We start from the raw sequence: 125,292 nt of genomic DNA on the forward strand, positions 1-125,292 counted from the left end.
TTTACATTTCAGTACTAAACGTGTACTAGAGCGCGATTAGAACGTGTCAGTAGTGCGTTAAAAATCATCGTTGTACGTGATTTTTCGTATTCCTATAGCAGCCTCTGCATTAAAACCACTGAGCTCGACGGTGATTGGAAAAAATGCGGCAAAAACGTCACTTCCACGGAAGCTCAGCTTCTCTGGGAGTCAATGGAGCAGTGGGCAGCCCTGTGTGGATTTTGTGAGGGAAGTCTGTAGACAAACAGCTGGTCGTTGCGTGTTATTTGCCATTTTCATGTGTACATATACTGTAAATTAAAACAGTGTATTATAGTATTATAGCATTTCAGTTTAAGGTTATTATCTTTGTTCTATTCTGAGATTAAAGACAGAATTCTAAGATTTAAAAAGTCAGAATTCTGAGGGGGAAAAAAGTATCTGAGATTAAAGTCAGAATTCTGAGGTAAAAAATATCTGAGATTAAAGTTAGAATTATGAGGAAAGAATTTCCATGTGGCCCTGATGCTCTTCCATATCTATCTCTATTTCAAGTAAATTGGAATAATAATAATAATATATTTAACTTCTGGCATTAGTATTATTATTATTCCACTATCACACTGACATAATGAAGAATCTCATTAGCTGCATTACATGCAGTGTTTTAATGTCTTGCACAACATTGCGTTATGTAATATTCTACGTCTCTGTCTGATTTTAATGGAAATGAGCGTTGTTGTGATGGAAAAGCCCCACGAGTGCTCGCGCTCCCTAATGCGCTCATGACCAGGAGCAACAGATACTTAGTGCTGACCTGCAGCTCGTGTGCGTCACTGAGGGACATTGAGACGGATGAGTTCCTGCGCTAATTAGATGGATTTGTGGTATTTTCCTGCTCTCCCAAGTGTGACATGCAGAAACTGACCGTGGACGAGCTGAAGAGGCTGCTGTACGACACTTTCCGAGACCACCTCACGATGAAAGACATCGAGAACATCATTATAACCGAGGAGACCCACCTGAACAGCCCAGAGTCCCACGTGGACATCGACAGTATGTCTCACTCATCATGTGTCATGTTATTTATTTTTTTTAAACTCGAATAAACATGATACTCTCTTCTTCTGCTTCTTCTTCTCCACAGCAAGTCCAACACAACAGGAAAAACACACATGTGTGCGCAAAAGCCTGATTTGTGCCTTCGCCATCGCGTTCATCATCAGCGTCATGCTCATCGCAGCCAATCAAATGCTCCGCAGAGGGATGAAGTAAGTTTACCAGGTGATAACAACAAAGCATATAAGGTTTGGACTGGGAAAAAACCTAAATGTTGACCTAAATGCATTCACTGAATGTTTTTTTCACAACTGTTTAGATTCTCTCTAAAAAACAACAACAACAATTGATGTCACGCGGTGATTCTGTATGACTCCAGCATACCTTGTTAAAGCAGACATGTCAAGGGCTGATGACGGTCATATCTCTGATTCTGATGTTTTCTAAGATGTTAGGTAGCAACGCAGGAAGTAGAAGACGCCAGTAATTCCAGTGTAAAGTGCTGCATGTGCTGTAGTAATAGCTGTGCTGTGTCTAATATATCAAAACAGTTCATGTTATTGATTAGAATTCTGCAATTTGGAGTGCACATCATTATAATAATCATAACAATAATAGCATTGGTTATAGAAATAAAACAATGCAAAAGTGCCCATGGGGTAAACTTTGATCACAAGACAGCACACAGTTTGTATCTGTTTCATTTAGGATTTTAAAAATTCTGGAAAGGCAGCATAGGTTCATACAAAGTGTTGAACACAATGACAATAATAAAAGTACAAAAACAATCAATCAATTGCATCAATTGTAACAGGTAAGCTCGGGATAGTTGGAGACATGAGGTTCGAAGCCCTCTCTGTGTTTTACACGAGGCTGTTTCCGCAGAATCCGTGGCGTGTATTCCCCAAGGATGTCACAGATTTCTAAATTATTAATTGGGTTGTGGGTTTTTTTTTTTTTTTCTTCTTATGCTCAGAGTTAGCCCTGGGGTTTCTCTGTAAGTCAAGCTGTTTTCCCAGCTGAAATGTGAACCGCCGCAAGCTTAAGATTCAAATTGAGGTGAACAATTGACTCAGAAATTAAACCCCTGACACCGAAGGAAATGGTGAAATCCCTCTGAGAAATAGCAAGACAAGAGAGTGTGCATGTTCTCCTTAACTGGCGAAACGTGTTTCCGTCTGCCAGATGCACGAGGTTACAAAAAGCTACGACGCTAAGTCCTGACCAACCAGCTGTGAATAAATCCAATCATAAACATGCGTAGAGTTCCAATAAAACTTGATATTCAATGTCATTTCTTTGGCAGGTTAGTATGGAGGATAGTCAGCTCACGTAACACACTTGCATGTATATTAAAAAACCCCGAAATTAAACGTGCGTTCTATGTGTGTGCAAGATGGAGTTTTGAATTCTTCTGTATTTATTCAAAGGATTATGCAATTTGTAAAAGTGTTCATTGCAAAAATAATCTCAGTGTTTGGCATTCGCCTATAAATGTCACATTTTGTGGACGTGTGCAAACAATATCAAAAAATATGAAATACTCTGCTGTGAACAAATAATTTAACATATCATGAGAATGTTGTTTTCTGGCTTTTACATGGACCACCAAAACAACATATTGTTTAAAGTACAACATTGTTATATTTTCTTACTTGGGAAAGTGACACATTAAATCTGTGTGGTTTTATTATAAATGTACGCATAATGTTTTGTAAAAAAAAAAAAAAAACACAAAGAAAATATACTTAAAAAAAAAAATCAGGTTTCTGATTTGTAATTTCCAGGTTGCCTGGACACTGCAAGTTTTTGTGTGCACGTACGACATTATTACGTCTGATTTATGAAGATTTATTTCCCGCAGACTGTTTACGTTCACAAATATTTGTCAAATTTGACAGGTTTTGACCAAATGCTGTATGTTTTTTGTACGTCTTTTCATCCTCGCGTTCGTTTAAAAAAAAAAAAGCTGGACCTCAAGAGGAAAAGTTTGAGAAAGTGGCAATAAACTCTCACTCGCTGTTTTGTGTATGAACTACATATGAAATCCCATTCCCACTCCATGTGAACATATCCCATAATAAGGTATGGGTTTTGTGCTATGAAACTATAAAGTATTATATTAATTGTGTGAAAAGTTCGTCTGATGACCTGTTAGAAAAATATTGTGTCCTTTTCTGCGTTTGCAATGTTTTTAACGAGTGGACTCATGTAAACTTTGTTGATGTTGTCTTAATTGTTGCTCTAATTTGATTTCAAATGATGATATTTCTTTCTGTTTTGTGCCTTTATTATTTTAAGGCATAGAGAGAGGTGGAAAATCTGTCCAATAAAACCCTCAATTGTGACAAATATTAACGGGTTTTTGAGCAGATGTCGCTGCTTCTGCAGCAAAATGATTGTCGTCTTCCACGCGAGCTGAAGCTACTGGCTTTAATTTGTATGATGAAACAGGGGAAATAGTGTAGCACTGGAATTGTTTTAAGCTTTTTGAAATGATGCTCAGAAGTAATTTCACAGCCTATTTTGTGTGCATGTAAAAGAGGGGGAAAAACTCTGAATGTGTTCATGAATAACGTGTCATGCAGCTGTAGATGCAGTACTTTCTGTGTTAACTGTGAAATAAACATTATGTAGCAATATTTTCAGCAGTGAGGTTTCACTCCGCTGTTATTTGATTCCAGTTAATTGCCGTGACCGCTTGGTTGCTCGGTTACTGCTTGGATTTTTGAGTTTTAAAGTGGTTTTAGAACTGGTTTTGCTGTCGTTCTGCTTGCTCGAGTTTCCCTAATAAAAGTATAAAACTCTTAAAACAAATAACGGAGGTGCCTATAATAGCAGCCGACAAATTGGATCACGGTGATAGCAGCCCAGCTGCAGGAGGAGAATGAAAAGCAAACAAATAAAGCAATTCATTAAAAAACAAAAACGCTAAATACTGGAGGGAATTTTGCATGGAAATTGGACGAGATTCGTTTCTGCACAGTACAATCACAATTTCAGCCACTTGAGATAATGTGGTCGGATCAAAGAAACAACTTACACTTTAGCCCTTTTAAAAAAAAGATTTAAAAGGGCCAAAGTACTCGGCATGACTGAACGTATCTGAACAAACCTAATGAGTATTGGTCGACTCTGACTTTTACAAATGACCAAAGCAGAGAAGGATGACTAAATGTGAGCCATGCAGAGAATCCACAGGGTCACTACTTAGAAGCTGAAAAGGGGAGATTGTCGTTGCCTCCTTTAATTGGAGGTTATGTATGTAGAATTATTGTATTATTGTTATTATTGAGAATAATGTTGAAATTTAGTTCTCACTTAAGTGTTTTTTACTTTGGATACACTACCGTTTAAAAGTTTGGGGTCACCTATACAATTTTATTCATCAAAAGAGTTGCAAAATGAAGAGAAAATATAGTCAAAGACATTGACAAGATTAGAAATAATGATTTTTATTCAAAATAATAATTTTGCCATATCGTCAAAGAACCAGCAAAACTGTTTTCAGCTGTGCTAACATAACTGCACAAGGGTTTTCTAATAATCCAATAGCCTTCTAACGCTATTAGCTTTGCAGCTAGAATAGTCGTTTACCACATTAACAATGTAAAGAGTGTATTTCTGATTCATTTAATGTGATATTCATTGAAAAAAGTGTTTTTCCTTAAAAAATAAGGACATTTCTAAGTGGCCCCAAACTTTTGAAAGGTAGTGCATACTATTTCTTTCCTGGTGTCATAAATTGCAAAAAAAAATGTCTTTATTCGACGTTACACTTGTCCGTGTGTGAGTATTACTGATACATTAACACACCAACAGACAGAAACTGGGACCCACACATAGCTGCTATTGCTCCATCATGGAGAAAAACACCAGTAGCTACATTAAATCATCCTTTACACACGAGATCTGCAGGGTCTGACATAGTTTATATCCAACAGATGGCATTTGAATAACAATGAAGCTGTCAACACTGTAGAAACTGTTAAAATGATGTACATCAGTGCATTAACCAAGTTAAAAGGGCCAATTAGTGCAGTAGTCAAATATCAAAAGATGTCTGCAGCACAAGACTGAAATCAGTTATTTCCCCACTGTCGCAGCACAAATTTTAAACATAGCATAAATTATTTCCATCTCCTGAACAGTCCTGCAGTCCCTCAGGGAGAACATGACATCCACTGTTTCCCCCTGAGAGGAGTCCCACTGTCAGGCTGCTGATCAGTGCAGCAGCGGATGACACACAGACTCTGTCAAAATACCAATGCAGAGAATTTTTGCCAAGAAAGACTGTGCACCTCACATTTTATTTTTTATTTTGTTTTTTAAAAAAAGGAAAGATTTACTCATTTGAATTGAGCTGCTTGAATCAAGTATTGTGTTCCACTTTTTTTGAAACGACGAATGGAAACAGCTTATTAGTGTCAAGGGAAAAAAACTTGAAATATTAATGTGACACCACATCTTCATAGAACTCTATCTGTGCCGTTCTTCCTCGTGTAAATGTAACGTATCCATTTCATGGTGATTTAAATCAAAAAGAGAATGTCTCTCAGCCCCATTCATTGTTCACTTTGGCTTTCCATCCGCCCGGAGGAGGAGGCATCAGTGATGGAGGAAGGTCAGGAATGGAAAGGAACTGGTGAGGTACGTCACTGTCTGTTTGTGCCTCTTCAATGTCGTCTTTATTTTTCAGATCTCTGCAAAAAAAAAAAAAAAAAACAGTTGAATTTTTGATCAAATGGAATAACTGTATGAGTCATATAACTCAAGTAAGAAGGGAAATGAGAACACATACCCTTTGCTCGTGAGGGAACTTTTCTTCTTTTCTCTTCTGGAGAGCCACTGCTCTACACTACGGCCAGACATCAGTCTGTCCAGAGGATCTTCTCTTTGCCGTTTCTCGTCTGAAAGACAAGGGGGGAAAAAAGATTATTTATTATTATTATTTATTTATTCATTTATTTAAAACGCAATTATTTAGATCGAATTTGCCTGGACAATATGTCCAACTATCCCGCTTACCTTCCACATGTCTTTTAAAGTTCAACAGCTCCTGTTCAGACATGTGAGAAAACCTGCAGTTTGGGCCAAAGTCACAAATTCCTAAAAAGACAAAGAAAAGGCCCAGATAATAATGACGTTTCGAAACAATAATGAATGTTACACACAGTGTCCTGGTTATTTATATTTGAACGGAGTGCTCTGTTACCTTTCTGGAGAAACTTCCTGCATGGTTTCTTTATTTGCTCATCGTACAGGATTGCTGCAGAGTCTGTAAACAGAACAATGACAATGTGTTTATATTGTTAATATAATCCATGACTGTAAAGTAAACCAGTGGGCAACCAAGAGGGCATATTTAAAATGTAAGCATATTTAATTATCCAGTCAAATGAACAGGAAAAGCCTGCTTAATATTTTAATAGCAATCCTTAAAAGTGATATTCATATACATACATAAATAAATAGTATTTATAGCTATAGGATCACTATATGTGTTGTCACATATACAAGTCTTACCTCTAAAATGGTCAAACCAGGCCTTTTTAGATCTGTGATGCTGAACACCATAAAGATGTTTTTTCCTGTTGTGCATGTTGTCCTGAAAGGACCTGTCGCAGTAGTCACAGTAGTATCTCTTCCCCATGGTGCAGGTTAGGTGTTCGAATCCCAATGTCACCTTTCAAACCACTGAAAGAACACAAACACAAACAAAACCATTCAGTAAATGCTCTGGCAGTACAGAGCCTTATTATGGCATCCGGGATTACACTTTGTCATACACATAAGTTCTCTGACAAACCAAAAAGCGCTGCACTTAAGAACTTGTCCGCTCACCCCTCAATTTCCCAAGCACACCAGGGAACTACAGTGGCATTTCGCATACCAGAAAGAATGTCATTCTTTTCCGTTTGTGAAGCAGACGTCTACTATATAACACTAAATATACGCTCTGGTTGTGTCCCATTGGGCTGCTCGAGAAACAGGTCAACACAAGATCGCAGCCTCCATAAAGCAAGACACTTGCCTACTTAACATAAAGTACATGTAAACAAAAAGTACAAGACACTATACATACAAATATACTTGTTATTAGTATATTCAACTTCTGCTGATAAACTAAACCTAAATGTATATCTATTTCTTTCTTGGATGAGAGGTATGCTCTCCTATAGCTACAGCTAACCACAGCAGATGTCCATGACCTGGATGACCCAGAACTTTCACAGACGTCCATCCATCTTCTACCGCTTTATCCTCCACATAAGGGTCACGAGGGAGGCACTAGTGCCAATCCCAGCAGACACAGGGTGAAATAGAGACAAACAACCATCCACTCTCACACTCAGACCCACAGTCAATTTAGAGTGTCCTCACTGGTCCAGTATTTCTTTGTATAAAATTCTCATCACAGTGTCCTTGAGTCCACTGTGACACTGCAGTCATATTTATACAGCCGACAAAACACATTTACATTTGATTGGGTGAATTATACCATCAAATTCATTGTTTTGAGTGTCACAGAACTGATCTCTAAACCGATGTTTTGATATTTGAGAACCGCATTCATAATTGATATTAGTTTTAACTGTGTTGGTTTGCTGCCCTCTCCTGGTTACATAAAAGAGATGCCTTTTATTTTGAAAACCCCTTCATATGACTTCCTGTTGAACCCAAAACAGTCCCGTACGTAAACACAGCGTTTTGAACAATAAAATAATGAGAAAGCTCACTGGCGGTCTGACGCTTGTACATATATATTCGATATATATATAGACTTCTATGTAGTGAACATTATCACCCTACATATCTGTCTCTTAGGGCTACGTGGTAGCGCACGTTTACAATCACTCAAATGAAAACAACAAAGAATTCAAACCATTAGTGGAGCAGTGACGTCCTCAATCGTAAAGTTTCTTTCACATGCGTCGCAAATGGCTCGCAAAATGCACGTAACTGCGCTTCTGTCGCTCACATTAGAAGCGTTTTCACTTATTTCCTTCACGACCAACCTTCGTGAACCGGATATCCGTCTAATCCACTTCCGCTCACGCGCACTCGCATCTATCGTCATGGCGCTGGTGAAGTCTGTCTACAATCTGCTCTTCAGGCGAACGTCTACTTTCGCCGTAACCATCATGGTTGGAGCGGTTTTGTTCGAACGAGTGTTCGATCAAGGGGGCGACGCGATATTCGAGCAGCTGAACCGGGGGGTGAGTCTTTCCGCAGTAGTTTTAATGCCTGTTTTATCCTGACCTTGCAAGCAGAGGGCGAAGCGGTGTTAGCTAAGATAGCTTAACCACCTAGCATAGCAACTGAGTCCTTCTAGCACTAAATTGAACTTTAAACACTAAACTGATCTCTCGTCAGTTTAGTGAGTTTATTGATCTAACCCTAATCACATGCGTGTTGTCTTGTAGAAATTGTGGAAACACATTAAACACAACTACGAGAACCAAGAGGAGGAATAAGACGCGGTCCCGGGGTCATCTAAGGCGAAAGTGCAACTATTGTCACACTTCCATCAGCCATTCTTCCTGGACTCATCACCTGAATCTCGCAACAGTCAACATGGACAGTGTGCCCAAGAGTCACCGACGACCAGAGGACCTTCAAGATCTTATTGACTGTCCAGACCAACATGAAGATGGAGCAATAGTTCTTGCCATCACACCCCCCACTTCCCCCACATCATGTTGTTTTGTCTTTATTCCTCATAGATTATAAATGTTTAAATTAAACTTGTATTACAGTCCTACATACCTAACAATGTTTCACTTCTTTAATTCATTTTATAAGTCTGTTAGCCACATACGCAGGTTAACAGGAACATGTCTGAGAGGATTTTCAGTCATACAGGTCATAGTAATTCATAAAGAAGGAAGGAGCGCTTGTAGATTTCTTGAAGAGTTCGACCCTCTTGGAAGAGACCCGGCTGGATTCTGAAAGAGGTTCATCCAAGAGGCTTCTTATGTTCAGAGCTGAAGAAGCTACTTGGATAAGAAGTGAAATGTACAAGTGTAACTGATATAGTAACTTTTGGATATATGATAGATGGCCTTCAGCTTACTTTGATTGTAACAAATTACCTTTGCTCTGTTATCATTTTGAACCAGTCTGGCCATTCACCTCTCACCACTGGCACCAACAGTGCTACAGGTGTTTTGCCCAGATAACTGCTTCTATCTGGAGAAGCTCTTTTTTTAGACCCTCTCACTCGCTCATCTTCTACTGCTTTTTCCTACACATGATGGTCACAGAGGATACCAATCTCATCTGACATAGAGTGAAAGGTGGGGTACAACCTGGGCAGGTTGCCAGTTCTTTTTTTGGACCATTCTTTGTAGTACTTAATGATGTTTGTGTGTAATTATAGAAGATTACCAGTTTTTGAAATACTTAGGCCAGCCTATCTGGTACCAACAGCCATGCCTCGCTCAAAGTCACTCAAATAACCTTTGCCGGTTCTTCAATTGGAACCTTGGCATGTTTTCTTGATCATGTCTACATACCTAAATGGGTAGATTGGTTGGCTAATTAATTGCATTAAACCGCAAAACCGGTGTAGGGACACGTATGGTTTTCCTGCATGTTATAAATCTACTAAATCTGATCATATCCTTCTCATAGAGCTGATATATCTGGTAATAATAACTGAGTGTTTTATGAACTGAAATGCACATTTCAAAAAAGGGGAGGCACATCAAAATTCCAGTGCAAACACCACTATGTGGCAGATATTTACTCAACTAAATTATTTCACCAGATACACTTGAGATTTTCAGGCAAAAATGACTTCATTTGTCACAGTGATGTAGTTTTTCTTTCCAACAGAACAAGTAAACTGAAGGGAGTTCACTGTGACTGTACGTACACGCATGCAAGAAAATATTATCAATTATTAATAAATTGTAACAAATTTCATCCCACTCTTTGTACATGATCTTGAGGAGCTGCAAATGCAAAAAGAAACATGTAAGAAGAGCATCGAAAGGCTCCAGGCTGGTTTTGTTAACACTGACCCTGTTATCACTGTTAGTACAAAAATGAAAATACAAAAACTTTTACATTTACAGGGTATACAGGATCACAGGATTTGACTCACAGCTGTTGCTCTACAAAAATATTATTTAAAATAAATAATGATACGATATATGTTGAATTTACAGAGCACATCGTCATACTCGTTATATCAGCTACCTCATGTTTTCTATATCCGCTATAATCCTGCATCCCTACAGTTAAAAAAAAATCACCATTAATCAATCAAATTGTTTTATAAAATAACAAATAAAAATGTGAGTGTTCATATGCAACAGATGATCCATTATCTTAAGAATAGTTTACGGTATGACCTTCCTGGTTGTGACACAATCACTGCATTCATAGAGGTATTCATTTTATATTTACAAATATAAAGTAACAGCCAGGAGAAAACGTGCAAACTGTAATCTGTAAGTATCACGTTGTAAATGTGTCAATTCAAGTAAAAACTGTAAAAACCGTGTCTTTTAACCAACCCCACAGTTGAGTCACCCACAGACTTACGCCCAAGTGTGATAAGTACTGTATTTCAGGTGTGAGCATTCTCTCACATATGGTCCTGAATTGGGGATTAATATTAGTCTTCATGTTGTAGCCCAGGATGGACGACTCTCCAGCAGGCTGCCAGGGCCGGAAACGTCTGTCCTGGATGTTTTGGGCCTCGACTGCATTTCCCCCGTCGATACAGATGGATTCCATCTCTGCGTTTCTTCTCCTCAGCTCGTTCACCTCTCGTTTCATCCTCTCTGCCCCATATGTCTCTACTTTAGCCCAGAAGGTGGCATTGAAGTGCTGATAGAGCCTCCAGTCGGCCTTGTTCCACTCCAAAGCTTTGGCTCTGTACTCGGGAGTCAAGTGAGATACGGACGAGGTTTTGCGAGCGTTTAGTTTAAAATAAACAATGTCGTCTATGGTCCAGCAGAGTTTGTCCTTCAGCAGGATTAGAGACTCCTCAAAGTATTCTGCTATGAGCACCAAATTAAAGTACCTGGATAAGGTATGAATATTACTCATGACGCGAGGGTCGTCACCTTCGACGTTGTTATCAAGACCAAAGTCAAAAAAGAGCAGATTTTTAAGATAGAAGGAGTTGTAAGCCTCTGAGCTGTAGAAGGTCTGAGGATTGTCAAGAAACTCCACCAGTTTGTTCTCTCCTGGGATCCTCCACGTTAGAGGAACCATTCTGTGGTAATAATGGAAGGAAGACTCAAACAGATCTACGGGGTTACGTAGGATGGTGATGTACGCCGCATCCGGAGGCAGAAGCTTGGCGACTTCTCGCCGGTCAAAGCGCATGTGGTTACAGACGATATTGAAACAGTCTCCAGGCCTGTAGTCCTTCACCTGAGAGGCCAGGAACGGTGACGGGTAGAAGAAGTCATTGCGTCTTTCAGGGAACGCAAACTTGAGGTTGTACTTTTGTCCAAATCTGAACATGATGTTGAGTATCGTGCTGCTGGCAGTTTTATGGGTCTTCATGAACATGACGTTGACTGCAGGGGAGCACTCCTCTGACTGGGCTCTGGTGCGTTGAAAAGGTGGAGTCACATTTTTCCTCGATAACTTGGCCATGCTGAGTGGACATGTGTCTTCTCTGGAGCTCCTGGAAATTAATAGTTTAGTGGGGGAAAAAAAAAAGGTTTATTGGAAACATTACATTAATCAAACTCGTCACCACACGGGATCGTTTGTTCTCAACGGACATTTTCTGCAAAACACAGATAAGAGTTTGTGTTCCTGAACCGAAACTGTTGCTTATTTTGCTGTGTTGCTCGGATAACGATTATGATTTAACATGTCACGGAATGTGGATGAGGTTTGGTTTAAGCGGAAAAAACACTTAGTTAAGGCTAAGAAAAGACCATGTTTGTTTTTGTTTTCAAAGAGTCAACATCCCTCTCTCTAGTGCAGGGGTCGGCAACCTTTAGAATGAAAAGAGCCATTTTTGTCCACTCTTCACCCAAATAAAATTAATCTGGAGCCACAAAACCTATTTGATCCTTAAAATGAAGATAAAATGTAAAGTTACATAAATACATATATACTCTATTTAAAGAACTACAATTTTCAAGTTGATACCCAACCTCTAAAGTGTAGAAAAACGACTTTCAAATAAAATAAAACGATTTCATGTAGTACTTTAATAGCTTTTGGGGTAGGTTTTTCAACTAGATGTGACAGATAAAACGTCAAAACATTTTTATTTATGCCTTTATCTTGACAAAAAAGTGTAAAAAAAACATGAATATGTCCCAGGAGACCTTGTCAATGTAAGGCAACAGTGCAAGCCACTACTCCACCATGCAAATTGGAAGTAAGTCAATGTGTTTGTTGAGATGTTGCCGTTTTTTTACAGTGTGTGTTTTTACAGGGAGTGTTTGTTCCTGAACTACAAACAATTCATTTGTACAACAGCTAAGAAAAACACACACAACTTCACAATGATTGTCTTCATGACCCTAACTTTAGTTTGTGTAATGTGTGTTTTGATAAATAGTCTTTTATAAGTCCAGCAGGGGAAAATTCCATCTCTTCATTTAACTCGTCCTTTACGAGAATCATTCCTAGAATTAGGAGCAGTGGACATCGCCCAGGGAGCTATGGGGGTTGGGTTCCTTGCTCAGCCCTTTTTTGATCTGGTGGGGACTCAAACCGGCAACCCTTCAGTTACAAGCCAAGTGTGAATACACTAACGTATACGCTGTCATGTGAGTGGTCTTGACCACTCTTGATTTAAAATCCGATATGATCGAGACCGAGTCCGAGATAAGATCAAGACCTTAAAGGTGTAGAATACTACTACGTCCTCCTAACAACTTAAAAGCACCAATGTTTGGCCTTTTAGTTCTCCGCTATGTCACAGACATACACTACCATTCAAAAGTTTGGGGTCACCTATACAATTTGTTTTGTGTTTCACATTAAAAGTCACACTTTTATTCATCAAAAGAGTTGCAAAATGAATAGAAAATGTAGTCAAGACATTGACAAGATTAGAAATAATGATTTTTATTCCAAATAATAAGTTTGCCCTTTTGTCAAAGAACCAGCAAAACTGTTTTAGCTGTGCTAACATCATTTCACAAGGGTTTTCAAATCATCCAATAGCCTTCTAACGTGATTAGCAAACACAATGTACCATTAGAACACTGGAGATGGTTGCTGGAAATGGGCCTCTATACACCTATGTACATATTCCAATAAAACCAGCTAGAATAGTCGTTTACCACATTAACAATGTATAGTGTATTTCTGATTCATTTAATGTTATATTCATTGAAAAAAAGTGCTTTTCCTTCAAAAATAAGGACATTTCTAAGTGACCCCAAACTTTTGAAAGGTAGTGTAACAAAATGTAACATTCAGAGTTTTATTTTATTTTTTTTAATTTAAACACGCTCCATGGTTTGCAGAAAAGTTTTACAGTATTTCCTTAATAACATTTTGTTTATAAATATTCATTTACCTGATCTTCCCATGATTCTGCCCTTGAATGGGGTTCGTGAAGCAGTAGAGCACCAGCATGATGTTTGCCAACAAAAGCCACAGAATCAAGCCTCGGACTAGAGATGCACACTTTATCCCTTTGAAGCCAAACATGATTGAACTCCTAACGGGAGCCTGAAAATGAGATGGGAGAGCAGATGTGTAACGAGGAACACGTTCGAGGTGGTTTGATCTCCTGATATGGTCAAGAAATTTGAATGCAGTGACTTGTTTGACTTTACTGACACTGTGGTTTTTCACACCGGAGATAAACTGTTGAGTGAGAAAGACAGAGTACAGATACACCAGAAAACTGCTGAATCAAACACAGGGCCCTCATGTTTACACTTCAAACATGTTTATGGTTCTTAAATTGCTCAACACAAACAGCAGAAATGGGAGAGCACGTTTAGATGCAAGCATCAGCACAATAATCAAGTGAAATCCCAAAAGCTTCTTTAAGTTTATCCCTGTTGATGTGAAATAGATGCTTCATTAGTCAATAATCACTATTGAGAAAATCATGTAGCGTGCGGTGAAAAAGGTGTGTCCCCAAACACCCAGATAATCATCTGTGTGCTCCATCAGTTATGAGTGATGAGCGAACCTGCCGTGTGCATATTTCCTAGAGCAAGTACAGAAGATAAAATAGTTGAGTTTGATTTGAGTCCTACCTGTGTAAAGGTCACGGTGAATCCAGCAATAAACGGAGGAACGGTGCATCATATGGAAGGAGCTGTCTTCACCTTCAGATGAAAACGTCAGCAGTGGACTGGAGTAGAGCGAAGGCTTTTCAGTTAAGAAAAACACTAACATTGTCAAACACGCTGTGGGCTGTAAACTCCCTGAAGTCATTCTCTCACTGGTGGAGAAGTTGAAATCTCCTCCCATGGGGCTGGACCTGGCTGAAGGGTGAGTATTGGATGGCAAAACTCAGGAGAAGTGTACAAAACAGACCTGTAATAGAACACAAATAATCATAATAAATGTTATATTATTAGAAAAGAATAGAACACAATCACAGTGCAAAAAAAAAGTAAACAGCTCAACTTAAATCAGCTGGAAAAAAAAACAACTCATTATCAACTTTTAATGTGACAATATTTGCTTGGAGTCATCATCATCATCATGTAAACATACCCAGCAGGGTCCACATGGTCTCCGCCCATTTGTTTTTTTTCTGGTTGGTTGTTTATTGTTTATTATGGTCTGTGGTTGAGGTCTGTGTGGCACAGTTATCGTCCCTGGCACCAGAATACGCCGGGAGAGGGAGGTCAGCTCCATGTCAGTGTGTGATAGGTATCCACTCTGTGGTTGCTGTAGTCACAGCTGCACACAATGGAAAAAAAAAAACAATCTTGGCCAACTCGGAGGCAGCCAAACAGACTACACTGCTCCATTGTGTCATGTCATGTAATATTAATGTGTGTGTGTAACTCCACAACTCCAAAGAAAATCACTTCACAGTTGACGGCTTCTCTTTACAATCATTTTTATTGTTAAATAAAACAACAGGTTTATTTTTTTACAACGTACACAGTGAAACATTTGAATAGAGCACGTGTGAGGTAATTATCAAGATTCCAAGTGTCACAACTTTTCACAGCAATGAATACAACCAGAAACAACACATGAACAGTGTAGCCAGGGAGAGTTGACGAACAATACAACGTGATTCGTTTTAGAATAAAGTCATATTTTTTTGCTACGGGGGAGAGCAGAGCCTCCCTGTGGATCAGTGAAGAAGATTCACTTCAAACTAAAACTAAAAACACAAAAACAGGTTCTCAAACCGGTTATCGCTCGTTAATGAGCACCGTCTGCAAATTAAATGTGATTATTGATCGTTGTGGTGTCGAGTTAAGATTGTGGCCTCATACATTTAAACATACTGTTGTTCTATTTGATATTTCCCCCTTTTTATGGTCGCAGATACAATTCTCGTTAGTTTCAAATGAAGTCTGAGACTGTTCATTTGGTCACGACACAGCGGCACTGAAACCCGAAACTGCCGATACAATCAGTCCAGACATCTTCTCTACATCAGTTAAGTGAAGTCAGAGGCACTTTGCCTACACGTGCAGCTTATGCAACAGTGCAGCTGTTCCGCTAAGTTCCAAGAAGAAAGAAATACTTATTCATTAATAATTATATCAATTACAGCTGCAGCAATCACTGCACGTTTTTTGGAACATTATTAGTTCTCTCGATTCGCTGCCAGTGTTTAATGAGCCAATTTTGTTTGACTTGAGAGAAATACGAAATAGTATACTCGAAATTCTGAGTTAAAAACTTAGAAATGTGACTTTATTCTCCAAATTGTGACTTTAAAACTCAGAATTCTGACTTTATTCTCCCTTAATTTTGACTTTAGAACTCAGAATTCTGACTTTAAACTCCGAATATCTGACTTTAAACTCAGAATTCTGAATTCAAAGTCAGAATTCTTAATTACAGCTGCAGCAATCACTGCATATTCTTGGATATTATTAGTTCTCTTAATTTGCTGCCAGTGTATAATAAGCTGATTTAGTTTGACTTGAGAGAAATATGTAAAATATGAAGTTATGGAACAGTTTTTGCTCAACAGATTGCGATCAAGTCCACGCGGTTGATGTGATAAATAAATATGTGAGTGTATGGGAAGCCAAAAAGAGGATTATATAATTATTGCTGTGTATTCCCGTCACACTAATCCTGACCAAAATATGTTTTAATGTGATTTTTGTTTTAGATTCTTAAAACTTAAAACAGTTGGTGCGATATATATCGCAGATAGGACACATATTCTCCAGTGAAAAATAAAAAACATAATTTAATAAGATTATAATAAGTCATGATGAAATATCTAGTTCCCTATTCCACTCATGTGAAATATTAATATTTTCCCTCCATTCACGATTACCATGACTGTGCATCAGTGCTTTTCATCACAGTGAGTGATAATATTGTATATTTCCCCATCACTACTACTATGTTTACTGTTTTACTGCTTTGATGGATGGAGTTTTATGACTTAAACTTATAAATATACACACAAGCCTCTCTACCATGCACAATAATCAAAAAACATTGCCTGATAAAGCCGATTAACTCGATGACAAACTATATAATATTCGCAATGAACACGCAAACATACGTGTACAGTAATAGTAAAAGTAACCGACTGTTTTCTTTAAAAACAAATCATAAGGCACTCGATGTGACGGCTACATCGGAACAAAGTGAACATAAATAAAGTGTCAAGTTCGTTTTTGTTTAAAAAGCACATGAAGTAAGTCACATTTGGTTTTCTATGTACAATATACTTGACGCAATTCTTCGACCCCGAAGAATCCAACACACTTGCATAGATCCATTAAAATGAGCGGCACTTGCGGAATTAACTCAGAGGATTATAAAAAGCCAGTTAACACTTCAATAATACTGGTGAAAGACAAATATGAGTCATACAAATCCACCAAAAGCGAGAGAGAAAAAGAGTATCCCTTGAAAAACAAGCAAAGGAGGGAGAGACGTTACGCCGCTGAGAGCAGTTACCCGGTGACAGCGCGACAGTTACGATGGCGGAATGCTTACAGAAAATACCACAGACGCAGGTCTGTTGTGGTCCTGCGGTGACTCAGTAGACAGGCTTGTAAAAGATCTGACCGTGCAGCAACCTGCGCTTCAGCTCCTTCCACAGCAGGGCGCGCTCTCTCTGCGACCCCTTCATGAAGCCGCGGTTCTCCTGAGCGCGCCGCGACAGATAAGGAATGACCTCGTTGACGGGACCGTATGGAACGTACTTGTAGACGGGGAAACCGGCCCGACCTGTTTTTAACACAGAGATTTAAAAAAAAAAAAAAAGACATTTGAGAACAGCGGCAAATATCTCCACCGTGTGTACACTCCAGGGAATGATAGAATGAATGGCTACTAAAACAAGGATGTAACGGAACTGTAGTAGTTAACCCTTAGAACACAGAGGATTTAGGCTGATTTTGTTTCCATTACTATGTTAAAATATATATACATTGTACAATATAGAGTGTCTTCTCTATTTTTTTTTCAATCTGCAATCTGATTAAATTATTATAAATTATATACACTACCGTTCAAAAGTTTGGGGTCACTTAGTCAAGTCCTTATTTTTGAAGGAAACGCTCTTTTTTTTCAATGAATATAACATTAAATGAATCAGAAATACACTCTATACATTGTTAATGTGGTAAACGGCTATCCCAGCTGCAAACATCTGTTTTTTAATGGAATATGTACATAGGTGTATAGAGGCCCATTTCCAGCAACCATCTCTCCAGTGTTCTAATGGTACATTGTGTTTGCTAATCATGTTAGAAGGCTATTGGATTATTAGAAAACCCTTAAAAACCCTTGTGCAATTATGTTAGCACAACTGAAAACAGTTTTGCTGGTTCTTTGACCAAAGGGCAAAATTATTATTTTAAAAATAAAAATCATTATTTCTAATCTTGTCAATGTCTTGACTATATTTTCTATTCATTTTGCAACTCTGCTGATGAATAAAAGTGTGACTTTTAATGGAAAACACAAAAAAATGATATAGGTGACCCCAAACTTTTGAATGGGAGTGTAATTTTTTTTACTCTAGTACTCTAGTGTTTTAAAATCTAATTCAATTTGTTAAATGTCACGGCTCAAAGTTCGCTTGGCTTGAAAAAAACTAACAAACAAAAAAACTGTTTATTTTGTGATTTCTGTACAAAAATGGCTCCTCCCATTTAAAAAAAAACAAACAACAACACATAATATAAAACACATCCGTATAAGGAGTTGCGTATTATCCCAACAGCAATTTACCAAGGGTGCGTCTGCGTGTGAGCACTAAGGGTTAAAGGGCACAGAAAACTAAATAATTACCATGTATATACAATGACATGACAGCAGCAGATCTTAAAGAACTTTGCTCTGAGGCAAAATTGGGTGGAAAAAAAAAAAGGCTGAAGGCTGAATTCTAAGTGTTTCACGTCATGCTGATATGTAAAATCGGAATTTAGAGATAACGTAAGATATGGCATGGTCAAAGTAGCCCTTATATCTCCATAAAGGACAGACGATTAGGTCAGCTTTCACTAATCTGAAATCAATGCTGCCATATCATTAGCTATATTGTTCAAAAAGAGTAGAACGACATAGAAGTTAGCAGTGTCCATCTCTCACATTTATGAGACCACCACCCAAAGCCACAGCTGCCCTAAATTAACAGCATTGGTAATTATCAAAATCATTCTTGAATTAATTATGATTGTTTATTTGCTGAGCCGGCTCAAATTTGGGTAAAAAGTGTTATTTGTCAAATAAATAACAATAAAATGTTCAGTTTTAATATGTTTGCTCTTAGACTGACAGCACATGCTTTGGCTGAACAAACCTTAACTCCTTGGAAACCAATAGTTGAGCACACCAAGAGACTTGAGTTGTTTGTTCCCAAGATATCTACAGGACCTATCAATTTTAATGTCACAGGCCACATCAGTATTCCAAAGTTGACGCTCACATGGACTACAGAGTTGCGTCCGTGTGTCTGAGACCACGACTTTTGGACCCCAGCGTATGTTTCAGCGGAGAATCAAATCACAGCACGTCTTAGTTAGTATTATGAGGCTCTAAGTGAGAGCTGAGCACCACATACCTAATGGGAAGCTGATCTGGTCACACATGCCCAGCAGCTGTCCAAAGTAAACTTTATTCTCAGTGGGGGAAAGGCCCATCTCGTTCATCCTACAGAAACGGACAGACACGCACACACATGTTAAAGAAGTGTTACGTAACCAGAGCTGGAGCTTCACCACAGCTGTGGAAAATCCCTCATGTGCTTTTGGTAAACTTTTCGTGACTTTTTGTTTCAGTATCCTTCGTGTTAATCTTTGGTTAAGACGTACTTCTCGAGGGTGAATTTCACCGTATCCTCGTTGTGAGTCGCGACCATGACATTCGCTTTCCTGCTGTGTTCGATCTCCTCCAGCACGAACTCCAAACACCTGCACAAACACAAAGACACGTGGTTATTTAGACATCTTCAAGACGACCCCCCCCCCCCCACACACACACACACACACACACACACGTGGTTCAAACAATAAATAAATTCGAGACATACTTGTGATACATCCTGTTTGTGGCCTCGTAGTCTGGATTAATCGGGTCTGCGTAACCAATCTCCTGAGCTCTGGCTCTCTCTTGGTACATGTAGGCTCCGCGCACCAGTTTGGCACCAAAGTACCAGCCCTCCCGCCGTGCCAGCTCAATATCCACGGTGACATTGTCGTAGGCTTCCTAAAGAACAATAACAACGGCAGTTTATTACACAACGTTGTGCTTTACTGCAGAGTTTGCAGAATTATCAGCTCTTTAATAACCTTCAGATAACACTGATAAGTGTTGAAAATGATTGGCTTCTCTCTGTTAAATATCCTCTGCATTTCCAGGGTCAGACGACTAATCGCTGGCTGGAAGTACGTCTGCTCGGCGTCCACCATGAGCCGAACGCCGTTCGCCACAGCATGCTAGGAACACACAGCGTATTAATCATTTCGGAGAAAAAAACAACATTCACTACATGCCATGAAGTGACTTTTCTCACCTTGGCGAGTACGTCCACCCTCTGCAGCATCCTCTTCATCTGTCTCTCCTCCTCGTCTGTAAACACCTTCAGCAAAGGTTCCAGCTGACCGTTCTGCACGAGCAACACACAAAACACTGACTCATTAGGGCCTGAGCGTTGAACTATTGAAACTGTAATTCCTGAGGAAAAAACAGTGCAGTTGTTTCCCCTATCATTTAGGGACCATCAACAAATTACCCTTTAAATGCCAATATTTACATTAAAAAAATTTATTAATATGTGAAGTATTAAAATGGAATAAAAAGATGTGTGTCCTGACGAGGCAGTCTACTACTATGGTCCTGTACTTATTTGGAGACTTTAGGTCACATGACCTGGAAGATATTTGGCTAAAATGCTAATATTTACATAAAGAAATGTATTTAAAAAATATGGGAGGTATTAAAATGAAATAAAAAGAGGTGTGTCCTAACTAGGCAGTCTAGTACTATGGTCCTGTACTGATTTGGAGTCTTCAGGTCACATGAACTGGACGCTATTGAGCTAAAATGCTAATATTTACGTTAAGAAACATATTCAAAATGGGAGTTATTAACATGGAATATGTTATGTCAATCTTCTAATGTTAATAGTTGTCAGTAATTGTATCTGTAATTTGTACAAAAAAAAGCCGCAACCCCAGAGCCATAAACTTAGGGGTACACTGAACACATTTTTCAGGACTTGGACATACTCAAAATACTTACAAAAATACTCGATATACTCGAATTCTGAGTTTTAAACTCAGAAATGTGACTTTATTCTCCGAATTCTGACTTTATTCTCCAAATTCTGACTTTAAACTCAGAATTTTGACTTTATTCTCCAAATTCGGACTTTATTCTCCAAATTCTGACTTTAAAACTCTGAATTCTGAATATAAGGTCAGAATTCTTAAGTCAGAACTCAAATATTGTTTTCCTGTGTGGCCATAATCCTCTTCCGTATCTATGAGACATCAACTGTCGAATGATGTGAATGATTTCCCGGACGTCTGTTCATGAGAATCATTATAATGATAGGATTAAACAGATGGTTCTTCCCCTTCACTGAACATTCACATGACTCACCTTAAGGTTTGGCACCATAAGCAGGCTGGAGATTTTTGTTGTGTCGTTTATCAAACTATTCCAGTCGAGCAGATCTATTGCTCTGTAAGTGTAAAACATGGGAAATTCAAATTTATAATAAGAATAATATATGTATGTTGAAAAACATTGTTGTCATTATTGTAACAATGAGTGCTTACCCTGACAAACCAAGCTTTTCTCCAGTTAACCAATTCTCAATGTCATGCTTGGCTCCAACACCAAGCTTAGTCAAACTTTCCTGCAAAAGAAACAGGATTAAATAACATAAATAACACAAAATACGGCCACAAAGGTTAACACCTAAAGCAACTTCAGTGCATGTTGGATGTCAAATGTTAAGCACGAGCCTGGCTGAACCTGTTTTCGATCTTCGGTGGAGGCAAAAATCTAAAAACAGGTCGAGGCAAACACACCTTGAGTTGTCCCAGTTCCAGTTTTTGTTCCAAAAGCATCAGTTCAGATTTTCCCTGTTGAGCTGCGAGAAAGTTGAAGAAGTGTCTCCATGCGACTAGGACCTCTGAAAACTGGAGCTGTTCAAACACGGAGATGAGTTTAGTTTATACACTACCGTTCAAAAGTTTGGGGTCACCTATACAATTTGTGTTGTGTTTTCCGTTAAAAGTCACACTTTTATTCATCAAAAGAGTTGCAAAATGAATAGAAAATATAGTATAATTTTGCCCTTTCGTCAAAGCTGTGCTAACATCATTGCACAAGAGTTTTCTAATCATCCAATAGCCTCTATACACCTATGTACAATATTCCATTAAAAACCAGACGTTTGCAGCGAGAATAGTCGTTTACCACATTAACAATGTATAGAGTGTATTTCTGATTCATTTAATGTTATATTCATTGAAAAAAAAAGTGCTTTTCCTACAAATATAAGGTTGAGGTGAAAACTACACAAATCTACAGTCTGATATCACAAACACAGCCTTCAATGAGAATCTACAGTATGATAGTGCTAATCTACTGGCAGTGACCCAAACCCATAAAAACATGGTCATTACAATCCTCATTACTCTGACTTGGAAGCATCTTTCTGCTCAGAATAAAACAATATACACAAATTATCCCCCCCAAAACAATTGTGAATACTGAATAGTTCAACTTACAAGGAACTGCGGGCGTCCAAGAGCTGTCAGCTTAATGGCCGAAAATCCATCAACAGAGGCTCCGCCTGAAATGATTAACAAATGGTGGATCGTTTTTTTTTTTTTAATGTTGTTATATAATCACCATCAAACGCTAACATATAATGTTCCTTACCGGAGGCTTTGATGCATTTTATGAACGTCTCCATTTGGGTGTCACATTTGGCCTCATCTGCATAGAAGTAGGTGCGGGCACTAATAACCCCACCACGCCTGTCCCCAAACTGACGGTGAGCTTTGTATTTGCTCTCGCGCTGGTGAACATCTGGAGAGAGAGAGGAAAACGTCTCTTGATGATTTGTCAACGCATGACTTGCAACCCCCTCCTTACGCCACAGCATGTGGGTTTATTGCTACGTTCATATTTGATCAATTATTCATTGTGTTGGCAATGAACAGCCATAATACAAATAATGTCAGCAGACAACATGACCTCTAAACACAGCAAGAGAAGATTTGAGACTCAAAATGAGCTTCATGTGAACTTGAAAGTAAAAGTAAAACTTGTGTTTATATTTAGAAGCTACACACACTACAGTTTTTAACTTTTACTGTCCCTGTGGATTTCAGGGAATAAGACCCGGGGACAACACGTGTAGGTAAATGAGTCACATGAATCAGCCCTGTAACACAAACAAAATGCCTTCACACTTTACCAGCTGGACTGGGCATCTATAAAGCCCCTCGTGGTCCGGATATAACCAGTGCTATCCAGACTAGACCACAAGGGTACATACTGACACATACTTATCCTCATACTTGACATACAGTACACACTCTAAAGCAGTTGAAAAAATCAAAAACAAACCAGCTATTTGACACAACACATTCAATGTATTACACATAAAAAATAATTGTTTATTGACGTACAGACCTGGACTTTCTTTCTCTGCTTCAGAAACACAAGAACTGCAAAGGAAGGACAAATAAGCATTAGAGCAGAGAAGATAGACAACAAACTGATTACTGTTACAGGCCACTGATAACCTCCAGTATCACTTTCAGACTGGTTAGTAACAAAGTCACACAGACGTTACACAATGCACACACAGGAAAGTCTATCTACACGGGCACTGTCTATTGTGTTGACTAAAATAATACAATTTTAATAAGGAAAAGAAAAGAAATGTTTGAAGCAAAAGTGCTTGTTTGTGTTGAAGATAATCCTCAGTCTCAGTGAGTCTGCAGACGGAGCATTGCATAACACTGGGGGGTGCGCGTGTGTGCGACTGGGAGTATAATGTGCAGCCTTTTCAAAGCTCCACACATGACTTTAAAAGGCTGGCAGCCTCTCCTGAGGCACTTCCCCCCCCGGCTAAATACTCAGCTCCGCCAATCAGAGGAGATGGGTTTGTCCCTGCCAACCAATACAGGACAAGCATTGTTTTTTCTATTAGAGGTAAATAAAACAAACAAAAAAAAACACCAAGTTCCCGACGCGTCACCAAAAAACAAACAATGACACACGGGGAACTTGTAAGTTTGATAAGAGCCTTAACAGAAGCCAGATCTGCAGTGATAAGATTAGAGTGCACTGCATCATAACAGAGTGGGATCTTTTATTTATTTACAGGGGTATAAACCAATTTTGTCACCACATCATGCCTAGAAAAACCTAAAGATTAATACCTATACAACAACAAGAGAACCTTTGAAATGGTTCTGAATGCACATTTTCTTCCCTGCTTCTTGCTCTGCTCCTGTTACAACCTCTGGTGGGGGAAGGGGCTGGGTCAAAAACATGGAGATGCAGTTACACCACGCCGTTGAAACATGACGCTGTTGTGTTACGCAACACAGGGCAGCCCCTCGTGTGGAACACACACACACACGCGGCATTACAATGTTTGATATTAACGCACCTCTGTGGAGGAAAGAACACTGTTGTGACTGTCTCGTCCTGTCAACATTTACTTACTCCATTTCCTTCTTCTCTGCCTCCTCTTGTGTCAAGTCCTCTTCAACGCTGTAGTCCAAAACCGCACCCACTCCAAAGGCCTGGTTTTTATGAATTAAAGGCTTGATGGATTCGTGATCCTCTCCTGCTACAAACTGGCCGTAGAAAGTCATCTTCATCAGCTTGTCGAACATCCACTGGCCAAGCAACTTCCTGCTTAACTCCATCAGCTGAGGACAGAGCAGAAAGCAACACAAAAATAGATTTATATGGCATGTGCGTACATGTTTTTAGTTTTGAGGACTCATTTTAGTTCTGAACCACAGTTTTGAGGACATTTTGCAGACCTTTTAGCAACTTAAAGGGGCTTTTTGAAGGCTAAAGGTCCAGTGTGCAACAATAATAACAATAACATCTAATGGTGAGGCTGCAGCCTGTAACAAAGCAACCACATCCTTTTCCAAAGTGTGTCTGGAAACAACAGACTTTGCCTAAAGGATGTCGGTCGTTCTTGTTGACTTCAGGTTCAAAATGTCAAACACACCCTTGACTGAGGCAAGACAGCAACCTCTGTTAAGTGCATTCTGTACGTGCCTGGAAAGGCTTACTGTAACGCAGCCAAAAAGTTTTTATTTTGAAAGAAATTACACATATATGCAAACATATTGACACTCAGGGTTACACAATGGACCTTTAATATTTGGTTTAATGGTTAATATTAGAATAAGAGGACATTGTGATGATGTTTGGTGAGAAATACATTTAAAGTTTTTTTTGAAAACTTTACAATATGAAAACAAGCAAATATGTCACCTCTTTGTTCTTTTCCACCAGCAGGTCAATGGTGCACAACTTGAAGACCATGAGACTGCGCAGCAGCTCTGCGTTGTTCTTGCTCGCATAGGCTTCTTTGGTGTTGTCGAAGTCTATGTGGATTTTACTCAGCAGCGTCTTTGGGACACTTTTGCTCTGGCTGATGAGTTCCACCGGCTGAGCCTCCACCACTGGGCATCCGCTCGGCTGCGGCTGCGTCTGCGGCTCCTTCTCCTCCTCGCCCTCGCTCTTGGTGGACGCCACCGTCGACCGACATCTTACGGATGAAACTCGTGATAATGTCCTGACACTGCCCGGGTTTGTCTTGGCGAGAGCGGCAACTAACTTGACGTACGACATGGTCTTCGCACACGAGCACACACAGGACGATTTGACTTCGACGCCCCCGTTACTGTGTGATGATAAAGTCACCTCGCGCTGGGGGGGCGGGGCCTTGGCGTTTACGTCACACCACGAATGTTTTTTCCTGTTTTCACCAACATGTCAATAAATAACACGACAATGCATTTGTGAATGCGGAGTACTGACGTCTTGCCTTTGAACAGACATATGAATTTTGAATTTTTTAAAGTGGGAGGATACGTAGTCCTTATTTTATAATCACTGTTCATCCCTTAAAAACCCCACATCCAAGACGGTTCGGGTCCGCATCTATCTAAAGTAGGAAATAAATAAAGCACCAACAGGGGGCGGCAGAGAACTAACTCAGCAGCGTCAGGGTTGGGCGGAAATCGGAAGTAGAAGAAGACAAGCAGACACCGAGGCGTCTCTGCTCGCAGCACCAAGCTACCATCGCGGAACTAGCGCTGTGTGCAAATCCGTAGTGTTAAACACACGAAAGCAAAGCCTCATCGAAAGGTAATTCCCTATTTTTATTCAACTCTTATTCACCATATGCATTCAATACAAATTCATGAATATCTGATAACCTCGAGTGTTTGAAATGCGGGTGCACTTAATCGAAACCAGACGCTCGTTAGCACGACTAGCTGACCTTACACTATCAACAAAGACACCGAACAATGTTGAAATGTCTGTAAAGCATAGCACGGAATAATACTGGCGTTCGCCTTTTAATCCACCTATATGTAGTCGAATATTGTGCACATGGGTTTGTATTGAATGTTCGCTTTAAAATATGTGTTGAAGCGAGTATTTCACCGAAATGTTTCGTCGTAAATATCCAACTGTAGCTAATGTTAGCCGAGCAAGCCTAGCCAAGTCGTGGGTTATATGAAAATCAAATTATAATTTTTAAGACTGTGTTGAAATAAACGTTTTATCCACTAGTCAAGATAGGCAATCGACATATATTAATATTAATCGTCTGTATTGGCTGGCCTGGCAGGTAAAAAAACAGGTTTGGTCGGTGATACAGGCTACGCGAGTTTCACCATGTCGTAAACATGTCCACGTTAAGAAAAGTTTAAATGTAGCATTTTTCAAAAGGAATACTATATTTGAGTATCTTCACTTCCGCTGTTAGCAATAAAGGAAGCGTGTGTATTGTTTTCTTCTTAAATTGGTCCACTCTTTAAGTACAGTTCAGTGTCACAGTCTTGTCTACAGTGCCTTTTGCAACTTGAAATGGTAATTTGCGGGTAACAATTACCAATGTTCTGCATTTTGAACACGTATGTATTTGTAGGCAATGTAAGGGATGTTATATATTTAATTGTCATATAGCTTTACATGTTGATATAATTATTATTACTATTATAATTAAAAGTTTTAATTGCCAAAGATGCATTTTTGTGATTACTTGTTTCATTAATTTCATGCAATTTCTTAATCATATTGCATTGTGTCATAAAATGGAGGGGGGAAAAATCATCACATCAGCCGAAAAAAATATCCAGCATCACATCACAGCCGTCAGCTGCATAATTTGCTGAAAAGAATCGGAATTGGCCCTTTAAAAATCCACATCAGTCCACCTCTAATGCAAGACACCTCTATACAAGAGGGCAGAAGCGGTTGCAGGCATGTATATGGAAATGATATGCTCACCTGTCATCAACCTTAAAGAATATCAATGACTTATCAGTATTATTGGTGTTCCCAAGGATCTTTCTCCCAAGAAGAAGCAATGTGTATAAAAGCAGGTTTGCCAGTCGTATAGCACTGTTTACTAATGTTTGCTGGACATTTATTACACTTTATTTAAAAAAAATTCAGACTTGGATCCAATGTCCTACAGGGTAGTATTTCTGTCTAAATTATGGAAATTGGATGCGGATGGATTAGGATAAGGACTACTTCCACAGCTCTTTGTGAAAACAAGAAGTGATCTTAAAGTCCACAGGTGCCCCCATTCTGTGTCAGCAGCACCACCTAACTGCCCACCATGTCGGATGGAAGGATCTATGTGGGGAATCTTCCCATGGATATTCAGGAGAGGGACATTGAGGATCTCTTCTACAAATATGGAAAAATCCGTGATATTGAACTGAAGAACAATAGAGGCACTATTCCTTTTGCCTTCGTCCGTTTTGAAGACCCACGGTGAGTTCTTGGGATGGTCTTTGCCAAATCAAATCTCATTCTCCCTGTTGGATACCTTAATTTCTGTGGTGTAACATCGTCTTCACTGACTGCCAGCAGAGAATGGATGGACACGGCAATTCCAGGTCAATATCCGCTAGTGAAACACTCGTAATTTGGTATGGGGTTCTTTGCTCTCTTCTCATAGGGATGCGGATGATGCTGTCTATGGAAGGAATGGATATGGATATGGAGACTCCAAGCTGCGAGTAGAGTATCCTCGATCTACTGGGGCCAAATTTGGCCCCATGGGAGGAGGAGGAGGAGGAGGTGGTGGTGGTGGTGGTAGTGGTGGTGGAGGAGGAGGAGGAGGACCTAAGGGAAGATTTGGACCTCCAACTCGAAGATCCGAATTCCGCGTCATAGTGACTGGTAGGTGGACACCATGAGTCATGGCCAGTTAATATTTATTGCTCTTTCACTGTGACCTGGAAGTCAAGGGAGCTGTTAGGAAGGTGGACGTTAGTTATGAGCGTAAATGTTTTAAAATGCACTCTCAAGGAGGATTGGAGGACAAGAGGCCTAGTAGGGGACATCTTAAGTTGTAGACAAAATCAGTTCTCTCTCTCTCTCTTATGGCGGATTGGAGTACAAGGGGACTAGTAGAGGAACTTCCAAGTCCTAGGCAGATATAAATTTCACTCTCTTACGGCGGAATGGAGGACAAAGAAGTAGTGGCGGACATCTTGAGTCCTAAGCAGATTCATTTCTCTCTGTCTCTCATGTTGGATTGGACGACAAGGGGACTAGTAGAGGATCTTCTGAGGCCTAGGCAGATATAAATGTCTCTTTCTGTGACGGAATGGAGGACAAAGGGAGTAGTGGCGGACATCTTGAGTTCTAGGCAGATGTATGTCTCTCTCATATGGCGGATTGGAGGACCAGGCGACTAGTAGAGGACATCATGAGTCCTAGACAGATATACGGTTCTCTCTAATGGCGGACTGGAAGTCTAAGGGACTAAGCGGATCAGGTCAAGTCAGCACCTTAAGAAAAAATAAAACAATAACGAGAAATCGCTCATTTTGCCCTCATAATCCCAAACACCATCTATAATGACGGGTAGGTGACATTTTTCCCATTGAATATGAACATTTGTTTTAAACTATATCTGATGATTACAAGAGCATGAATAACTGATCGTTATGGAAACTACATTTCCCAGAGAGTTATTCATGAGAAGTATCGCTAATTTATTTACATCTACCTTTTGAATACCGTAGTTGCTGTTGAGTTCAGACGTGGTAATATTACTTGTATACATTATATATTATTTTTTTCATGAGAGGATTTAAGCATTCAAAAAAAAAAAACAGATTGTCTGTGCAATGTTTTCAGGTGTAAAATGACAGGTAAATATAGATGAGGAAGTCTGTCGCTTCTGTCACGATCATGTTCATCTTTTCCTCATTTTAGGATTGCCACCGAGCGGCAGCTGGCAGGATCTGAAGGATCATATGCGCGAGGCAGGGGATGTTTGTTTTGCAGATGTGCAGCGAGACGGAGAGGGTGTGGTGGAGTTTCTCCGTCGGGAGGATATGGAGTATGCTTTGCGCAGACTGGACCGGACTGAGTTCCGTTCACATCAAGTGAGTGCCAGTGATGATGAGCTTTAATTGGCCTTTACCCTTGCAAATGGTTGAATAAACAAATGTAATGTAATTTTTTTCCCTTTTCAGGGTGAGACTGCGTACATCCGTGTCTTTGAGGAGAGGGGCACTCCCAACTGGGGCAGGTCACGTTCCCGCTCAAGGTCCAGAGGCCGCTATTCACCTCCCTACCATAACAGAGGCTCTCCCCCTCCGCGCTACCAATCCCCACCACGGCACACTATGTCGCGTCACAGCCCACCCCCCAGGAGGCACCCTCCTCAGCACCATAGCCCACCACCACGCCATTATCGATAGAAATGCCTGCCATTTACAGAGGAATTTTGGAAAATGTTTTGTATTTCTACTTTTAATTTTTTTTTTCCAGACCTCGTATGACACACCGTGATTTACTTCGAGCTACATACATTCCACTGTCAGGATCGCCTGGCCCTGTTCCTTCCCACAGCCCGTAACTGTTTTTTAAATTTCTTTTTTAAACATTTGTGTGTTATCTGTAAGTCGGATTAGTATTTTATCCCCCTCAGCAAGTTGTCAGTTGTTGTATAACATTGGAAGTTTCTTTTGTAAGATATGACTAAATCCTGGGTTGTGATGTCAGACGGATGCCAGTACAAAGCTGGAATGCAGTCTTGTCCAAAACAAGTTAGACATTACTCCTGTGAACATGCTAAAGTTCATGCTTTTGTGTCACAGTTTTGCTGCCTGATGTGTGAAGTTTTTGCCAAATTAAGAACCTGTGAAGTTTGTTAATATCCTCTGATTTAAACATGTCAGATTAGTGAGCCTTTTAGACTAGTGTCATGTTGACTGTGAGCCTCAATTTTCTGTTTTTTTTGTATGTGTGAACCTCTGACTGACTGAGGTGGCCTGTAGGTGGATTATAATTTGCATGCATTTCTACCGGATGTAGCTGTCGGTCATTAATTCAACAATAAATATGTTGATGCCAACCCGTTGAGTCAGAGTGGAGGATATGAAGCATTTCCTTCTTTTAACAGGCTCAATAGTTGGTGGGGAAACATCAGTGATTAACCTTTGTCTAAAGACATCAAAGGAATATAGATGTAGCATGAAAACTATTTAGACTTAAGCTGGTATCCTTTTTTAATTCTCCTTTTTGAGATTTGATCATTCCGAGTGGTCTGTCAGGGATATCATGGACAGAAGAAACTACTAGTATCCCCATGTTTTTCAATTGTTTGAATGTAATTTAAAAAGAAAAGAAAAGTTGAGGGAAATGGAAGCAGACATGTTTTCGTCTTTAAAACAAATGGTGAAGCAAGCAAATGAATCGAAGCGATAGGCAAATGAGTGGAATAATTTTTAAGGCTTAAAACACTTTTTTTTTTAAGTCTACACACAGGCACATGAGATGCAAAATATAATATTTTTAATACACAATAAATTACAACGGGTGACCATTTGAGAAGACAGAAAAAAAAAAAAATATATATTTCCAGTGGAATATTTTCATCTCCATGATAATCATCAGATAAAGCTCATATATACTGTACAGACACTGTATTGCATTTCATTTGTACTAGCTTAGGTTTTTTGTACAATAAGTTTCTTTTCATTTTTCTTTTTTTTAAACACATAGTATACATTAAATTCTCCGACAACAAACACTGCAATACACTAACAGCAATACTCAGACATGTTTTGAAGGTCATATGGAGACATTAGCAGTGATATCAAAGCCACGGTAAACCAATCATGTGCATGCTTTGGCCATTCTAACTGTGACCGGCACCAATGAAACGTATTCTCCGACTTATCTCAGTTAGTGTCGACCTATATAAAGTTGTGTTTATCTGCTGGCATTTTTAGAATATCCACATCTGAAATGACTGCTTCACGTTGTTTGGATTGCTCTCTACCAACGATCAAACCTAGATATGAAGAGTCATTGCTGTGAAATGTAAAAAAAAAAAAGATTATATCCACAGCTACACATCAAATAGCTTTCACCGAAGTTACCCTTTAAAAAGGGCAGAATTAATCAAGATCACATGTCCCGAGTAGCGAGTGATGACAGTTGCAGCAATAACTCCTGAGTAGAGAGTTAGTGTGTTGATGTCAAACTAACAGGTGGAGAACTTGGAGTTGAACCTACCAAGAAAGTGTCCGAATCCGAGTGAGCAGGCTGAGGACAACTTCTCTGTCTTTACGAGTGAATGGACTCATTTACAGGATAAGGAATGTGTGTGTGATAACTGTGGATGTGTTACTGGTGTGTCAGCCTTGAATGAAAGATTTCCTTCATTGCCGGTATGAGCATGGAGATGTTGAGGTAATAGTGGAAAAAATATCTGCAATCATTGTAAACCCGTCACCAGAATGAGTCCAGAGTCTTAAAGACGAGGCAAATTAAATCTGCAGGGCAAGACCGAGGCAGAAAACCTGTTAAAACTACCAAGCAGAACCGGCTCATAACACTCTGTTTTCGTGTTTAAAAGGAAATGAAATAGCACTAAACATTTGCATTATCTACTGGAATGTGTTCATCACAAAGACACGTTGGTACTCGGAATTAAAAGCAAGGACGGGTAGCAACTGCAGGCCCGAATCACACCTTGGTCAACATGTAAAAGAAGCAGTGACCGACTTCGAAGGAGCACCCAGCTTGAGAACTTGAAATGATGATACTGTAAATGTGAAGTATGTGCAATCATAGTGGAGTGCACCGGGTTGAGTTGCTCTCGTGATATCCTGTTAGCGTATGTGCATCAAAGGCAAACTGAGAAGGAGGGCCGGTGTGAGGTCCTCAAAATGGCTGTCGAGACGCGCTGCACTGTACACGGAACACGACCCCCGTCGTCGCGGAACGGTAGTGTCGCCTATGTTTTTACGAAACCAAATCACCGCATTAATACCAGATAATATCACTGAAAATATATTCAAAGCACTTCACGTAATGTGTAAAGTAAAAACAACATAAGGGAGATAATACAGTGAAACATTTGGTTGCTTTATCCCTGAAAAAATAGCTGAGTAAAATTAAAAAAAATCACATCCTGAAGCAGTTTTCAACAAGGATACATTCACTAAGTGAAAAAAAACACACGTAAAAAACTAACGCAGGCAACACGTCCAGAAATGTAGACAGGAGCGAGTGTTTATCAGAACAATGAGCACTTTTAATGACCAAGTATCGTTTACAGCACTTACTTATCATTTACACTGATTCCTTTGCTCTTGAATGCAGGACAGATGGTGTGGTTGTGTCAGTACCTTCAAACAAGAATCACGTGGGCTTACACAAGCGCATCAGGCGTGTGTCACTTGTTCTCTATGAGAGTTTGCACTTTTTGGACCAAGTCTCGAGCCATCATCAGAACCTGGGAGACGTTGTGTCGCTCGGCCATTTCTGCGAAGAGAATTTGAAAAAAAATACTTAAAACTCACAAGAGGCGGAAACCCATTAGTAAAGAGGTACACTGCCGGTCAAAAGTTTGGGGTCACCTATACAATTTTGTTGTGTTTTCCATTAAAAGTCACACTTTTATTCATCAAAAGAGTTGCAAAATGAATAGAAAATATACGCAAGACATTGACAAGATTAGAAATAATGATTTTTATTCAAAATAATAATTTTGCCCTTTCGTCAAAGAACCAGCAAAAGTGTTTTCAGCTGTGCTAACATAATTACACAAGGGTTTTCTAATCATCCAAACACAATGTACCATTAGAACACTGGAGAGATGGTTGCTGGAAATAGGCCTCTATACACCTATGTACATATTCCATAGACATTTGCAGCTAGAATAGTTGTTTACCACATTAACAATGTATAGAGTGTATTTCTGATTCATTTAATGTTATATTCATTGAAAAAAAGTGCTTTTCCTTCAAAAATAAGGACATTTCTAAGTGACCCCAAACTTTTGAATGGTAGTGTAGTGTAGTGTAGTGTAATTAAGAAATAATACTATTTAAGTATTTACTTTGCTTACACTGATAGTTCAATTGAATACGCTCTTGTTTGTTTTTCAGTCCGACCTAAGCTTGTATTTATCATCTTACCGTTGAAGAACTTGATGATGTCTGTGAAGTCCATGTTATTCTCTAGGATGATGTCTCGGTACATCTCCACAAGCGCCAGAGCAGTGAAGAGCACAAAGTGCTCAGAGGACGTGTGTTTGGCCGCCCAGATGGTTTCCCACACGGAGAACACGTCGTCATACACCATTTCTGTTTGGAGGAAAATGATTGTCAATCAGATTGCATTCGGCGTCGCACTATGTTCGAGCAAAAAAATCATCGCCATCACCTCTTTTGAAGTCGAGCAGAAACCAGCGGTAACAGAAGTAGAAGTGGGTGTAGTCTCCGTTCTGCTGCATCAGTTCAAAAAGCTCAGAGTCCAGGATCTGTGCGTATTCACACATAACGCCATCATTACCCTACAGCTTGTGCACACGTGTGTCTGAACACACACGATGTCCAGTACATACCTGGATAAGAGAGCGCATGTTGGCAAAGTGAGAGTCCATGGCGCCACCGTGTGGAAAATTCTGGTTCATCCTCTTCATCAGTTCAGTGAAGCAGCTGAAGGCCATTACCTCTGGAAACACACACACACATGCAAATACAACCTTTAACAACCTTCTCCAACACGTCTGTCTGCAAATCTGTCCATGACAGAGATTCACTGACCATCATCCAGAATGACCAGCAGGGGAGCGAGAAGATCACACATGCCCTGGACGTAACCTGTGTCCAGATGCTGCCACACGTAACTAGAATGACAACAAAGGTTTTTACCATCCAGGTTATTTGGGTAAACCAGACCTGAGCGTGACAGAACATTTACCTGCACATGATGTTGCGCAGTTTCTCCAGGTTCTCCGTGGTGAAGTACCAATACGTCCTGTCACAACGTCTGACATCTTTGTCAATGCGATGTAAGTTGATCAAGTACATGTCCAGTGTTTCTTGCTGCAAACAATAATAGTCGTTGTGGTTATTAATTGAATGTTGATAGTTACGAGGACAAATGTGCAGTGTGATGATTCATGCTTACAGAATAGGTTTGTTCCTCCGATGACTCGTCATGTTTGGTGTCTCCTCCCACGTCTGCAGACTCTGGTTCAGTGAGCACGTTCTCCATCTCGGGCTCTTCTTCAGAAAGACCCAGGTCCGTGCCCTCAGGACTGGTGTTGCAGGCCGTGTCCAGACTATGATCTAGGACAAGGCCCTCGGATGCCATTTTCTCTCTCTGTGCCAGAGAGATGGGCGGCGCAGCGAGGCCGGTCAAAGGCCGGACTTTAATATCCACAGAGTTCACACATGTTATCCCTGCAGGGATGTCCTCCATTTCCAGTGCAGATGGAGAGTCATCTGAGTCTGCTGTGTCTGGAGATTGCCGGGACGACAACGAAAGGCTCCCCCTCGATGCCGTCTGAAGAGCATTTAGAACTTGCCGGACTGGAGAATTTGAACCGGGTTTCTCAAAGGGAAGTTCTAAAGCTTTGTCCTTTTTGGTTTCAGCCACGTCAGCCACGTCCCCTGCGGCACAGGTCGGGATCGTTTGTGATGGGTTTCTGTCGGGAAGTGTTTGAGACGGAGGTTTATGATCGCTTTCTATTTCTGCTGTAGGTGGATATGATGGCTCCACGTCCAGATCTTTGCTCTTGTGTGCTTGAAAAGTCAAGGTCTGGCCAAGAGGAGGTGCTGGAAAATATTCATTATGAATCTCTGTTTCGAGCTTCAGAACGTTAGTGTTCTCTGGTGCTGATCTTATGTTCATATTTGTGCCCACTGCTTGTAAATCTTTACATTGCTCATTTGCTGTCTCGTCTTTTTCGTCTCCTTCAGGTTTTTCTTCAGTTCCAGGAGTCTCTTTTGAACAACTGACTCCATCGTCTTCAAATATCTCACTTTGTGAAAGTGTCTCCCACTTTTCCATCTCTGAAACCTTGTCATCGGCTTCTGGGTCTATGATAGCTGTGTCTTCTGGCTGTAATCCAGTTGTAATTTTCTCATTTATTTCTGATGTTCCACCTGTGGACTGAGGTGTTGTAGATTGAACATCGGAGTCTATGATCGGAGGCACATTTTCTGAACCTGGATGTTGATTTGACAGACCAGAGGTTTGAGGAGAGTCTGCAGTGGCTTTGGTGACATCCGTCACTGCACTGCTAGGCTGCACTCCTGCTTGCTCACACCTGGGCTCAGACTCAATCGGATCCACTGCCTCAACCGATTCAAATACCTGGTAAAGGGGGAACAAAAAGGAGGACATACAGGAATCCAAAAGCAATGACACGTGGAAGCATTACAAAGTCATTTTGCATGCAGTAGCCCATTAGCTACTAATCACAGTTGCATTACTGCTGAAATCTGGAGTTCCAGCTATCTGTGCAGCCTTAGGGTTCCATTAATTTCATTACCAGATAAAAATGAACATGAAAAATTAAATGTTGTGTAACAGAGTGAACATTTGGTCACACTTTTTAAACATCTATTTTACATAATTGATGGTCAGGCTTTTGTGTCTCCTCTTAACGGCTCAAACATGTGAGAATGTGTGGCCAAATGGGTGATTTAGCGCTGAAGATGATGTCTTCTGTTTTAGCGCAGAAGATGTTAGTCAGATGTTTGGTCAGAAGTTAGACTATGACCCATTCAGCAACTCCTGAATCACTTTGGTGATCTTATGACCTTCCCTCTAGCACCACCTGCAGGTCAAACCTTTTCTTGTCCTCATTTACAAGATGGATTCATGGTATTTTCCTGTAGTGCTAAGGTGGACAACTACATTTACTATGGTTTGTCTGACACTGCTGCCTGGTATTCCAAGAATTTAGAATTTATTAGAGTTATTGGACTGAAACACACAAAATATTAAATGAAATTAACATTAAAGGTGCATTATGTAATAAATCTAAAGCAACTGGCCATAAAATCCTCCTAATATGTCACAGAGACTCAGAAATAATGTTCATATAACAAACTGAACTCACCTACAACAACAGTACAGCCAAAATATTTGCATTAAAAAAAATATTTTGCAGACTGCAAATCATGTTTATGTTTTGAAATGTTTTTGTTTTGGCATGTGGCGCCACCTACCGCCGTCTACCAATCATTGCAGTCAGTAAAGTCTCAGCTGCCGAGCAACCACAGGTTGCCAGTTACGTCAGAAAACGAAACCTAAAAGACCTCGGTATTTTGAATTTGAATGTAGTAACCGTTTTTGGCCACATTCTTACATATGGCAGCTTTAAGTGTTTCTGTGCTGAAAAACCTACCTGTGCGCTACTGCTGGAATCACTCTGTGAGTTGGAATTCTGTTGGTCAGAGCTGCTACTGAGAGATGACTGGAGTGAGAAAAACAACAACAGCAGAACAGTCAAAACAACGCAACTCAGAAATGTTAGAATAATACTGTAACACTGCTCCCTTTTTTTATACTAAAGCATCAAACTCGCATCTGTGCTGATGGTGGAGTCTCGCTGCACCGGTCCTCTTTCCACACTGGCTCCAGAGGAACATCTGGCCAGGGCCTCGGCGTGTTTCTCTCGCTCCCTCTGACGGACAATGGCCTCGCAGCCCTGCCACTCCTTCATCGTCTGCTCGTACATGATCCGCATCTGCTCATCAATCTGAAACGGAACATCGTGTGACGTATCCAAGGCTGTATACACGCAAACATCCTACACACAAACAACACTGTTGGCAGGCTGACCTCTTGCCTGGATTTCCCGGTCATGTTGAACTGGTAGTGTCCCAACAGGAAGGGCCAGACCTCTTTGCGTAGTGAAGGAGCCACACCACCGAAATACACAAGCCTGTGTATTTCCTTCTCTTCGAAGGCCTGTCCAAGAGAATTTAGTCATTTGTTCACTAAATAAGAACCAATTATCATAGTAAAGAAATATAACAATGGCATGTTTTATTCTTACAGAGCTTTCCTCAAGGAACCTGCCCCAGATCTCCACAGAGAGGCCTCCTCTGGCATCACAGGGCACATCGGGGTCAACTATCGTGGTGTTGACAAGAGCAGAAAGGTGTGTGCGAACTGTTGACAGATGACGGCAGTATGCAAGCCCTGCAAAGGAACAACAAGAAAATAATGATAATTATTTCACCAAGAACAATCCATTTGAATGTAACCGTCTACCATAATAAAGTCAACACATTTGTACTCACATCCATAGAAAGCACGAGAGATGATCTGGTACTTCATGGTGTCGCAAAGTAGCTTTAAGGGAGCCCTGGTGGAACGGGGAGAATGGGAAACACAGTCAAGTGGAATAATGTGAATATAGATTTGAGCTTTTCTCTGGGAAATAATTACCTTTCTTGATTGCAGCCATTAGGCAGTGAACCGTCAGAGGAGCCATTTTGTGAGCAAGAGGAGCATGACGACTTCCTGGGGGTCGGCTGCCACAGGTTCACACTCTGGTCAATCAGCTCCAGTGCCACTAAACAATACAACAGGACCTGACTGTCACAGTTGGCACAGCTACAACCAAACCATTGCAATAAACTGAAGCCACACTCAAAAGATAAGGCGCCTAACAGTTTAGCAGAAGACAGAAATCAATTAGACACAAGTACCATTGGAAAACAGATTCATCTAAAGTGATGTCTAATTTGTAAATCAGTATTAAAAGCATAATGTAATCGCAGAATGTAATCCGTGGTGATTCTTCATTAGATTACCTCAGCGAAGGCAGAGCAGGAAGACGAACAACACACTTACTGAACTCCATCTGATTGCCCGGAAAGAGGATTCGAAACACATAATCGGTTGCTTCATCATCTTCCTTATCTGATACAGAATCACATGAGCCATGTGGACTCCGCTTGCGCAATTTGGGGAAAACCTTCCCCTGTAAATGAGAAGACCAATGTATCATCAGACGACATGGCTAACTCATAATGAAAATGAGATTGTAGTGGAACATCAGTTCCTCAAACAAGTTATTAATGATCAGCAGTCCATGCCAACCTTTCCCCTCTGATTCCAGAGTGGTGGGTCCAGCTGTCCATGAGGCAGCAGCCCAGTCTCCAGACAAGTGAGAAACTGGAGGAGGTGTCCTCCTTTGGGGAAATGCAGAGGAGGTCTCTGGATCCCATCCTGGCTCACCAAAACGACTGTCCCGCCACTGTTCACTGGAGATATTTAACAAAGAGACGGGGAACAACATCAAAAACTCTTCGCAGTCTCCACTTCCACACAAAGGTGGTGTTACTGCACCTTGCTGGTGACAGTGGAGGTACACGATCTCCTCCAAACGGATCGTCATTGCATAATCCCAGTACACACTGAAAGGGAAATGAGTGAATGGGAGTCAGTGAGTCATCTGTGCAAGAAGAACAAGATTTGGCTTTTACTTGACTGTGTTTTTTCATCATCATCATCATCATCATCAGTCTCACTAACCTTTTCTCTGAATCCAGCTCCCCCACATTTCCATTCATCAGCTGATTGGGCGTCCATTTCAGTGTCATGAGATCCGCAGTCTGATGTAGGGACAGATAGCCGGGGATGGCCTCCATGTCGTCTCTCTGCAAGACGACAAATAGGAGCGTGTCACAACACGTTACGTATGTATTTAGTCCCTTAAAGGTCCAGTGTGAAACATTTATGAGGGTATGTTGGCAGAAATTAAAGGTGCATTATGTAATAAATCTAAAGCAACTGGCCATAAAATCCTCCTAATATGTCACAGAGACTCAGGAATAATGTTCATATAACAAACTGAACTCACCAACAACAACAGTACGGACAAAATATTCACATTGAAAAAAATATTTTGCAGACTGCAAATCATGTTTATGTTTTGAAATAATGTTTTGGCATGTGGCGCCACCTACCGCCGTCTACCAATCATTGCAGTCAGTAGTGTCTCAGCTGCCGAGTAACCATGGGTTGCCAGTTACGTCAGAGACCCCGGTATTTTGAATTTGAATGTAGTAACCGTTTTTGGCCACATTCTTACATATGGCACCTTTAAATGACTATTAGGTCATTTTAATGATTTTTTGGGTTGTTGACATCTTTGCATCTGCAGTCTCACAAATTGCTACACACTGGACCTTTAAAGCAGTTACTAGATTATAATTTCTCTTAAATGCACCCACCGGCTGCACCAGGACGTTGTTCTTCCCAAACAAAAGTGTGGCTCTGGAGTTCTGGTGGAGAGATTCGACATAGTCCCTCACCCACATGAGAGGACGGTCGTCCATGCTGCCACTTGACTGTCTCTTCTGGATCTGATACAGATTAACATCAAGTATGATTACACACTGACATTACGGCAGAGCGGATTATGACACGGAATCATTGAACTCATCTCACCAGGGCAGGTCGTCTGGAGGGAGAATCCTGCCGACAGTGGCCACTGTGGATGCGATGGCGCTGCACGAGCTCGTCAGCGGACGGGTCTGTCCAGAAGTGATCTGCGGTCTTGACTTTGGTGTACTCCAGCGCACAGGGGCCGACTGCAATTCAAAGTTTAGCCGATTTAAAGTTGTGTTCAAGGAGTCAAGGATTTAACTGCTACGGTGACATCATACCATGTGCACATTAGTGAAGTTTATAAATACCCAATAGAGAAGCAAGGATTGGTCCGTCCACAGGATCCAACAACATGGCTTCTTTCTCATAGAAGGTACTACAGGACGAAAGAAATAATGTATTTTTTTAAAAGGATTCAAAGGATTCAAGATCTGTATTGTCATACACAAAGGTAACATGACGTCTGTGATGATTTTTCTTTGAGCTGCGTTCAGGGACTTTGAACTGAGGACGGAAGCATTTTTTTCAATAGAGGGCAACATTGCACACCTTAGTGTGCAGCCTGCCACAAATTATTATTAGAAGACAAACATGATCACTTACACTACCGTTCAAAAGTTTGGGGTCACTTAGAAATGTCCTTATTTTTGAAGGAAAATCACTTTTTCAATGAATATAACATTAAATTGATCACAAATACACTCTAAACATTGTTAATGTGGTAAACGACTATTCTAGCTGCAAGCATTTAGTTTTTAATGGAATATGTACATTGGTGTATAGAGGCCCATTACCAGTGTTCTAATGGTACATTGTGTTTGCTAATCATGTTAGAAGGCTATTGGATGATTAGAAAACCCTTGAGCAATTATGTTAGCACAGCTGACAGTTTAACAGTTTTACTGGTTCTTTGACAAAAGCAAATTTTGAAGGGAAAAATTATTATTTTGAATAAATATCATTATTTCTAATCTTATCAATGTCTTGACTATATTTTCTATTCATTTTGCAACTCTTTTGATAAATAAAAGTGACTTTTAATGATAAAATGGTATAGGTGACCCCAAACTTTTGAACGGTAGTGTACAATCTAAAAAAAAACATTACCGTAAAAAAGAAAATTGGACATAATACACTACTAAAGACGAAATAAAAAAGAAAACAATGAAAGAAATCCAAATATTATACAAAGCAAACAATATTAACCTTAATGGTGTGATGCCAAACTTTATGTTGACATGTTTTTATGTTTTATTTTAAAATACCTGCTGTTCTCTACCAGGTACAGGACAATCTTGTCCAAGAGCTTCTCCATCAGCGCAGTTCGGATCCACAGGTGTTTCAGCGCCTGAGGAGGGAGGTTGGCCAACTTTGACTGGCGACTGCGGTCGTTACTCAGGGAGGAATTGTTCTGTTTGCTGGAGAACAAAAGACAGGTGAGATCCATCTATAGGCTGTTAGTATTCTGCTTGTTGTTGTTTTTTAAACTGGTAGAGCCTCATTTGAAGTTCAAAATCTCCTTTATAGAACACAAAGCAGACAAAGACAAGCTATATCATTATATTCATCCAAAAGGGAAAGAAATACAGAATGGTAAAATATTAAATTAAAAACCATAGAATTTATAGCATTCTATTAAGAGTGATTTTATGTTGGACATTCTGAGAGACCAACTCTTTAATATTCAGTTGTTTTTGTAAGATGTAGTTTGGGTTTTTTACCAATTTAGTCCAGACTTTTGGGACATACATCATTTTATACCTTTTAGAAACAATGTTGGAATGGAATGGAAGAGAATGGAAAGGACATGAAGACAAAGCAAAAGCTAAGACTTGAGCATGTAGGGACCACTCACAGACACAATGTAAGACATCACCTGTTTTCAATCATCTGTTCCAGCTCCTGGACCTTGTGGCAGAGTTCTTCGGCAGGCGAAAAGCTTTTTGCCACCTTCATGAAGAGAGCTGCCACCTTGTTACTGCACAGCAGGCCTGCAATACGACGCTTCAGCCCGTGAAGCATGCAAGCCTCCACCACAGCTACACACACACACACACACAAGAGTATACGAGTTGTTATTCGGTTTCAATATAAAATGTCCTCTCTCTGTGAAAATATCTTGTCAGAGAAAAACAGGTGAGAGACAGACACAGGTGGCACAAGTAGAGACAGACTCAAATCTGTCCAACTACTGTTGCTAGGATATGAGGGATGTGAATCACACATGCATCACTCCTGGTTAGTATCAACACCTTTAACGGGTGTTAGTCTACTTTAATACAGCCCATCATAGCCAAGATAGCCACCCGGGTTAAATTAATATAAACACACGATCAGATTAAGTCGTCAGTGATTTACATTGCTTCGATTGAGACGTTTGTACATGTGGTTGCAAACCATTTCAGTTCAGTTCTGTGCTATAATTTCAGACAAAAATCCACCCAAAAACCCCTCAATACCACCCATTATTTACTTTGCCTAAGCACGAGAGCTGTCATCTACCGTCTGGTATAATCCCAACAAGAGGCGCACACACGCTCACAGTAGGTTTAACACAATAAACATTTACCACAGAAGGAGATGATGTGGCTGCTGTCAGCATGAACAAATTTCCTTGTTACCGCCTCCTCCATAATTTGTTTCACCTACGAGAAAGAAAGAGCGAGAGAGAGAGAGAGAGAGAGAGAGAGAGAGAGAGAGTTACACGGTGAGACAAGGCTGAAAGTGTGTGTTACAGAAGACAAAAACAACATACAGCCAGATACTATACTGCACATCAATACGCACGGAATATTTACAACAACAATCCGCCGATTCTCTTTATACTCCCTCCAATTTAACAGTCGCCCCTGCATGCCAGGTTAATATAACCCCTCATAATAACATGCTTCTTTTATAAACGTGCAGCCTTGAGGGAGAAGCTGACACAGCCTTGATGACTTCATATTGTTGTTTTTTTTACAGGCTGAATAAATATGACATGCATATTTAGTATGTGAAATCTGTGAAAAGCCCCTTTTAAGTGCATTTAGCAGAAAAAGACATCATTTCCTATCATAGTTATGTTTATATTTAGTTAAAATAGAGAAGTAAGGCTGGCTTTTTTTTCCTTTTTTTTTCTTTTTTACTAAAATGGGCATTTCCTGTTGGAATACTCGTATGTGTTCATCTTAAGTGACATGTATTTGCAACAACAGCCGAGTCTGATATGACGCTCTGAGAATAGCACGCTCATAAAATAAGATGGGAGTTTACTGCCTTCATTAATGGATACATCCCTGTACTGTCAACGGCAGGCTCTTCAGCAAACAGAGGGAGCACACAATCATGCATGTGACGCTCCTTTATGTGAATTTTAAACCTAAAAAAAACCCCAACAACATCTGGGGGTAAACAAAACAACACTTTTTCTGGATTTCAAAGCCCACATTTCACAGCCCTAAACCCCCTCCTTGCTGCAGGATCTGGTTCCCGGAGACATGGATGTTTGAGAGGCAGTGAGTCACAGGTGAGGGGGAGCATGGACACGATAAGCCTGGAAGTAACGTTCTTTCTCGCCAATGAATAAAACATCCTGTTTTCTCTTTCCCTGGGGGAGTCAGGGAGCAGTTTGGAAGGGTCTGCAGTGAGCTGGCTTTAATGTCACTGTACAATCCTATATATGACTCATTATTCAGCAACAATACACCGCCCAGCTCATAGGTGTTGTTGTTTCTTTTAATTTAATGGTTGCTAAGATGCCAAAATGAAACAGACACCAAGGTCACACCTTTAAGTTCTCGGTTAGAAAAAAAGAAAGAAAAAGAAAATGGTGTGAAATGTAATTTTAACCCTGATTTCCTCCTCCTCCTCACAGAGAGAGGGAGACTCTCTGTGAGGAGGAGGGAGAATATGAACAAACATGCTTTGCATCATGAGATGAGTGTGTGGCATTTTCACCTTGATATTAAATCATCATCACTATCATCATCATCACCAGTATTATCGTCATCATCACCACCATCACCACCATCATCGTCATCATCATCATCATCTCAGTCTGCCAGCAATCAAAAACAAAGCCAGGATATGAATCCACTGGCGTCTCAACTGCATCCACTGATATGATGCTGTAAAACGGGTGTTTTCTGTATTAATTGTTGGTTATTTGTTATGGTAAACAGGCCTGTAGTCGTGGCATAAAGCCGAGGAAAGATGTCCACACACACACACACATATGAACACACACACGCACAAACACACAAGCAGCTCCCAGTGGACATAAACTGCCACGAGAGACACGGAAATCGTGAAAATGGACATGCAATCGTGCGTCGAACCTCTTTCTTGACATTGCGCAGCAGTTTCTGGCGCGTCTCGGCCTCTGTCACGGGAGAAAACATCATGAATGCGCGTGATCACACAAGATGCTCTATCATCGGGAAATTAATGATAATGGCAGTCGTCTCACGACAGGCAGCAACCACCATAATAATAATAATAATGATAATAATAGTAACCGCGGCTGTACCTCCCATCGCTCCAGGCAGGATGTGGCGACTGACACGCACACACACACACACGCGCGCAGCTTTTTTCCCCCCTCAGTGGATGAAGAGATGATGGAGAAGATGATGTGCGTGTGTGTGTGTGTGTATGTGTGTGTGCGTGTGCTCAGCAGCAGCAGCAGCGGTGACAAGGTAGAGATGTGATGCTCCGAGATGTACGGTGTGTTCCCAGCGACTAAATTAAACCTATCTGCTACCTCTCAGCCAACCAACACCCCTTTAAAGACACAGTAGCAGCCCATACATCAACACACACACACATACACACACAGACACACACAAATAAATCATCTTTCCACATCACTGAATGAAAGTTGTATCTTATTCCCTGTACATAATATAAAATATATTCTTTCAAACCATCAGGGCCGGCGCCATGCATTTTGGTTGCCCTAGGCTCGATTGAGATTGGGGCCCCTCTCCACACACACAAACACACACACACAGACACACACCACAGTGGTTTCTAAGTAACTCCTCAAACAAACAAAGCTATTTTTCCACACAAAAAAAGTGTATAAACATGTAAATGAATGTCAGACAGGCCTGCTAACACATTAATAAACATAAAATAAAACACTATTAAAGTATGGTACAGTAGTCAACAGTGAAGTTTACAATAGAACTGCAAGCAGAATTTGTACACACACAAAAAAAAGATATTAAAAAAAATGTTCTGCATAGTAATAAACAATAGTAAATGGTAATAAAATAATAAATATAGTAAATTGTAAAATAAACAAAACACTATTAAAACACTGAACTTCTATACACACTCTGTCTGCAAAGTCACTAAGTTGTCAACACTGCAGTTTGGTCTGTTTTCTTTTATGGTAATTTTTATTTTCTCTCTTCACTTCTCATGACTTGGTTGATTCTGTCTCCATTGCGGTTATTATATCTGTAATGTTTGTGTTGTAGCACTGTTACAGCGCCACGCACAGTCCTGGCATATGTACTACAGCATTTCATGTGCCTCTGATGTCGAGAAGAAGGAGGCGTAATAGCTCCACTAGAAAAGTGTAGAGAATGGTTACGAATGGTTGGAATATGGGCCTAGAGTCGTCCTTTCAGAAAACTCTGCAGGCTCATCTGAGGAGTGAGGAACGTCTGATTTGACTGCTCACCTTCTTCTATGAAAGGCTTCCTCCTAATCCTCATAGTCCTGATGCCTGCACACAGCTTCAGTGTCACAGATCTGCAGCAGGAGAAGACATGTCTTCCTCACAGCATGGATGGATTACTGAACATGGCCTACTTGGGGCCCAAGGGCTCAGGGGGCCCCCATATCTTCACTACTATGTTTTTCATCCTGATATTTTAATGGGGCCCTAAAGCCACATAATGCTGGTTATGTTAAATGATATATCTTAATAGTGCCACTCAATCATATACCACAGGATTATGATAGCTGAAAGGGGGCCCTCAGTCAAATGACACCCTTTAGGCTATGTTATCCACCTCTGATGTCTAATAGGGCTCCTCAATCATACAATTATTATAATTTTTATTACTAGCCAGGTGTTACTTGACAATAGTGGGAGGAGGAAAATCTGTAAGATTCCTTGCATGACAACCACATTTTTTTTTGTCTTTGTGCAACCTTTGTCCCACTGTCGATTTGTGCATGAGTGTGGAGATGACATGTGCAGGGGGGCCCTTTTTCAGTCTGTGCCCAGGGGCCCAGTGGCTCATAATCCGTCCCAGCCTCACAGCAGCATCTGTGTCATTCATTGTCTAGTTTTACTTCCAGAAGCTTTGTTTTTGAGCTTTATTTTGTAACTGTCTTTGATTCCATGCTGTGCAGTTGTGATGCTGGCAGTGTTTTAGCAGCAGAAGTTACATACTGCAGCTTTAAGACTAATGAGAAACCATGTACACATTTACAAATATCCAGTTATGTAGGCTATGTTTTTGTTTTTATGTTGTTGTTTTTTTTAATTATGTAATGTACTGTAATGTTTGAGCAACCTTCTTTTACCCTCATTAGTCATGCAGTCAACCACAGTGACAAAAGTCAAGACCAGACATGTACAGAAATCAAGACACAGAATACAAAAAACAACAACAGTTAAACAAACGTTGACAACACAATCAATTCTCTTAAAACATCTACAGTTTTCATTTAGAGTGGGAAGAACAGTCGCCTATCGACCTGTTGATTATAGATGCCATCTACAACTCACATATACACACGTGGTAGTTATACATAAGGTTTTTCAATATAACATTATTACAGTCGAAAAATCAATGTTAAGGCTGCAACAATTATTCAATTAATCGATTATTAAACTAAATGAATTTCCACTATTTTGAGTGTTCTTTTGAATAGTTAAAACAAGCTTTCTGGTTTTTCAGCTTCTTAAATGTGAATATTTTCTCATTTCTTTCACTCATATAACAAAGAAATCATTAACTAATTCATGTGTTTTGTCATGTGTCTATCACTTGCCTATCGCAAAACCTGGACATGACAAGTAGAGGAATAGTGCGTAATAGGTTACGTTTGAACAGGATTACATGCACATAATGAGTCTGCATGCAATCAGTAATTTGGCTAGTTAATGAAAACAATAGTATAATGACAGACATTCATTTATTTTAGAAAGACAGTACAGTGCAACATAATGTATAGACAATGAAGCATGACATAAGAGGAAATACTTGTAATTTGTTTACTGCATCATGAATAATATGTATAGAGGTCATCAAAGCTCAGTCGTCTTCAAAGCTTCGTCGTCATATTTTCATTTATTTGTGTGTGTATGTGAGACTATTTTTTTAATATTTATTTTAGATTTTATTTATGTGTATTAGCTTTTGTCTTGGATTGTTTGTAACCCTTTTATGTGACAGTAGAAAGCAATTCTCTTCCTGAATTGAGTCAGGAATTGACAGAGAAACTAAAATGTTTTCTGGTTGCAGCAAAGGAGCCGAGCTCTGTAAAGCGGAATACTTAAAACTGTATTTATCCGCTGGTGAAGATGACAAGAAGTCAAAGGGGCAGATTAAAAAGAAAGGTCGTAAGGTTCCAGAGAGACGACTGAAAATAGTGGACGACGACATCGACTGGAGACAGGAGGTTGAAGAGGAAGAAGACGAAGCGCCAATGATCGTTGAAGTGATCGATGAGCGACCAGATGACATCCAACAGCTGGAAGCTTTCAGAACCAGCAACAGGTGGAAAGTGATTGGAGCGGATGAAGATGAAGACACAGTCAGTGGTCACCATGATTCGCAAGAGCAATCAAAGATTGGCCACGATTCTCCACCTCGTAGACCTGGACAGTCACAGGGACCCAGGATGCATTCTGGAGGAAAGGCCGGTCTGGTTTCAGTGGATGTTTTGAGGAAAGAGAACCAAAAAAGAGAAAGACACAACCAGCCACTGGAAGACGAATCCCGCAAAGCCCAGACTGTGTTTCGAGACAAGAATGGTAAGAGGAGAGATTTGGATGTGGAGAGAAAAGAACAGAAGAGGAAAGCTGGACAAAAAGCAGCAAAGGATGAGAACTATGCTCGGTGGGGGAGAGGGTTGGCCCAGGGTGAGATGGATCAGGAGAAACTGGAGTATGCACTGCATGAAGCCCAGAAGCCACTGGCACGTCACCATGACGACGAGGATCTGGACCGTATGTTGAGAGAGCAGGAAAGGGATGGAGATCCGATGGCTGCCATGCTTAGGCGGAAAAAAACTTGCAGCACGAATGCTGAAGCGAAGCCTCAGTATAAAGGCCCGACACCACCTCCAAACCGGTTCAATATCCCACCAGGCTCTCGCTGGGATGGAGTTGACAGGTCAAATGGTTGTGAGCAGAAACGCTACACGCGAATAGCAGATAAAAAAGCCGTCCAGGAGGCAGTGTATAAATGGAGTGTGGAGGACATGTAATGACATGAAAGAGGAGTCATATTCTATGACTGTGGTACAACATATTCTCATCTTTTGGTGTTAATTACAATAGATTTTGTCAGTCATAATAATTTCAATCGTGTTGAATGAATTAAAAAATATTTTGTTAATTATACATATGTCAATCTCGTTCTGAATTCCTTTCATTCAAGTCACAAAACACAAAAAAAGCATTAAAAAAAGAAAAAACATTTTTAAAACCTGCTTAGCAGAACATGTTTACATCTCCCAACATGGAGTAACTTATAAAAGGTTAAAACACCTTTATCATGGATGATACGGTCTGTTACCACGTGATAAGGCGTCGAAGGAGGCAAGGAAGGAAGCTGACAAGGAGGCAGCGAGGAGGCGGCAGCCTGAGTGTTGGGATGGGACACCGCTTTGTTCAACAGTAGGGGAGGGAGGACAGACGCCAGACGGACACAGTTGCTTCGCTGTGCCCGCTGCAAACGTTAAAATACAATTAGTCTGGGCGGATTAGCCTGTCTAATTTTTGTCCAGCTGTGTCAAAACACACCCCACGGACACTCGTCTTTCGTGGACACCGAGGATTTTCTACCGAGAGATGTCAAAGCGAGTGCGAAGCAGAGAGGTCTGCGCTGATTGCAGCGCTCCGGGTATGATGTCAAACAGGCTAGCTGGAACGTTAGCCACCGAGCTAACCACAGCTAGCTCTGAACTGCAACTTATCCAGTTCGCTAAAGCTAGTTAACGTTTACAACCACACGCAAATGATAATTATCGGTTCGTTAGCTATGGAGTGTGGTTAATAATTTGGGTGGTTGGACATTTTCCGTGTCGTGGAAACATTTGTCGCGCCTGTGTCTTGTCTGTGTAATCACATTGTACTTACTAGTCGTGCCTCAAATGTCTTTAATTAATGATGGTTTGTTCTGTCTGTTGTAGCTAAATTAGGTCTCCAGCTAACTTAGTTGCGTGTGTTTGCATTTAAAAGCTAATGTTCTAAAACACAACTAACCTGATGGAGTTAATATGTGGCTGTCATATAGTAAATATCCTTGCCTGATAGAAGTCGTTGAACTAAATCAGAACTGTTTAGTCCAGTGTTGGTTGTCTGTTGTTATGTGATAACTGTTAGCATGAAGTAGTAACTTTGAAATGTCTGCATGTTTTTTTCCAGAGCCACGCTGGGCCTCTGTCAACAGGGGTGTGTTGGTCTGCGATGAGTGCTGCAGCATCCATCGAGGTCTGGGGCGACACAGCTCTCAAGTCCGTCATCTGACCCATTCTCCATGGCCACAGTACCAGTTAAAGGTGAGGAGACACTGGGACACAACCACCCAGGGTTGCCAACTACCCTGATGACAAATTAAGACATAAATATAATCCCATTCTCTACTCAGTTATACTGTTTACATAGTGCACTTTACACACCTTGCACCTCCCCATGAACCTGATAAGGACAAAGTTTCCATTAGGAACAGTACCAAAATAGCTGGCCCAAACCGTGCCATTTTTTGGTACAAAAATGGCACGGTTTGGGCCAGCTATTTTGGTTGCCCTTGCGATTGGTGTTTCCTTAAATGCAGCAGTCTATTCTCATAAGAAGCTTGACGTGTTGTTGAAAACGCTACAAAATGAGTAGACAAAAAAACGAAACAAAAAACAAGCTGCTCCGTTATTGTCCATTGTGTTGATTTCTGCTACGTCAATGTCATTGTTCATTGTCATCGCACTGGTACAGCGTCATGCTACGTATCTCACCGACACGTTGCACACTCCGCCTACCAGAGCTTTACGATTCCATACTGTTCCAAACGGAACAGCACAATGATGGAAACAATGTATTATTGATACCTAACCTACCCACTGCCCATATGCTACTGTACATCTACCGAAACAAAGTTGTAATATAGTGTAATAGTTCTAATAGTGAAAGTCTTGTAAAATATTCTGTGTATTAAATAAAAATAAAACAATGAATATGAACTTAAAAATGTAGAAAGAAATGATGTGAAACAAATTCTGTATGAACTGTCAGGTAGAAACATGTTTTGATGTTTAGACCTATTGGTGTATAATGCACTGACCACATCATTACCACCACCTGACCTGGACTACCTTATGGTTCATCTAATTGATTGAATTAATCTGTTTTGTGGTTCCATGTTTTAGATGGTCCAGACACTGTATGGCAATGGAGCTAATTCCATATGGGAGCATAGTCTTCTGGATCCTTCCTCCTCCGTGAGTGGGAAGCGTAAAGCAAATCCCCAGGACAGAGTTCAGTAAGTTTGTTTCAGAATTTCTTTTTTTTAATCTGTCAGTTCATATTTAGATACGCTTGTTTGCTCTTTTGGTACACACTTGTATAGATTTTCAGAGTTAAGGTCAGGGAACATTCATAATTGGTCCTCTGTACCAGAAATATGAGATGATGCTTCTTCCTACTCCTTTTTGGAAATGTTTTATATATTTATATTGTGTTTTATTTTCTTGTCCTCTTTCTATTGTGTTATGTGCTCATGTTTTAAACAATTTGCTGCTTTAACGTATTACCTTAATTGCTTTACAATCATCAGAATGTACCATAGCTCAAAAGACATAACAAACCCAATGCCTGTAAGGCAGAGATGTTTTTGTAGTCCTCCACTGTCTGATATAAACACTGTCAAATTGGTGTTTGGATGGTGGGCTAAAGCTCACCCACATATAAACACAGTAGTACTTTGTCCAACCCAGCTCAAATGCATTCAGTCGCCAGACAGATGCAGACAGAGAACGCATTGCACCAAACGCAGCTATCATTTTTGTCAGATACATCTTTCTAAAAAATCTCATCGACCACAACAATTACAGGACCATTCCCAGGAGACCAAGAGCCTTATGTGGAAATAAACGTTTGGTTCAACTGGAGAAAAATAGAACCATATTTTTTTTTAAAAAAGGTCCCTTCAACTTTCTCAGGAACTGAACTTGGCAGAGATTGTTGCTACTTCAACTTGTGTCCTGCTTCACACACAAAACAAGGAAGTATTGTAGCGTTCATATTTATGCCACAACATTAATGTGGTAACTGGTTTCGCTGTTGTGGCTGATCCCTTTATTTTTAACTTTTTTAAGCCAAACAGATCATGAAAAATAAGTGAACCAACAAAACACATTTAAAATCACATTGCTGGTTAAGACTGAAGTTGTTCGAAACAGGCCATAAATTTGCAGTCGTGTGGCATAACACTTCAGCCAGTTACAGGTTTTAATAATGGGGCTTTATGAACATTAAAAACTAATTTTTGACTTTGTTTATTTCCGTTTAACTGTGCTGTGCTCTGTGCAGAGCTAGAGTTGGTTGTATGATGGTGAGGAAGAATAGATAGTTTGAGTTCTGATGTAGAGTTTGTAACTCTAATAGCATATAGGAGGTTGGGTTCTGAAAAGTGGTGGTCTGGTAAAAAAACGTTGTGTTGTTCTCTTGAATGGCGTGGCAGCAAGATTGCAGGGTCAGGCATTCTCTGCTATGGTATTTATGAGTGGATAATGGTAGAAATAAGACACTGTACATTCATACTTGCAGATGTTTTGGCTGCAAATATGGCTGTGTCTTTTTAGGATGTGGGACTCTTTATTTCCAGTGTCCTTGGTTTTTTGGGGTATATGAACATCATTTGTTGTTGTTGTTGTTGTTGTTGTTTACAGTCCCAACAAGACAGAGTTCATCAAGGCTAAATATCAAATGTTGGCATATGTCCATCGAATGCCCTGTCGGGAAGATGATAGTGTAACCGCAAAAGACCTCAGCAAGGTGAGAAATCCCTTCATTGTCTTAACATTTACCTTTTATTTTCCTCTTCTGCTGGATTTGTACAGTCCTAAACAAGTGGGTTTATATGTATTGTGAATATTCTGCATTTTAATACACATGTATGGTTACTATTAACCTAATTTATGAAGAGAAAGGCCTCTATAATGAATATACAAACTCAAATTGCCAGTCTGTTATCATATATAAATAAAAATGTGTATTTAGTAGGATAATAAATCACATCACTCACAACTCCATGTTGATCTCCTTTCAGCAACTGCACTCCAGTGTTCGCACTGGAAACCTGGAGACCTGCCTTCGACTCTTATCTTTGGGAGCACAGGCCAACTTCTTCCATCCAGTAAGTCTAAAGGTATTAAAGTTGTGAGTCGATGTCATACTAATGTTCACTCATATGTTGTTTTTTGGAATCACAGGAGAAGGGAAACACCCCACTACACATAGCAGCCAAAGCAGGTCAGCTGTTACAGGCAGAACTGTTGGCAGTTTATGGAGCTGATCCCGGCGCTCTGGACTCCACTGGAAAGACCCCCATTGATTATGCGAGGTAAAGTAGCCTCTGTATTTTGAATTTTCACACATGCTTATGAATACTTGCTAAAATGTCTTAAAAATTGAGACGTTACATTGTGAAACCTATATTGAGGCATTGTCTAGTATGGAAAGATCATGGGCCACGTCTGTGCCCCATTATGTCTGAGGAGCTCAGGACTGTGTAATCTAATTTCACAGTGTTGCTGACATAGAAAGTAAATACTTCATTACATTTGTTGTGGTTACACAGCCGTGTAGCTGGAAGCCCAACTCACTGGTGAATGTGCTGTCGGAAATGATACACATCCTCTGGAGATTTAAACAAGTTAGGAAAATAAAACTGACCTGCTGCTTATGTCTACTTTTTTAAGTTACAGACACATTAATGAGAATATTGCACATAGGCATTTTAAAGGAAATGTGTTGTAGGGTGATTAAAAAAACAAAAAATATAGTTGCCAGCTGAAATGGTTAAAATATTTAACATTCTTTGCATCATAGTGGACATTAGACAAAGACACCAGTGGCATTTTGTTAGTCTAATTTAATCAGAGTATGACTAATGCATACAGGAAGGGAAGGAAAGATTCTGTGGTAAAGCAGTTTTAGCTGACTCAGTGCACAATTTGGAACGAAGAGCCATAAATAAAATAGAAAAAGATGGGGTGAATATTTTTTTTTGACAAAACAGATGATATCAACACTGCACAGTAATTTAATTCTCCAAACATGGATGTATATATTAGTCACAATAGCCAATGAACACCTTCTAACTTACATTTTAAATGTATTTCAAATCCATTCCCACCTGAGACATCCTTTTAGTGCTGTATTTCTGAAACATAACCTTATTTATTCCTAATCTGCGCAGACAAGCTGGGCACCAGGATCTGGCAGAGCGGCTAGTGGAGATTCAGTATGAACTCACTGACCGGTTAACATTTTACCTTTGTGGAAGACGACCAGGTGAGCACATTGTGTACGTCGGGCACGACTGCTGTGTAGCATGTGTGTATCCTGTGGTAATGACTTGCTGTGGTATTCTTATTGTAGATCACAGAAATGGGCAACACTTCATCATTCCACAGATGGCAGACAGGTAATACCTATGATCCAAGTTGTAATAATTACCATATGTATTATTGAGTAAAGCTGAGTTCATATAAATCATTACCATGTGATTGATATCATCTGTTCCATTGGGCCCCTGGCTACTATTTACTATTGTATTAATGTATATTAAAGACATGAAAATACACATTGACAATATAGTTACAATCCTATTTTTTCCTGTGCTGCATTGGATGGATAAGAAATAAGTAAGTTGACTTATTATATTTGCCACCTTCGTTCATGTGGTGAGCAGCAAAAGTAAACTGTTTGTTTGTTTGTTTGTTTTGTCTAAAGCAGTCTGGATTTGTCAGAGTTTGCAAAAGCCGCAAAGAAAAAGCTGCAGTCGGTGAGATATTTTTACTTCTGATCTGCTTCCTGTGAGTTCGTAGGTGTGATATGTTGTTCTGCTTCTTGCTCAGTTGTTTTAAAACTGAAGAGGAATTTCTGCTTTACTTTGTTGTAGCTAAGTAACCATCAGTTTGAAGAACTTGCCATGGATGTTTATGATGAAGTTGACAGAAGAGAAACGGATGCAGGTAATTAAAAAAAGATATGTGTGTGTGTATATATATGTATGTATATATATATATGATTTCATACGATATAATGTATGTCTGCATTTCAATTTCTTCTATGTTGTGTTTTTCAGTGTGGTTGGCCACTCAGAACCACAGCACTCTTGTAACAGACACTACCGTTGTACCTTTTCTGCCTGTCAATCCAGAGTACTCCTCTACAAGAAACCAGGCAAGGGATTTTAACATAATTGCCCCGCGGTCAATATAAATTAGATGATAATTTACATTTGGTCTCTGTTTTTTTTTTACAGGGTCGTCAGAAATTGGCACGGTTCAGCGCTCACGAGTTTGCCACCTTGGTGATTGATATTCTAACTGATGCTAAACGGCGTCAGTGGGGCAATTCCTGTGACAGTCCCAAAGGTAGAGTTTGTTGTTATGTTTGTGTTTATTTATGTGAGCAGAACTTGAATTTGGTTGTTAGTTGTTATCTTTTAAGTGCTTGTTTGTAAATAAGAAAGTCAGACTTTTGTATCAATTTTGAATCATAACAGTTATGTATCGTCATTGGTTTTAAAACGTAAAGTTACTAATGTTATTGCATATCCCCTTATCTCGTACTACCTCACAGCCTGTTTTCTTCTTGGCAAACTCTGAGGAGTTCAGGTTTATAAAGAAGATCCTGATTTCTGGATTCAGTTCCTGGCTGTTTGATTTAAACTTCTGTTGAAAACCAGGGCTTGTTTCATCTCTGCTCCTTTGATCTGATACTCTTTCTACAGAGAATGTGGAGCTTATTCTTCAGGGCATAGACAGCCGCCACAACAGCGAGAGCCAAGACAATGATCAGCCAGATTACGACAGCGTGGCATCAGATGAAGACCCAATCCAAGAGGCCACTTGCGGAGACAGCTGCAATGATGGAAGGACTAAGGTTGATATTTAATTTGATCCTGCTACCATTAACATTTGCAACACGCCATGCATCACTTTTTAAACTGTTGAAAGTAATAGTGTAAAATGAAATGTGTTTTCTTGCAGAGCTCGGAGTCATCCGACCTTTCTGATGGACCAATCACAGTGCAGGAATTTATGGAGGTGAAGAGCGCGCTCACCGCATCAGAAGCCAAAATACAACAGCTTCTCAAAGTCAACTGTCACCTAAGTGAAGAGCTGCGGTCGATGCAAAGCAAGGTTAGTGAATTTACACGTCGTGGATCTGCACTGCTGGTTGTTTACTTCACACATTTTTATTTGCAGTTTGCATTTATATTTTTCATATTAATATTACAAGATCCATAATAACTGCTCTGCTGCACTCGTTTAATGGCATTTACATAGTTTGATCAGTGGTCTACAGACAGTGGCACTGAGGAAAAGACAGGAAGCAGAGCTGGAGGTAGCAGAGATGAAGATCTTGAGGTTCGCTTTGGGAGTGACGTAGATGGATAGGATCAGGAAGGAGTTAATCAGAGGAACAGCACATTTTAGATGTTTTGAAGATAAGGTCAGGGAGGCCAGAATGAGATGGTTTGGTCATGTACAGAGGAGGGATAGTGACTATATTGGTAGAAGGATGATGGGGTTGGAACTGCGAGGCAGGAGGTCTAGAGGAAGACCAAAGAGAAGATTTATGGATGTAGTGAAAGAGGACATGAAGTTAGTTGGTGTGAGAGAGGATACAGAGAACAGGGTGAGATGGAGGTGCTTGATTCGCTGTGGCGACCCCTGAAGGGAGCAGCCGAAAGGAAAAGAAGAAGAAGACATAGTTTGATCCTCATTGCCACATTCCTGTGACATTCTTGTCTCATGACATTTCAAAGGTTAATTTAATGCCTCCTTCCTAATTTAAAATGATCCTGTGTATGAATCATGCTGGCTCGTTCCAGGAAAGACTTGGGCATATAAATTATAAAAATTTCCATAGCAATTCTACATCACTTATGCACTACAGAAAATGGCTCCTCTGTTGCTGAATAAGTGACATTCTTGTGGCGCTAGTAAATAATCACCACAGGAATCTGTTGTGCTGCACAGCAAAATAGGAGTTAATGGTGATGGTCCTGTGTGAACTCAAACAGAGTATACATAGAGGGGTCCAAGTTACACGTCAGAAATGCTAATCCATAACCGCATGAGAAGAAACATTAGCATCCACCAGCAAATTCTGCACAGGCGTCAAACAGACACCTACCTGTGATTTATTAGTTTTTACAAGTATTGAAGTGTGAAGGGATCCTGAGAACTGTCAACTCGGTGCTTACCAGTAAACTGGCTCCACAACATTCCTACAAGGAAGGGAGAGAGAAGTTCAACATTCAGTTCAGCATTTCTCCTTTTGTGAAGTGTTTAAAATGTATCAACGTTTGTTGGTGGAGTTGTTGTTGAAGCTGAGTATCCTTATAGTTCCTATTTTTATCTATCCTATATCCTTATAGTATCCTATTTTAGAACCTTTGTAGCTGTCATATTAAAATAATTCACCCAGTTTTACACACTAAACCTTTAAGTTACTTTCATTTATTTCCTAATTAGCAATATGGTAGTATGTACTTTTGAATATTATCTGATATTAAAGCCATTTGTGTCAACTTTGCATATGATTTGCATTCTGACATTGATAAGAATCTCTCTTGTTTGAAATGTGCTATGAAGTGTTTTTCATGTAAATAAGGGCAACCACCTGTGCAGCAATTTCTCAGGTGTTGTCAACACAAAGTGTCAGCGTTTCACCAGCCTTTTGGTGTGAGAAAAAACTTTAAGGGAAACCGAAAACAAGACAGGGGGCGGTGAAGATGAACTCCACATACAATTGTTTCTTTTCTCCTGGAGGCTTAGCTGCCTTCCACTCTATTATTGATGTCTGGCTGAGCTTTTGTAAGCAGATCGCACCCCCCCCCCCCCAAGCTAATGTTGCATTGAAAGATATTTTGTTCTTCCCAGCTGAACTCTCTGCAGACTGAAAACACAACTCTCCGATGGCAGACCCCCAGTGGACAACAGCACCTCCAGGGGCCCTGTGGTCGACACCCACCCCGTGGAGGCCGTGCCATGTCCATGTATGAGACGGGTTCTGCTCCGAGGCAGAGCTCCCACCGGGTAGAATCCGCCCGCCATGAAGACGGAGTCATTTTACAACCCTTCCCGACCAATGTAAGCACAGGAACACCAGTGATTCCACTGAATTGTCCTCACAAGATAATAATAATGATGCCTGGCTTGGAGCTGGTGATGGGTTTTCATTCATTCATTCATTCATTTATTTATTCATTCATTCATTCAATCAATCAATCAATCATTCATTGCATCGCAAAAAGAGTCTGCTCAACTTGGTTTGACCCCTTTCTAGATTGGGAGGGGTCCTTTGGGGACGGCCGCTTCCTCCCTCCCTACCTTCCCCTCTTCCCTGTCCTGGTCGTGGGACGAGAGATCTCGAAGGGTTAAGTACCGAAGTTCCCCTCGGTTTAGAGGCAGCTCAAGGGGACGGTGGACACTGTCCCTCTGCTTGACCCCACAGTCTTCTCTCTCCTGACCTGTGTCTTTTAAACTGCTTTTTTATCAATAGAGCCGTGCCTGCATGCACCACCGTGTCTCTGATGCTGTTCAGTCACACCTGAACAACTCCCAACGGCTTTTTTCTCTGCAGTGAACCTCATGCAAAACTACTGCTTTTTCCCTAGTAAACCTGAGAAAGCCTTTTAAATACTCCCTCAGTGGGGTTCATTATCAAAGAACGATAAAACGGCTCATGACGATGAGCTAATAAGCTGTAATCAATAATAACAGAAGACAGTTTTACATCTTTGCATCTACTAATTGCATCCGCTGCAGTACGCACTATTGCACCACAATGACCTGGTTTGTGTATCTGCTCTTTTTCTCCGTATATGCTTAAAGGAAATCAAATGTATGACCGAGTGATTATGGCTTTGTGTGCAGAAATGCATGATTCTGACTTTCTTTGTGCTTACAGTTGCTCCTGGAATGAGCCTGCAATTGACACTGTATTTGCTTGATGATAATCCACTGATGTCTCTGTAGGGCTGTAGTTTGGAAGGACGGAGTACCATGATGGAGCATGATTCTGACACCACGCCCAACCACTCTGAAATGGAGGAGACGAGGTAATACAACTTTCCACCTTCTTGTCCAAAATAATTTCTCACTGTGTTGCACTTTAACAGTAAAGTCAGGAAAACCAACCAATTGCTCCTTCAGATAATTATCTTTCTAAAATATTTTGTTATGTACCAAATCTTTAAAATGAAGTCCAGAGATTCAGGCAGAACTGAAATAAAATACTGATAAGTGGAGACAATGAAGGTAATGCTGCATAAGAACTCTGAAATTAAGTCATCTTGGATATGTTATTCTTCTTTTTTCTGGTGCTTCAGAAACAAGATATCAAAAAGACAAATAATTGATAGTTACTGGCTCCGAATTGTGAATTTATTGGAACTGGAACACTACCACGTTGTACATCTTCTTTCCTTTACAATTGTAGAAGCCTTCGTCCAGCCTCTGATGCTCTGGAGGCAGAGGCAGAAGGTGAGGAAGATGCCACCCTGCCCTGCACAGAGGACGTCATCTGCAAGACAGAGCAGATCACTAAGAACATACAGGAGCTTCTGAGAGCTGCCCAGGAGACCAAAAACCAAAGGTAATTCATGATTGTACAATGAAAATTTTGATTTTTTTATTCACTCCAGCTAACTGGTAAGTGATTTTCAACCGAGTTGCATAGCAAATGCATTTAGTCGCACTATTATTAAAAGAAAACTTGTTCCACAGACTGGGCGTCACTGATTTTTACCCATGTAGATTGGCCTCTATTCGAAACTGTGCATCTGATGAGGGGCAGGCCTTAAGTCTTTCAATGCAGCTGACAGGAAACAAGCATCATAAAAACATGTTCCCCCATGACCTGCCAAATCCACTGTGACTTAGTCTAGCTACGGAGGTTTCCTGTATTCACCCGTAGTTTTAATATGGTGTGTTTTCGTAGTTGCACATTACTGTTCTTAGTTTCCGTCTGCTTTTATCACAATGGAAAACATGAGCCACTTTCCTCATGTTTTTAAACAGTGATTGTCAAGTTAAAGCCACTTTTGGTATCAAACTGAGGCAATGAACAGTCATTTATTTATCTCTGGTCTAATGCAGGCTAACTTTTTGCTTGTGCTGTTGCTCATTTGATACAAGCAGAAAAAGTATATATCCTGAAGTTGTATAAACATCAGTGCCACAACAGCATGTGAACAATAATGTGAAGTGTGGTCGTCATTATTGACGCAAAGGAATTTTACCTCAGGCTCTCCTTATTTGAGGTTTTTGACTGGGAATGTTTGTGGTTTGTGTTAGTACCAGTGTTCCCATGTGCGGCATGTGACCTCTTCATCTCTTCATTCTTTTGTCTCCATCTCAAACAGTTTTCTGCCTTGCTCTGAAAAGATTTGTGTGGCTGTAACGGAGATGGCTGCCCTGTTTCCTAAGGTAAGATGCCTCCCACCAGCAGCTTGGTGTCCCCTCCCCCGAGTAATGAAAGGGTGTGATGTTTGTTTGAAAACAGCATTAGGGGCATCTACAATGACTTCATTCAGCACCTTTACATGACATTAGGGGAAAAAGGGCAACATGTGAGTCAATGAAACTGTACTAAATGGAATTTGTCAAATATGGACTAACACTAGAACTGAAAAAATGAATTGATAACTAAATTAATCGTCAACTATTTTGATAAACGATAAATCGTTTTAAGCTTTTTTTCATGATTAAAACAAGATTTCTGATTGTTTTAGCTTCTGAAATGTGAATATTTTCATTGTTTCTTTGCTCCACATAACAAAGAAATCATTAAAACTAAATCATTTTGTTTTGTGGACAAAACAAGACATTCAAGAACATCGTCATTTCCAGGTTTGACAAACACTGATCAACGTTTTGTAGCATTTTCTGACATTTTATGGACCAAATGCTTAATCTAGAAAATAATTTTTAGGTGCAACTCTAACTAACACACCCAGATAAGTGTGGTTTCCACCACTCAGTCGTAACGATATGGTCGGCAATCGTGTGCATTAAATGTTGAAAAAGGGTAGCAAAATTGCCTGTCTCTACCATCCCAGTTTTTGGCACCCTTCTGTTGTGTTCCCAAGCACAGTGGTCCGGCTGTGTTGACTTTGTCAACAGAGAATAATTACTTTCGTGCGACAGTGGTCACAGCCGTCTCTCAAAAGAAGCTTGTCCTCTTCTTGTGATTAACAACCACAACAACAACTCAGATTGCTGAGTAGCCTCCATTGTTGCTCTTTGTTAACTGTGTCACTCGCTTCTTCTTTGTGGAATTTATTGGCGAGTCACACTGTTGTACGCTATGCGTATTATGTAAATAGCTATGTCATTTAAATATCCAGCAGACACACCCCGCATTGGAAACGCGAGTCGGATCAGAATGTTCTGTTCTAAACCGCACTGTGATCTGCTGAACTGAAGTGTACTGTACTGCTTGGTGGAAATAAGACTGTGATGGGGTGTAGAATTACTACTACTACTTCACTCAGACTCAAGCTTGTTTAGTATTTGACCATGAAATAAAAGAAGTGGGTACACTGAAGAAGAAAAGAACAACAGTGCGAAAAACCTGGCTAAAAGCAGACTGATGCATTTTTAAACTGAGGAGACCAGGTCAGTTGTTGTAGTCGGCTGTAAATGTAGTTGAGCTACAGCCATAGCTCGACTGAGCTGGATAAAGAAATCCACTCTATACATTGTTAATGTGGTATACGATTATTCTAGCTGCAAACGTCTGTTTTTTAATGGAATATGTACATAGGTGTATAGAGGCCCATTTCCAGAAACCATCTCTCCAGAGTTCTAATGGTACATTGTGTTCGTTAATCGCGTTAGAAGGCTATAGGATGATTAGAAAACCCTTGAAAACCCTTGTGCAATCATGTTAGCACAGTTGAAAACACTTTTGCTGGTTCTTTGACGAAAGGGCAAAATTATTATTTAGAATAAAAATCATTATTTCTAATCTTGTCAATGTCTTGACTATATTTTATATTCATTTTGCAACTCTTTTGATGAATAAAAGTGTGACTTTTAATGGAAAACACAAAAAATTGTATAGGTGACCCCACACTTTTGAACAGTAGTGTATGTTGCATTTCATAGTTGTTGATGTTCGACGTGTATTGATTTGAATGGTTTCTGTTTACAAACACACATATCGCCAATGAGCCACTGTTTAAAATGTCACGTCCGTCATGTGTCAGGTCCTCATCATCCCTCTTTGCCCCCCAACAGAGGCCGTCCTCGGAGACCGTGCGATCGTCTCTGTGTCTGCTCACGTTGAGCGCCAGTCGGCTGCACGGGGAGTGCCAGAAGGCTGCAGATCACAGTCCCTGCCCCTCGGACGTCCAGCTGGTCACTCAGCAGGTCATCCAGTGCGCATATGACATTGCCAAAGCTGCCAAGCAACTTGTCACTGTGACAACCAAAGAAAATAACAACTAGAACCCAAAGATCTGAAGCGCCCAAAACACAGTTTGTCAATGATGTTACTCATCAGTTGATGCCATTTTCCCCCCATAGTAATCAGTGGGAACCTTTTACATACATTCCTTGAGAAATGTGTACAGAAAATATACAATGCAAAGTTATTGATCGCTCAGAAGCTTTATTTCTTCAGTGTTTGTTCCGGCACGGCAATATGGAGTAAACAAATCCGATCAAATTAGTTCAGATCCTTTACCTCACATAGTTTATCAGCTTAATCCACACAATTTCTAATAGTGCAATGTGTGTGTGTGTAGGTGTGTCTATATAAAACAACAATCATCAAAACAAGCAGTTGAGCCTTCAGTGTTTTACTTCAGTGAACACCAGAGTAGATCAGCTGTCATTTTTGAGTGTGTTAGACCCCTGGCATTGAGGAACAGAACACATGGGACTGTAATCGACTTCAGTGATATCAGTTTATTTTACTTAAGCCATTTTATATTTGTTAAAAAAAAAAAAAAAGATGCAATGCCACTTATGTAGAGTCCAAATGTTTGTTCTGTAAACAAAGTGATTATATATATCTAAAAAAATGTAAAGAAAATAGAACATGTGAGTACTAAGAGTCTATGATCTTCAATTCCATCCGGTTTCTTCACTCTGGGTGAAGGTGTGATTATACGCAAGGTTTCAAAGGTGTTTTTTGGAGTTGTAATGTTACAGATGTTCTTCTGGTGTGCGTATGTATATGTATGAGAGTGTGTGTGTGTGTGTGCGTGTGTGTGTGTGTGTGTGTGTGTGTGTGTGTGACAGCCCATTTCAAATCACTTTTAATAGCATTATGCAAATATATATAAGATGTATATGTATCCATGTAATTCTCTATCAGAAATAACACAAATGCTATACTATTTATAAACTGTATGTCATACCTCTAAGAAAAATACCATTGTTTATTTTCATAAGCTTTTTGTTTAACACGATGCTCCGCGCAGGCTAATGTTTCTTCTGAGGTCTGGGACGTCTCAGCTGGCAGTTAGTTAGTTACGGGCAACTTGTGATTTCTGTTTATTCAGTGTGGTGCTGTAACTCTGGTGTGTGTTTTTTTAGATGCTGCCTGAGGTCAATTACGTACTGCCACGGTTTACAGTGAAACCTTCAATGTGCCCACCTCCGAGTGAGAGAAACTGTTTGTAGATCCTGGGTCTAATGTGTCGCTCATTGCTGTGAGATGAGTCTGAGCCTCGGGGTGGAACGAGGACTAGAATACTACACATAACAGTGTTTGAATGTACAGTATTTGTTGAATTGTTTTTACTAATTGACATGTAATTGGCATTAAACAGCCACTGAAGCATCCTGATTGTGACATCGGCCTCATTTTCACAAGCTGTTCCTCTCATATATTCAGTGTTCTCCAAACTCAAAGAGGAGAACAGCTTTTCTTTCTTCCTACGCTTCCGTTGTTGCCAACGTTTTGATTCATTTACCATCGAGCAGGTTACATTGGTATTGCTCATAGCTGCTGAATTCACCGTTCTATGCAGCAAATGACCATAATTTATGTTTATTACATTACGTTTTCAGTGAGTCCTTTTTATGAGCGTCTTCAGTTGCATCTCAGTCGGGGATTTTATCACATTCTTTTGAGGATTTTTTCCAAGCGTTGTAAGTTTACTCAACTATGCATGTCTCGTAAAGCGATCCGAGGAGCGAATCAGTCGGGCAGATTTCCTTGCGGTTAACCACTAGAACTTGAGTTTTCTTTATTTCAGTGATGCATTGGTGCAGTTCTCATTTTAATGAGCGTTTGAAGGCAAGACAGCGTGACCAGCCAGACATCCACAGTCGCCACAACTGACGGGAAAAAATGTGAGAGCTTAAATTGCTACGAAAGGAATTGAGGAAGATGAGAATGATCATCGCATACTGTTCATTATACAGTAACAGCAGTCTGAAGTTTAATAGCCGGCACAAGCTCGTGGACATACCAGTCCAATTATGGCAATTGTCAGTGTGAGGAGTTCATTTTATTTCCTATAAATTCATGGATAAATATGTAAGAGGAAAACTTTTTTTTTTTTAATTTAAAAAGTTAGTTCATACGTTAAAGCTGCAGTAGGCAGCTGGTAATGTCTCATCAGATTAGCACAAGCGGATGCACTTTCGTATGCGACGGATGATCCGAGGTAATCTCTCCATCTCCGAAACTCTGCCAATACAGACTCATGTTTTAATCTGTTTATTTTTTTTTTTCCTTTAAAAAAAAAAAAAAAAAAGTTTTAAGGTTTATTTGATGATTGGGGGAGTATTTGTTAAGGAGAGGGAAATGAAAAGAGCCAACTGCTTTTTGTATGTACTTTTCGCTATTGATTTTGAGAGAAAGTCATTCATAAATACAAAACAGTATTTACTTCTATGCTACATGTATGGTCTTGTATAGATGGCCTATTTCACATGTCATACTCAAGGCCCGGGGGCCAGTTGTGGCCCGCCACGCCATTCTATGTGGCCTGCGAGTGATCAATTGGTCTTAAAAAGCTGTGTTAAAATAGGTCTATGCTGCTTTAAGGCATGTGTTGACCATAAACTACATTTCCCACAATGCATGGTGATTACGTTACCCGCGTTATCGCAGTGTATCATTGTATATGCATCATGCAACGAGTAAAATTTAATAAGTAATAAATACAGAAAGTTATTTAGCAATATGTTATGGAGTAGTTACCTTGATTTTACATTATATTTGGTTACATTTATCTGGCTTAGGGTAACCATTATTCTGATGTGGCCCTCAGTGAAAATGAGTTTGACACCCCTGGCCTATTTAATCTTTTTAATCTAATTTGAAAGAGTAGTTGTTAGTAATGTTATTTATGGCGCTTTTCCACTATACAGTTCAAGCATGACTCGGCTTGGCTTGACTCTACTCGGTTTGGTATCGGCTCAGCTCGCTTGGAACCTTGCCAGAGCAGGCACTATAAAAGTAGCAGGTACTAATGGAAAACGAAAAAGCAAATAAGTAGAATCTGACCGAGCCGAGTTGTGCTAGAACTGCATTGTGGAAACACGCTATTAGCCTTTCTGTACTTCTGCTTTAAATCATTTAATTTTATTTCATGAAAAGAAAGTTGCTATGTCACAACTTTTAAACCTTGTTGTGTTGAAATTTGATTTATGGAATAATTGGTTTGAAAATTGCTTACCGTACCTTTAAATTTGATCACTTTTAACTAAATAACCAGACTGGTCCATGAAAATATTGTCCTCTTCTATAATTCTAATAAAAGGAAAAGTATAGCTATGTATTTTTACACTAAAGACTTTAAAATTGAACAAACGCAGTAAGATAACCTACAGTATAATATACTGAATATTATTCAGTTGTTTTCACCCCTGGCCTCAGCCCAGTGAATTTCCCTGTAACTTACAGCCTGTACCACTGTCTGTGTGGTTGAAAACGAGCCCTGCTTTAGGTTTAAATAAAGCATAATTCATACTTAAGCAGACTCTGTGGTTTATTTATTTATTTATTTTTATCATGTTTAAATTTTCACACCTGTTGGAGACGGAGGACAGTGATAGGGGGCTGGCGTTGCCTCCCCGCCCCTTCTAACAAGAACACAGTTCCGGGTTCTTTGACGTTCAGAGCTCCTCGATACTACAACAGCTACAAACCACACTTCCACAACCACCACCGCCGCTGCTGCTGCTGCTAATAATAACAACAACAACAGTGTACCATGTCTGTTTTAGTGGATAACCAGTTTAAAGAGCTTCCTCCTGACAAGTCCGTCGACACGAAGTCATTCCTGGACGCTGTTTCTCATCTCCCTCCGTTCTTTGGTGAGTGTATTTTCTTCTCCACCTGACGTCGATACTTCAAGTGGCTGAAGTAAGGAGTAAAGAGGTTTTTTTTAACTTGTTCCTCACGTCAACTCTGAATTGTCTTCGTCTTATTTTAAGTTTTAAACCCGGGACGTGTTTATTTCACATAAAAGTAAGAAGTGGTCGCAGTTGTGTGATTCTTGTGTGACTACAGTGATAGAGAAACTCTTTGTTGACTTTGAACACAACACACACTGACCCCATTGTGACTGAACTGAAACTATGCATTTCTCTTCCTTTGTGTGTGTGCGTGTGTGTGTGCGTGTTGTGTAAAGGGCTGATTTGTATTCACGCTCCTCTCTGAGACAAGGGACGTGCAGTCAAGTCATTCATATTTTATTGCGTTCTTCTCAAGTGTCCCTCTCTCTTTTCAGACTGCTTTGGATCGACTGTGTTTTCTGTCATTAAGTCTGACATTAGTGGAAACATAACGGTAAGGTAACAATACAATATTTCTGTTTAATGAAAGTTGTTTTTTGAAATGTATCCACATGAGTATCCTTAAGTTTTCAAACTTGCATTCATGTGCAGCAGAGTAGTTAAAGGTCCAGTATGCAGGTTTTTACGATCAACAGTGCAGTGCAGTAAATGAGGCATGTGGCAGATTCACTGTTGATTCATTTGCAATTTATTATATATATGTATTTGTAGTAATCAGATGTTGTTGATTTTCTAAGTTTACAGTAAACATGTAATCATGAAAACAGGGGTCTCAAACTGGCGGCACATGCGCCCCCCCCCCCCCCCCCCCCCCCAATTGATTACATGTGGCCCCCCACTTAATAAAACTTGGCCCACGACCTCACTGTCTTTTAAACACAGTGTGTAGCTGAGTCACAGCTGCCAGTGAGGTGATGGAATATAATGTATGTTTGCTAGCAATGATTTTTATAACAGTAATAATAAGAAATTTGGTCATAATTATATACCATTATTGAATGTATCATATACAACATTCAATTACTTATGTAAATAAAGTTGTTAGGGCCCGAAAAGTAGCCGAAAAGGCTCCTGGTATGAATTTTAATTACAGTTGTCCACACTATTATTTATGTAATTCATAAATGGGTCATTAGGTCAGTGTAGGTCATTTGAGTTTGAGACCCCTGATGTAAACATACATGAACACCACAGTGTGAGCCAGGGGGAGACGATACAGATAGAACAAGCTATTAATAAAGAATGTAATGGTAATAATAGTGAATTACAAAGAATAATATAGAATAACACTGCTTCCTAAGATGCAATATTTTACAATATTTAGATTTTTTATTTAATTTTGAACTCTTGGACCACTTGTCAGTAATGTCAGGTTGTTTCTTCTTAGTTAATGTGCTGTGTGAGCGCTATGATTTCTTTGTTTTGCTCTTCTAACAATGACGATAAAGCTCTACTCAGAAATGGAATATAATATTTTTTTTAAAACATCCAGTGTGTAACATTTTAGGAGAGAGCCGACTGTTCCCAACTAGTGACTACTGGTGCAGACTCTGCCCAACTGTGAATTCTGGGTAAAAACAGGCAAAAACTATTTTAGTAGTTTGTCCCCCAGCTGTAGCAAACAAAGAGTGTCATCCTTTCTGGCAGATCAAGGCTACCCCTAAGGTATTGGTGAGTGAAGGAGTCCTCTGTTTGTTGTGATCTTTAGTCTTGCCCTTTAGAGAACAGCTCATCACATCCACACCTTATCTTATCACAGCGCTGATTGTGTTTCACACCATAGCGATTATCAATAATGCAGAACCCATCATGCAAACAAATTGTGCCCATTTATTTACAGAAAATCAGAAAAGTGTACGACAAGGACCCTGCCAAGTACGTCACGCTGCAGGACATCGTCGAGGACGAGCGACAAACTCATGCAGCGGAGTGGCCCAAAGTTGGAGCGACGTTAGCTCTCATGTGGCTGAAAAGGTGAGCAACGCCCTGAACACACTGTTCACGTGACATACTGAATGTTGAACTTTAGAGCTGTTGAACTGTGAGGCAGACTTGGTTTTTTTTCTTCTTGTAATACTGGGTTTTTTCCTGCAGGGGTCTCCGTTTCATACAGATCTTGCTGCAGAGTTTGGCAGACGGAGAAAGAGACGAGAACAAACCCAACTCCATTCAGGTCAACGTGACGAAGGCCTACGAGCAGGCGCTGAAGAGGTACCACGGTTGGATGGTGCAAAAGATTTTTCAAGTGAGGAAACATTTAAAGAATTTATTATCAAAGAAGGGATGAGGACACAGTTTGTGCTTTTCACTGATGTTTGTATTGTGGTCCTGTTGAAGGACTTAATGTTGTGTCCTTAATATTAATGTCTGTATAATGTGTATACTGGCACACACAGTTCACGTCAGGCTTTTCTGTGAGGAGTTTCCAAGTTCTCTCCGTGCGTGTGTGGGTTTTCTCCAGGTTCTCCGGTTTCCTCCCACAGTCCCAAAAACACGCAGAGGTTAATTTGACACTGTAAATTGAGCGGAGGTGTGAATGTGAGAGTGAATGGATGGTTTCGCCTCCATGTGTTGGATCTGCGATGGATGGATGTTTCCCCCACCTTTCACCCTGTGTCGGTGTCTTGGATGAAGCAGTAGATCATGAATTCTTGAAGATGGAGCGTGACACAACTGCTCATAAACCACTTTTAGAATAGAACAGAATAATCCCTTTTAGAGCTGAAACAATTAATCGATGAATCGATTATTAATCGATTACTAAATTAATCATTTGAAGAGTTTTTCATGATTAAAACAAGATTTCTGATTGTTTTAGCTTCTTAAAGGTGAACATTTTCTTTGTTTCTTTGCTCCACGTAACAAAGAAATCAGTGAAACTGAATCTTTTTGATTTGTGGACAAAACAAGACATTCGAGAACAGGTTTAACAAACTCTGATCAACGTTTTTTTTTAACATTTTCTGACATTTTGTGGACCAAACGATTAATCGAGAAAATAATCAACGGATTAATCGATTACAAAAAGAATCGTGAGTTGCAGCTCTAATCCTTTTATTGCCCTTGCATTGTTAACAGTACTGCAGATTTATTGTACTTCTATTTTGAGGAAGTACAATGGAGAACAGTCGGTTCGAGGGGCGGGGAAAGATATTGATATAAAGTGTCGCCCTGACTCGTGAGACATTATAATCAATAAAGACACTGACTGCTAGTATCAATTATTTTAGACAAGTTGGAAAAAATCTGCCGCACTCCAGAGGGCGGTTCATTAAAAAGCCTTTTAATATTTCATGGGTATAAATCGACATCAATCGTAAAAACATCAGGGCATATACGCAAAATGGTTTATTCCTAGTGATCATGTGACTCGATTGACTTTCACATGAACACGATGTATGAAACGGGTATAAAACAGAATATTAGAGGCTTTAAATCATATCACTCACCTCATATTTATTTGATCTTAAAACTAAAGAGCACCAGAGGGACTTTATTCCACACACACACCTGCCAACTCCAGGACATTGATTTCATTTATCACAATTTCTTTAATTCTTTTTAACCAAATATCAATATTTTAGGTATAGACGAGGACAGGAGATGAGAAGAAAGACAGAATATGACAGACTAGCTAGTGTATGAGATTTGTTAAGTCCTTCTTGACTGCTAGTGGTGATGCTCGACACAGGAATGACTACAGACCTCGTCCTGTGCCTCTTTTGTATTGTCCATAATGTGTCTTATAATATCAACTACTGCAGAGTTGCTGTACTGTGATATTATCATTATTATCGTGGACCTCGAGTTACCCTGTGATTCCTGGTTAGACATTTTGGCCAAGAAGAAGAAGAAGCGTATAAAAGCCTGTGAGTTCAAGTGGGTGGTTACGAGCGCACGGGTCAATCTGTAAACAAGTATTAGTGTCTTGCAATTTGATTTGTGCGGCCGTGGGTAGAGAGTGGAGGTCAATGAGCAGCGGAGTGACATGCGACCTTTTAGGTTAATGGAAACCCAGGCCTGTTATTTGTAAGCGTTTGACTGTGCATGAAGGGAGACCGTGTCTATAGAAGGGCAGCGAGTTAGACGACCACTGCCTGTACTGAGAGCGTGGGTGATACAGTGATCATAGTCAAGAGAGGGAGAGCTGCTTATTAAACATGACACTCAGCTTTTTTATGCACTTATTTGGTGTTAGGCTGTTGCAGGAAAGGTTAACTGGCAGAGTTCACTCTTAAAATGTATTTATTTAAAGCTGCAGTGTGTAACTTTTAGTGATTTTTGTCGATGATGTAAACGTTCTGCCTTTGTTTGGTGTTCATGAACAGAAAGAATGCAACGTTATTTTGCTGAACTTGCCGAATGGCTGTGTTTTTTAAGCAGTAGAATTAGCTTCTGAAACGTAGAGAGAAAGAGAGTTGTGTACTCATTTGACAATAGTTAGAAACTAAAAAATATTTGTTTATATACTACCGTTCAAAAGTTTGGGGTCAATTATAACATTTTTTGGTTTTCCATTAAAAGTCACACTTTTATTCATCAAAAAAGTTGCAAAATGAATAGAAAATATAGTCAAGACAGTGATAAGATTAGAAATAATGATTTCTAGTCAAAATAATAATTTTTCCCTGTTTTCAGCTGTGCTAACATAATTGCACAAGGGTTTCAAGGGTTTTCTAATCGTCCAATAGCCTTCTAACGCGATTAGCAAACACAATGTACCATTAGAACACTGGAGAGATGGTTGCTGGAAATGGGCCTCTATACACCTATGTACATATTCCCTTAAAACCAGACGTTTGCAGCTAGAATAGTTGTTTACCACATTAACAATGTATAGAGTGTATTTCTGATTCATTTAATGTTAGATTCAGTGATCTCAGTGACCCCAAACTTTTGAACGGTAGTGTATTGTGTCCAGTTTGTGTGACATTTGTGCAAACCATTCCTAATTATTGTGTTGTTTTTTTTGCTCTTGCATTGTAGACGGTATTACTTGCAGCTCCCTACAGAGCGAACTTCATCAAGGCGCTGTCGAAGGGAGAGGAAGTGAAGGAGGAGGACTGTCTGGCAAAAGTGCGTCAGTTCCTGGTTAATTTCACGCCGACTGTCGATGCCATCTATGAGATGTACACGAATCTAAACGCAGAACTGGACTACACTGTTTGACGTCCCAGGACGGAACAGAACTGGGACACAGGATTGTTTTTAATGTTTCCTCACAGTGTGGCGTTATCAGGTTAATCATGTAAATTCCTTTTAATTTAAACGATGATTCTGTGTGTTGTTTTGTGGGCTACTGCTTTGTGTGACACTGCCTGTTGATTTCAGCGGCTCCGTTGAGAGAAGACAAACATTACTGTGAGTACACCACGTTGAAACATTCACTCTCTGGTGTTTTCTGTAAAAGCTCATAGTTAATATATATTTGCCCTCATTTTAAGTGTATAATGTATGTTTTGTTTGTGTTCTTCCGGGACCTGTTGTGTTCATATTTATGTAAAAAATAGAATGAAAATGATTTTACACAAACCTCAAAATGTCTAAGAAAAAGTGTAGTTGTGCACATGTATTAATAATTTAATATCATATGATCAGGTTAGTTGTTTTCCTGAGATCATACTTGAAGTTCAAGATTTTTACTCCAGGTGGCGATATTTGCTTTGCTTTTAATCACATCAGTGCAGTTCCTGATGAATTCACAAATATCAAATGTAGTTGCAGTCACAAACCAAATGAGATCATAAACTCACGTTTTTTAATCGACGTCTTTCATTCTGCTTGTGGTTGTTTGTCAAAATGTCTATACACAGAAATGTTTCCAAATCTGCTGACCGAAATGTCAGTGCAGGGAGCTGCTGCTGGAACACCAAACATCAGCTGTAAAACTGAGGAAAATCCCCCTCTTTTTCATGTCTTCTAATCCCCCAAATCACACAGCCTCTTTCTCTGCCCAGTCTTTACTTATTTGAAGTGTGTCCCAGAGGCCAGAGTGGCTCTGGTTCCTCTCCCAGAGGAGCCCAGCCTGAGCTAATCGTCTGTGAGCGAGAGCGAGAGGAGCATGTCTGTTATCCTGTAGGTTTATCAGGGGAGCAGCCAGGCCCGTCCTGGCTGATAGATAGGATGGACATGCTTAGAGCGAAGCCAGGACACAATAAAAGGAGGAAATCCATTTACAAGCGTGGCCTCAATGACAAAGCCTCTAACCTTTTACTCTGAAATATTTATCCACTATGTAGTCGTCAATTTAATATTGCAGTTTTATTCACAGCAGTGCCTCTTGTGCCATTATTCACACCACCGAGGTTATTTGTTTTGTAATGGGCTACTGAAAGTGGATGTGCACTTAATGTCGGCGGTGATCTAAACCACATTACAGCTGTAGCATCCAATTTAGCGGGACAAATGAAGCAAAATAAGAGGTTCATGCAGGCGTGCCGTCTTAAGATTAGCAATTCAGTAGAAGGGTAATAGCAAGCCCACGTCTAAATAACGTGGACAGGAATGTACTGTATGTGTGGATATATATCGCAGGGCGAGACTGCATCTATTTTTCATCCCTAAAGATAAAAATCTTGAAGTCTACTGCATTTATTTGTGTTTTTAAGCGTCCACGGCTTCTGCCTCGAGCACTGGCAATTCATCTCGACTAACATAATTCGCCGTAACATAATATCGCTTTGGAATTGCATCATCGTCTGATGTATTTTAGCTACGGATAAACTTACATCATTTATTAACAGGCTTGAGATTCTCCAGTGCAAAGAATGGATCTTAATAACATGTGACATGAGTGGGGGGGAAAAAAAGAAGACTCGCCTGGTGGTTAAGCCTTAAATCACTTTGCAGTAAAACCAGAAAAATACACCCCCCCTCTTTTCCACAGCATGTTTACCATTCATGAATACACCTAAACCGTCTTTTCGGCTACATGTTTATCACAAAACTAATAAGAATCAACAACAAACACGATTGCTGGGCTTAGAAAATTTCATTTACTTGACAATCCTTATTAAGAAGAGGCAAAAAAAAAGGGGGGAGGGCAAAATGTAGTTATTCCAACAAACGTACTTCATGGAGAGCATTCACATGTTCATATATAATAATTGCACTTCATAATTATAAAGACAGGTTTGCTATGGAACTCAACAGGCCGACATAAATAAATAGTGTTACAGAACCAGTGCAGACATACATAGAATCTACTCAGTCATACGTCTCACACCGTCAGAGATAATATAGCCCTAAAAAGAAGAAGTGATTCAGGTGGCCTTATAGCTCTCCAGTGTGGCACTGCTTTGCTCCCAGGGTGTTGTGTCACAGTGCCGCAACCCACCAGGGGAAGAGACATCGCCATTCAAGAGGAAAAAAAAGTCCACATACGCAACCTTTTTTGAAAATAAAATACAACTCATCATGCTTGGCCCGGATGCCACAGTCTTCTTCTTAATATGTTGAGCATGATGACGGCAAAACAATAACTGCACCAAAAAGTCCAGAATAGTTGGGACATGTGTTCCAAATTCACAGTCAAAACAACAGAAAACCACATTTGCAGTTAATAATTAAACAAATGTTCCACACACACAAAAAAAAAAAACAGTTACCAGAGTCTAGTTTTTTTAAGGAAAGGTACCAATGATTACTTCAGTTTAGTTTGAGTTTCTCGTGACCTGCAAACACACAGTGTTACGTACGTGTTGAAATGTGAATGGCGAACTCTGATTGGGCCTCTCAAAATTAATTTAACGGGAGAACAGCAGGCATTTCTTTTTTTTTTAATGGACGTTTAACACAAAAAAAAAAAAGCAAGAAGATAAACACTTATCTAAAGTCATGATTATCGTTTTTACCTTCGGGGCTGTAGACACAAAGCCTTCTGCTGAACTACATGCACAGACATTAAAGGCATGTCTACTTCACACAGACGTATGTACTGACACACTTCCACCGTCTATAAGAGGTTTGTCACTCCTGCACCGACCCCTCCCCCCTTTTCCCCCTTCCCACCGCTGTGTGCCAGCGCCTCGTCTTATCTGTAGACGGGAAGCTGGATGTGGGTTTGCTGGTGGTGCTCCAGCAGCTGAGGCATTCCCATGGCTTCGTACCCGCGGCCCAGCATGCGCTCTTTGATGCACGGAGGGTGGATCTCACTGATGAGGCACTCCAGAGACTGCAGGCTGCTGCTGAGCACTGCAGCGTGGCACATGCTAGACGCGGGCAGCCCACAGCAGAGGTTTTGGTCCGTGGCGTAGGCCTGGATGTGAGGTGGGACCGGGGGGCGGAGCTGCGTCTGATGATGGTGGTGACGCTGATGGTGAAGATGGGACAGGCCCAGGTCTCGAGGCCTGGTTGCCAGCACCTGAGAAGTATAACAGTCGCTGTTGGGGGTGGCCACCATGTTATCCCAGAGAGGAGCGTAGTACTGTCCCACAGAGAACTCCCCCTGCATGGGGGCACAGTTCAGAGAGGAGCCGCTGACTCGCTCAGGCATGTACGACAGCTGCGAGGAGCACGTCAAAGGAGACTGACCGACACCGGTCTGTGCGGCTCTGTGTCCCTGACCCACGCTGTACATCCTCACCGGTACCTGCTGATACTGCTGCTGCTGAACCGGATGTTTGTGCTGCCAGTAACCGGCTTTGGCTATATCTGCACTCTGCGTGGGCAGCACCGCTGCACCCGTGAACGCCAGACTGCTCTGGGGCGGCAGTCCCAGAACAAAGTCGGAGTCTGAATGTGCCACCGCGGCCACGGCGTGCACAGAGGGACTGGCTCGAGCCTCCCCGCCCAGCTGCAGGGCCTGACTGTGGGGCACTCTGCTCATCTGCCTCATCAGGCTTTGAACCTTCGCCAGCTCAGACTGGGGGGGCAAGCTCTGATCCCCAGAGGTCACCCCCGCACGAGAACACAGCGTCTCGATGGGTACATCAGAGAGCTTACATGCACTTACATGATAGGCCTTGTGCCCGTGTCTGACAGCACAGCCAATATTTAGCGGATTATTATACGGTGCCACGGGAGCCGGGGGATTTGCATGTTTAGTCCTCCTGCCCTCGGAGCTTTTCACCACACCTTTGGCCGCCGCAGAGGCTTTGACGACGGCCAACAAGCCCCGGTGGCCTCCTGAGCACGGGTGTGAGTACGGGCTGTAGCGTTGGCCTGTGGTGTCCAAGCCGTTGACGGTTTTGTTGAGTTGCTTCTGCTGCGGCACCCGCACTTCAGAGGGAAAGATTTTGATGGACAGTGGATTGTTGGCGGTCTTCTGGGCGAAAGCGTCCAACTCCGCCGGAGAAGGGTATCGGGAAATCATGGAGGCTGAGTCGCCTGAGGAGAAAACACAAGGGATTAGTCGTTGTGAAGCCTTTGTGGTTATGTACCTTTTTTTTTGTAGGAAATCACAGGAGAAATCTTGTATACAGTGCAAATGAATTGATGCTTTATTCAAACTCGAATCGTTGCTCAGGGAAATCAAAATATAAATGTGGCTCCGTGAGATTTGATCACAGATGGCTCCAAAAAGGATTTGTTGTTCTTTAAAAATCAAGAAAGAGAGGAAAACTCCAAGCATCACTGCTTCCTTTCCGTAATAAAAGTTTCTTTCCACTCGAATTGTTGCTACTGTAAAAGCACGAAGCACGAAGCTTGAATTGTGAAGGAAAAGTTGTTGCAGATTGGAAAAATAAAATAGAATGGAGCAATCATCAGGAGCACTGCTGATTGAATTGTGTGTGCGAACAGGACAAACTATGATTGAATTTAAACACTATTATTCAGGCAATTTCATGGCTGCTTAACTCCTTAAAACAAAGGAAAGGTGGGAACGGGGGGGAGCCGTTTAAAAACAATAAATCACCCGGTAGACATTACAGCCACCTTTCCCTGCGACACTTTTATGGAATTACTGACATAAAAAGAAAAGGCGCTGGGATTTACCTATATCACGCTGTAAGTCAGCGGAAATCATCGCGGGCAAAATAACAAGCCCATAATCTGCAACAAAGGGGGCTAAAAAAATAAAAAACAAAACACTTCATTTCATTTCCAATAACAAAACCAATCCCGGCGATGCAGGGGGAGAGGCTCACTTGTTGTTCCCATTTGAAATTGATTTGGGAGTTCATTTCATTTCATGCCTACAGTGAGCCTCCCGACTGTGAAAATGATTCAATCTACAAGATCCATCTCATGAAAGAAAATAAATTGGGTGTTTAAAATGGAGGAAAAGAGGTAAGGTGGAGCGCTCAATCCATCCCGAAATCTCCCAGCGAAGCAGAAGGAGCGGCGCCGCGCGGTGCCAGGGGGCGTGAATGAATTCTACTGAGAAATACAACAAAGCAAAAAACAAAAAAAACAACAACAACACACGGCTTCATGTGCATCGCGGCGGTAGCGGCCCCGCTATAGAAAACAATGACATCTTGGGAGGTTGGAGAGGTGTTTATACTGTATACAACATCAAGATGTGAGCTCTCTCTTCTCCAGTTTCCCATAATCCTGCTGCTCTCAGAGAGGGAGGCAACAGGAAAAACCAGCTGCAATAACAGTTTCTGGCCTTTGGCGAAATACGGATTTTATTCATGACCATAAATGATAGAAAAGGGAGCTTCATATCCACCTTGAAAGAAGCTTAGGTGATGAAAAATGCTTCAACATATAATACAATGAATCCTTGCATCAGTGCACTTGCATCTGTGCTGCATAATAATATTCCTAATATTAGAGAGAGTATTTTCACGTGTTTCTTTCGCCGTTTAAATGTCAGCGTAAAGCCCGCGCGCCACGCTGTGATCGGGCTCGCTGTTTTACAAACATTTCAGACACTTTGAATGCCGACACGTCTTCACAGGGTGTCTGATATTGTTAGTCCAGAGATTACAGCCCTGTCAGAGCCGTGGAGACACAACACAGCTGCACTTCCCACTGTGGGGCTGCCTCAAAATGTGCTGCTATGGAGACCTCATTAGCAAACAGCACCCCTCTCTCTCCCCCCCCCCCCCCCTCACTCTGCATTCACATATTTATCATGTGAGGGCCATTACTGTGTGTGACACGTGGATCATACGAGTCGATCCTGACTTGAAGCGCGACACGCGGAGACCACGTGACGTGACGATTTTCAAAAAGAGTGCGGAACAGAGAACAGCACGAGTGCGCATTAACTCGCCGGGGCTCTGAATTACAACCACAGGTAATTGTGTCAGTCTCTGGGACTTTATTACCAATCAGTGGAGTTAAACCGCAGTAAACCGAGCACACAGGCGTCACCAGAGTCAGTTTCTGAAAACATGTGGTATTGTAGCAGCAGAGCAATGAAGGCGTACACTACAGTTCAAAGGTTTGGGGTCACCTATACCATTTTTGTTGTTTTTTCCATTAAAAGTCACACTTTTATTCATCAAAAGAGTTGCAAATTGAATGGAAAATATAGTCAAGACATTGACAAGATTAGAAATAATGATTTTTATTCCAAATAATCATTTTGCCCTTTGGTCAAAGAACCAGCAAAACTGTTTTCAGCTGTGCTAACATCATTGCACAAGGGTTTTCAAGGGTTTTCTAATCATCCAATAGCCTTCTAACGCAATTAGCAAACACAATGTACCATTAGAACACTGGAGAGATGGTTGCTGGAAATGGGCCTCTATACACCTATGTACATATTCCATTAAAAACCAGACGTTTGCAGCTAGAATAGTCGTTTACCACATTAACATTAACGGTAGTGTATTTTCAAGGTTGCGTGATAAATCTGAGGGCTCTGTAAAAAATGTACACGATGTACACAATTGACTTTATGTGAATATATAATTGTTGATTATTTTGACTGAGATTTGCAATATCGGAGGGTCAACTGAACTTTTACATATTTGTGCAGATCTGTGAAAAACAAAAGTGTTTTCTTCAGTCGGTAGAATAAGATATTTATAGGACGGGACACTATTTAATCTAAACTGGTCATTTGACATTTGACCATGTTGCGATTATAATACACCTTTGTACATATTCCATTAAAAACCAGACGTTTGCAGCTAGAATAGTCGTTTACCACCTTTACAATGTATAGAGTGTATTTCTGATACATTTAATGTTATATTTGTTAAAAAAAGTGCTTTTCCTTCAAAAAATAAGGACATTTCTAAGTGACCCCAAACGTTTGAACAGTATTGAAGCTCACAGTCTTCATAAAAAAGTTGTTCACTTCACTCTCCGGCAAAAACACAAGTGCAAATAAGTACCTCTCAAAAAATGTGTGGTTAATTAATTATAATCTGGCACTATATGGCAGCTCAAGTTTCCTCCTATAGGTGCCAAAATCACGCTGTCTCCACTCTCGCTGTATATACACACACACACACACACACACACACACACACACACACACACACACACACACACACACACACACACACACACACACACACACACACACACACACACACACACACACACACACACACACTCAAGTGAAAGTGATAATTAATGGTGTGCATAAAGTATCGCTTGCATGGGTTCCATCTAGAGCTGTGCGTTTGGTCATTTTAAGCAGTTATGTTTCCAAACATGCAAGATCAGTTGCTTCCAAGCCCGTTTTGGCTTTCATCCTGAGAACAAACAAAGCAAATAAACAAATAAAATATATAAAATGAGGCCAACTTTAGAAGGCTGCAATCATTATATTAGGCGGCGTTTGAAGTGCCGCGCATAAATGTACGAGCCAGTTAATACGCGAATATTTCACCTCGCGTGTGAAATCTTTGGCTACGAAAACAGATGTAGACTCTGGGTTTAAGGGCTGTTTGCCTCTAGGAGATGAAATTATTCATGTTGTTGATCTCTTTTTTTTTTTGATACATAATGAGCACCAAAAACACATAGGAAATGATTTGCATATTCCATAGATCAACAGAAACATCTTTTTTCTACCCCCCAAGATTCAAGGTTGCATGATAAATCTGAGGGCTCTGAAAAATGTACACGGTCACAAAATCTCTACTATGTTTCTATCTAGTGACTGACTTTATATAAATATTTATAATTGTGATTATTTTGACTGAGATTTATAATATGAGAGGGAACTGAACTTTGACATATTTAAAGTATGATATTTGTGCAGATCTGTGAGAAACAAGAGTGTTTTCTTCAGTCGGTACAATAAGATGTGTATAGGACAGGACACTATTTAATCTAAAATGGTCATTTAACATTAGACCATATTGCAATTTTGTTACAATTTGGATATCGCAAAATCTGTTTTTGTGTGTGTTTTCAGTAACTGTTGGTTTGTTGTGTTTGAGAGCTCGTTGTTACTGTTCAGCTCCCTCTCAGGTAGTCCACAGTGCTGTGCGAGCGCGAGGGGGCGTGGCTACAGTAGAGCAGCGAAAGCCAACGTGTGCTTCTTTTACTGATATACACTACGTTCAAAAGTTTGGGGTCACTTAGAAATGTCCTTATTTTTGAAGGAAAAGCATTTATTTATTTTTTCAATTACTATAACATTAAACCTCCGAGGTAAAAACTGCGATGGATACATGTCCGAAACCCCAGAAAGGCTCCTCAAAACGCGTTATAGATGCAAAGGCATACAGGGAAGGACTTGGTCCGCATGAAGGCACGATATTTGGAAAAGTTACGGTTTATTGGTGGTGCAGATCCACACAAGTTGGTGCCTTCGTCTTGGACGACCCGGAGAGTCTTCCGTCTATTGCGTATCCTGATATCGTCAATAACGTCTTTATTCAACCTAACCTTAAAGGTGCATTATGTAATAAATCTAAAGCAACTGGTCATAAAATCCTCCTAATATGTCACAGAGACTCAGGAATAATGTTCATATAACAAACTGAACTCACTCAAGTTATACTATACGATACGATATACGAATAACACACACACACACACAGACAGACAGATGTTCCTGGAATTTATAGACAGATTACTGAGCTCTACCTTCCCATCAGTGACGAAAGTTTAAAGCCAATTAAAAGGTTGAATCTCTTGGAGATCACCACCTGTTTCGTGTCATTGTTTTCCCGTGTTTTCCTCTGTTTTCTCTTCCACTGTAGTCACAATACTCACAAAATTAAGATGAGACGTGAAAACAAACAGGCCGTTCACATGACGACGACGACGACGACGACGCCGAAGGAGCGGGGGGGAGAAACGGCAGCTCTGTGCTGTCAGGTGCAGAATAGCAGAGAGATAATTAGCAGTTTGACCTTAAGCACTAAATTACCGTTAACCTGCAGACTGCACGCTGTTTCGCCTCCTCAGCCCTGACAGAGAGCAGAGGCGCGGAGAGAGAGCGAGACGGAAAACATCAGCCACAGCATCACGCAGTGTTTACACGCTGAAACTCTTTGACCCTGTAACAGTCTCTCTCTCTCTCTCTTGCTCGTCTCGAGTCTGATTGGAGTGGGTTTTTTACAGGTTTAAAAAGGCTTGTTTGCCTGGGAAAATCTGCATAACGATGGCATCGAGAGCTCTTGATTGATCAGTTTAATGGCCCCCACTAGTCATGCGAGAGACGTCGGTTCCACGCATTAAGCATGCTCTGCGACCGCTGTGGCACCACACTGAGTGGAGCTGGCACACTCTCATGAAACACCTAATCCTGATTTCCCCTCTTTAAATGCAAAAGACTAACTTGGGCGGGGGGGGGGGGAGAAAAAATGTGTATGTTCATGGCATAAAGGATCATTTTGGCATCAGAAATAATCTGGAACATTGTGTTTCTAATCATACCACAGTGTAATATATGGCCTTTCATAACCGTAATTCCACCCCCACATTTGTGCCACTTAAAAGGCGGCTAATCTTTTTCCCCGTGGTCACACTTGAAGCCATTTCCCCGCAGATTACAGCAGAGACCTCGTTGTTTCACAGCAGTTAAAGTTAATCACTAATTTATGGGCAAAACAAGCCCCAGAGGCAGGGCTGGGGAAAAAAAAAAAAAAGGGAGTTGGACGAGCACATTGTGTTTTCCAAAAGCCACTCCTACAAACCATTACATGCCCACAGGGCCAACATAAGGAATTACAATGACCACTAAGTATGATTCCCACATGAGAAAAACTCAGATTCATCATCATTAATGTCCATAGGTTTTTTTGGGCTCCCTGGATGTTGATGCTGGTGGCGACTTATTGTGAAAGCATGAATGTCAAATGTGCGGCATGAATGCGAGAGGTAATTGCGCGCATAAATATTTGTTTACCACACCTAATAATCCTCATATTTAAAATACTCCATACCTCCATAAGCAGTGGGGCTGCAGCGGGCTCAGCACATTCACGACACCTATGTCTCTGTTACCATGACAACCTCTCTTTTTTTGTGTGTGTGTGTGTGTGTGTGCGCCCAGTTGGCCCAATAACACTAGTCATTATAGCCATGTAATTAATTTGCCCTGCCTTCATTTATCTAGAGGGTAGAAGGAGCAACAACACCCAAACTCACGCTTCTGGGTGCTCGAGCCACGGATTGAAAATTAAACTGTGCTCTTTATTTATTAAGCTATTATATATATACTTATATATACTAATATATTATATTATAAGTCGACCTCCACATTTGGTAAAGAGCATATATCACGATATAATTACAGGGGACCTGGTGGTCGTTATTGAAAGGATTTCAGGCAAATTGTCATATTCATATGGTCAGATTTAAGTTGTAAACCTAAACCTGGTCTCTCTCCTCTCTCTGTACCTCACCTTCCTCTTGTCCTTTCTTTCCCCAATTGTTTCCTTTCACCCCAACCGGTCTAGGCACTCGGCCGCACATCTCTGAGTCTTTGGTTCTGTCAGAGATTCCTCTCCACCGATGCCTCATCTCGATGACGTTCGTCTACGTACGGAACAGTTTTGAGTTGAATCGGTGTCCTTGAATAAGAAGAATCTATCGCATTTCACAGTGTAGCTCTTCACAGGCACTGATTCAAAGTTCTAATTAGTTATTTTCGGCAATGTTTGTGAAATAAATAATATACAATTTAGGGTTTTTGGTGCAGGCCATAGACGTTTGACAAAATTAAAAAAAAAAAAAGGGCCACAACGTTCTTAAGTATGGGAACAGGCCGGGTTGAGGAAGTTGTCGCTGAGTTTCCAAGGCGAATAACTGATTTAAGGTTCCTTTACAAATCTGCTCTGGTCTGGTTTAAACCACAACTCTCCAAAAATTAATCAATGTTAGCTTAGCGTTTGACATTTTAAACCAGCATGTGATGTTAGTAATTTGAGACACACGAGCAGAGAGACGCTGAGAATATACCTCGTTCATTTTGGAGTCAGTGGGGGGAAAAAAAATGGGGGAGCTCCACACCCAGGCTTCCACAAATGGGGAACATAGGACCTTTTTTGGGAAAAACGGGGAACATAGGTACGACCCCAAAAAATGCAGGTTTAGAGAGCATCATCGCACGTGAGGTGCACAGTCAGCACTTTTCAAGACGTCAGTTATGAAAAGGCATTAATATTTATCGGCGACAAGGTTAAAAAAAAAAAAAAAGGGCCTGTCCGGTTAACGTCTACATCTGCGTTAGTTAAAGATGGATGAGGTGGGAAAAGGGTGAGAGACGCAGAAGATTGGGACATCTCACTCACACTGAACTCTCCATTCAAACTCTATAGAACACAGTTACCATTGTAGTTTTTTTGTGAGCTTGAGGAGAATTCTCCTTTGCACCAGTGTCACTCCTCATTTGTTTCTGTGCCGCTTGGCCCAGCTTGGGCAGAATCTCCTCTTTAAAAGCTGAAAAAAAAAAAAGACATTTCCAGCCCCTGCTTTCAGGCTGAGATAACAGCTCTCTCTCTCGCGTTATTCCTCACACTCATTTCTCAGAAATCTTCGACATGGGCTTCTACGTCCTGTGCCCTCTATTCATTCATGGCTGAAAATGGAAAAGGGCTTTCAAGAAACGCAGCGGCAACTAAAAGGTCCGTCCCCCACGTTTTTAAAACGTGATCCGGTAACGACTCACTTAACGCAGGAGCCTGGGCCACACAGACCGAGCTCGCCTCCCCTCAGCAGTCTATTCCCCGCGATTGTGCGTGAAATGTCAGGCTTCGGGGCTGACACGTGCTGCACAGTTGCAGCAGTGCATAAAACTAAACAGGAGGGGGCAGGGGGTGGAAACAGGATGAGGAACACACCCCCGGTTCTGCCCGAGGCAAACGAGGCCCTTCTGTTCCAATGTTTAGCAGACAAGTGCTCCACTGATTCCCAATTAATATTTAATAACATAAAATAGACGAGGAGGTATTTCACGCGGGGAGAAAGACGAGGAGAAGGAAGCACTTCAAAACTTGAGCGTAGTAGTTGCAGAAATGGAAAAAAATATCACCGTTGTGACCATTAACAACGCAGTTTGACGCAGCAGCACACTTATATTCTCTCTTTGTTATGCACATGGTTTTCTGAAGTTTAATGATAGCCAGCAACATCTGACTTCAATTTTTGGGTCATCCGTCCATTTTCTTGGGGCCAATCCCAGATGATATAGTGTGAAAGGTGGACAGGTCACCAGGGACTCTCACACCTACGGTGCAGTGAGAGGAAGGGTGTCAAACTCATTTTAGTTAAGGGGCCACATAGGGCGGAATTTGATCTCGAGTGGGCTGGACGAGTAAAAAATAACACTCTTTGTTTTATATTGAATGAAGTATCTCTAAGTTTTCTAAAAACATGAAATCCAACAATATTATGCCTAAATTGACCGTTTAAGCCCAATTTTCACAAATGTATTTATTTATTAGAGCCGATCAGCGTCCACAACAGCTCAATTTGCCAAATCTCCTCACATTAAAAATCAAAAACAGTTCACACAGATTAAGTCTCTGTCATCGTTTACATTCACTGCCGTTTTGATGCGTGTTGTAAAAAGCCGTGATAATCCTTCATGAGAAAACATAATCAATAATCATGATAAAGGTGCAAACATGGAAAACGTCCATTTTGGTGATCAGAGAAAGACCTGAATGTACAGTAAACACTTAAAATTCTAATAGTAATGGGCTAATATAGTAAGAATATCTTATTTCTGGTGCAATTCCCAGCTTGTTTATAACGGTCATAATGTGGTCATATAGGATACTATTACAGTAATATTATGTTATTTCCAAAGTAATATCCAGGTTACGGCTTGATAATAAATATTAATACCATGTTTGTGAAGCAGAATCTCTGACACAAATGTTTTCACCAAACTACACTACCGTTCAAAAGTTTGGGGTCACTTAGAAATGTCCTAATTTTTGAAGGAAAAGCACTTTTTTTTCAATGAATATAACTAAATTAAATGAATCATAAATACACTCTATACATTGTTAATGTGGTAAACGACTATTCTAGCTGCAAACGTCTGTTTTTTAATGGAATATGTACATAGGTGTATAGAGGCCCATTTCCAGTGTTCTAATGGTACATTGTGTTTGCTAATCGCGTTAGAAGACTATTGGATGATTAGAAAACCCTTGAAAACCCTTGTGCAATTATGTTAGCACAGCTGAAAACAGTTTTGCTGGTTCTTTGACGAAAGGGTAAAATTATTATTTTGAATAAAAATCATTATTTCTAATCTTGTCAATGTCTTGACTATAATTTCTATTCATTTTGCTGCTCTTTTCATGAATAAAAGTGTGACTTTTAATAGAAAACACAAACAAATTGTATAGGTGACCCCAAACTTTTGAACGCTAGTGTATGTCTTGGTGATTACTCTATAAATAAGATGTATCGCCATAATATCACTTCCCTATCAACAAATGTATGCAATGTTACTGATCAATATTCCTATACTCCTTCCTCTGAGACCATGACCTGATTCATTCCATTTTTCAAGTCACTGCAACAACGACAACTACAAAAAAGTAAAAACTTACTTTAAAGGCACTAAAATAATTTAAGACGCTTCACGGGCTAAGAGCATAAATAAAACTGCAATGCAAACACTCAACTGAACCATTAAACTCTAAGTAATTATAGATCTCCAATACAGTTTCAAACCGGGCACGGCAAAAAGAAATATAAAAAGGCATCAGCATTTTTGTAAAGTGAATCAAAAAGGGAAACCACAGCAGAATAACTTTGTGCCGTACATGATCTCATTAAATGGATCTAGACTATGCAGGGAGAGGGAAAAAAAAAGACAAATGTATTCAGCGCTCGGCACAAATAATCCGCATGACGACTAAATATACACATCAAAACGCAGGAACGGAGCAAGAAGTAATTTTGGCGACATGTCACATTTGAGCAATTAATTACGAGAAATGTGATCACGAATGAATGTCAATCCAGTCGTGAGTCACCAAAGATACTCGCTTCACCTTTGAGTGAACGCTGTTTAATTAGCCGCCACGAAGGTCACTGACACGGAACACTGCCTTCTGAAACATGAACATTATTAGTAACTCTGTATGCGAGCGTCGATTAACTTGTCCAGTTTGACCGCGGCGCGGCGATCGGTAGCATTTTTTTTCGACAGCACCCAGAGGCCCAGTGTTTGAACTCGAGAAGCTTCATGGCAGCTGAAATCTCTAACCCCGGACGCCCTGTGACCTTTGAGCTCACGCAGCACGCCGTACTTTGTCCACCTCCGACTCTGCTTTAATCTGTCCCACACGTGTCTGTCTGGGTGACTTGGTGATAAAAACACTGGTGTTGAATTCATTGTGTTTGTACATCGTGTTCGTTCCAAATGTGTAGATTGGGATTATTCATTTGATTCATTCATAATTTCATATGGCCAATTTTATAGGTCTAGTAACAGTGGTAATGTGCCATATGTGGTATAAATGGACTTAGGCTTCTATTAATGTGATATATACAGTATATATATATTTGTATATATATTTGTATATATAATAGCAAATATACATTTCCTGGTGTAATTTTACCAAGTTTTTATCTCAGCATCTAAGTCAGAATCAGAATTTGTGTTATTGACTGTATTAAAGATGTAAATCACGACAAAGTATTACCACATGAGTTACCATCACATATGAACTACTGCTGCAAAAAATATAGCTTAGCGTTCAATATTGCACTTGTTATGTATCCGACTGCGTGAAATACATAGTAAGATTTTTATATTTCCAATAAGAAATAATAACAATAAATTGCACATTTTCACAGATTTGCTGTTTTCCATTGTTACTAATTGCCCATTTTAATTTGAAAACGATTCCTTGAGGAGCCGTCACATAGCACATTAGTGGCTAACCGGTTTCCGCCCCTTCAGTCCATCTTCTACCACTTTATCATATATTATCTATTATTATTATTATTAATCTTAAATTATCTACCACGCGACCAATTTAGAGTGTCTAATTTACCTAATCCCCCAGTTTCCAGGTTAATTTTACACTCTGAATTGACCGTAGGTGTAAAGGTGAGAGTGAAAGGTTTGTCTGGCCCTGTGATGGACTGGCAACCCGTGCAGGAGTACCCCGCTTTCCGCCCTACTTCCGCTGGGATTAGCTCCAGTGGCCCCCCGCGACCCTCATGTGGAGGATAAAGCCGTAGAGAAAACGAATGAATAATTCTGCAGATTATCCTGGTGCAGAGGTGCCCTCTGTTTTTAAGGGTCCAGATGGTCGACCATCGGGCAGTCTATGACCACGCGTAAGCCTCTGCAAATGCTGAGCAAGCAAATGACTTGCAAACAAGAGGGCACAGACCGCGCCAACGGAGGCTGTGCCGTGGCCGGTCGCCATCAGCTGACCGACAGGTGGTGTGTCCTCCTGTTTTGCTTCATTTCTTTCACACATCTCATATCTCATTTGCGCTTTATATCACGGGGGATAATCTTAACGTGGTGCACTGGACACAAACTCACCTTTGCGGGTGCAGGGCTGCGGCGGCGGCGCTGGCAGCAGGATCGGTGGAGGAGCAACATCGAGGCCTTTGGGAGCGCAGGACAGACGCTGCGACGACGAGAGGCTCTGCTGTCTCTGGATACAGGCCAGCATGATAGTTCACTACGGCTGCTCACAGCCTGAGTCGACCTGCTATAATAAAGATAATAATAAAAAAACGGTTTTAACTTTATTTTACGGCGATGCAATTAATAAAGAAATAAAAACGCTGATTAAACAAAGACTAAAATACAGCCGTGCTTTGTGATAAGTGCTAACTGCTGCATGCTAATACACGTAGCAAGTATCAGTTCATTAATTAGGGTATGAACACACCAGCTGAGACTGCCTGAAATGTCCTTGGGTTTGCAGATATTAGGTCATAAATGATTCATACTGTGGAAATTAACCTTGCGTTGGAGCTATAGGTTAAGTCAGAGGATCAGAGAAGTCAGCAGGGTTCACTCCTCGCTGCATCGAAGCTGTCTGCGTGACATTTCAAGGCAATCCATCCAATAACTGTTCCTGTAATTCATGCTGGATAAGTGGTGGACCAATCATCGGAGCAACGGCACAAAAACCTTTTAACCCTCGCTGGAGATTAATTGATCCTCCACCAGCTCTGCTCTCACATGTTTGGATTTATTTATTTTTTTCCTCTGATTGCATGGTTAGGCCACATAATTCCACAGGATCACTGGAACCAAAGTAGATGCCAACTTAAAGTTTGAAGAAGAAGAAGAAAAAAATATCCAACGATGGAAAATGCATTTAAAAACTCTTGCAAACTTGACTTTTATGTCGCAGGAAAAGTGCCGGCTTGCACTCCTGCTTTCAAAAACAGCTTCCCTACATTGCTGCAGGATGGCTCCTCACGCATCTCAAAACTCTCTTCAACGTCTCGGGTCCTTTTACCATATTAAAATTCAGGAGCCCCCGCTTTGAAATGCAGAGACTCTACATTTAAGAGAGTAATATCGCTTAATCACGGCACCGTCTCCTCCCGCTGCTTAGTTGTTATGATGGCTCTTCGCTGTTATCAACCTTGGTCTGTCAGCTGCAATCACACAGATCATTTACAAGGACTCCCATAGCCTCGGGGTGTGTTTCAATTTGTAACGAGCCCAGAGACCTGGGTTTCTTGTTCTATAAATTTACGGCTGCATTGATCAGCAGAGAAAGCCAAAAGCAGCTCACTCCCCAGAAGAGGCCATGCTGTTTGTGGAGTTAAGTATTGTCAGAGGAAATGAGAGGCTGAGCCTGAAAAAAGCAGGCGCCGCTCTCTCTCTCTCTCTCTCTCCGCAGCAGTGCTGATTGAAGCAATCATTCTGAAAAGAAAGCCAGACATTGAGGGAATATTTAAGAGATAATGGCATTTGACATTCTCTTTCATTATCGCAGGGAGTCAGCAAATCTGAGTGCTGGCACTGCAGAACTCAACAAAAAAAAAACCCTCTCTCACTCTTTATAAGCATCTTTAAAACCAGCAACACACAATCAGACATGTATACGCTGTTAATAGTTGATAAATCTGTGACTGCAAACAGACAAATTAGGTCAATTTCAGATGCCTGCACCCTACCGTTCAAAAGTTTGGGGTCACCTATACAATTTCTGTGTGTTTTCCATTAAAAGTCACACTTTTATTCATCAAAAGAGTTGCAAAATGAATAGAAAATATAGCCAAGACATTGACAAGGTTAGAAATAATGATCTTTATTCAAAATAATAATTTTGCTTTGGTCAAAGAACCAGTAAAAGAGTTTTCCAATAGCCTTCTAACATGATTAGCAAACACAATGTACCATTAGAACACTGGAGAGATCGTTGGAAATGGGCCTCTATACACCTATGTACATATTCCATTAAAAACCAGACGTTTGCAGCTAGAATAGTCGTTTACCACATTAACAATGTATAGAGTGATTGATTCATTTAATGTTATATTCATTAGACATTTCTAAGTGACCTCAAACTTTTGAACGGTAGTGTACAGCTCTCATGTTTCCTCTTTTTTTTGGTCTTTAAGTTCATTTCTCCCTCTGGGTCCAGAGGTCAAGCACAGAACATGGTCTACGACGATGATGAGCTGCTACAGAAACATGATTACCTTCCCCTTCAAAAAGGGAAAGAGAAGTAATGAGGATGTGGCTTTCATTTCACTCAGGTGCCTTTACCCTCACTCTTCCCTCTCTCCGCATACTCCCCTCTCCGCTCAACATCTGTCCCTCGCTGACAAGCCCACTTCAAAACTGCTCAGTGCAACCTGTCTCATCTGAGCCCACACACACACACTCACACACACAGAGAGAGACAGACACACACAGTGCTAAAAGCCCTAGTATGGTCAGATTCCATTTTGAAAATAATAGCAGCTTCACAACAACCCTTCCATTACCACACATTTGTCGAGAGAGGGAGGCAGCGAGAAAACACGAGAGAGAGAGCGAGAAGAAGAAGAAGTATCTCGAGGGAAATCCCTTCACTCGCCCGAAAATGAGACATGAACTGGAATACCTTCCATTACCCCCGTAATTTGCAGACGGAAAAAAAAAATACATCAAGGAAATCATTATAATTCAAAGAGGCCAGCAGTGGCTTAAAGAAAAAAAAGTGTCTCAAAGAAAAAAGGAGAGCGAGATTCGGTCCATCAAAGTGCGCGTAATGACGGCTTCTTTGATCTCGCGATGTAAATTTTCAAATTCAAAGAGATTTTATGAAAATGTGAATTTGAAATTGCCTCTTGAATCTGAAGAATTACCTGAAAAAGAGGGTGGGGGGGGGGGGGGGGGGGAGAAAGAGAGACGAGAGATCAAAGTGATCCAAGAATTTGTGATATTATCTGGGCCAAACATCAAGCAATATCATTTCTCCAGCATTCTATTAAATGCTCTGCTCTGTTAAAGGAAAAAAAAAAAGAAAAGAAGAAGAAAGTCTTGTACTACTTTAAAATGTCACGTCGACCTCTGCGAGCGGCAAAGGGTGTGTCGGCATCTTTGAAATGGCAGCCGTTATCGTGGTTTGGCTCAACTTCCACAAATAAGGTTAAAGGAGACATATTATACCCTATTTGTCCAAGTGAACCTAGTTCCCTGGTGTCCTAATGAACATGTCTGTGACATGCTTTGGTCAAAATACCTTAAAGGTGCATTATGTAATAAATCTAAAGCAACTGGCCATAAAATCCTCCTACTATGTCACAGAGACTCAGGAATAATGTTCATGAAACATACTGAACTCACCAACAACAACAGTACACATTTGCATTCAAAACATTTTTTTTGCAGCCTGCAAATCATGTTTATGTTTTGAAATCATGTTTTGGCATGTGGCGCCACCTACCGCCTTCTACCAATCATTGCAGTCAGTAGTCTCAGCTGCCAAGCAACCACGGGTTGCCACCTAAAAGACCTTTTTTTGAATTTGAATGCAGTAACAGTTTTTGGCCACATTCTTACATATAGCGCCTTTAAGGATGAAGCACCACAGCAGTTCAATCACCCTGCCTAAACAGCCCTGTTCAGAACGCTCAGTTCTGAGTGCCTGTCTCTTTAAATGCAAATGAGACACAGGAAACTACATCAGCGTCACTGAGGCTCCGGCAGCTAACAGCAGTTAGCATTTGGAAAAGCCATCATTTGCCGACTCTAGCCGGCACATTGCCGTCAAATATAAAATGTATCCATTGGACACGTTAATCCTCTGAGGCTGGACGTTTGTGTAGAACTCTGTGCTGCACTGTGCAGCCAAGAATAGAACACTTTGCAGACTTCCATTCTTCCGGATACTATTTTAGAGGTTTTTAGGCTCAAAGCGGAGTGAGGCGGACCACAAAAACATGACTGAGTCATCTTTTTTCACACTTTGCGGACCTAGGACCTGCAGAGTCCCAAATATAAGTATTAAAATGATTAAAAAGTTGATTTTGCATAATATGTCTCCTTTAAGGATGTGGCATTAATATAATGAGTCTTAATGAGTCTATAACGAGTTTCCTTCTTCAGTGTGAGATGTGGTTATATATAAAGCAAATCTCTCACACATTTACTCCTATAGCCCATACTGCAGTCATCAACATTAAGGACTTCTGTAACGTGCATGTTTATTAATAAATAAAAGAAAAGGGACAAAGTTTAAGCTGCAAGGACATCTAATCCTTGCCCACTCTCCGGCGACATCCATGTCGCTGATAAGAAGCATGATGTGGTCCACTGAGGGCGTGCCAGGCAGATAAAGACCGGGTGCTTTGCGGTCCATCTAACCGTCCCCCACGGTTTTCTGATAAGAGTGTTTTGGCAGACAAGTTTATTTTTCAAGCCTCTCCCCCCCCCCACCCCCCCATCATCGGGACTTAAAAGGCCCCATTTCCTAATGTCATCTCTCCCAGGATCAGGACAAGGCATTTTCTGAGGAGATATGGTCGACTAAAGAGCCATGAGGGAAGTGATACGAGGACATTAAAATGGCCGCTTCGGTTTAACAGGCAATTCGTGAACTTATTTTTTAACTGCGTCTTTTCAACACAAAGGACACTTTCTCTGTACCATCATCGAATTAGCACCAGTTATTGTTCTGCGATATTTCTTTAGATAATAAAGTAAGGTATAATGCGGGGAAATTATGCCTGGACCATGTCTAAATTTGGATCCTTTTGGCAGCCGCAGCAGAAGCAGCTCTTCATTAGCATGAGAGCATGAGTGTGTGTGACCTTCTGGAGTCTTTTATGACTGTGAGCAGCATCAGGGGTCAGAGCGAAGATAGAGGCAAATTGCAAAGAGGGGGCCTCCCTCTCAGCAAACATGAAATGCACAGAAAAAAGAAAGAAAGATGCACACTGGCTCCACATATCAACCATATCAACCTGCCACTACTGTCTCTTTCTCCCCTCACACACATATCTATATCTTCATCTTCATGCCTAACCCTAACCCTAAAACCAGGTCTTCACCCTGAAAATGTCCTTTAAAGTTGTGGAACGCAGACAAAATGTCCCCACAAAGATAGGTTTCTACATTTTTTTGGTACAGTACACACACACACACACACAGTCTGGTCTCCATGACTTCAGAGGACAATGCATTGACTCATACTGACCTAACCCTAAACCTAAACCTAACCCCGACCTCAGCCTTACACTAAAATATGTCTTCATCTGGACACAAAGTTTATCCCTTACCTTAACAATAACCAGTTAATGCCTAACTCTAACCTTAAGTTAAACCACAATCTAATTAAAAGGTTCCTTAGAAATAAGGTTCAGCCTTGTTAGACTTCTGGTCCTGACAAGGCCAATGAATGATCGGACACTCATAGACATAATGCATTCCCAAGGCCCAAACCCTAACCTTAACCATAACAACTAAATGCCCAACCCTAACCTTTAACCCTACAACCAGGTCTTAAAAAGCCTGTTAAAGTGTGTGAGGACCAGCCAAAATGTCCTCATGCGGTTAAAATGTCCTCGCAAAAACAGTTTTGTTTGACAATTGGTCCACACAGCCTATTTAAGACACACACACACACAGAGAGAGAGACACACAAACCCTCTCTCAGCTCCTGTTCTCGCAGTTCTCAGAATCCTCAGTTAATAATTAGATGATAATGAAAAAGGTTTAAGATGAGCAGCCTTTTCAGTCTCTGGATGGATTAGCATTTGAGTGCTATGCTAATGTTTTGTTTTTTTTTCCTCCTTCCTTTCACTCGGAGTCTGCGAGAAAAGAGATAGGAAGAGGGAACAACACAAAAGCAAAGAAAAAAAAAAAAAAAAGAAGAGGAGCAAATTTGGGAGGAAATAGATGATTAATAGAGAGTGATTGGTTCGTGCGGAGGGGATGGGAAAAAAAAAGAAGCAGTGTCCCACTTTGAATGAGCAAGACGTGCCCATGAATAACAATCCACTTACTGCATAATTAATTGTATATTATGTATGGCTTTTATACCGTCTTTAAAGGTAGGCACTGCAGGAACCTGTTTAAGTAATGGAGACCAGACAAGTGGTCTGATATACAGCGCTGCTGCAGCTGCTGGATTCATCTCTATAAAGCCCATCATACACACACACACACACACACACACACACAGACCCCCCCCTCATACATTTTTAATAGAATCTATTACTTCTGGATTAGCCGATAAGAGCTGCCCTGGTTAAATTCTATAATAGTTTGCATAATTGCTATCAGAGCAGCGCATAACAGAGACCCTGGTTTCTCTCTCTTCTCCCCTTCTCTGTAGAGAGAAAAGAAGAAAACACAAAGGTTCAAACACAGGATAACCAAACAACCCCAGAGTCGCTCCGCTCCGCGCTAAAAGAACACTCAAGGCCCGGGGGCTGATAACACACGAGGGCTCATTTCCATTGAGATTAGCTCCCGTGCAGAAAGGTATTACAACCGTTTAGAAAAAAAAAAATGTTTCCTATATGACTTGCGTGCGAGTGTAAAATTTATGTAAATGCGAACACTGGGCATGCAGTAGTCGAGCAGATGTCCACGACGCCATTCAAATGCATGTAAATCAAGCAGCATTAATGGCTGGCCGCCTGGGACGAGCGTTAACGTCACAGTTTCTCTCTTGCGCACAAATCCATGCAGTCACCGCAAGACGTTATATACATTATAAAGATGCACGGGTGTGTCAGAAATCTTCAACTCAATAACAACGACAAATCACTCAGTCACAAAGTAGAGCCCGTTCTCCGTCGTCCTGATTACGTGCAAACGGCAACAAACAGTTGCAGAGGGGAAAAAAACGTAAACATTATTATTGTTCTAACTCAATTCTCCTGTTTGCTTCTTGCAGTTAAACACTGGACGCGTTTATAGCTCATATCAACGTTTTTACTGCGCATATGCAAAGTAATATATGAGCCGTGCTATAAAAGCTACATCGGTCAACATCTCGCTCCCCCACTACATGTCAAATTACTTTCAAATAAAACTGGAATTATTGAGAAATACATTAAAAGAAAATCAAAGCAGTAGACATTAGACATTTACAGCTGGAGCTTTTTTACTTCCACTACCTCCGTGGTCGGCGATTGGTGGCCTGTGGGCCAAAACTGGCCCGCCAGCATCAGTATCTGGGCCCGGCAGATGATTGAACAAATCTGATCGAGTTCAGAGCTTTTATTCTTTGTTTAAAGAATAAAAGCTGTCTCGTGGAGCTCCGTTTTGTCCCTAAAAAACGCGAGAATGCAGGCAAGGACAATAGTATCCCGGAAGAGCGGAAGTCAGCGAAGTGTTCTATTCTTGGCTGCACAGTGCAGCACAGAGTTCTACACAAACTTCCAGCCTCGGAGGATTTACTTGTCCAGTGGATACATTTTATATATGACGGCAATGTGCCGGCAAGAGTCGGTAAATGATCACTTTTCCAAACTGCTGTTAGCTGCGGGAGCCTCAGTGACGTAGTTTCCTGTGTCTCATTTGCATTTAAAGAGACAGGCACTCAAAAGCGATCGTTCTGAACGGGGCTGTTTTGGCAGAGTGATTGAACTGCTGTGGTGCTTCATCCTTAAGGTATTTTGACCAAAGCATGTCACAGACATTAGGACACCAGGGAACTCGGTTAACTTGGAGTAATAAGGTATAATATGTCTACTTTAAGGCACTTTTCCTGATGAAGATACGATGTTTTGGCCCAAATATTCAGCTACTTACAAAACAAAAATGGCCCTCGACTTGCCTAACTTGCTGATCCGTGCACTACCTTATCGCGTATAACAAATCGCGTCGCCTTCCGCGGGATCAATCTCCAACATTATATGACAGCATGTGAACGTTCTCACGTCTAAAGTGCAACGACAAATGGGCTTGAACTGAATGACAGTCTGGCTCCGTGTGATCAGAGTTATTACCTTCAAACACCATGAATTTGTCTTTGAGGTTTTACAGTTTTGACAAAACAATTAGTCTTTTTGGCCATTTCTTCCCAAGCCAGCCTTTCAAAACAGTATTGGTATGATGATTAGTGGTTAACCTATGCAATACATCACTGTCACAAATAAACAATATTTGCTGAATATTTGATGGTTTGTTTTTCCCTCCGTGTAGAATATGCTGGATTTGGTATTTAGTTAAGAGCACAAAATGTATCCATGAATTCCAAAATGGCACAATTAAATCTTATCTTTGAGTGCAGCTTCAGTTGGGAGGAGAAAGCCTTGGACTGACCTGAAGCCGACCTTTGCACGTAGATAGTGCCAAGGTAAAAAAGAAACTCACAGCATGGTGTAAAGTCTGGCCAATGCCAAGGTAGCATTAGATGGTAACCAGGGGCCTTATCTTATCCTCATCCCAGTGTGCACACGTGCTGAGCCACGCTGTCAAAGAGCTGTGGGTATGCTGTCCAGCTTTTTGAGAAAATGTTGACTAAAGAGAACAGATGGTGAGAGAGTATGAGAGTCCTCTCCAACAAGCAAACTTGAGTGTGATTTGATTTTAATTTCATGTTGACATTTACCAGTAAACAACAGGGACTAGCCGAGTCATTTTTAGACTTCCAGTTTCATTTAAGGGGGACGGAGTCGAACATCAGTGGGGAAAAAATTCGTTTATGATAACAAATCTTCCTATAACCCACTCTCTGGTTGTTTCACTGATTGTACACGGTCAACAGATTCACTCTAAAGAAAGGGTTCTCAAAGTTTTGATACCCGAGGGCCAATTTAGGAACCCAACATTGGACTGAGGGCTGCCAAAGGAAAACGAAAAAGAAAAAAAAAACAGAAAGAAATCCCATTTGTAAACATTTTAATGACCAGATTGCAGTTCTACAGTTTACACTTACTGGTCTGTATCCAGTAATGTCCAATAAACATTTAACAAGCTTAGTAGCTCCTGGATTAAAACTATCAACTGTAATTCATTGCGGACCGCCAGAAATGTTTCTGCGGGCCGCCATTAGCCCACGGGCCGCACTTTGAGAACCAATGCTCCAAAGTATACAAAAGAAGTTATTAAATGTTCTTTTGCTTACTATAGAAGTGGGGTGGAGTATTGTTTGAATTAGATTCCATTGCCAATTCTACTCAACTGTACATCTTTAACTTTTTTGGAGTTGTACACAGTCCCGTATATGATTATGGTAACTCTTTATATTAACGCATTTTCCCCATTAACAAGCCGCTTACTAACATGCATATAAGTAGCATACTAGCCCTTTATCAATAAATACTAAGCACATATTCCTTATTTAGGAACAAATCTTAACAGAGGTAGAATAAGGTTATGTAGAAGAAGGTGTTAATATGTGCTTAATAATTACTAATAAAGGGCTAGTATGCTACATATAAATGTTTGTAAGCACCTAGTTAATGGTGAATATGCGTTCCTTTAATATAAATGGTTAACATGATTATATTTTGGTTGCCATTCCCAATCACAAACCCTACACGAAACCTAATGATAAGATCGCTTCTTAGAAGCATCAAAATATTCTGCCGTCTTTGATCAGTGGACCAGACAATAACAATAATGTCATCATCTCACTTCCCTAATCATTCATTTGAAGCGATGACAGAGCAGAGAGCTACAGACAAAACAAAGATTATTGAAGTTTCAAATTGCGCCGTCAGTCCGGTCCCCGCCCCCTTTTGACCCCCAGAGGCCCAATCCTTAACCTCCCACCCTTAACCCCAGTTTTCACTATTCCGCCTTCCTGTTAAGAGTGAAAAGACTAATTAGACAGATTTCAAAGATGGCAGGCTGCTTGTAATTACACATGACATCTCTTGGCAGATAAAAAGGTGATTAGAGAGGGTGCAGCGAGGAAAGAATAAGCGACCGAACCAGTTACATTATCCATTAATACTGTAGGTTGGTCGAGTATTTTCGTCAAGTAAAAACTCACTGTACACTTCACAAATCCGGATGAGCACGGATGACAGGGTAGAAAAAGACGTGGCCTTAATCAGGCCTTGTGCCGGCCTGGGTAATAATCATCCAAGAAAAGGTCATTGTCGTGGTGAGCCATTTCCTCCATTCAGTAATTCAGTAGGCCCGGAGATTGAGCGAGTCTGGGGGAAACTTCACAATAGATCAGAGCTCAGCTCCACTCCTGAGGAGGCAAAGAGTAGCAGGCAGCCAAAATGACAAATCCCTTCTCTTCACAGAGTTGGAATTACTGCTGGGGTGTGATGTGAGATCAGAGGGAAACCCCCCACGGCATACCTGCCTGCACAACTGGCTGCTCATCATACGACGCGGTTTTACAATCCTCTCAAATAGATGGGTCGGGTCGGGGCTGAGCGCACAACCGAAACCTTAATATCTGTCATTGTGTAAATGTGAACGCAACAACGAAGGACACAGATTCTAAAGCACCTAAATCAAAAGTGTACGCATTGAAAAATCAGTGGGTGAGAACATTTTGTAACCTCTGCCAAGGAGGTTGTTTTTGGCAACATTAGTCTGTCTTTGAGCAGCGTAATCCAACAAAAAGTAAAGGACAGATTTGGATGACATTTTCTGGGAATGTAGGTTATGGCCAAAGGAAAAAGAATGATTATACTGTGGAGGTGATGTCTGACTCTCTGAGTGGTTCCTCTGGTTTTTGAGTGCACTTTTAGAGAGTGCAAACCTCATCCAAGGCTGATCTCTTTTCCCCGCAGTGTCAGTGCGTCTGTAATGCTTAACTTTTAAATATAAACAAATCTCAGTCTCTTGTCAAAACACTGTCAAATTAGTGCGCATAATGCTGATTAAGCCTTATCAGCTCCACACGACTCTGTGTCTCTCGCTATAGCAGCGTTAGGATCCTGTGTCGCCCAGCAACATTCCCCCGCTGCACTCACAAGCGATTTGTTTCATGTGGAGTGAGATGGAGGCTACAGCAACACTGCGTTAGTAAAACGAGACGCCAGCAAACAGATAAGAGTATGACTGTTAAAAGTCTGATTTGAGTCGGACTAAGGCAATCGTTTTGTTTACTTCATTAATGTCATGTAAAACACCTTAGTCCGACTAAAATCAACTTAGTCTTAGTCGGACTAACATGCCTGAATAATGCGATTCATAGTCCGATTACTCCTGTTTGTATGCACTTGGTCGGACTGGAGTCGGACTTCTGCACATGCACCGACATTTCCACCCCTGTCTTTAACCAGGAAGTAGAAGCAGACAACGTATAAACATCCAACTTGTATCACGATTTACAGTACGAAATACACAGAACCACACCACGATCCATCTCACCATTCACTGTTTGTTTTTCCCGTGATGTAGAGGTCGACAGGAAACTGATTCAATTTGCACTAGCTTATAGAGAGATACAGTCAGACGTAGACGGCCAGTAAATCTCCTCGGACTCTGGAAGTTGTCCAATTGCCTGTCTTAGTCAGACTATGGCCGCAGCTGGATTAAACTGTACTGAAAACACAAAGAGGTGCCCACGAAAAAGTTTAAGAAGTGAATTGTTCTGTTCAGGAAACGCAGTTTAACAATACACACAAACGCTCTTTCAGTCAGGTCTGATAGTTTTGCTGGACAGAGTCCATTTTCCAGAGAGGGACAATCAATGTTATAAAAAACACTTTTTGCAAGTTTTTGGGGCAGGATTTTTATGAAACGTAACAAAAACAGCTGCACCTGTTCCTGATTGCCAGAAGGACAATAATGTTTCCGCTCTTTTGGTCAGGACAAAATAATAATAAAAAAAAGGGACAATAAGACGCTTTTCTTCTGTGCCTCTGGTGAGAAGCAGTGACATTACACCTCGGTGGCCTAATAAAGGATCTGGCACAGGCAGGAAAAAGCACGCGGGGTAGAATTTCACACCTGGCCAATAATCTATAGGCCCCTCTGCTGCGGCTAACCTTCAACCTCGGCTGCCACCGGTGCAGTGAGGTGCGATGATCCCACCTCCGGCTTCTAGACAATGGAAATGGAAACCTTCAGAGGCTGCACTGAATGACCGATAATATACTTCAAAGCACTTCCCGTTTCCACTGAGATGCTGACATATAAAGAGCCTTTCAGTGCACGCAGAGCAGAGCCATCAGCCAACATCACACAAATGCACAGATTTGAACAGTTTCCATTGATTTTCCCTCTTTAAAAAAAAAAGGGAACATTTACTAACTACATATAGTCAATGTTTGTTATCATTTAAGGCGCATTTCCTGTAAGGCTGTTCAATATCCAGGACCATTCAATGAATAATCATACATAATGGATATAAATTAGAGACCTCGGCGCATATAAATACACATTAGGCACTGATATATAGTGAGGGCGAGACGTCCCTATCCATTAGTGCGCACTGGGCATCTTTCACCACTTCAGCGCTGTCGACCTAAAATCAATGCAGGGCCAACAAAAAAAAAAAACCTTGGCATCATATGCACTCAAGCATCTTTACAAATACACACATTTACATTTGTCTTACTCTTGTCATTGTCAACACAAGCAACCGTGTTTTAAAAAAAACCATGAAGCTGCTGCTGGAAGAAAAAAACACAAACTGGGGAAACCCACAGTGTAACCCGAAAACACAGTATTGCGTAAATAAGAGAGATAAATGTGGTGTCTTACAGAGTTTAGTCTTTTCATAAGGCTTGTTTATCTTTGGTTCGCCACGGCTGATTGGTTGCTCTCCTGCTCGGATAGGCGTATTTCCTCTGCGAAAAGCAATCTGATCGCCGCTGAATCCACGGTGCGCACTGGAAACCTCCAGAGATGTTATATCCATGGATGGAAGCCCCGATCCGTCCACGACTGTACTCCCACACAACTACATACTCAACACAGGTGATCTGTGTGTGTGTGACGCTGGCGTCTCATGTCGACAAAAGCTGAATGTGAGTGTGTGAGATAGTGTCAGATAGTGTGTGTGTGTGTGCCACACAGTCCAGAGAGTGATGTCGGAATGGCAATGAGTCCTCTGCGCTCTGGAAACCGGCTCGGGGCCAATCAATCAAGCCTGGATTTGAATATTCCCACGGCTCAGCCAATCACGAGCGAGGGAAGGCGGCCGCTGCTGTGACGCCGAACCCCGTCAAAGGAAGCACGTTGGAGAGTTAAAGGGGAAGAGCCTCCCATTTATTATCAAGACATAACAAATGTGACTTCTTTTCTTCTTTCTATGTATGATGATTCCTGCACGTACCATCGATTATAAAAGCTGCTCATCAAACCATCACATGTTTGACTTTCAGCCAATCAGTTGACTGGAAGAGGTGTGTGAGAGCAAAGGTATTGATAAACAACCTGCACCTGTGTGGAGCAATGGTGGCAATAACACTGTAATAATCTATCTATCTATCTATCTATCTATCTATCTATCTATCTATCTATCTATCTATCTATCTATCTATCTATCTATCTATCTATCTATCTATCTATCTATCTATCTATCTATCTATCTATCTATCTATCTATCTATCTATCACAAATAATATAATATATACAAATAATATACAACTGATAAATACAATGAAGAATCAAGGCCATCGTTTTAAAACGGATCAAGTAATATTCACAGTAAGAAATAACCTTTACTTCCAAATAAAATGAAGAATAAGTTTTCACAAAGGGGAGATATAATTCAAATAAATTCAAAATCGAAAAATGCATTGTGTCAGAACAACTTCAAAAATTATGCGTACTGCATTTCGTTGTATTCCTGTGCAATGACAAATAAATCTAATCTAATCTAATCTACATTTTAATCTCGGGGGGTTAAATTGTGGAACAGTCGAATTAGATGAATTAAAGCCAAGTAAATACATAAATCAGTTTCAAAGAATACACAAAATACACATTTTAAACAAGAATATTGTCCAAATAGGAGGCTAGAGTCATCAATAAATTGAGTTGTGTGTAATAGGAATGGGGTAGGAACATGTGTCTCTCTATCTATGCTAAATAGCTAACTAGCATCTATCTATGCTAAATGGCTAACTAGCATCTATCTATCTATCTGCTAAATAGCTAAATAGCATCTATCTATCTATCTATCTATCTATCTATCTATCTATCTATCTATCTATCTATCTATCTATCTATCTATCTATCTATCTATCTATCTATCTATCTATCTATCTATGCTAAATAGCTAACTAGCATCTATCTATCTATATATCCATCTAGCTATCTATGCTAAATAGCTAACTAGCATCTATCTATCTATCTATCTATCTATCTATCTATCTATCTATCTATCTATCTATCTATCTATCTATCTATCTATCTATCTATCTATCTATCTATCTATCTATCTATCTATCTATCTATCTATCTATCTATCTATCTATCTATCTATCTATCTATCTATCTATCACAAATAATATAATATATACAAATAATATACAACTGATAAATACAATGAAGAATCAAGGCCATCGTTTTAAAACGGATCAAGTAATATTCACAGTAAGAAATAACCTTTACTTCCAAATAAAATGAAGAATAAGTTTTCACAAAGGGGAGATATAATTCAAATAAATTCAAAATCGAAAAATGCATTGTGTCAGAACAACTTCAAAAATTATGCGTACTGCATTTCGTTGTATTCCTGTGCAATGACAAATAAATCTAATCTAATCTAATCTACATTTTAATCTCGGGGGGTTAAATTGTGGAACAGTCGAATTAGATGAATTAAAGCCAAGTAAATACATAAATCAGTTTCAAAGAATACACAAAATACACATTTTAAACAAGAATATTGTCCAAATAGGAGGCTAGAGTCATCAATAAATTGAGTTGTGTGTAATAGGAATGGGGTAGGAACATGTGTCTCTCTATCTATGCTAAATAGCTAACTAGCATCTATCTATGCTAAATGGCTAACTAGCATCTATCTATCTATCTGCTAAATAGCTAAATAGCATCTATCTATCTATCTATCTATCTATCTATCTATCTATCTATCTATCTATCTATCTATCTATCTATCTATCTATCTATCTATCTATCTATCTATCTATCTATCTATCTATCTATGCTAAATAGCTAACTAGCATCTATCTATCTATATATCCATCTAGCTATCTATGCTAAATAGCTAACTAGCATCTATCTATCTATCTATCTATCTATCTATCTATCTATCTATCTATCTATCTATCTATCTATCTATCTATCTATCTATCTATCTATCTATCTATCTATCTATCTATCCTCTGTTAGGTTAAAGTTAGCTAAAAGAAGACATTGCTAGCCAAGAGAAGATCTTTCTGAACTGAGTAGGCTACAGTATTTTACTCAGTCTACTTTCCTGCCTGTGGCTGAGAGACAAAGGAGAGGGTGCACCAAACTGTCGTTAATCTCAGAGAAGCTGTGGACATAAAGTCCTGTTCAAAAATGGGTAGAAAAACCTTTCCAGAGCAAATGACTGTGGCCTGACAGAAAATAAAGAACCAAGCGAGTGACAACTAATCCTGTCTCACAGGTTAAAAATCTGCAGGATAAGAGCTTGTCACGATGGTGGTGCTGGAGTGAATTTAACATGCCATTTTCACAGCAGACAATCTGTCAGAGGATGAAAAGCCACAGGCGTAATTTCTCTCTGTGCCAACAGTGTCTTCCCATTTTGAGTTGTGGTATTGTGCTAGTTGACTCATTGGCACGGCTCGCCAGGGACTGTTGAACGAAATGAAGCCATCATCATTAATATAATTAGCCCAACCTGTGCTTTTCCTCCTGTCACACGTTCTGTCCTAATGGAAATGGGTGTGTTGTGTCTATGAAGCCAGCACCCACAGAACTATAATTTATGAACACCAGTCAAATAACTAGTTCATCCAGTCCTTAAAATGTTAATATTACACTTATAAAAGATGGTGTGACTGAAGTCGCAGGAGGAGCTGTGCAAGAGCACAGTCAAATACACTTATGCCTGTTCTACACTCTTAGAAATAAAAGTGCTAAGTAGAACCATATAAGGTTATTCAGCTTGTCCTCATATGAGAACCCTTTTTGGCACCTGGAACCCTTTTGGAGGGTTCCACCAAGAACCCTTTTAAAAACCTTTTATTCAGGAAAGGGTTTTAAAGGGTTCTCTGGATTAAAATGGTTCGTTTTGGAACCATTAGTGTTACCAAGAACTCAAAATAATGGTTCCAGGTAGAACCTCAGCCCTTGTAGAAGGACACTTTTGGAACACTTATTTCTAAGAGTGTATATCAAGACCTTTCAACTTAAGGCTTAGGGGCCAGAACCGGCCCTTCAAGCAATTTGGACCGGCCCATTAACCCATTAACCCATTAACCCATTAACCCATAAATATCGAATGTATTATTAACAATAAAACCGTAGCTTTGTCTATTTCTGGCACTGACTTTGCAACACTTTGCGACACTTAGTGACATTTTGCTTCCGTTTTTGGTAAATACTAGTACAGCTGTAACTGTTTTATTTTTTGCACTAAGAGCTAACCGTAGCAATTGTACCTGAATAATATTTGTACTGTCACTTATATTTCTGCAAAAATAGCCTATTGTGGCCATTGCACCTTAATGTTGTTTATATTGTTACCTCTAATTTTGTAAGAGCCGATTGTGACTGTTATCCCCAAATGTTGGTGGAACTGTAACTGTAACCTTTTTTGCACTATGCGCAAATTGTATTGTACCTGAATGTTGGTAGTTTTGTTACTTACCTTTTTTTGCACAAAACAGCAATAGAAATAGCAGCAATTTCAATAAATAAGTGCTAAATAACTTATAACATTTTGTATCCGTTTACTGTACATGCAACAGAAAATAGTAGTACAGGGGTTGACCGGCCCACTGGCTGGACAGCCTTCCGAAAAGCTGGCCCTCCGGAAATTTTAGTTGAATAGCCCTGGTGTATATTATCTTTAAAAAAAACTTCCGTACAATGCCTGTGTTGAAAACAGGAATATACTGTATGCATTTATTCAAATACATTTAAATTGGATAAACTTGAAAGTTGAGTTCTTATCAATATAAATTCCTAAAGGTGTGAAGTGTATACACCTCACCTCACCCAGTTTAAGTGTACTAATTAGTTCGCTGTGGCTGCCAAAATGTACATGTTGTAAGGCCAATAGTGTCTGAGTTTGTGCATGTGTGCTTAACATAATGTCCTTTTGATGACTCTGTGGTTATCTCAGGTGTTAGGAAAGCACATTTTTAAATAGAATAAATTAAATAGAACAATGTGTAACCAACCGCACTCTCGACACCACCCTTCAAAGTCAGGCGTTCATTTTGTTCTCTTTCCCTGAGAAAGCCAATCCTGTGCACGCCTCGAAGCAGACAGACTGACTGAGTATTGAATTGTTTCCTGACAGCTCCTGCATGTCATTTTTCACTGTGAGGCCTGCAGATGGCAAATGAGGTTGCCATGAACTGATTTCCTTGTATCGAACACGAAGAATATACTGTGGACCTTGTTTTTTGTTGTTGTTGTTGTTGTAATGGCCATAGACACAGTAAAAGTGAACACAGCAACATTATGCAAACACAACACTCAATCAAAAAATCATAGTGTGAACATTCAATGTTCAGACGACAGACTCCATATTAGAAGACAATTTTTTATTATGATTCAGAAAGATTTATGGTAATACAGTCATGCAACCGTAGACATATTAAGGCACGCATTCTTTGTCTATGATTTATGGAATAACATTTCACAATAGGTTTGCGTATCCATTCATTTTCTACCACTTTATCCTCCACATGAGGGTCGCGGTGGGCACTGGTGCCAATCCAAGCTGACATATGGCTAAAGGCGGGGTGCAACAGGGTCACATAGAGACAAACAACCATCCACATTCACACCTAGTCAATTTAGAGTGTCTAATTTGCCTAATCTCCAAATCTACATGTTTTTGGACTGTGGGAGGAAACAGTCGAACACCCTCAACATGCAAACTCCACACAGAAAGGCGCTTGTTTTGCTGAATCTACTTTAAAAAGAAATGTTTGCTGTAATTTTTTCTTACTTGAAAGTGAAGCATATGTTTCTGAATGCAAATGTTTTTTGTTTTTTTTTAAACAAACACAAGCTTCGCAGATTTTTATTCATGAGTCTTCTTGCCTCCACTGTGTCCTCCATCACGCCACTGTATAACACACACTATAAATGATAATCAGATTCAATAATGGTGACATATTTATGCAAACAATCACATGTGCGGGGACAACAACATCGCCACAATAGGTTAATACAATGCAAGAGAGGAATGTGTAAGCGTACATCACGTAGAGACGCGACAAAGGAAACAACTACCGCAAAAAGCCCTGATGAGAAAGAAACAATAGTCTGATAAGAAAGACCGTGATATGGTATCAGATTAAAAAGGCGCTGGTGCACAAAAGAACGCCTGAGCTTATATTATGAATGCACCAATGCTGTAACCACTTTCATCCTGATAATCATTCTGTTCTGTCCCATGTCCTCAAGTGATGTCAAGCTTGTCCCTTTAAGACAGCCCACATCAGGACAAAATGAACCTGGCACTGTCAGTAATAAAGTGCTCCATCTGTGCCTGGCAAGCAGGGGCAAATGAACCAATTAAGGCCTAGTTAAGTCTCCTCTTTCACCTATTGGCAATGGCCGCTGTCATTTTCATCATGATGAAGAGAGCACGGGTAATTAAATACCAGCAGGGGCCAGGGGGCAAACCTAATAACTCTTGGTACAAGCCAATAAAAGGCAGTATTGCTTATGGGTTCACACAACCAGAGCATCTATATTGTGAAGGAAACGGCTTTGCTGCACGCAGACAGTCCAGCCACGTTCACAACCTTCAGAGAAAGATGACCGAATGGAGAGATCTCAAGACAAATTACAAAAACCTCCTCTGCCACTTTATATCTGCTGCAGACATCTAAATCAGAAATAGTCTGGAATCAAATCGTAATTGTATAGGGTTGTTGCTGTTAAATTATGTTGCCATCTGGTGGCAAAAGAATGCTTCTACACAGCATCAGTTATTATTGTAGTAACAGTGTGTGATAATGAGTATCAGCAATTATTGTTTTTGAATGTTAAAATTTATCTTTGACTAAAACTGATTTTTTTTCTTTTTATTGCATCTCAAAGTTGATCTTTTTTTTATTATTGTTATTAAAACGTGCGCATATGGGACTTTTACTTTGAATTAAACAAAAACAAAAACTGCACAGTAAAAAATACCTGCTATCCAGTACACTTGTAGATATCAATGTGCTGTGCACAACATTCCCATTCTTATTCAGAACTTGCGAGGAAACTCGTTATTTTTCCCATTCAAAAAAATGTGCTTTACTCTCCCCGTTTTATTTTGAAAACCGGATATCGATCATAGGCCGTATTACCGTAAAATCCTTTGTGAGGAGGGCGTTAAAATTAAGTTTCACCGCAGTATTCACTGAAAAAGTGGCAATTAAGTGAATAATTTCAAAAAATACAACAATCTGAATCAAATCAAAATGGTCGTGACAATATAATAAGATAAGAAACTGTGAAAACGACTTGTGGAAACGTTCACTTGTCATTCACAGTTAACCGTAAATCCCTCTGTTTTCACGACGACGTCTTTTCGTCTGTGTTCCTACGGCAACGCAACATAGCTTCCCCCCAGAGGATCATGGGAAACGAGTTTGGCTGCAGGATCGGAGGGAGTTTCGAAATATTTCACGATTAGCTTCAGTCTAAACACACTTATAAGACGTGTTTTTATTCAGATAACATGCGAGTATAGACTGTGTGTGCGACGTACTTCGGTGAGGCTTGTATTTTACGGGGAACAGTGCGTCTCACTGTAAACCTAGTTAGCTAGGCGGCTAACGCTGCCGCCGATATAACGGTGTGATAACAACGGTGGTTATTACGAACAAAAGTGAACACATGACTCACATTGTCGTGAACATAAGCGCCGTAGATAACCGGAATGTGAACAGTAATATGTCGTCGTGCGTGTCCAGAGGGATTCTGTCCTTTCTTCGCCCATGTACAACCACGACGGTGAGCTGATGCTGACGTCTTTTAAAACATGGAGCTAAAGTTGGAGGTCGTTTTGTCGTCCAGCATCAAAAGGAAGAAGCCATGGCCGCGGTTCTGCTGGCTCGGGCAGGTGAGAAGACTAAAGTGCTATAGTTACAAAGTACTACTCCAGTATTACTGTACAACAACCAGCTTGTTTTCCACATCACACACTTACTCTCAAGTATGTAATATCTGAGAGTGAATTATCTTTTTATATAAAGAAATGTCCAGTTTCAGGTGTTAGCCTATGTGTCATTATTAAAGTGGTCATCGCTGTATACTGCTGCTTTAGCACATCTGTTTTAATGTTGGTAGAATTGTTTTTGCAAATATTGATTGTAGTGTTTATATACTGTTGTTCTGGCTGCCATTCATTTGTGTCTAAACATTTTTTTCTTGTGGAGAAAAGTGATGCAGAGGAAGATGCTCTTCCAATCAAAAAGGGTGCCATTATAAAGTTCCCTGTTGCCTCTAGTGTCCCAAAGGGTGTCTTTAGAGAAAATGATATTCAGTGCTGCATAGAAAACACCCATCTTGCTGATAGAAAGTGATGCTGTGCTGTAAAAGATGTCCCTTTATAGGTATACACGGCTATGTTAGAATGTGGGTGCCCTTTTAATTGTGACACCACTCCTGTCTGGCCATTCTCCTCTGATCTCTTGTATCAATAATGTATTTGATCAAAATGCAGCTGCTTGGCTTTTCACTAACATTAGGAGGACTTAAGAATTCAATACATTATGAATTAGTTTTAAAGCACTCCACATCCATTGTTGATTTGAGACCAGACAAAGCCTCAGATCCTCGGACAGTGTTCTGCTGGTGGTTCCTTGTGGTCAGGGTCCTCCTGGATCTGAAATTCCCCCATCAGAGGCTCTGAGGGTTGCTGAAACAGCGTCATTTTTCAAATCACTTCTGAAAACACTCTTGGTTTTAACCCTTTAAAACACTTTCTAATTTTTTTTAAACTTTGTTTTGAAAAGTGCTATACCAATAAATCATATTATTATTATGTCACGCTTCAGGAGAAGGAGTCCGTCTTCCTGTTAGATGACAAACGCATTAGCGAGATCAACATGGTCTCTGGTCGCACAAAGAAAAGGACCCCTAAACTCCATCCTTTGCTCAACAACGTTTTGACCATGACTTCATCAAAATGTGGTGAGTTTATAAACTCAAAGAAAAGAAAAAAAAACACTTGTCATCATCTGTCAGATCGGAGGATACCTTTTACTACACTTCTCTGTTGTGTTTCCAGGTACATGGCTTTGCGGAGTTCTGGTCTCAGGGGAGCTTTTTCTGTGGAACAGGGATCGAGACTTGTTGAAGACTGCTGCAGCTGCCCCAGAAGTACTTCACGTGATTACTTCTGCTCAAGGTATTCACAGTTAAATGCAATTAATCTCACTATAATCATCCAAGTTCTGATGCTGTGAACTGGTGTTTATAACATGATCTGCACTCCCTCTTCCCTGTTTTTCAGTGAATTATCAAATCATAAACAATGGATGCATGTGTGTTTTCACAGGAAATGCCACAAGGTTGTCTCTTCAGGTGTCAGGGGATGGAATGCATGTGCTACTCGTAACCATAACGGGACAAGTTTTCCTGTGGGAGTGTGTGGACGTCAGGGATTTGACGGGAGTACGAGATGGCACAGTAAATGGATGCTGGGCAGAGATAAAGCCCCTCGAGGACACTGTTCTTCCCTCGCTACATGACAAAGAAGCATCGCTACACACGCTTTTTGTGAAGACAGAGGTCTGTACTCAGCATGGCAGGATATGTTTAATATTTTGTGTTGTGTTTCAAAGAGTGATACAAATTTACGGCTTTATATCTTTGTCTCTCCAAACTCCTTTAGGCTTTAGGTGATGTCTGTTTATCAGCCCTCGTTTTCATGTCAGGGAAGAAACTAATAATCTCCTGTCTGAAAATTCAGTGGGAAGAGCGTAACATGAGAGTCGAGTGAGTGAGAAGTCTCATCTTATTCAAAGTCAGGACTTGGACTAAATATTATGGTGGTAATAAAGTCATTTTTCTTTTTGCAGTTCTGTGGAATATAGTGTACAGTGGGTCACCAAAACATACCCACTGACTCATCTCACCACACCCTGCAAACCAGTAAAGTCCAGAGGGGCATTAGTGGCAGCCTTCTCCCCAGATGGCCAACTGTTAGCCATCGTCCTGAACCAGAGACAGCCAAAGGTGAGCGTCTGGCTCTTGTTATACACTACCGTTCAAAAGTTTTGTGTTTTCCATTAAAAGTCACCCTTTTATTCATCAAAAGAGTTGCAAAATTAATAGAAAATGTAGTCACGACATTGAAAAGAAATAAAGATTTTCATTCAAAATAATCATTTTGCTTTCATCAAAGAACCAGCAAAACTGTTTTCAGCTGTGCTAACATAATTGCACAAGGGTTTTCAAGGGTTTTCTAATCATCCAATAGCCTTCTCACGCGATTAGCAAACACAATGTCCCATTAGAACACTGGAGAGATGATTGCTGGAAATGGGCCTCTATACACCTATGTACATATTCCATTAAAAACAGACATTTACAGCTAGAATAGTGGTCTACCACATTAACGATGTATAGAGTATATTTCTATAAAAAAAGGGATTTTCCTGTGACCCCAACATTTTTAACGGTAGTGTACACATTTCTTTCAGGATCATCTATAGGAATGTGAATTAAGACGTTTATGTTGTGTTTGGTTTTTTAATACTAGGCTACACAGGTCCTTTTTGTGAGCACCCAGAATTTTGTCTCAGTATCAAGTGGCCTTGGAGGATGTGGAATCAAAACAATGGAGATTCCCTCCAGATACATAAGGTGCAGTATTCAGGTCATGTGTAACCTCTGGAACAGGCATTGTGTTTGCAGAGTTGGATGGTGGTTAACCTGGGTATTTATATCTGTTTAGCCAAACTGGCCATAAGCAAAGCATCACAGTCCCTGCCATTGTTTATAAATGAACTTTCCATATCTTCTCCTTTAGATCTTACTGGGTGGGCAGTGTGAGCTGGTCGCCCAACAGTCTTTTCTTGGCTTGTGTTCTCAAGAGAGGTTCCCTTCTGATGTTGGCTCGTCTTGGGGGCCTTCTCACTCTAACCAGCAGTGGCTGCAGTGTTGACTTTGGGCCAGCACAGTTCCTGCCCCTACACCCTCTTGTCACCTACTGGTAAACATCTGAGGCATTTTGCTTTAACAGCTTAATTTTTTTACTCTATTCAATGGGAAAAAAATGTTAATCTGTTTTTTGACCCTCTGTTCAGGCCACCAGTATCTGCAGGGAAAGGGGAGGCCTCTCGCTCCAGTTCTAGTTTGTCTATGCGTGATGTTCTGAGGCAGCGATATTCTGTGACCTGGCATCCACGGCTGCTGTATCTCATTGTGTCTGACGGCTACATGGCCACAGTTATGAAGGTGCTTGATAAGCCCTCTCCTTCCATGTTGCTTAAAATGCTTCTAAAGGACACATTCAAGGATCTGGAGAAGATGAGCCAGATGCTGGATCAGTCTCAGGTGGTAAATCAGGGACTGCTTGAAGTGGGAATGGGGAATTTATTCAGCTTTAGATTTTTTTGTACTTGTAATTTCCTTTCATCGCTGTGTTGTCTCACTTTTTCAGGCTCATGTGAGAGCATGGTTGGAGTCTGTTTCCTGTCTGAATCTTGACAGCAGCCTTGAACCACTAAACCCCATAGTTACATGTGGTCCCAACACTGCAGACTTTTCAGCAGCCACAGATGGATCCACTTTGCCACTTTTCCTGCAGGACCTGGGGACTTTTGGTGGAACCACAGGGCTTCTTGAAAAAGTACAGGTCAGTCATTCTTTAATTTCACTGAGTGATGTTTAATGTTGCTGTTTCATGGTTTATATCTTTTTGTTTGATTGTCTGATTTCTTAGTCGTTCCTTGATGATGACTCTGATTTGGATGGACCTCCTGCTGGTTCTCATATAGAGGACGGTGGTCGTTTGGAGTTTGCCTCAATGGTCGACACCCTTCATGCCCAGGACACACGCACTGACACTGGACTTTTTACTGGTCAAGATTGTGAAGATGATTTTGTTGAAGGACAGCGGAGGATGCCTCTTCTTCGACGGGAACTTGGCAAAATCCAGAGCAGGCTGCTCACAGCCTGGGCTTTCAGCATGTCTCTAGGCAGTGCAGTGGAACACAGAGCTCCTCTGCTGAAGCATACCGTCTTTTGTGTGGTGCGATTCGCCGCTTTGCTCCATTTGATCCCAAGCAAAACAAACACCTCGGTTTCAACTCGCCTTCTCCAGCTTATCAAAGCCCTTCTATCTTTTCTTCCCTGGGACAACACAAACTCAGACGGGCCGTGCTGCCTGGGCCTGGTGGTGGAGCTCAGTAAACGGATAGTACACCTCCTGCTGACACCTCATCCTACATCCCACCAGTCCGGTCACTATCACCTATCATCACAAAGCTTATCTACCATCCTGCAGATCTTGCAGTTGGTCTCCAATTCCCTTGACCACGCTTACAGCCTGCAGCAAAGAACTATCTGGTCCTCTGCAGAGAAGGAATCTCTTTCACAGCCTTCGGATGTTCATCATGTTCCGATGCTACAGGATGAGAAGGAAAAGAAACTGAACTCCCTGAATAATGGACAGCCTATTCCTCAGCGACCTTCAAGCAGGTAAAGATTAACATGTTTTGTTTTTTTGTCTACCACTGTGTATAAGCAGATTATGAACAATATGTTTCAGAGGAGATGCCATTATTAGTATTACTATGTCAGTGATAAGAGGTGTTCTTGTTTGGCTAGACTGTTTGGAGTGTGGCAGTGGGTTTACAAGGTGACCCAGCAATATCTGGAGGAACTGAAAAGATTTGAAGGCAGCGAGGGCTGGGAGGAGGAACAGGAACAGTTGTCTTTCATCATGTCCCAGCTGCAGATGGCCTTGCAGGCTACAGGAGAGAGACTGGAAGAAGGCCCTGCACTGTTGAGTTACCCAGGTTAGATGTTTGTTAATCAAAATTATGGTGATATGGATGATGGTATTTATCATTTTAATTGATATAGTTGATAAATACAATAATAGTAAAACAGTATGACTATGCTATTTCCAAATATTTACTGAAATGTAAAGTGTTACTGACCAAATTAATTGTGGGCTGATGAGTAAAACATCTAATTTCCATATTTCAACTCTCCCTTATTGTCAAAATCTTGACTCCTCTTCTTCCAGGTGAGCATCTTTACCTTTGTGGCTTGTATCCAAAGAGTGCTGATGCGTGGCGATCGCAGATATGTGAGGAGAGTAACAAAAGTGAGAATCATTGCTTGTGTTTTTTTTCATCAACATTAATGCCACATGTTGACTTATCGTCGCAAATGCTAATTATGTGCCTTTTTATTAGTGTGTGATCGTAGGGTCTTCCAGGAGCAAAGGGTTTGTCTGGCGCTCCTTTACAGTCTTTTGTCTCAGTATCACCTGAGGGAAGCCCAAGAGTTGGGGGACCACATGGCTCGACTCATACTGCACAGGTCTGGACATCAGAAGGACAACATAACAGGTCAGCTATGTTCAGAGAGACATTAAAGTAGGCATATTATACCCTATTTCTCCAAGTTAACCTAGTTCCCTGGTGTCCTAATGAACATGTCTGTGACATGCTTCGGTCAAAATACCGTAAGGATGAAGCACCACAGCAGTTCAATCACCCTGCCAAAACAGCCCAGAACACTCGGTTTTGAGTGCCTGTCTCTTTACATGCAAATGAGACACAGGAAACTACGTCAGAATCACTGAGGCTCCAGCAGCTAACAGCAGTTAGCATTTGGAAAAGCCAGCATTTGCCGACTCTAGCCGGCACATTGCCGTCATATATAAAATGTGTCCACCGGACACATACATCCTCTGAGGCTGGAAGTTTGTGTAGAACTCTGTGCTGCACTGTGCAGCCAAGAATATAACACTTCACGTACTTCTGCTCTTCCAGATACGATTACTCTCGCCTGCACGCTTGTGTTTTTTAGATACAAAGTGGAGCTCCACGAGACAACAATTCCAGGAATGTGTCATAGTGATGTAGCAATGAGTACAGATGTCAAAGTTGCATGTTTTATCTCCTGTACTTAGACTGAGGCGGACCATAAAAACATGTCATGAGTCATCTTTTTTCACACTTTGTCTACTCATAGGGCATCCAGAGTCCCAAATATAAGTATTAAAATGATTAAAAAGTTGATTGTCTTTGTGTCCCCTTTAAGTAAAGAGTCCCTCACTGCAAAAGTAAGACATATTCCATATTCCATACCTTTATGTTTTTATGTTGCAGATCCTTTTCCTTACTCGTGGCTTCCGATTGACCTTAACAATGAAACAGCCTGTGCAGTGGTTCAGAGTCTGGGGAGATTTATGGCCTCTTACTTTGCCAACCAGCCACTCCACATCCTGCCTCCTCACAATGTGGCTGTCCTGCCTCCACTACATTTACCTCATGGTATGTTTCCAAACATAAAAAAATCACTTTACAGCAATTTTATCACAGCATTTATAATTTGGTAGTTTTCAATTTTGGTAGCTCCCGATGTTGGACGATTGATACCATTATGCCAGGAGGAGGTGGCTACAGCAATTCGACGACAGCATCTGTCAGAGGTGTGGACAGTTGACTATGCCCTGGACCTGCTGCTGCTCGGTGGTCTGCTTCCAGAGGCTGTGTGGTTGGCTTATCATCTCGGGGACTGGAAGACAGCGGTTTCTCTGAGTCTGGCTTATACGAGCTATTGCACTGACCATTTGGAATTTGCTCGGTTAGTTTGAAAAGTTTCATACTCATATAAAGTGTTTTGTTGCTGTTGCTCTTGCTAAAATCTGATTTTACATGACTGCATCTGTCATTACAGGCTGACAAGGAGAGAGCTCCTCCTACCAACAGCTTGGAAAGCAGAAAACATTTTTCAGGCCGAGTTAAAGTGTCTTCTTGGAAACAAACCTGACTCCAAGGAACACAGAGACAAGGATGATGACAAGAGCTTTGCAGGTTCTTGAGACCTCCTAACTGTAAAATGACAACAGCACACTGAAATCAAAATTTTTTCAACTTTTTGTTGTTTCACTTTCTCCTCTTAGAACTTTTGGAAGGAGAGGATTGGGATTTATTACTGGTTTCCATACAGGAGATTCTGAAAGCATCAGTCATGGCGGGAGTGAATGTCATGTCCTCGCCCTTGTCCTCCTTGCTGGACACAGCCAAAGACCTATGTACCTGTCTCCCTATGTTGGTACCCAATGGACTTTATCTACCTTCTCCACCTCTGTATTGCCCTCAGCCTTCACCCAACACACAGGTACACAGAGGAGAAGATCAACGTTGACCAATGTTTACATATAAACCTTAAAGTTTTATGTCGGTAATGTCTATGCATGTGTGATTTTTCAGGACCCCATAGGAACAATGGGGCACTTTGCGGAGGTTGCAGCACGTCACAAGGTGTCTGGTGTTCTCCAAAGGTTACTTTTACTTCTGAGATCTGCTCGCTGTTGCCACCCTGCCGCCCAGTGGTACATCACTAATCTGCGCCGTGCCAGACACATACTTTACAAGGTATGCTATTTAGCTGTAATAAAACATGTTGATGTGTAAGTGTTGTGTTGCTGATTTTAATATATATAATATATTTAATCTAATATGGTGTTTTCAGATCAAGAAGAAGTACCCGTATCCAGCAGCTCCTAAGGAAGAGAAGCCTCTCCCTGAGGGTCTGATGAAGTTTGTCAACCGGCGTGGATTCTTCAAACAAGGGCCTAACAAAGACGGCCATTTGGACCCTGATACCATCCAAACTATTAGTAAGATACCACTTATATTTAATATATATATGGATGTATTTAATAATTCAGTAACACACTAGATTATGGAACACATATTCAGCATTAACTAAATGCTTGCTAACATATATAAGTAACATACTAGCCCTTTATTAGTAAATCAACCTCATTTCTGCTACTAGTCTGTTTCAGAGAGCTGTGTGGTTTATGCTGGATGTTGCATGTCCGGGACCAGCTCTCCATTTCCAGCAGGAAGTATCAGGCCTCGAGACATCTTGGTAGAGATGAACAGGTACAGTTATATAGAATATGTGTGTCGTCGAAGTATGGGACATATATTTTTAGCAACTGGTGTCCTGTGAGTATGCATGTATATTTGTGTCTTGTAGCTCCCTGATGACTCAGACAACGTGAGGTCTGGCTGTGTCGAAGCTCTCACCTGGGCCCTTCGTTTTCTGCCTTTCTCTCGAGTCCTCAATGCCGAAGAAATTCTCCAGGATGTTCTGCTCAGCCTCGTCTCTGAACTGCCCCCTATCCCTTTGGTGAAATGGCTTTTTCTCGCGTCTTCTTCTTACATGAGAAGTGTTTTCGTATAGTAGAACGGACTGAACCTGAGTGACTAATTTTCTCCTTTTTGCCTGCTTCTAAATGTAGGTGGCAGATACGCTGGTGCAAGCCTTCCCAGAGGAGGAAGAGTCTGTCAAAGTCCCACTGAGAGAAAAGTATAACACACTGCTACAGAGACTGAGGCAATGCAGTGTTCTGGGTATGAACCCTGTTGTTCCTCAACTAAGTACTTTGAAATATACACTACCGTTCAAAAGTTTGGGGTCACTTGTTTGCTAATCGCGTTAGAAGACTATTGGATGATTAGAAAACCCTTGAAAACCCTTGTGCAATTATGTTAGCACAGCTGAAAACAGTTTTGCTTGTTCTTTGACAAAAGGGCAAAATTATTATTTTGAATAAAAATCATTATTTCTAATCTTGTCAAAAGTGTGACTTTTAATGAAAAAAACAACAAAAATTGTACAGATGACCCCAAACTTTTGAACGATAGTGTTGTACAACACAATAAACAGCTTACCTATTTTTTAAAGGATCTGTTTTTGAAAGTTGCCCTAATTTGTTGTGTCTGTTCTCTGTCTAGAAGGGGAAAAACCAGAGGCGAATGAATCAATGACGATTCTGATTCAGGACAAATACAGGCAAAGGAGAAAACACCTCGGACGTTTGCGCAGGCACCTGGCCCCACCTGAGCTCCATCTGTGGGAGAAGGAGGAGGAAGAGGAGGAGAGAGGAAGCAGACATGGAATGGCCGCGTTAAGGCAACTCTCACTGGGCACAAGCCTGAGCACAAGCACTTTAACTGACTGCTGTTTCCCCCCACTGTGCAGTGATGGAGACATAGCAGAAAACACATTGAAGGACATCTCCCCTGAACAGCGTTGCCAATCCAAGTCCAGGTAGCCAGTGTGAAAGTGTTATTCTGTTATGCTCATGTAGAATCTGTGTTGTGGCTTATTCTATGCGTTGTTTTTGCTTTCCAGAGCCAAAAAACGACATAAAGTAAAAGACAGAGACTATGCTGTGAAGATTAAAAGTGCCATTCAGGAGGAGAGTCACCCAGATGATACCAAAGGGAATGGGAAGTCCTCCCTGCCAGTGGTTGGTACCTGGGAGTTTGAGTTGGAAGACGAAGAGTATCTGAACTTCCTTGAGCTCTTCCTCAGCTATGAGTTAGAGAAGGATAGTGCTGATGGAGGTGACCCGGGCAGCGAACTTCCTCTGTTGAAGAGCTTCTCGTCCCAGTTGAGGAAGAGGGAGTTGCATTCTCTCACATTCGACGTGCTCACTACTGTCCATCGCCGCCAAAGAGACAGGCAGCATCTGGGGAGAAAACACTGGAGCAGTGATCCTCCGGTGTTCAGAGCTGGGTGCTGCTTCAAGCCTATTAAACCAGATACAACACCTGAACCGCAAACATCCTCCATCTGGAGTGAGGCCCTGATATCCAGAGCTAGCCTTTCTGTCAGCTCTTTTTCTGGCCTGAGAACTGGTCGGCAAAAAGGTTTATTTGGACTCCAAAAGCAAAGCAGTGTGCCTTTAGCCCAAAGACTGAAAGGTGGTCCTGGTGCGAGCCCTATAAAAAGTGCCTTTCCCATTAGGCAGTCACCAGAGAACTTCATATTTGGCTCCACAACTTCAATGGAAGCAGTAATTGAACTGCAGCAGGTCCTGGACCCAAAATTAGAGGCTCAGTTTCCAGAGTTAGGCAGGCTGCTAGAGTGGATGGTACGCTGGGCTGATCGACGGGTGCTACTGGGACACCATGGCAAAAAAATGAAAGAGAGGGGAGGAGGCGTCACAGGAACAGCCGATGAAGGAGTCGTGATTCGTGTCAAAGCCTCAGCGCCTGCTGTCCTAACTTCCCTCAGCTTGCTGGAGTGGAGGTACACTGCGCTACATGGGACAGGCCAAGGCAGCGTCAGCATCCATGTTCCAGAAACACAGTGGCCTGTCGCTCCTGTGTTGCAACCTGAAGTGGACACCAAAGTGGAGAGAGAGAGCAGCGTCGATACAGGCTACCCTGGATCCAGCAACACTCCCATCACTGGACTTGATCAAAATCTACAAGGAGAAATTTCCATGTGAGCGCCTGATGTTTACAAATGTTTGTCACTAGATGGAAACAAAGTGTACTGATTAAATCACATAAATACTGTCTGCTTCTCTGTAGTGGTTCTTGCACAGATGAACCAAAGAAAGAGACGCGTCACAGGATTCCTCACCCCGATGACCAGGATCAAATGATTTCTCCCAACGACTTGGATGTTACACCTGAAAAAGAAGGTCAGTCACTATGTTATGTTGGATGAAAAAAAAAAAGTTGCTGTAAAGCAATTGCAGATTATTTATTAACGTAGTTGACGTTTTTAGGGAAAAGCAGTGGCAGTGATAGTGGCAGTGAGGGCGTGGAGGCTATTTTGCATGAAAACATCTCTGAAAACACCTGCACACCTGATGAGGTGAATTCTATTTTTACGCTTTTCGATTCTCGCTCTTTATACAGTATGTATAATTTGTGGAAAAAACAAATAACCAATATTTGTGTCCTTTCCAGAGTTTAAAGCTTGCAGACTTGGACGCCTCGGAAACTGCAGACGATCTATTCACTTCCAACTCTCTGTGAGTTTTTATGTGTAAAGTGGAAGAACAAGTCCTGTAGTAAATGGCAACATCTAGTGTTGCATTGTTTTCTTTTTTTAAAGCGTATACATGCATTGTTTTCTATGGTTGTAGTTAGTAGTAATCCATTAACACTACAGTCTAAAACTAAAAAAAAGTTGAATATAATATTTGGTAACACTTTAGATTAGGGAACACATATTCACCATTCACTAGGTACTTACTAACATGCATATAAGTAGCATACTAGCCCTTTATTAGTAAATATTAAGCACATATTAACACCTCATGCAGGAAAAATGTTAATTAATGTCATAATAGAGGAATAATAAAGTTATGGAGAATAAGCCGTTAATACATGCTGAATGATTAATAAAGGGCTAGTATAATACTTATATATGTTAGTGAGCACCTAGTTAGTGGTGAATATGTTCTGAGATATTTATACATTGTCATAAATATGAATGTTTTTTTTTTTTTTGCTCAAACCATTTTTTTATTGCCATCCTAGAAATCTACAAGCTCCTCCTCATCCAGAGCCCCAATTTCTTCCTTCTGTTAATCCCGAGGCCTTGGTCCATGCAGTGGTCACTGATTCCATTGGAGCACTGTTACCTAATACACCTGGAGATCCTCCAAGCCTTCAGCCACATAACCCCATGGCTGCTGCACCCACTCAGCAACCGTCCCCTCAGTCCCCAAACATGAGACAGCGACTGGGTGAAGATTTATTTCGATTGGTTCAGGTAAGAAGAGACCGACTTAAAAGGACATATTTTACTTGACTGTCTCTCATTACTTGAATGAGTTTTGTCCTTCTTTTTTTTTTGCAGAACATTAACTACGTGAGCATGATGGAGGTTCTAGCCGCTTCATTTTCCAACCTGCAGGTGGCCCAGCAGAACTCGTTGGCTCAGTCGAACATAAACTCCTCACAGCCTAATGTGCCATCATCGTCTTATGTGACCAATGTCTTCCCTCAGCCACACGCCTTACCCGTTCAGCCCACCTTTCCTGCGGTGCCTCAGACACAGACAAGTGTGCCAACCTCTATGACACAGTGCCAGAGACAAATCACCAGGAATCAAGCCAGCACGCCCGGTGGTGCAGGTGTTAACTATCAGGTATTTATCATATTTACTGCCTGGCAAAAACTGCTTCTTTTCCAGCAAATCCCAAATATACATTCAAAAGTTTGGGGTCACCTATACAATTTGTTTTGTGTTTTCCATTAAAAGTCACACTTTTATTCATCAAAAGAGTTGCAAAATAAATAGAAAATATAGTCAAGACATTGACAAGATTAGAAATAATGATTTCTATTCAAAATAATAATTTTGCTTTCGTCAAAGAACCAGCAAAACTGTTTTCAGCTGTGCTAACATCATTGCACAAAGGTTTTCTAATCATCCAATAGCCTTTTAACGCGATTAGCAAACACAATGTACCATTAGAACACTGGAGAGATGGTTGCTGGAAATGGGCCTCTATACACATATGTAGATATTCCATTAAAAACCCGACGTTTGCAGCTAGAATAGTCGTTTACCACATTAACAATGAGTGTAATTAATCATAAATACATTAGAGTGTATTTATGATTAATTTAATGTTATATTCATTGAAAAAAAGTGATTTTCCTTCAAAAAAAGGACATTTCTAAGTGACCCCAAACTTTTAACGGTAGTGTACTCAACGGGGACAAGGTCTGGACACTGTGGTTTTTAATCCATGTGTAAAAGTGCTCTCAGAAACGATCTTCTCAATTTAAGCTCCATGAATCCTGACATTGTGATCTTGGATCTTTTTTTTCTCAGTTTTCAGTTTATATTAATGTTGTGACATATTTTCTTTTTTAGTTATCAATGTTTATCTTTTGTTTCAGGGAATGTTTCCTCTCTCTGTCCACGTGGAGTCACCAGAAATCCAGTTCACACAGAGCAAGACGTTAATCCCATCCTCCCAGGGTCTCCTGGCCACTTCTGACATCAGTCAGGCCGTCTCCAGTGCTCCCGTGTTGCTCACCTCTAATAGTAGTGTACAGAATGACACTGCTCCCCCAGTCGTGGGCGTGAAATTACCACTTCATTGTCACCCGTTGCCCGATCACGGTGCCTCACACTATCCTCCAGCTCAAGAGCCTCAGATGCTGCACATTGCAGACCCCGCAACGCTGGAATCACATCAGCCCAAGCTCAGACACAATCACCAAGCCACGTCAAAAAAGAGGACTGAAGAAGAAAAAAGAATCGGGCCCTCTGTCCTAAGAAGACAACTCAGTTTTAATCATCCACATGATCCTGCCCCCATGAGTTCTCAACCACAGATTCCTGCGTCAGACTGGTCCAAGGGGCAGGAGTTAACGCTGCTTCCTCAAACACCTGCTCTAACACAGGGGCTGCGGCTGCTGCACATTCAGCCCGTTACCCAGAGCGACGTCGTGTTCCCTAAACTCCCTGTACCATTTTCCTCTACACCCTCTCCTGCCTTTGCAGCTCCAGTGCGAGAAACGCCTCTGCTGAAACTCTCATACATAGAGCCTGGACCCAGAATGGCAAGCAGCAATTATAATTACAATTGTTTAAATCAGGATTCATGAAGTCATGCATTGTTTATTTACAGATATTTGTCTGTGCCACAGTTTTTACCCACGGCCGCTCCTCGGACACAGATGACACGTCTTATCACCTTGGACGAATTGAAGAGTTCAGTGAGCACGAGGCAGAACGCTGAAGAGGCTCAGATGCGGTTGCTTCGAGTTGATCCGCCCCCTGAAAGCACCCGTGCAGCTGCGACTTCTCCTGGTTTTACCTCCAGCAAGAGGCAATCATATATTTTTTTCAGTGATGTTACTTATTGAGCTTTTTGTGATGCTGGCAACTGACTCACTGTGTGTGTTTAACAGGCAGAGGAGGAGAGAGGACAGAGTCGACAGGGACAGAAAAACAGAGGTCACATTCAGGCCAAATGAGTCCATCATCCCTGCAGAAAAGGTGAAACATTTAATTTAGTTTAGCAGTGAGTATTGTATACACTTAATGATATCAAATTGTAATTCAACTGCCATGTGTTTCTCTAGGAATGCCAGCAGTCAACAGACGAGCCTGTAAATCATGTAAATGAAGAAGAGCCTGCAGCTGCAGTTGCAGAGAATATCACGCCTGCACGCAACTTTGTTTTTCCTCTTGGTAAGTCTAGATCTACACTACTGTTCAAAAGATTATAAATGTCCTTATTTTAGAAGGAAAAGCACTTTTATTCAATGAATTTAACATTAAATGAATCAGAAATACACACTATACATTGTTAATGTGGTAAACGACTATTCTAGCTGCAAACGATTTTTTTAATGGAATATGTACATAGGTGTATAGAGGCCCATTTCTAGCAACCATCTCTCCAGTGATCTAATGGTACATTGTGTTTGCTAATCACGTTAGAAGGCTATTGGATGATTAGAAAACCCTTGAAAACCCTGGTGCAATGATGTTAGCACAGCTGAAAACAGTTTTGCTGGTTCTTTGACGAAAGGGCAAAATAAAAATCATTATTTCTAATCTTGTCAATGTCTTGACTATATTTTTTATTAATTCTGCAACTCTTTTGATGAATAAAAGTGTGACTTTTAATGGAAAACAGAAAACAATTGTATAGGTGACCCCAAACTTTTGAACGGTAGTGTAAATTCTGTGGATTACAATATCCTATAATTGTTTGTTTAAATGTTTAACATTTAATTAATCTTTTTTATTTATTTATTTTTAAATTCACATTTACCTCCAAGGATCTTTTGACTCTGTGCTGACTGAGCAGAAGCCCCTACCCACTTCAGCTGAGCTCCATGCTTTTGCTGCCACATGTAAAAAACCTCCAGAGAGCCAGGATGCTTTCACCAACACAGACTCAGGTGAGTCAGGATTATCCAGTGTTGATAATGTTAAAGTTTTAATATTATTGCACAGTTGTTACAATGTTAATTACTTTAATATATGTTCTTTTTTGCATTCAATCAACAATAAATGGAATGTTTTTAGTTGCATCATTTGATCCAGATTCGGAGTAAGTAATACTGTGTGTTTACCATGTCTCTCTTGTTTTTTAGGTTGTCCTCCCACACTTGTAGATAAAAGTGTTTCTACTTCTGTGACATTCAGTAGCCCTAAATGTAAGTTGACAAACACATTTAATTTTTAGGTTTTGTGAGTAATAAAATAACCTTTAAATGTGTGATTTTCTCCATGCAGCACAAAGGTCACATAATGAACATCTTATTCAAGACATAAAGGAGAAACCAAAGGAACCAGAGAGGATTCTGGAAAGAGCCACACATGTAGGTTGACTCAGCACTCAGGGGTGTATTCAGATAAATGGTGTGAGAAATGGGTTCTCGGTCTAAATGCATTACTCATATAATTTGGGTGACTTGCAATATGGCGAGTAATTTCCACTGGAATTTATATCATCTAGAAATTGTCTCTTCTAGATCTCCTCTCTTTTGTATACAAACAATTTACAATGTTGTTAAACTTACGTGTCAGTTAATGCACATTTTAATCCACTTCTTTGCTTGGTCTCAGGACCTGCACGGGCACCAGTTCATAAGTGTTGTGGATCTAGAAGACAAAACGCTGCACCAAGACTTGGAGTTGTGTCTCAGCCCAAAAGCACCAGATGTTCCCTCCGTTGTCCATTGTTCAACTACTTCTGCTCAGATTCACGTTCCTGCAGCTTCTGCTGCTGCTGCTGCTGCTGCACCACAACCATCACTCAGAATAACAGAAAAACACCTTACTACTCACCCAGGTCATTATTTTGACATTTTTATACATTTATTTTGTTAGGATTATTGATATAGTGATAATTTATGTGTTGAACTGTGTGTTTTTCGTTTTTAGATATCTTTGAGGATTCTCAAACACTTAATGAGTCCAGTACAGATCCAGAGAGAGTCATTCTACACGAAGGTTCAGATCCATTTGACTCTGAGGTCTGTCGAGCCATAAAGTCGATGAGCGATCAAACGCACAGAGCTTCCTCGTCACCTCCTTCAGTCTGGTTCTCCGCTCGCATGTCAGAGATGGACGCTCAGTTGGCTGCACTACAGAAAATTGCAGACTACCTGGAGAATGATTTTTCAAACTCTAGAATGGTATTATTATTATTGCGATGTTTTTGGATTTGTCCTGCTTATATTTTTATTAACACTGGAGTGTAAAATATGGCTACAAGGCTGTAATAAGTAGTCCTGTTCTTGTCTTTGTGTAGCTGGTGAACACCATCGAAAACCTCACCCCAGTCTTGTCTCCTGATGCAAAGAGCACCAAGGCAGTAAAAAAAACTGTCAGACTGTCAGTTCCACATGCAGGTCGGCCTCTAAACATATTTTTATTGAAGTCAAATCGTTAAAAATGCATTTAAATGTTACTACAAGTCCTTGAAACTCATGAGAAATAGTTCTTTCCTTAGTGTAACATACAACATGGTAAACTTGTTTAAAACCAGGTGTGTCTCTTTGTTCGTACCAGCATGGATGCCACAATCTGTCTCTTTATTTGAACCAAATGGACGTGAAGAGGAAGAGGAAAGTAAGGATGGCAGGCTTGTGTTTCATGGTGACTCCCACACTCTAGAGGAAAAGCCTTCTTTCTACTGTTCCACTCCCTACAGTCACAGAGTGGGTTCGTGTTACCTTCACAGCCCTCCAACTAAAGGTATCTACAGAATATAATGTTAAGAGCTAGATGTGTAAAAATGTTATTGAAGCTACCAATTTTCTTTTCTTTTGACATGTTACAAATACTGTTCTGTGTTTTTCTTCCGCAGAGATGAAAAATCATTTGACTGACACATCTGGACTATCAAATGTGTAAGTTTAAGCGTAAATGGAAGCATTGTAACCGTGTTGTAGTTACATTAATACTACAGTATTCACAATACTCTGCTCTCAATGTCTAGGTGGGAAGACGAGACTCTGGGCCAGACTGGGCTGTCCGACACAGCAGAAATCCTAGATGAGTTGGTAAAGGAAGGGTATTTATCCCCGACTGACCTGGACTGGAGGTATGGTACTGCTCAACAAATAGCTAATGAAACAAATATGAGTATCTCTACACTGAAAGGCAATGTTACCCACAGCAGGGTGCATCAGCAGCAAAGTAGCTACTTGTCGCAGAAAAGTGTCTGTCCAGATGAAGACAGGAGAGAGCTGAGGATCTGGATGAGAAGGAAACAGAGGGAAAGACTGGCTGCTTATCAAAAACACAGAGAAAACCTGAGAGAGAGGGAGCGAAAGCCTTTTTCTGCCTTTGGAAAAGTGGTGAGCTATGGTCCCCATTTCTCGAATGGGTATTTCATTTTTAACTTTACACCCGTAATCATCTTTCACCTATTGTTCCCTTTCTTTACACAGAAATCTGCAAATAGAAATGAAGCCACTGTTTGGAGAAGTAAATTGGAAAAGCAAAAGTATGTTCTTGCGAGTATCGACCATGCTGCGGGAGACGTGCTTGTGTGGGAATGTAACTAAACTTGAATTTGGCTTGAACAGGTTCATACTCCTGGAGCAACACAAGCAGAGGACAAATGAAGCTTGTTCTTTGATAAGCAGCGTCCCCGCCACTCCTCCAATCCTACGCACTCTTTCGCAGCCTCTTCCAGTGTGGTCCACCACACTACCCACCTCCACTCCACCTTTTGGTAGCACTTACAGGTAATCTGACAATGTTCTAGCCCCTTTAAATAATGATTTTTAATCATCAATCACTATTTAGTGATTTGGTTCTGGACTTTTAGTAATAGAGCTTAATTTTTCTCAGGGTTCAAAGTACATCTGCCATTGACAGAAGAAGTCTCAAACCCCAGTCAGAACAAACTCAGTCCCTCCTTCATGGGACCGCTGAGGGACGGCCTACGAACGATCCCAGCAGGAAACTGGAACTACATAAACCAGGTATTGTAATATTCAACCCTCCTAATTTTAGAAGCAGTCACCGATTTCTGACATTAGTTGACTCTTTTCCAAAAGACCGTACATCTCAGGTGACCAGACGTGGCATGCTCACGGATGCAAAGAGCCGCACCAATCAACCCCCTGTCAGCCAGAGTGAGGAGCGTCACGTCAGAGTAAAGACGCATTTCAACAAAAGACCTTTAGGAGGAGCGTCTGTGGGCAGAGGAATCCAGAATGTGCAGGCAAGGATGGAAGACGGAGAAGAAGGGATCCTTTTGGAGCCTATTTCAGAGACCTCAGAGTCTAACAGAGTAAGAATGACATATTCTTTATTTATATATTTTCTGTACCTGAGCGTAATGTTGTGTTTGACACGTCGCTGTACTTTTGCCAGGCTTTGGCCAGGTTGCTGAATGTGCATGAAGACGGTGCCCGAGCTGGTGCGTCAGGAATGGACTGGCTGGACAACCTGTCTGAGAGCGCCAGCAGCAGCCTCAGCAAAATCGACTGGGCCGCCATCGAGAGGATGGTGGCTGCAGTGGACGATTGAGCTGAGGCGTCTCAAGGACGGAGACAAAGAGTGCCATGTTTGTTGTAGAGCCAAAAGTGCTGAAAGATCTCTTGTGCCTAAATATACTACGAATCAGAACTTTTGTAAATTGTGAAATTGAGATATCTCTTAATATCTGTTTTAACTGTTTGATTTTTATAAATTATTTGTAACGGGACAATTACAAACATGTTTGTGCCATTTGAGTGTGTGTGCACTTAGTTGTTTTTTCTAGATTTGTAATTTATTTTTGTACGGACTTTGCTACACTACAGTAAGAATAAAAATATCTGATACACATTTGAGCAGTTTTCATTCATTATTATCATATCACACATGATACATCAACACCTTAATGTTTAATGACTGACACAGTCCAGTGATATTTAATGAGAACAATAAAGTAAGTCGTTTGTGCTGTCATGTAGTCTGGGTTTGCAACAACTGAATTTACCGTTTTAACTAGTGCACTTGTAATTGTTTTCCCTATTTATATCCTTATGTATGTTTTTATGTAATCTGTTGTGTTTCTGAGAACTCGGGATTGCTTATTTACTGCATATCCATTGTTTATTTAGTCTAAAACAATGTTTTTTTTTTTTCAGTTTTGAATTAGAAACAGAAATAATATACTTTATTTTTATTTTACTCAAAAA

General features: G+C 40.7%; 12 protein-coding genes across 12 annotated transcripts in view; 7 read left to right on the forward strand and 5 right to left on the reverse strand.

The window, feature by feature from the left end:
- Positions 1-1,254, forward strand: part of cabp7b (calcium binding protein 7b) — a gene marked incomplete at its 3' end in the record, with an annotated part of 16,188 nt that extends 14,934 nt beyond the window's left edge. The window contains exons 4-5 of the mRNA XM_083902121.1: positions 888-1,035; positions 1,127-1,254. Coding sequence (XP_083758247.1) covers positions 888-1,035; positions 1,127-1,254 — 276 coding nt within the window. The remainder of the gene's footprint in view (positions 1-887; positions 1,036-1,126) is intronic.
- Positions 1,255-4,953: 3,699 nt separating this feature from the next.
- On the reverse strand, positions 4,954-8,058 carry zmat5 (zinc finger, matrin-type 5). Its single transcript, XM_083902261.1, has 6 exons — positions 7,925-8,058; positions 6,565-6,735; positions 6,254-6,316; positions 6,067-6,147; positions 5,840-5,948; positions 4,954-5,741 (listed from the first exon to the last, which is right to left on the reverse strand). Exons 2-6 carry the CDS (start codon positions 6,689-6,691, stop codon positions 5,594-5,596), a joined length of 528 nt encoding a protein of 175 aa, XP_083758387.1. The 5' UTR covers positions 6,692-6,735; positions 7,925-8,058; the 3' UTR covers positions 4,954-5,593.
- Positions 8,059-8,116: 58 nt separating this feature from the next.
- Positions 8,117-8,809, forward strand: uqcr10 (ubiquinol-cytochrome c reductase, complex III subunit X). The gene is made up of 2 exons (XM_083902702.1): positions 8,117-8,258; positions 8,466-8,809. Exons 1-2 carry the CDS (start codon positions 8,118-8,120, stop codon positions 8,514-8,516), a joined length of 192 nt encoding a protein of 63 aa, XP_083758828.1. The 5' UTR covers position 8,117; the 3' UTR covers positions 8,517-8,809.
- Positions 8,810-10,527: 1,718 nt separating this feature from the next.
- gal3st1b (galactose-3-O-sulfotransferase 1b) lies at positions 10,528-13,689 on the reverse strand (the record flags this gene model as incomplete). The annotated part of the gene is made up of 2 exons (XM_083902326.1): positions 10,528-11,692; positions 13,556-13,689. The coding sequence occupies 2 exons, from the start codon at positions 13,687-13,689 to the stop codon at positions 10,528-10,530; spliced, it is 1,299 nt and encodes a 432-aa protein (XP_083758452.1).
- A 2,162-nt stretch (positions 13,690-15,851) lies between these two features.
- Positions 15,852-25,536, reverse strand: prodha (proline dehydrogenase (oxidase) 1a). Its single transcript, XM_083902432.1, has 14 exons — positions 25,159-25,536; positions 24,367-24,575; positions 23,323-23,357; positions 22,564-22,713; positions 22,410-22,474; positions 21,705-21,821; positions 21,450-21,529; positions 21,271-21,352; positions 20,180-20,272; positions 19,956-20,102; positions 19,697-19,872; positions 19,479-19,577; positions 19,229-19,317; positions 15,852-17,388 (listed from the first exon to the last, which is right to left on the reverse strand). The coding sequence occupies exons 1-14, from the start codon at positions 25,516-25,518 to the stop codon at positions 17,198-17,200; spliced, it is 1,893 nt and encodes a 630-aa protein (XP_083758558.1). The 5' UTR covers positions 25,519-25,536; the 3' UTR covers positions 15,852-17,197.
- A 421-nt stretch (positions 25,537-25,957) lies between these two features.
- srsf9 (serine and arginine rich splicing factor 9) lies at positions 25,958-30,250 on the forward strand. Its single transcript, XM_083902815.1, has 4 exons — positions 25,958-27,684; positions 27,872-28,095; positions 29,140-29,312; positions 29,403-30,250. Exons 1-4 carry the CDS (start codon positions 27,527-27,529, stop codon positions 29,628-29,630), a joined length of 783 nt encoding a protein of 260 aa, XP_083758941.1. The 5' UTR covers positions 25,958-27,526; the 3' UTR covers positions 29,631-30,250.
- Positions 30,251-32,590: 2,340 nt separating this feature from the next.
- Positions 32,591-43,970, reverse strand: sgsm1b (small G protein signaling modulator 1b; the record flags this gene model as incomplete). Its single annotated transcript, XM_083902720.1, has 24 exons — positions 32,591-32,706; positions 33,363-33,530; positions 33,610-33,706; positions 33,791-33,900; positions 33,993-34,075; positions 34,150-34,274; positions 34,360-35,550; positions 36,590-36,641; positions 36,753-36,943; positions 37,027-37,155; positions 37,244-37,389; positions 37,491-37,555; positions 37,639-37,765; positions 38,047-38,176; positions 38,296-38,459; positions 38,545-38,612; positions 38,731-38,855; positions 39,432-39,563; positions 39,649-39,791; positions 39,897-39,964; positions 40,854-41,006; positions 41,465-41,627; positions 42,158-42,233; positions 43,908-43,970. 24 exons carry the CDS (start codon positions 43,968-43,970, stop codon positions 32,618-32,620), a joined length of 3,858 nt encoding a protein of 1,285 aa, XP_083758846.1. The 3' UTR covers positions 32,591-32,617.
- A 3,073-nt stretch (positions 43,971-47,043) lies between these two features.
- LOC310937938 (BUD13 homolog) lies at positions 47,044-48,027 on the forward strand (the record flags this gene model as incomplete). Its single annotated transcript, XM_083902328.1, has 1 exon — positions 47,044-48,027. The coding sequence occupies one exon, from the start codon at positions 47,044-47,046 to the stop codon at positions 48,025-48,027; it is 984 nt and encodes a 327-aa protein (XP_083758454.1).
- Positions 48,028-48,469: 442 nt separating this feature from the next.
- git2b (G protein-coupled receptor kinase interacting ArfGAP 2b) lies at positions 48,470-62,368 on the forward strand. The gene is made up of 20 exons (XM_083902420.1): positions 48,470-48,665; positions 49,190-49,323; positions 50,185-50,297; positions 51,706-51,811; positions 52,086-52,172; positions 52,249-52,379; positions 53,238-53,332; positions 53,420-53,465; positions 53,777-53,825; positions 53,943-54,015; positions 54,129-54,226; positions 54,309-54,420; positions 54,780-54,931; positions 55,039-55,191; positions 56,941-57,150; positions 57,347-57,436; positions 58,039-58,121; positions 58,502-58,657; positions 59,427-59,490; positions 61,306-62,368. Exons 1-20 carry the CDS (start codon positions 48,614-48,616, stop codon positions 61,513-61,515), a joined length of 2,214 nt encoding a protein of 737 aa, XP_083758546.1. The 5' UTR covers positions 48,470-48,613; the 3' UTR covers positions 61,516-62,368.
- A 2,875-nt stretch (positions 62,369-65,243) lies between these two features.
- LOC310938671 (glycolipid transfer protein-like) lies at positions 65,244-70,497 on the forward strand (the record flags this gene model as incomplete). The annotated part of the gene is made up of 5 exons (XM_083903227.1): positions 65,244-65,346; positions 65,763-65,821; positions 67,169-67,302; positions 67,423-67,573; positions 70,315-70,497. 5 exons carry the CDS (start codon positions 65,244-65,246, stop codon positions 70,495-70,497), a joined length of 630 nt encoding a protein of 209 aa, XP_083759353.1.
- Positions 70,498-73,360: 2,863 nt separating this feature from the next.
- On the reverse strand, positions 73,361-86,300 carry LOC310937883 (protein FAM222A-like; the record flags this gene model as incomplete). Its single annotated transcript, XM_083902265.1, has 2 exons — positions 73,361-74,655; positions 86,168-86,300. 2 exons carry the CDS (start codon positions 86,298-86,300, stop codon positions 73,361-73,363), a joined length of 1,428 nt encoding a protein of 475 aa, XP_083758391.1.
- Positions 86,301-106,136: 19,836 nt separating this feature from the next.
- On the forward strand, positions 106,137-124,636 carry cplane1 (ciliogenesis and planar polarity effector 1; the record flags this gene model as incomplete). The annotated part of the gene is made up of 48 exons (XM_083902329.1): positions 106,137-106,217; positions 107,155-107,290; positions 107,388-107,507; positions 107,658-107,890; positions 107,994-108,097; positions 108,181-108,337; positions 108,864-108,967; positions 109,134-109,316; positions 109,411-109,660; positions 109,767-109,961; positions 110,049-110,806; positions 110,936-111,126; positions 111,360-111,440; positions 111,532-111,687; positions 112,453-112,617; positions 112,699-112,930; positions 113,024-113,160; positions 113,250-113,467; positions 113,560-113,724; positions 113,822-113,969; positions 114,131-114,240; positions 114,338-114,490; positions 114,603-114,714; positions 115,099-115,414; positions 115,499-116,599; positions 116,689-116,801; positions 116,889-116,977; positions 117,073-117,137; positions 117,649-117,883; positions 117,971-118,261; positions 119,023-119,691; positions 119,779-119,960; positions 120,043-120,130; positions 120,217-120,325; positions 120,922-121,044; positions 121,240-121,302; positions 121,382-121,467; positions 121,715-121,829; positions 122,033-122,286; positions 122,403-122,502; positions 122,663-122,848; positions 122,961-123,003; positions 123,093-123,453; positions 123,547-123,602; positions 123,685-123,833; positions 123,953-124,086; positions 124,176-124,397; positions 124,481-124,636. The coding sequence occupies 48 exons, from the start codon at positions 106,137-106,139 to the stop codon at positions 124,634-124,636; spliced, it is 9,495 nt and encodes a 3,164-aa protein (XP_083758455.1).
- Between the last annotated feature and the right edge of the window lie 656 nt (positions 124,637-125,292).

This window comes from Microchirus variegatus (genome assembly GCF_963457635.1).
Source record: "Microchirus variegatus genome assembly, chromosome: 16".
Taxonomy (NCBI): Eukaryota; Metazoa; Chordata; class Actinopteri; order Pleuronectiformes; family Soleidae; genus Microchirus; species Microchirus variegatus.

What these genes read in the sequence shown, in the direction of transcription:
- zmat5 (XM_083902261.1), bottom strand. Translation starts at nt 6,691, where the DNA reads ATGGGGAAGAGATACTACTGTGACTACTGCGACAGGTCCTTTCAGGAC. An exon ending in CAGGAAGTTTCTCCAGAAAG is followed by an intron (nt 6,148 to 6,253) that starts GTAACAGAGCAC and finishes TTGTCTTTTTAG; the next exon opens with GAATTTGTGACTTTGGCCCA. An exon ending in AGTTCCCTCACGAGCAAAGG is followed by an intron (nt 5,742 to 5,839) that starts GTATGTGTTCTC and finishes TTTTTTTTGCAG; the next exon opens with AGATCTGAAAAATAAAGACG.
- uqcr10 (XM_083902702.1), top strand. Translation starts at nt 8,118, where the DNA reads ATGGCGCTGGTGAAGTCTGTCTACAATCTGCTCTTCAGGCGAACGTCT. An exon ending in TCGAGCAGCTGAACCGGGGG is followed by an intron (nt 8,259 to 8,465) that starts GTGAGTCTTTCC and finishes GTTGTCTTGTAG; the next exon opens with AAATTGTGGAAACACATTAA.
- prodha (XM_083902432.1), bottom strand. Translation starts at nt 25,518, where the DNA reads ATGTCGTACGTCAAGTTAGTTGCCGCTCTCGCCAAGACAAACCCGGGC. An exon ending in TGGAACTGGGACAACTCAAG is followed by an intron (nt 21,530 to 21,704) that starts GTGTGTTTGCCT and finishes TTTCTTTTGCAG; the next exon opens with GAAAGTTTGACTAAGCTTGG. An exon ending in CTTATCAGTGTTATCTGAAG is followed by an intron (nt 19,873 to 19,955) that starts GTTATTAAAGAG and finishes ATTGTTCTTTAG; the next exon opens with GAAGCCTACGACAATGTCAC.
- srsf9 (XM_083902815.1), top strand. Translation starts at nt 27,527, where the DNA reads ATGTCGGATGGAAGGATCTATGTGGGGAATCTTCCCATGGATATTCAG. An exon ending in GTCCGTTTTGAAGACCCACG is followed by an intron (nt 27,685 to 27,871) that starts GTGAGTTCTTGG and finishes CTCTTCTCATAG; the next exon opens with GGATGCGGATGATGCTGTCT. An exon ending in ATTCCGCGTCATAGTGACTG is followed by an intron (nt 28,096 to 29,139) that starts GTAGGTGGACAC and finishes TCCTCATTTTAG; the next exon opens with GATTGCCACCGAGCGGCAGC.
- git2b (XM_083902420.1), top strand. Translation starts at nt 48,614, where the DNA reads ATGTCAAAGCGAGTGCGAAGCAGAGAGGTCTGCGCTGATTGCAGCGCT. An exon ending in TGCGGTCGATGCAAAGCAAG is followed by an intron (nt 55,192 to 56,940) that starts GTTAGTGAATTT and finishes TGTTCTTCCCAG; the next exon opens with CTGAACTCTCTGCAGACTGA. An exon ending in TACAACCCTTCCCGACCAAT is followed by an intron (nt 57,151 to 57,346) that starts GTAAGCACAGGA and finishes ACCCCTTTCTAG; the next exon opens with ATTGGGAGGGGTCCTTTGGG.